Source organism: Wyeomyia smithii, chromosome 2 (genome assembly GCF_029784165.1).
Source record: "Wyeomyia smithii strain HCP4-BCI-WySm-NY-G18 chromosome 2, ASM2978416v1, whole genome shotgun sequence".
Lineage (NCBI taxonomy): Eukaryota > Metazoa > Arthropoda > Insecta > Diptera > Culicidae > Wyeomyia > Wyeomyia smithii.
The window spans coordinates 56,315,491-56,437,386 of record NC_073695.1 but is presented as its reverse complement, the minus strand read 5'-3'; the positions used below and the strand labels follow the sequence as shown (position 1 = coordinate 56,437,386).

The following is a 121,896-nucleotide window of genomic DNA, read 5'->3' as shown; positions in this document are numbered from 1 at the left end:
TGCCTTCCAATCGCAATTTAGGAATAATGTATTTCCTATTTCTAGTGAAAGCAACAATAGTTGTTTTGGATGGATTTACACTTAACCCCTCTCGCCTACACCATTGAGCTGTGAGAATAAGTGCAGTTTGCATTCTATTAGAAATAACGCAGTCGTGCTTCCCCCTAACTAAAATCACTACGTCGTCTGCAAAACCTATCACCTCGAAGCCGTGTTCCGATAGGCTCTGAAGAAGATCGTCTACGATTAATGACCATAACAGGGGAGATAATATTCCTCCTTGAGGGCATCCTTTTGTAGTTTTTCTTGTTAGGGACGTGCCCCCGAGTTTAGCCGTTATTTCGCGACTTATTAGCATGGCATGAATCCACTTTATTGTGTTCCTGTCTATGCCATGCCTTTCCATGGCTATAAATTAAAATTTGCTTAGTGGATTGGATTTCATATATACTGTTTTAATATGATAGACGATAAATTTTTCCATAGTTTCCAGTGGCCCCAGAAAACTCTATTGAGTTGTTTTACAATCGGACTTCTACTTTGTCTATTATGTTAAAAAAAAGTGAAATCCAGCTTTGAAAAGAAACATATTCCGAAGACTACTTAAACTCACTCACTTTTCTCAAAGATGGCTGAACCGATTTCCACAAAATTAGCGTCAAATGAAAGGTCTAGCTGCATCATAACACCCTGTTGAATTTCACTGTAATCGGACTGTTACTTCGTCTGTAATGTATCAAAATGTGAAAATCACGAAACTTCATTATCCCAGAAACTACACAACCGATTTGAACAACATTGATATCAGATGAACCTAGCCCTAGGGTTAACTGATGAATTATATTAATTGATACCATGATCTAAAACCAAATTTGGCGTCATGTATTTGGGATATGTTTATTTCATGTTATTTGCATGTGTTAATGTATGTTCATAAGTGTTTTATTGCCCCTTGCATGACTATTTAGACTTCTGTGATAATCATTCATTGTCCAATTTCTTATTTCGCTCTGTCAAACTGACAGCTTAGTAATGCAAAGTTGTTTTGTTTGATCAACATATGTATTCATTTTCGAACTTTTTTTATGATAAATCATTTTTAACATTAATAAATGTTCTTGAGCTTTATCTCCATAAAAAGGTAAATGTAATTATTTATTTTACGAAAATGGAATAAAGTAATATTTGAAGCTCAACAGTATTCTCACTACAATGGCTAATATCCTGACAGAAGTTAAAACATGTCACGCTGCAATCAATACAGTATACCATGTGCTATATGGCTATTACTTTTTGGGCCTTAGAAGGGCACAATTAGCCATAATATATAAGAAAACAAAAACAACGATTTCAAATTGGATCCGAAGATATGAGCAAAATGGATTTTTCGACCGAACCAGCTATTACCGAGAAGCACAAAAATTTGGAAAAGAAAAACGACAATGGTTGGTAGAGCTTTATCAATCAAATTCAACTACATTCCTAGATGAAGCAGCAAAAATATTTTTCAAACAGTTCAACATAACTATTTCTACAGCATCCATTTGTAGAATCCTTCATTTCGAAGGAATGACGTGGAAAACACTTGAGCGTAGAGCAATTCAAATACGTGAACATGAAATTATCAGATCTTATAATGAATTATCAGCTCTTCAGTGGGATTATCACAATCTCCTGTTTATTGACGAATTTAGTTTTGATAACAAGGCTATGTTACGAAAAAAAGGATTCGGAGCTCGTGGAAAGCGACTTCTTTTTAAAGGGGAATTCATACGCAAACCGCGTGAATCGCTTCTTTGTTTTGCGGGACAGAATGGTATGGTAGAAGTTTGCCATACCGACGGAACATTTAGGGGTACTGGAGGTAAGCCCGGCACTGAGGGTAAGACCGTCACCCCTAGAATTTTACTAGAAAACGCTAATTAACTGTGTTTTGGAATATGTGAAGTGTTGGTATTTAATATTTTAGACATTTTAAAACACATCGAAGCCACCGTCAAGCGTCAAACGTCAAAATAATAGACAAAACATACGCTACTGCAGCTGATGCGTAAACGGATGTAATTTTTCGTGAGTGGAACTTAATCTTTTATTCATTTGGAAAGACTACAATAATTTTTCGTTGCTCTACAATTTATTGCCTGTATTGTTAGCAATCAAAGGAATTCGATCTGAGGTAAATTGAAGCGCTAAATTTGTAGAAATACTCTTCCTAAAAAAATGTATGCTGTCGGGGTAACACCGTCAACCAGTGAGTGGGGTAAGCCCGACATGGTCTTAGGCTAGTTGGATGTTACTGACACATATTTCTCATCTATTACCGATGTCTCGCTGATAAATAAATTAATTAATCGACTTAGAACTATGCACTCAAGCTCTTCTGTGATTTATGAATGATTCCAATGGTTATTAGAGCTGTCAAATGTACTGAATCAAGTTACAAAACTGACGGCTTTCACGGTGGTATTTGTGTGGTATGTGTGTGGTCAATGTGATCCTGGCTTCGATGAAACTAGTTAATCATATGATTTAAAGTGCCACATGATAGGCTTGCCGAGTATCAAATTTTTCCATTGTTTATACATAATGTTCGCCGGAACTTGTTCCGGCAATCTCCCCAGAACCGGCTAACCGACAACAACCAAATTCAACAGTAACATACAGAAATGTAAGATCTCTCATACGGCGGTTTCCGAATTCAAATTGGTTCAGTTATTTCGAATAAACAAAACAATCTGGGCAATGATTCTGTGAAAGAAATATAACAATATTCGCCATCAAGTGCTACTACAGAATCATTTTCCTTAGGGGGCCGGGCTTACCCCCAGTACCCCTACACGATCTAATTTTTTTGAATATTGTAAAACATTTGCCCTTACCCGTTGATATGTTCAACTTCATCCAGGATTTTGTTCAGTTTGGATTCTTGATGGAGCAAGAATTCACTGCGATTCATATCTCGTTTATTATTTTAGATCACTCGGCATACATGTAGTGTTTCTTCCAGCTTACTGCCCTCATATGAATCCAATAGAAGTGATCTTTGAATTATGCAAAAAATGGCTTCAACGTGAGTATGATGAAAGCGGAAGAATCAACTTGAAATACATGATTGCCAAAATTATGAAGTATTATTCCAAATATGATATGAGCAACCTGTTTGAAAAATGTGGATATACGAAGGGGGGTACGTTTAATCCTACAGTTAATGATCAATATGAACCGTCAGTGTTTGAATATGAAGAAAATAGTATGAAGAGGATTTTGCTACAATAGGTTATTTTATTGTTACTGACTGTTACTTAAAATTCGGATAATGCCAAACAACATGCGTTCAATGTCATATATCCTATTCCATACAATTTTATATCATGTGGTCAATATCTTCCGAATCTTGTACTCTTGTTGAAATTGATGCGGAAAAATCACTCTCCTTTACATTCACAGCTAACTCAGCAGAACTAATGAACGATTCGCCCAGTTGACTTCTCAGCATCAAATTTTCCAAGTGTCCTTCTGAGGCAGAAATTTGCAGCGTTTGACTTTGATGGACCTCTTTTATCACTCTGAATGCGTCCATGACTTTTTTAACATCTTCCTGATATCCATCATTTATGTTGTGAGCAACACGATATTCGCGACGAATTCTCCGAATATGTTCACCTTCATTCATTGAAAACAACTCAAAGCAGCTTGAAGGAGAAGTGGAATCGTTTTTCAATGACTCATGCTGATGAATCGGTGCAGTCAAAATCGTATTCGCCCAGATGCTCCACGCAATTTCATGTCCATTCCAAATGTGGCCGTGTTTTAGTCGTAACTCTCTTGCCAACTCTTGAGCGTATTCCGTGGTCGCAGCACCTCCTCGATTTTTCGGAATTGTATCTATCAATGTCTTCTCTACTTACCTCTACTATACCGTTTTATAATTAACTGTCAATGAGTATTTATGAAGTAATAACTCGACGGAAGATTTAGTTCGCCAGTTCTGTAGAATTTTTGTTGTTATTTTGTCCACTGTGATGGTTCGACGATTTTGTTTATCATAAAACAAAGCAAAATGAACAAAATCATTTTCGTCAATCACTTCTTTTGAGCTCCATTTGTAATTAATATTCCCTTCCTCATCACAAACGGCAACGATATGTCGTACGAGATGTTTTTTGGACTTCTCCCAAACGTTGCATAAAAATTCTTCGACGCTATCAGCATATATAAGCCAATTGTCGAGCTCCTCACCTGATGTTTGTCCTTTAAAATTGCGCAGCGAAATAACTAGGTTGATAGCGAATAATGTACTTGGGTCATCCTCATTCTGTTCATCAGATTTTTCTGAACTATAACCATCTTCCGCACCGATTTCTTCCTCAAGATTCAAAACATCATCTTTTTCGGATTCGTCGGATTCTATGATGCGCTCCTCTAAGTAAACGATGTTTTCGTCGGTATCCATATTAAGATAGTCTGCAAAACATCTAATAATTAAAACTGTTTTTACAAAAATTTAATACAAGGATAACTTACCTAATCGATTCAGTTGAAAATTATGCGTTTAGTTCAAAACAAAATCAAATGTCTCAATAATGAATGGGTGATACTGAGTATCGATACTTTTGATTCGCAGAACTTTTTTACTGACGAGGTATCGATACCTGACCTGGCGGCTTTAAGCATACTCTATGAACTTGATATAATATCAAGCACTGACCATTGCTGGAGTGATTTCTTATATTATATTTGTTTATATTTGTTTATATTATAAAATATTTCTGTCAAGCATTTCGATAGCGCTAGTATTGATACCCATCGCCCAAACTGCGAAATCGTGTGCGAGATTCGACTGTGATAATCGTGTATTTCGGGGTAGTCCAATTTGGCGTAAAAGTCGCAATAATGTTATGTTTCAAATGCTCGGTATAGCTTCACTATTGGCACTGTTGACCAAAAACTTGTTATTTAGAGTGAAAAATCCAGCAAATATTATCACGGTGTATTATTTTCTGAAAATTGAAGTGTTTGTGTAGATCTATTTTAACAAATAAAAACTAAATAATGAGAAAGGTGTCGATGGTTGTGAGGTGGCGTGATCCACTCACAACCAACCCAACTGGTCTAGATTCAATCCTAGCCGACACCGGGAGATTTTCTGAGGCGAAAAATCTCTGGGATCACGCCTTCCATCGCATGAGGAAGTAAAGCCGTTGGCGCCGGTCCGTTAATAAACGGGTCGTGAGTTAGGGTCCTGGGTGTGGAGTCGCCTCCCTGGGCGTCGGTGATTGGCCACAACAGTGGCGGAACTAGACCGACGGAAAATAAACGAGAATAAAAAAAAAAAAAAAAAAAAAAAAGGCTGGGTCTCACAGCTAGGTGGAATAATTAGGGTTTTTATTATGATTTAGAGAATTGCTTTATGTTTTGTTATTTTTCACGATATAGACAAGTTTGTTATTTTCTCTGTGTGCGAGAAACAAAAACGAAAATTTATTGTATGCTCATTGAGAAAACTTTACCGATAATTTATGGTACTAAAAAGAACCTGTTTTGATCTAAATGAAATTTCTAGCAAATAAGTGTCGATCATTCATCGGCAGTAATTTTTTTAAATAAAGATTGGCTGAAGAAGTTTAAATCGCTGCTATACAGTCGAATTACTCAACCGTATTCATTTAGGCGTTTCAATATTTTTAATGAATATTATTGAGTAAACGAGAAAATACTGAATCTTCGATAAACACACACGTGTTATAGCAATCCGTATATACGAACGAATGAGAAATTTAATTCGATGGCATACGCTTTTCAAGCGACTAATATTTGCCCTCACCCGCTTTCTGCTGCTCCAGAAAGAACCGTCCACATTGCCGGTCAATAAACAAATGAGAAATTCAATTAGATGGCGTGCGTATGATACCGGTTTGGAGTTTTGGAATGTAAATGATGGGGTGAAATGATCGAATGGTACCTTATATATCTAGGTTTCGTCAGTTATTTGGAAAGAGGGAGGAGTTTAGAAGAAAAGGGAATGGTAAGAATAGTAAAAAAGCATCGAAAACAGAAAGTGATCTCGAGTAAAACAACAAATCGTTTACTAAGTCAGATCGGGGGTATCCGTTACTGTCGGCTGTGCTCGGGAAGAGAGGTAGTGATTGGCTGCTCGGTATGATTTAAACAATCGATGTTATTTATCAATTTTTCGATAGTGTATCTCAAACAGTAGGTTTTTTTGTTACATAAATTTAACCGTAAAATAATTTCTGATCGGTTGATGCCAAAACCTCGATATTCTGAAAAAAAGAAATTACTTTTAATCGTTTTGGTGTGACAGTTGCTATAAGGGTGAGTTCTATGTCGCCACTCCGTTGTATAGGCTGACTAATAGAAATTGTTCTGTTTTGCACGAGTCATTGGCATCCCTATACCGAGTAACAGTTAATGACAATGAACCCATGTCCTGGGCTCAAATTAATTTTTGCCCGCTGTCAGCAGTAGGATGAAGATGTATGTAAAGTTTTTTTTGTTAGGAAATTAGAATTACGTTGTCCATTAATGTGAACTTTTGTAATAAAGATGAATAAAAAGTGGCGGTGACATGCTATCTCGTTTACACATATGTTGAGATGTTAACCCTTGAAACATGGCGCGTAGGGGTGCACTATGGTCGGAATCGTGAAATTTCACGACAAAAATCTATAATTCGGAAACCATAGATGCTAGTAATTTCTTGTCTTCTAGAAAGTTTCTCTACTGAGAGAAATCTATCTTTTGGTATGACTGGTTACTAGGGTAGTCCTATTGTACTCAAAATAAAAATTGTAACTTTTTTATCTTACGACATAGAGCATTATTGTCTTCCACAAAATTATAGACAATTTAATTTTATGAAACTTTGCTAAAAAATTATTTCTCTATCTTGTTTTTTCACTGTTCTGTGGCAATTTTTCTGAATTCATTTGGGGTGGTTCGAAAAAAAAAACACTATTATTGCTCTAGTTTTTTCAGTTTTATTCGGATTTCAAAGTGACTTTTAGGGCGTGAAAAACTGCATATTTTGACACTAATAGATAATTGCTAACTATTCAGAGAAAAAAGTTACAGGTATTTTTTTGTTCTAAAACGACACTTTTTGGAGGCACCCTACTCCCTTGTTTGCACATATATGCAACAACAACACATTTAGGATGAAAGTACATAGTTTCACCTTCAAACTCCATGTTGTAGAATTTGTCAACTTTTGTGCCCTCTAGCAAGGATGGAAAAAATCACTCACTCGAAGAATCACTACCGATTTTCTATCGCATAAAATCGTTTTGTTGATTTTCATTTATCAACAATGATACGGCTGCTTAGTTACAGAAATGAAAACAATCGTTAGTGATAATTTCAGGAGAATCAATGCTGAAAATTTCCGTTTCCTGATGACGAAAATTCTCTCACCGATTTTTTTCAGTTCAATAGTTTTAAGCTGCAATTTTTGCAATACACTCAACATTGAATCAACGACATAAAATGATGCCATACTCATTAGATTTGTATCACAATGATGAAAAATTGGACTCATGAAGTATAAAGTATAGAAAGTATCAAACTAGTCACTCAATAATTCTCAAATGTATTTCTTGGTTGAAACCTCTAAACTAAAAGGCAATTAAAATCTCAATCTTGCATGTACTTCATGTAGGGTAACTAACGGCTTCGTCAGTGGTTTTCCTCGGCAGGTTTTCTACAGCGATCTTATGCAGGAACCTGCCGAAAAAAACCACTTCCGAAGCCCTATATTACATAAAAGCTTGCATGTAATATACTTGAATACATGCTTTCTGGAAATCTGTTTGATGCACCTTGGCCACAAAATTCCCATTTCTAGAAGACAACACCCCGTAAAACAGCCAGCTTTCATTTTCGCTTACACATTTTAAAAGAAGGAAATTAGCTTCTCGGTTTGGGCGTGTTGTACCTATCTACGTAGGCAGCCTATACACCAGAGAGACGCAGAGACACTCACCGTTAAGGCAACCGTCAACATCAAAACGGATAACGGCAATGCAAAATTATACAGCTCGCCCGTTTTGATGTTGACAGTTTCCTTAACGGTGAGTGCTTTATCATTTCTCTAATATACAGGTTCACTATACAGCACTCGTTCGCTAATTGCACGCGATTTAGTTGCACTGCGTTTTAATTTCACGTCCGTTAGTTGCACGAAAGTGCAATTAAAAAGCAGTTTTGCGTCAAACTACACGTGGTTTTTGAAGCTAATGTCTCTCTGTCAAGTTTTACGAGGGGAAACTGAATGCGCGAAATATTTAATTAACTGAAAATAAATTCAATACACTAAGGTCGCTTTTTACGCGGTTTTTTTACGCGGGTTTTTTTACGCGGATTCCAGAATTTACGCGGTTTTTTTTACGCGGATTCCGGAATTTAGGCGGTTTTTTTTACGCGGATTCCGGAATTTACGCGTTTTTTTTACGCGGTATTTTTTTTTTGCCCGGATTTCGGTTCCCCTTCACTCGGAATGCAAAATTAACGATGGTTTTTTTACGCGGATTCCAGAATTTACGCGGTTTTTTACGCGGATTCCGGAATTTACGCGGTTTTTTTACGCGGCACGTATCCCCCGCGTAAAAAGCGACTTTAGTGTATTTTTAATTTTGTTATTTTAGATTCCGGTTGTATGTACTAAATAACATATATACATAATCACATTGCACGTTTGCCCAATTTGTTTTCAATTATAGTCGATCTAATTAATTTCAGTTTGATCACTTGTGTCGAATCCTCACTGAAATGTCGCATTAAGTTGTCCACACACTGAACAGCTTCTGAAAACGTGGGATTCTCTGAAATACAGTAATGTTCGTTACACTCCAACTAAGTTGCAATGTATGAAAAAATCTGACTGGTTCGAAATTGGTTCGTAAACGGATACACGAAAACCAAACATTAGCGCACCCCCTAAAACTTTTTGACAGTTTTGAGTTCATGCAATCAAAAAGCCCATCCGCTAGTTGCACTGCAACTTTCGTGCAATGAGCGCACGAGTGCTGTATCTACGCGTGTGGAAAAAAATCGAAAGTGCGAAACGAAACAAACAAATCAAAGTAATCGCGAGTGAAAATTTTTCACCACATATCCTTTTGAAATTATCGAAAGCGATAGAGAATCAGTTTGGACTACTGATAAATTATCACTTGAACGATTTTTCCCATCCTTGCCCTCTAGGCTTAAAACGCATTCAAAAACTTGAAGTTTTCACACAAAAATTTGCTAATCCACCATTCAAACCCATCTAGTCTAGTGTTCGACATCGGACCGGGTAGGGTCCGGTCCGGTCCGAAGTCCGATCGGACCGGAACCTTCAAAGTCCGATTATTTTCCGGACCGGACCGGAACGGAGCCATCCGGACTTCTGAACGGACCGGGTAATGCTTTTCGGACCCCGGACATTTTGGGTGAAAAAAAAAATTATTCAATTTAAGTCATAGAACGCTTTTCTTCGCTGCTTTTATTAAAAGTCAACCCATATTGCCTACTTTTTTCGGAATGTGATAGAAAAAAACCAAGACAGATGATTGATTTTAATGAATTTCCTATGGCACTGTGTACTTTAAATTTCCCCGTTCACGGCCAGTACGGAGCTTCTCGCTGATTGTCAGCAACTTGGTGCGTGAAATGAACTTCACCTCAGCTCACTTCCTTCGTGGGGGAAGTAAAATACGAAGTGCCCTACCAGTCGTTGCCATCCAAGGTGAGATAGGTCTCAGCGTCGACGACCACCATTACGTCGCAATTCGCCGGAAAAATCGACTGAACCATCTTATTCAGCCGCTGCCCCTGCGTCATTGCCAGTAGTAAGAAGAGTAGTCCGAGAACAATGGACGGGACTATCGGCTCCTGACATGTATGTCCATGATCGCCATGTACTTTTTCACTGTTTGGCCGGTTGCAACGACCTTCCGATCAAGCGTTCGCAGCGCTGTAGCCACTTTTCGTGATGCTCTAATTGTAGTCCAACAGTACCAAGATGTTGGAGATACCGGAACAAGCATAATTAGCGTCCCTTTTCCGTACGATGTCCGTTTTTGACACGGCGGGGTAACGTTTTTTTAGTTTCACTGTTCTCACCATCACGGTTAGAGTTCGAGCCAATTTTTTTTTTGCTGATTCATGGGTTACTATGACTGATGCTGCATGAGGAGTTTCGTCAGTGCGTGTAAAGGTAAACCCATAAAAAAAATCGGCAGTTGTTGAGCATTTTTTTAATTCAAACATTGGGGTTCAACAATTTTGTTTTCTCGAAAAAATCTCCATGCAAAACTTAAGCTTAATCGGACTTCTGATAAGGTTTTACTTACAGTCCTGGAAGTCTCAGATTTTTGACCAACGAAAAAATGCATAAGAGTAGCTCTTGAAGTTTTCGAAATCATTTTTTTTTAGAAGACTCAAGCTGCACCAGAACACACCACCAGAGACACTCCCAGCTGAAATATTTTTTCCATCGATCAAAAAACTGAACGCTTTGAGGCTCTACTTTCCGGAGTCCGATTAAGCTCAAATTTACCATGGGAAATTTTTACAAGAAAACCAAACCAAACTTTAGAATTCTATCGTAAATGAAATCCGAAATGTCACTTTCCATTAGAACCCTAATCAACTATCAAAAAATGGTAAAAATAAAAATTATTCAGGTTGGTGCAAAATACAAAATAAATTAAATCGATAAGACTAAAAAATTGCCACGAGCGGTAACTATATTATTTTTTAAGTAGGAGTCAACACTCAAAAACATTTAATCGTTAAAAAATCGTATATGAAGAAGAATTCAAGATTAAGAAGGAAGTCTTTTATAAAAGAATTCAGCGGGTATGATTAAAAATTTTAACTATCAAATATGTTCACGTGGATTTCCGAATAAACGCGTTTTTTTCATGCGGATATTTGTTGTTTTTTTTTTTCAATATTAATTTCCATTTTACGGCTACTGCATTGAAAAGCTGGATATGAATAGAGAATCGACACGTAATTGAGCCGATTCTCTACAATTGCACTTTTTAGAAAGTTTTTGATTCGGCACAAATCAGAAACACACACTTCTTTCGTTACTGCAAGCCTGGTATTGATTATTCAGAGAAAACAAACAAATTCGAAAACGATTAAAATGTCATACTTTTCTCTGAGAACAACTGTACATAAATCTGTAGATTTATTACCTCTCTCTCAACGATATCCATCAAAAAAATTATCGCTCGCAACATTACTTTTTTTTGGTTTTGTCCGATAGTTCCGTGTAGGTAAGTACCCGCAGGGATATTTTCCGAATGGGTACTACTACCCATACTACCCATACTACCCACATGAACCGCTGGCCCTGCAACTGATAGACTCGCACAACTTGTTCTGAGTTTGTGCTTAATTGAATGCACAAATTTTCTACGGGACGGGACGTCGTCACATCACGCAGAAACAAACTAAGTAGGAAAAGAATCCGGGAGCTACTTTTACTAAAATATTGGCTCAAATACATGTTCCAAAACTAGGAAAATTGTAGAGCTAGCCTTTTTTGTTTCTACACTCCAAATTTTTTAATTAGAAAAAAATATAAAAAAATAGAAAAACAAATTGCAAAATTTAGTTTGTATTGTTCTGATTTAGTCAAACACTTTCCAACATGCATAAAAGCTTTTATGATAAATTTTTCACCTAAATAACGCTCTCGAAAAAACTGGCAACTTTTGTTCCCGAACTTCGGACCGGACTCCGGACCGGAACCGGAACGAAGCCAATCGGACCGGAACGAGCTAGTTCTGATTTTTTACCGGACCGGAACGCGGACCCAACGTTTTCGTTCCGATGTCGAACACTAACTAGTCATTCTAACTTAACTTTTATTCGGAAAATTTGTTCGAGTGACTTTTGGGGCATGGAAAAGCGCTTCTTTTGATGTCAATAAATAGTTTCCAGTGCTTGTTGAAAATAAATTATCGTTGTTTTGGAATGTTGTTGGTGTCATATTGTTGTAATAGCAAAATAAATGTATAAAATAGTTGACAAATTCTACAACATGGATTTTGAAGGTGAAACTATGTACTTTCATATTGTTGCATATATGTGCAAACAAGGGAGTAGGGTGCCTCCAAAAAGTGTCATTTTAGAACAAAAAAATACCTGTAACTTTTTTCTCTAAATAGTTAGCAATTATCTATTAGTGTCAAAATATGCAGTTTTTCACGCCCTAAATGTCATTCGAACAGTACTTTGAAATCCGAATAGAACTGAAAAAACTAGAGCAATAATAGTGTTTTTTTTTTTGAACCACCCCAAATTAGAAAAATTGCCATAGAACAGTTAAAAAACAAGATAGAGAAATAATTTTTTTAGCGAAGTTTCTTAAAATTAATTTGTCTATAATTTTGTGGAAGACAATATTGCTCTATGTCGTAAGATAAAAAAGTTACAATTTTTATTTTGAGTACAATAGGACCACCCTAGTAACCAGTCATACCAAAAGATAGATTTCTCTTAGTAGAGAAACTTTCTAGAAGACAAGAAATTACTAGCATCTATGGTGTCCGAATTACAGATTTTTGTCGTGAAATTTCACGATTCCGACCATAGTGGGGTGGTTTTGCAACTGTAGAAACGTGGTAGCGACGCAAAAACGAGTCCAACATTCTGGTGAGTCATAAACACGTGTTTATTTACTTGACGACCGCCTTGACAACAACGCTTTCTCTACCTAAATTTATTGTCTACCACACGCGTCCCAATGTTATCTTTGATTGATAGTGCTGCTCTGGCAATTAAAGACGGAAAAATTTTCCAGTTGATTTTCGTTATTCAATAGCATAATGACTCGACGCCAAACCGAAAAAATGAACATAAAAAGAATCAAATAAATTCGTCAATTCGTTCTCGAATGATGTCGCTGCTTACTGATTATATCTTCGAGTGTTTTCTATACTTCTTAAATTTATACCAACATATTGCACTCCAATGTGCTGGAAAACTTCAATCTAACTCTTCACATTTACGTAGACCGGAAGCATTCCCGAATAGTGCTCAGCATCGGGTTATTCGAGCCGCAGTATCCTCGAAAATCATCCCTGTCCATTGTCCAGACCATTATCCCAGCCAAGCCGTGTTCATCGACGTAAGAGCACTAAAAGTTAATAAATGCGCTCAATTAGTTTTCACTAAGATTTTTGTGGATCACGCACCTTAATTAAGACACTTTCAACATCATCGTAACCAACCCATTGATCTCCATTCACGCCAAACGCTGCTTTCTGATTATCTTCCCAATGACGATCCCATATTCTCGTAACAAATGGGCATATCTTCAGTAAAAGAACGAAACAATTATTTTACAGTCCTAAATAAAAATACAAAGCGAAGCAAAGCCTTGGTGCTAAATTCCGATTCGGAACTTGATCTTCTGTTTAATATACACAGACTTCGCAGCCAACTGTGTATAGTGTATGGTACAACTGCGGGGCTAGCACTACGACCCTACTGACACTAACAGTCTCTCACGAGTCGAGAGTCGAACCTACGACTACTGGCTTGTTAGGCCAGCATCGTACCTCGAGACCAGCTGGGAGGACAAAAAACACTCACCTCAAAATAACTCAAAGCTCCTGCCACTCCCGTGAATGATCCAGGTCTACCCGGACCAGTCGCAGTATCCCGGAGCCAATAATTATCTGGATTTTGCAGAGTGAACGTTCTACCGTAGAAAGGAATTCCCAGTATCAATTTGTTGCTCGGTGCTCCCTCTGATAACCAATACATCACACTATGGTTCACGTTCAGAGTTCTCTGAAAATTGGTCGTTTCCGAAGGACCAGAGTAGAGCGGTGCATTGTGACCGGTGTAGGCGTCCCACGCACCGTTGTAGTCATAAGTCATCAGGTTAATGTAGTCCAAGTACTGCGATATTGCCGGTACGTCGTAGGACGTGTCTACATGGTGTTGAGCAGCACCAACGGATGCCGTTAGCATTAGATCACTCGCAGAGAGCACTTCCCTCAGATCGGCAAGCATCAGCACGAAGTTAGCCTTGTCATTATCCGGATCTCCTCCGTACCTTCCCGGATACTCCCAGTTAATATCAACGCCATCGAATCCATGTTCTAAACAGAAATTCCTTGCTGATTCGGCGAATCTTTGCCTTAAATTCGGACTGGCAGCAACACGCGAAAACGTTACAGATCCAGCGCTCAATCCAGCAATCACAGCAAAAGTTTTCAGATTCGCGTTCACGTTTTTAAGTTCGTTAAACTGTCGAATATTTCCCATATCAATGTCCAGAGCAGGATTGTTGAAAACAATGCTAGCATCTTCGTCCATTCCAAAGGAAGCGTACATCAGATGGGTGCACAGCCAAGGATCGATATTCTCTACCCTGTATTGGCCCCGACCGGGGCGGTAATAGGCCCAACTGGCGTAGTAACATAGCAGAGGTTCTGCAAATAATTATTTATATATCTTTTTTCGTCTTTATACCAATTGGGAGACTTACTTTGTGCAGTGGCAATGAACAAAAATGTCAGGAACGTGAAGGCAGCTAGAAAGAACTTCAGATTCATCTTTGGTTGTTAGAGCAAAAATGAAACAGAAGCGAACGCGAGGTAAGCATTTATCGATTGACAACTCCCTAACACTGAATCGGTGACCCTATGCTTTTGTTTATTACCGAAATTCTCTTTATCTGGCATCAGTAGGCCGGCTGTTGATAAGTGAATTAGAAGCTAATTCATACAGTTATTAGGGTAAACGATAAAGACAAATATGATACCGTTGCATGGGCGTAGCCAAGCTTGAATACGGAGGCAAGGGTTGACCCCCAGCTTTTAAAAACTATAAAAGCAGAACGAAAATTGATTTTTGTAAACAAAAAACAAGAAATAATGATACTAGTAGCCAGTGATTAGATCTGTGCGTCGCCGTCGATTATTTAGGAACGGCTCATAGTCGAGGATATTTTTTGCTGCCGATAATGATTGTGAATTCTCTTTTTTTTTTCATTTTTCCGGGTGGTCCTTATCTTCCTCTGAATATGAAAATGGAGGCCGGTGCAAGTCATAGTGCTCGCTTCCGCTCGTGATTAGATTCCCATATGACACATGGGTTGTGAGATGGTTAACCTTCTCTGAACTTCAGCTCATTAATGGTAAGGGACAGGATCTTTCAGCTCTTCAAGATCATCTTCCTGCTGGCAACGTTTTCGTCTCAGGATTGAGATCATGTCATTCCGTGGCCGTCTGTGCCTTGCCAAGTTCTCTCTCGTGCTGGTTCTCAGGTAGTTCCTCTAGGTATTGTTTTTCTCTGCAACGTACCCAGTTTCCTTACAAGGTAAGCTGCAAAACTTACGTATCGCCAGCCGTTGTTGTTCGTCTGGGTATGCTGGCTGTCGTATTCTTCCTTCCCTCTAGGACCATTCATATCCTCGATGACAATCTTGAGGTTTCGACACAAACAACAACCTTTAGCTACTCTAGAAAGCTTCCGCTCTGGTAGTCTACTGAATATGAACCTTGTAGCGCACATCTTCCGTATAATCTCTGAAAAGTTTATGCAACGCTACTACCTATGACGAAGTAACGGAGTTCACGTTGTTCCAATATCTCCGGGGGCTAACTGGCTTCTGTTGTTTGTCTGCATATCTTCACCACAGAGCTGAGCGAATAAATAATTCATGCACACTGATAAAATCTCTAACACACTTTCTATAGCAGACAGAAACTGTGGTGAATGTGATCTCAAAATATCATAAAAATCTTGGTATAAATTTATTACAGTTGTTCAAACAAACATTAAAAAAAATTATCACCAATTTGCCCAATTTCATCAATTCAAAAGTTCAAAGTTTTTACTCTTCACGTTCACGTAGACCGAAAACATTCCACAATAGTGCTTAGTATCGGGTTAGTCGAGCCGCAATACCCGTGAAAATCATCTCTGTCGATTGACCAAACCATTATCCCGGCCAAGCCGTGTGCATTAACATAAGAGCACTGAAACGATTGCTGGATGCATTATTTTGGATTTCACTAAGATTTTTGTATCACGCACCTTGATCGAAGTACTTTTAACATCATCGTAGCCAACCCATTGATCTCCATTCACGCCAAACGCTGCTTTCTGAATATCTTCCCAATGACGAACCCATTTTCTCGCGAAAAATGGGCAAATCTTCAGTAAAAGGAAAACAATTTTGTACGCCCTCGCCACCGATAATATCAGTTGAAAATCAACTCACCTCAAAATAACTTAAAATCCCAGCCACTCCCGTATATGACCCAGCATTACCCGGACCAGTTGCAGTATCACGGAGCAAATAATTATTTGGATTTTGCAAAGTGAACGTCCTACCGTAGAGAGGAATTCCCAGTATCAATTTGTTACTCGGTGCTCCTTCCGATAACCAATACATCACACTATGGTTCGCGTTCAAAGTTCTCTGGAAATTTGTCGTTTCCGAAGGACCAGAGAAGAGTGGAGCGTTGTGACCGGTAAAGGCGTCCCACGCACCGTTAAAGTCATAAGTCATCAAGTTTATGTAGTCCAAGTATTGCGATATTGCCGGTACGTCGTAGGACCGCTCTACATGATGTTGAGCAGCACCAACAGCAGCTATGAGCATTAGACCACTCGCAGAGAGCACTTCCCTCAGATCCGCGAGCATCAACACAAAGTTAGCCTTATCGTTATCCGGATCTCCTCCGTGCCTTCCCGGAAACTCCCAGTTAATATCAACGCCATCGAATCCATGTTCTAAACAAAAATCCCTTGCCGATTCTGCGAATTTCAATCTTAAATCTGAGCTCGCAGCTACGCGTGAAAACGTTGCAGATCCTTCGGTGTATCCAGCAATAGTAGCCAAAGTTTTCAGGTTCGCGTTCACGTTTTTAAGTTCGTTAAACTGTCGAATGTTTCCCAAATTAATGTCCAACCAAGGATCGTTGAGAACAATGCTTGCATCTTCGTCCAACCCAAAGGCAGCGTAGATTAAATGGGTGCACAGCCAAGGATCGATATTCTCTATCCTGTACTGGCCCCGTCCGGGGCGGTAATGAGCCCAGCTAGAGTAGTAACATAACAAAGGTTCTGAAAAAATTAACTAATTATTCCTATTTTATACGAATTGAAGAACTTACTCTGTGCAGTGGCGATGAAGAAAAATGCCAGGAATGTAATGGCAGCTAGAGAGAACTTTAAATTCATCTCTGGTGGTTAGAGCAAAAATGAAACAAATGTAAATGTGGAGTATGCATTTATCGGCTGACAAGTCCGGAACACCCAATCGGCGCCCAATGTTTATTGCCAAAACGCTTTATATATTTTATCTAGCGAACCTATACATTAGAGAAATGACAAGACACTCACCGTTAAGGCAACTGTCAACATCAAAACGGATAACGGCAATGCAAAATTATACAGATCGCCCGTTTTGATGTACGCCGCGTACAGCTGCCTTAACGGTGAGTGTCTCGGCGTCTCTCTGGTGTATAGGCTGACTAATTTTATCAGAAGCCTGTTGATAAGTTGTTTATAAGCTAATTCGTAAAGCATTGATAACTGATAGCTATAAACCAGTTGAGAGTTAGCATAACAGTCTCATGTCTGTTCTTAGTGAATGTATAAATCGTTACGGCTTTTAAAGACTGATCTTGTGCTTTGAGGCACGTGTTCCCGAAGTTCGGTTGAGCCTAAATTTTGTATGAGATCATTTCTCGAGAAGACGAAACTTTTGACCCCTACCGCTAAGCGAAATTTAAAGTTAACCTTTTTCCCATACGTTCCGTTGGCCCCAACTCGAGAATTTCTAAAGCCTGTAGTACACTCTTTGTCTAATGGTCAAATATTTGACCTTCTGACATAATGATCAAATTTATTTGACATCATGGTTGTTGTTTGCCCGTGTTTGCCCCATGTTGAAATTGGAGAGTGACAAACAATTATCTTTGACCAAATTCCGTCAAAAAGTGACAAATATTTGACGCTTGGTCAAAGAGTGTAATACAGGCTCAAGTGTCCGGAAGTCCATTTTTCAAATAACAAAAATTCTAGTAACACCAGATCACGACGTGTATTGCATTTCTAGTACATTGACCCTAAAAAATCGTCAACGGCGGTTTCATGTGCTAAAGTAAAAGTTCCAGCCTATTAAGCGATTGTAATTATCATTTTTACAATTACACTGGTCGACAAAATGAAAAAGTGCACTCTTGAAGCTAAAACTGGGAAAAAATGAAAGATTATATACCCGGACCAAAAATTCGCAGGAATGGTTGAATAGCTATTATTTTAATTTTTTCCCGGTTTGGGCTTTAAGAGTGCTGCAGTGTTGACCAGTGTTTTTGATGAGGAATATTGAAAGTACTTGAATGTTGCTCACTTGCGTAGATTTTCTAAATGGCTGGGCAAAGAGTGATAGTTGTTTGTAATCTTGGGCTGAGGGATTTTATGGATATGTACTTGTATTGTCTCTAGTAACCGGGAAGGTACTTTGTTGTACTTCCAGATGTGTTGTAATATCTGGTGGATACGTTCGTGCAGGCTTTCAGGTCCATCTCGTATCAGTTCTTGGTACACCTCGTCCGTGCCGGCTGTGGTTCCATTACGTAGTGTGAGGCTAAGTCGTGCTAAGCCTTGAAGCGTAAGCCCGAGTTTGCGGCAGGGTCAGCCTGTACAGGTACCAATTCTACTTCCACTTCGCCGGCACTCGATACTATTTTTTCCTCCCAATTTTCAATTGAGACGAATGTTGCAGTTCGTTGTGTGGCTTTGCTTCGGTGGCGCTTAGGGTGGCGTAAAATAAGACGAACCCTATCAGAAGCTGAAATGTTTTCGATGTTAACGAATAACCATTGCGCTTTCGCCTTCCTGTGATCTTTGTATACCTGGCGCTTCCTTTTTCTGGTTCCACGATGCTTCTTTTTGAATTCTGCGCTTGGATGTTTTGCAAGTAGCTCTCGTTGAATTCGCTCTAACGGAGTTACGGTGCTGCCACCTTCAAGTTGCTTACTCTATGAGTGCAGAGGATAGGAATTTTTTCAAGGGTGAATGTGATAGCAACAATTTTGGTAATTCTTCCTAAATTTCGCTTACGGACAGTTCAATGTTTGTGAAGGAGATGATTTAATTCTTCTTGGTGTTTGCAGGAATTAGGTTGTGTTCAACGTTGTTGCAGCTGCATATAAGAAGCCTTTTATAGTTGAATCGGTCAGTCGGTTGATGTGCGTTTAGGTATTCTCCTTCAAATGCGGGGACGGGTTACAGTTAAGAGCGTTGCGCCGCGCTCTTTTGCTCTTAGATCGGTTGTTAGTAGCGAAACTTGATAGCCTGGGTACCATCGGTCGTTAGTTCGCGCTGAATTGTGATCAGGTTTCGCTGTCTTGAACTTAAGGCTTTAAAGCACATGTTCCGAAAGTCCGAGTGAGCTGAAATTATGCAGAGGCTTTTTTTTTTCGATAAGACAGAACTTTTGAGCACGAGTAGCGAATCATGGGTATCTGAGGAGCATGCAAAAAATACCGTGGCAAAATCTGAAATATCCCTCCAGAGAGATAATAAACTGGGGTGATCTTCCTAACACAGGCAAAAATCCAGCCACGCAGGTTTGTTCTTTGAATTGTCGAATTTGTCTCAGCAGTGCACACCGCGGCGTACTTCTGTGTAAACACACTAGAATGATTCACCACTTTAATTTCGCTCAGCTGTGGTGGGAACAGCAAGTGGGACGGTTTTTTGCGAGCAGCAGAAACACAGCTCAAAACAGAAAAAAAGTGTAATGCAACAAATTGCTACACTCTGCATTCATGTTGGACAAGTAAACGGCCAATATTCACTCTGCTCTTCTCACACATAGCAATATTTACAATGGAAAAGTTTTGGACTTGAACTCAGAGTTAATTTGAAAATGTTCTACTTTTGGAGTAATGGTTGTTGTACATTTTTTTTTTTTTTTTTTTTAAGGGGGGATTTGTTAGTAGCTTAAGTATTTATGATAAATATTAGTAAATAATGAGTATGTGTGTCCAATCACAAATGGTGACTTCTCAACACTGTTAGAAATTTGTAATTTTAATTGTTAGGATTTGTTTGCTTTCGCAATTAGGACTTATCATTCGTAGGGATTTAAACCTACTTGTCAAGAAAGGGAAGTAAACTTACAACTAACTTAATTGCTAACTTATTGGCTATAAAGAGAGCTTATCGTAGCAATTGAGGATTGCAACGATTTTTGTCGAAAATTGTTAATAATTTTATTTGACATAGCTTCTAATGGTTCAACACCAGTAAGTCTATGTAATTCGAGTGTACCAAACCAAGGAGGACGCTTCAAAATCATTTTCAGAATTTTATTCTGAATCCTTTGGAGCGTTTTCTTCCTTGTTGAACAGCAACTTGACCAGATCGGTACAGCATAAAGCATTGCTGGTCTAAAAATTTGTTTGTAAATCAAAAGTTTGTTCTTTAAACAAAGTTTAGAATTCCTGTTAATGAGAGGATATAAACATCTCGTATATTTGATGCACTTGGCTTGTATACTCTCAATGTGCTCTTTGAAAATAAGTTTTTTATCATAAATTAGTCCCAAGTACTTAACCTTGTCGGACCAACTTAAAATAACCCCATTCATCTTGACAACGTGATTATTGTTTGGCTTGAGGAAAGAAGCCCTAGGCTTATGCGGAAAAATTATCATTTGAGTTTTAGAAGCATTGGGAGAGATTTTCCACTTTTGCAAGTAGGAAGAAAAAATATCTAAACTTTTCTGCAATCGACTGCATATGACACGAAAACTTTTTCCTTTCACGGAAATGCTTGTGTCATCGCAGAACAATGACTTTGTGCATCCTGGAGGCAAATCAGGAAGATCTGAAGTGAATATGTTGTACAGGACTGGACCCAAGACTGAACCTTGAGGTACACCTGCTCTGACAGGAAATCTATCAGATTTTGAATTCTGATAGACAACCTGCAGAGTTCGATCAGTAAGATAATTTTTTAAAATTTTGATTAGGAAAATTGGAAAATTAAAAGTTTGCAATTTCGCAATCAAACCTTTATGCCAAACACTGTCGAATGCTTTTTCTATGTCTAAAAGAGCAGCTCCAGTGGAATAACCTTCAGATTTGTTAGTTCGTATCATATTAGTAACTCTGAGCAATTGATGAGTTGTGGAATGCCCATGGCGAAATCCAAACTGTTCATCTGCAAAAATTGAATTTTCGTTGATGTGTGACATCATTCTGTTAAGAATAATTCTCTCAAACAGTTTACTTATTGAAGAAAGCAAACTGATTGGTCGATAACTTGAAACTTCAGCTGGGTTCTTATCCGGTTTTAAAATGGGAGTAATTTTTGCATTTTTCCATAATTTGGGAAAATATGCAATTTTGAAGCAGCAATTGAAAATTTTCACTAAAAATTCCATTGTGCTCTCAGGGAGATGTTTGATTATTATATTAAAGATTCCATCGTCACCAGGTGCTTTCATATTTTTGAAATTTTTAATAATTGATTTAATCTCATTCAAGTTAGTTTCAATTATTTCTGCAGGTAAAAAATTCTGGGAAGAAATTAAATCAAACTGACGTGTGACTTCATTTTCAATTGGACTCACAAAATTCAAATTTGAGTTATGAACACTCTCAAACTGCTGAGCAAGTCTTTGAGCCTTTTGTTCATTGGATACAAGAAAACGTTCACCATCTTTTAAAACTGGAATAGGCTTTGAAGGTTTCTTAAGAATCTTCGACAGCTTCCAAAATGGTTTTGAATATGGTTTCAATTTTTCAACTTTAGTCTCAAAATTTTGATTTCTCAGAAGAGTAAATCTATGCTTAATCTCTTTCTGTAAATCTTTATAAATAGTTTTAAAAACAGGGTCACGAGAACGTTGATATTGACGTCTGCGGACATTTTTCAAACGAATTAGAAGTTGAAGATTTTCGTCAATTATTGATGAATCAAATTTCACTTGAACCTTTGGAACAGAATAATTCCTGGCATCAACAATTGCACATTTTAATGCTTCCAAAGCGGAATCAATATTCACTTCGTTTTGCAAATCCAGCTCATTATTGAAATTTCTCTCAATATGAGTTTTGTATCTTTCCCAATTAGCCTTGTTATAATTAAAAACAGAGCTCATAGGGTTTAAAACTGATTCATGTGATAAAGAAAAAGTTATTGGAAGATGGTCAGAATCAAAGTCAGCATGTGTGATCAAATCACTACATACATGACTTTGATCTGTTAGCACCAAATCAATTGTTGAAGGGTTTCTTACAGAAGAAAAGCATGTAGGACTATTCGGAGACAAAATAGAATAGTATCCTGAAGAACAATCATTGAATAAAATTTTGCCATTGGAATTACTTTGAGAATTATTCCATGAACGATGTTTAGCGTTAAAATCGCCGATTATGAAAAATTTCGAACGATTTCTGGTGAGTTTTTGTAAATCACCTTTAAAATAATTTTTGTGCTCGCGTGTGCATTGAAATGGTAAATATGCTGCGGCAATAAATAAAATCCCAAGTTCAGTTTGAACTTCAATTCCCAAAGTTTCAATAACTTTCGTCTCAAGATGGGGAAGAGCACGATGTTTGATTCGGCGATGAATAACAATTGCAACTCCACCGCCGGAACCCTGAATCCTATCATATCTATGAACCACGTAATTGGGATCATATTTTAATTTTATGTTAGGTTTCAAAAATGTTTCAGTAATAATTGCAATATGCACATTATTTACTGTTAAAAAATTAAAAAGCTCATTCTCATTGGCCTTCAATGAGCGAGCATTCCAATTTAATATTTTAATTGTTTTATTTAAAATCATTGCTAAATTTTAAATTAGAAACAATTTTAATAGTAAAATTTGTGCCTATTTGAATGGCTTCAAACATTGATTTTGCCTGCAACATGGCGTTCATAAGATCGAACATTGCCTGTTGCAAAAAAGAAAGTTTACCTGCCGTAATAGGCCCCAGGCAGTTGACATTAGAAAAAATATTTTCGGCAGCAATATTAGCTGGAGTAACAGGTGTACAATTATTTTCTAGCGTGTTTTGCTTACCCATATTACCGGTCATTTTCGAACTACCAACACTAGGCGGTATAATGTTCGAACTACCTGTAACCTGTGCATAAGTTAAACGGGTATGCAAAGGAGTAGGTAAACTATGCGTCACTGGTACGCTTGGAGAATTTTGTTTTGAAGTTGGTTTTAATTGAGAAATTGAATTTTGTTTACCTTGCCTTGCCTTAACAATTGCTAAACGGACTGGGCATTGATAAAAATTTGACATATGGTTGCCGTTACAATTCGCACAGCGAAAATTTTTACTCTCTTTCACAGGACATGTGTCCTTTTTGTGAGAAGAGTCTCAACAATTAAGACATTTTTGGTCCATGTTACAGAATTTGGAACCATGGCCATAACGTTGGCAAGTACGGCATTGGGTGATATGCTTTTCACCTCCGCCATACTTCCTATAAATTTCCCACTTTACACGCACATTATACAAAGCATGTGCTTTTTCAAAAAACTTTAAGTTGTTAACCTCATTGCGGTTAAAATGAATTAAATAATTAACAAGGGAAATTCCAGTTCTCTGACTGTTTTCGCCTCGTGATTTTTGTTTCATTAGAATTACTTGGGTAGGTTGTTGTACATGTTTTTCGTTTTAGCACCGTTCAACTCCACGAAGCGTATCGTTTGTTCGAACTGAAAACGAATAATCGCTAAGCTTGTTAGCGTATATATGATAATATACTATCTAACAAAGCAACGGGTAGCCGAGTTTCCAGTTGTGCACAACAGTCAGGGTACTATTCTAATTAATCATCTAATTAGCCAATGTGTTGAAAAAAATCCAGGATTTACTAGTGCTATTCCTCTTTGTACACGAGTTTTTCCATACGACTTTTGATACTGAACTGATAAATAAACATATGATTCTGACCGTTCTCATCAAACAAAACCTAAACACGAAATATGTGTTGAAACCAGAGGTTTTTCCATTCTGATTTTTTCTAGAGGGAAGTGATATTAACACCAGTCATCGGTAACAATAGCAAAATGTATTAAAATTTGTTCTCGTTTCTTAGATAATTGTTTCCACTACAATCACATTAAATGCCTTCAGGCAATAGCGTTAATCGCGCATAATTACCTACATCACGGTCTAATCTTGAGCGTCGCTTTTCTCCACTGAAAACGGAGCATCGACTGGCAGTGTACCGGAATCGGCGATCACGACGTCCTTGACCGGACGGTCGCGTCCATCGGTGCTGGAGTTCTCGATTTTCCGCACTATGCTCATACCTTCAAGCACCTTGCCAAACACGACGTGACGTCCGTCGAGCCAGCTGGTAGCCTTTACGGTGATAAAGAACTGCGATCCGTTGGTGTCCTTTCCGGCGTTCGCCATCGACAGCCAACCAGCTCCGTAGTGCTTCAGCTTGAAGTTCTCATCGGCGAACCGTTCGCCATAGATCGACCGTCCACCAGTTCCATCACCACGGGTGAAGTCGCCACCCTGGATCATAAAGTCGCGAATGACACGGTGGAATTTACTACCCTTGTATCTGCAAAATTAAATGAAGAGAATATTAGTTAACTTTTGCTTATTGTTTTAAAAGTATTTTCAGATTTCTGTTGGTAGAAGTTTCAGGTTGGGTCTTTACAACCAAGGTTGCATATTCAATTTTAGCGCGCTTTTTCTCCGCGTGCCGATAGCTCGCTCCACAACTACAATTCTGAGAAACGATGTACGACAAGCTTGTAGTCCCTAAGTAGTACTACAAATTTGTCAAATAATGCAATGCTCTAACTATTATGCCTGAAGTGTGAGAGCCCATATTCAACTTGTAGCAATACTTAAGAACTGCAAGTTCATATCATATTTCAAGATTGCACTTGTGAAGCGAATTATCGACACGCGGCCAATTGAGTGGAATTGACACCCCAAAATTGAATATGCAACCTTGATTACAACAATTACCCAAATCACATATGGTCGGCGTGCGACCAGACCGAACCAAGCGCCATTTTTTTGAAAATTTAGTTTCAACACCAGTGGATGTTAAAATTGATAACCTATCTTTTATGAAAAAACGAAATCATTTAAACAATTTATAATGATTGTCTCACTGAAGCTGCACTACTTTAAAATTAACATCAAATAATAAATCAAACCAAACATGATAATCATCTATCTGAAATATTTTGCAAAATTTGCTGACCATACCTATACTTTAAATCAATTATCTTGGGAGGAAAATAAAATTTCAATTTCAATCGGATAAATTACTAATTAACGACAATTGATGATTTGCACTTCTAAACAGTAAGAGAGCAATTAATTTCTCACGGTTGTCATTATTCGTGATCATCGATTTTAATTGCTAAACCTAGTCTTAGTTGATTCGCATTTACCGGAAGAAAGTAGGTAGTAACTCAGCTGATTATTATTATTTCTCTGTTAATACTGCGTTCTAACGGTAAATAAATGCTTTGTTAATAAAAACAATCACACTCACCCTTCTCCCTCTTCCTTTTCGGCCAACTCTTTAAAGTTTTTGGCGGTTTTTGGAACGGTTCCGCCGAACAGTCCAATCACAATGCGCCCTTCCGGTTTACCACCGATTGTTATGTCGAAAAAGACCTGGAAAGTTTACCAAAAAAATTACCATGTGTGCTAATTAAATAAAATGTCTGCTTTAGATGCATATCCCAAAATGTATCACAATACGGGATTTGACGCACAATCCGGCCTATTGTACTACACGGCATCATTTTCATATTTGCTTTGTCACAAAAGATTTATTTTTTGACGCACGAAAGTATGCTGATGTGTAGAACGTAAGCCAACAAAGAGACACGTAATCATAGCCAAGGCGAAGGAGAAGCGAAAGATAACGCGCACAAATCTCCTCCTACATTCAATGGAAATATATAGGTACCTAACTGTACTTCGTCCGGCAATATCAGGTTAATAAACTAAGAACATTTATGCTAAGGTATAGTTACTTGATTGGCTGCATCTTCAATTGGCGTCGGGGTCAGACCGGTTTATTATACTCAATTGTCGCGAACCAGAGCCACAATTGAGTACCCACCTCGCGAAGTAAAATAACCTCAAAAGCCATAATTCAATTTGGCATGATGAATGGACTGCTAAAACCTATTTCTATATTCATATATTTTTGCACGAAAATATACATACCTTATCCGTAACTTTAGGTCCATCCTGGGCGAATGTTCCAACCAGCAGAACACTAAGTAAAACAAACAACTTCATGTTCACTAAATTTGCACACAGTATGGCAAAGTGCAAAAAAAAGAACTGGAACCGAACAACAAAACCCAAACTCCAACCGATCCCGTTGGAACTTTACGCTGGACTGACTGACTGATGCGTTTGTTCTGCTGATTTAAAAAACGGAATGGCTGCCGGCCGGCTGACGTTACAGGCAGGGCTGCCACATTTAAATCTGTGTTTTCCCTTGAAAAAAACTTAGCATCTGTATCTGGAACAAAAATATCTGTAAAAAAAATCTGTATTGTTTAAACATAAAGAACTTTGTATTTTTTAAGTTTTTATGGTACATAAACAAAATTTTTTAGCTTAAAACGTGTGAGGAGTTGAAAATATGTTCAATTTGCTTAATATTTAATGAAATAAAATTTTGAGTGTTTATAAAAATTAATGTCAATTTCGAAAAATCTGTAAATCTGTACTTTTCGACGAAAATCTGTATATCTGTATATTCAGATTCTGTACCGTTTCTTCGGCCAAAAATCTGTAAAATACAGATTAATCTGTACATGTGGCATCCCTGGTTACAGGCAAGCGTCGATTTTATGAACCGAATTCATATAAGAATCTTATAATATTTAATTTGCGTGTCGATATTGGATAAAATATTTTGGAACTAAAAAAGAAGTTATCTAAAAAAAAATTATTTTAATTCGGAGTTTGGTATTTTGGTAATTCCGTTCATTCGACATAGATTTAGGAAGACGTTCACGCCTAAACACTCTAACGATTTGGCATCCGATTTTGAAACACCTAATTACTTTTTATTTTATTTTCTTATTTTTCTTATTTTTTGTATTTTCTCAACTTTTAAATAGAAGCGATAAAATTGCTCTAAGTGGTGTACATTTAGAGTTAGAGCCATTTTAAGGAAGAGTTTGTTCTCAAGACGTTAAAGTTAAATGTTTTAGTTTTTGAGGTAGAATTACGTCCTACGGCAACATTTATAGGGATACAAACTAACCTTGCGGTCGTATCTTATAAACAACCTCTTCAACTATTTTTTCATCTTGTCGATCAGTGTAATTTTTGTAAGCTTTTCGGTTAGGATGTCCATTTAAATTGTTTAAATTCATTAAATTACAAATATTTAAATAAAATCCTTGACCTTCTATCTAAAGTTGCGTTATACCTTAAAATTTCTTTGAGAAAAAAAAATCAAGTCATTTTCGTAATTGAAATTCAACGTTATTTTTTTTAGTGGGAAAAAACTTGTCTATACAACCAACGGTTTCTGAGCTACAATTCTTTGAATAAAACTCATATTAATATCCTTACGCTCTTTTGACGTGGAACTACATCTTTGTTTACTATACTGGGATGCATTCTGTGAAACATCAAATGAAACTGGCAAACGTTGCGTCAGATTTCAAACGTTAATAACAGCATAACCACTTGATGGGTAACAATTTTGTGATATGCTTGTTTTCACTCTAATTTCATTGCTAAGCGGCAAAATTGATAAAAAGTTCCAATGACAAATTTACTTAAGCAATGAACCAATTACATGCAAGCATTCCTAGCACAGACGACGTTAATGGACACCAACCGTTCTCTGTGATATTTTCTGTATCAATATAAAAAAAATTGACAGAGTCTTCCCGTCCCAATAGGTCAATTTATGTTTGCTTCCACGAGCTTAGACTAATATGATGTCTCGAAGGTAAAAGTTTTCCGAAAAGTTTGAAACAATCCCCATTCTTGGACAATTCCTGAACCTGCTGTTAAAACGTAATAAAAACTGATGTCTTGAAAGAAAACATGCTGTAGACGCAAACACATTGATTCTGTCTGCGGACTCTGTATATTTTGTAACAAAAAAATGCCCTAATTACAGTGTTTAGTCCCACGTCATCATTTCATACAACCCTAGGGCTGTATACCTTGTAGTATTTAGAACACTAATCTCGACCCTTTATTTCTCTATTTGTAAAAAATACTCAGTTTACTAAGCCCAATTACGTGTGCAAAGTTTCATTCAAATTGATAATGGTCGATTAAATTTTTGCGTATTTCCAGATCATTGGCGTGATTTTGCTTTTGCACCGTGGAAATTTTTGTCTGGGAACACTTATACTTAGAGACAGTGGTAATTCACGGGAAAAAAGTTGAAAATTCGCGGGGGCAGAACCGATAATATTTAAATTCCACGCTAATTTCACGGCGATATTTTTCTTCAGAAAACAACAAATAAAGTGATTATTTTTAATGAAAACAAGCAACAACTGTTTCATTCAACGAATATATGGCAATTAAAAAGTGGTTTCTCTGTTGGCTGACAAGACGTACCGTTTTGAACAGGGCAGTACGACTTCCTTTTTTCACCATGCTGTACCGTTATTTTTGGGTACTTCTTGAACAATTTTCGAATTTAATCAATGAACACAGAGCCGGCGACAGTCGCAAACCGTTGGGCTGAATCTATTTTCCGACATGGAAAATCAGTTAAGTATTTGTTGAAGTTACTGAGTATATTTTGTACCTTCCCGGTCCTAGACAGTACCACGTCACTGAAAAAGACTTACTATATCGTAAAAGTTTTGTGGACTTACAAGGAATCGCGATTGAGGCCATGAGAGCCATGATAATGTTATGCAAAGCTTCGACCTTTCATATGACTTTCTTCAGTTACTAACAATTTTTCAAAATTATTCTTCCCAACTGTTTCAATTTTCAAACCTTTTGATCCATTTTTCTTCAAAAAAATCTGAGGCTGCTCATTGGCTCATTTGCTAATGTTGTGTCAAATTATGATCACGTCCATAGGCGTCAACTTCGTGGGGGGGCAAGGCACTGTTTGCGACCCCCTCCCTTTCCATTTTTTCCCCGAGGGGCACCTATCATTTTGCTCCCTCAATAATTCTATAAAGTTGGCGTCTCTTTTTACGTTTTCTTGAAAGTTTTATTTGTTATTTTCAAACTTTACAACCCTCACGCCTTTTTGCAAAATTGTGGTTTATGATAGTTACTATCGAAACTGCCATTCCAATCACTTATCGTCAAGACGCATCGCACGCAAAATTTTTAAACAATATATTACTAGAAACAAATAAATCAGATTTTTTCGTAGTTCTTTTGGAACATGCTGCACATTCTGAAATTTCATTATGCGGGTCAATAATCGCCAAAACCTACACTTAAAATGGATCCAGCAGACGAACCGCTCGAAGAAATGTCAATCCAGGCTAATAGAATCAAATGATTAACATAGAATGTTGCGGTTTTTAATCAATTTTGCGGCATTTCGCGAGATCTTGTATTTCAAATCTCCGCTGAAACGCGAATTACAGACAACTAACAAGCAAAATGCAAACAACTTGTACGTCAGATTTATCGTATACCAGCATACGAGAGTGAACGCGATAGACTGTATAGATACGATTAACGAAGGCATCCTGTCGCGTTCGCTCTAGTTGACTGGTATACGATTAATCTGGCGTGAACGTTATCTGCATTTTGCTTGCAAGTTGTCTGTAATTCGCGTTTCAGATGAAATCAGCAATAAGTGGCCGATGTTGAATTTCGCAGAATTTCCTGCTTTCGTGAAATCACGATTTACCACTGTCCCTACTTATACTGAATGGTATTTTTCTGTTTCACGCTGTATCCCAAATATCGGAAGTGGTCAATTTGGAACTCGGATGACGTTTGAAGTCGATTTACGGGTTCTGGGTTGCTAATAACTCCTATATCGGGCAAAGAAGTAGCCAGAACTAACCAGGATATGACTTAGCGGAAAACAAGCCTTTCAAAATTCTAGAAGCAAAAAATAGTTTGTTTATTAGAATGAATGACTAGGACTAGGATAATTTTTCAAAAATGTATGGAAAAAGGACTGGTCATTGAACCAAATCACTAAAACTCTGCACTAATGTCAAGATTTTGAGGAGCTGGGGGAGGGTCTGTCGCTCTTCCCTGATCTTTCTTAACTGATGTGTTAAGGTAAATTGAGCGTAGAGTAGTGCGGAACAAGAATGTGTTAAAAATGTTCGTGCTACGCTGTTTTTGTACAGGGAATACCATATATGTATTATCTGGAAGTAATAAACACCAGAAATGCTCGAAATAGCAGGGCAGAGGCACGGATGGAATCCCAAAGCGAGACGAGTAAAGTACGACATCGAAAGGACAGATTTTTGTTGAGCCTGGTTGAAGAAAGATAACTTCAATTCGTATTACATACTTTACAAGTCATTACTACTCGTAGCATAACACGATTATAGCTTCCAGCTTAGAAAAATTGAGTTCATTCTTCTTCACTCGAAAGTTTTCAAAATCTAGATGTTCTCAAAGAACCACAACGAACAGCCATTACCAAGATACTCACGAATGATGAATTCTCTAGTGCGAGCTTTTGACCCGTATGTGGAGTAAAGGTTCGCATTTGAGATTTTTTCCCAAAACATCTAATTGTCAGACTACGAAAAAAAAATTGAAAAATTCTCGTAATATTTTTCAGAAGTTTATGTACCACTTGGCTTATCACTCTGCAGGATAGGGTAGCCAGTTAGTAATGCCATACAAGTGCCACTTCGATACAAGTGTCAACTTCTACACAAGTACAATATTGTACACAAGATATATTTTGATTCTTGATTTAAGCAAGCTCTGACTACATATAAGTCAACTGAACTAACCACCAAATTTTTTAAATACTGAACAAAATCAATAATAACCATCGATAATATTACTTGCGATGCGATCAATGCACAGTGGTACGAGAGCTTAAAAACGTGAACTTAATTCATTTGCTCTCCAAATAATGGTTTTATTGACATACTATCTTCCGAAGATATCTAGTATATAAAAAGGCTCAAATCATGACAAAAAAATTTAGTTCGAAACTCAACCGCTAGTGGCACTGCAAAATCTAACTTTTTAGCCTTACGTTTTAGAGAAATGGTGTCTTCAGTTATAGATAAAGTTATTACAAATAGATATAGTTATTACAAAAAACTTTGTCGAAGACACTTTTCTTTTAACTCTTCTTGTTTTGGATATATAACGTCTCTTATTAGACTTGTTTTTAAAATTAGTTTTTCTTGAATATACAAAAAACTGTAACATTTAGAAGGTAATAATGTTCAACATATATTTGTATATCATTGAAACACACATTTTTGTAGAAGACACAAAATAGATAGCTTCCACACAGATCGAGTTATTGCCAAAAAATGTTAAAAAAGCATCAACTTTTGTACACACCAAGAGCACTAAATAGCAAAAACTAGCAGACGAAACCTGCATAGAATGAAATATTATCAGAATCACTCTACGAAATCACTTTGATCGTTTGTCCTTTTCAGTATCTTCATTGCCTAAGTTTTGTTTTAAAAACAGCCTTACTCAACGTTTTCGATGACAATACACGTCAAACGTTGGCCAGGTTACTGATCACTGCATACTTTTTCCTAATTAAAAGTGTTGTATCATCTATTACATTGTTCTAGTAATTAAATTATATTTTTATGTTTTAATTTTGCTAAAATAAATGTATAAAAAATATAAAGATGAAAAATCATCATCAGAATTAGCATTATCCTCCTAATAAACATCTAGCCTGTATTTTGCATCACCGCAAAGCTCATTAGGTGGCTTGTCTCGCAAACTGCTAATAACTGGATCTGTTGATTCCAGAAAACGGTGTAGTAAACCAATATTCAAAGCTGTTCTAGAATACATTTTGGTGTGGTCTAATCTGTATCTCTGAAGGTAATAATTATTTTTCGTTTTCAAATATTTCAGCAAGTTCACCATACCTCTTGATGACTTTGTTCCGGCTTTTATGTGCCTCCTCGGATAGCCAATGGGCCAATAGGGACTAGGAAATGCCTACTAGATTCACAGTACTAAAAAAATATCGATACAGTGAGATCGATTCTTTGCGTGAAATTGTCCAATGCTATTACTAGTTCAAGTTTATGACATATTCGCCCTGCAATTGCACTATGAACTGTCTTTTTGAATTTCATATCAGGCAATGCAGATACAGTAAGTTTCCGTTTTTGGCAACAAAATTTTAAATTTTAGTTGCCAAAACCGGAACCGTGCAAAAAACGGAAACCTTTTTCGCCATTAATATATTCAATTTGAGTCTTCAAAATTATTATAAAAATTTATTTATTTATGTGATTCAATAGGTTTTTAACAAAATCCGTCGTATATAGCGTACAGTGATAACAAATTCCAAATCACATCACTTGTACAACAACGTCTGTGACGTCAAACTCTCTGTTCCATTTGAAAGCAACGGGGTAGAAACGACGGCTGGTTTTAGATTGCCAGACCTGTTATCTACGACAGTGCGTTGTTTACAGTTGAAGTCAAATACGCTAAAGTCCTTTCAACGCGGGGGATACATACCACGTAAAAGAGAGCCGTGTAGTTCGGAATCCGTGTAAAAAAAACGCGTAAATTCCGGAACCCGCGTAAAAACACCGCGTAAATAAAAGGAATCCGCGTAGAAAAAAAACGCGCATATTCGGGAAGCCACGTAAAAAACCGCGTAAAAAGCGACCTTAGTGTACACGGTAAATTTCAATTACCCATTAATGAGAGAAATTTCGCCCATTTTTGAAAGAGTTGCACGACTTTTTATTGAGTAAATATTTTACCCATTTGATGAGTAACAGCTACCAATAAGCCTTTTGACGAGTTTTTAATTAAATTTCAAAATTTAAATTTAGCTCTTTGTGATATACAGGGACAGTCAAAATAAGAGGAAAGCAAAATTTTTATGAAATTTGAAATGCTGTAGCTTTGCCAAATATTATTCGATTTAAATAATTCGAACACCATTGAACTGGAAAACTTTTGAAGTTTCATTTACAAATATGGCCTAGGTCACCCGATGTAGGAAATATTTCTGAGTTCCGGTTGGCATGTCTAACCGGTTAATTTTTGAAATAATTTGGTAATAGATTACCTGATGAAAATAGTTATTTGCATCATTGGCATAGATGACAAAACCATTTCTGAAGCAAATGGTTCATCAAGATCCGAAATTGGCCAAGAACTCATTGGGAAATGGTTATTTTTCATCCGGAAGTCCTCAGAGGAACCTGTAGTAGGAGTCATATTCATTTTTGCATCAGCGTGTGACACCTCTATTTGCAGGAATTTTCATCAGGAATCATCCAAAAGATATATTTTTCCATACAGACTGCGTTGGCCACTACCGGAACGATCCGTATGCCCCGTTTGTAGTGGAACATTGACATTTTTGCATCAAATAGAGCGTGCGACACCTCTATCTTCAGGGTTTTTCATTAGGAATCTTCCAAACGACATTTTTCTGAATATAGGCTGCATTGGCCACTTTCGGAACAACCTAGATGAAACCGCAGTGGGAGAATTTACATTTTTGCATCAAATTCATTATATTCAAAAACGCAAATGCCCCTACTCCCAGTTCTTTCAAAGTATCCGGATCGTTATTCCTGATAAAAAATCATGAAGGCAGGATTAGAATTAGAGTTTCGGTAGTGGCCAATGCAGTTTGTATTCATAAATATGTCTTTTGAGTGTTTCCTGACGATAAATGCTAAAGATAGAGGTGTCGCATGCTATGTTTTGATGTAGAAATGTAATTTCTCCCACTAGAGTTCCTCTGGGGCATTTAGGTTGTTCCGGAAGTGGCCAATAAAGCCTATATTAAAAACTATGTCCTTTGAAAGATTCCTGATGAAAAATCCTTGAGATAGAGGTGTCACACGCTATATTTAATGCAAAAATGTAAATGTTTCCTACTACAGGTTCCTCTGAGGACTTCCGGATGAAAAATAGCCATTTCTTGACCGATTCCGGATCTTGATGAACTATTCGCTTCAGAAATGGTTTTGTCATCTATGCCAATGATGCAAGTAACTATTTTCATCAGGTAACCCATTACCAAATTCATCCAAAAATTAGCAGGTTTGACATGCATACCGGAACTCAAGAATATTTAATACATCCAGTGACCTAGGTCACATAATGAAACTTTAGAAGTTTTCCAGTTCAATGGTGTTCGAATTATTGAAATCGAATAATGTGTGGCAAAGCTACAGCATTTCAAATTTCATCAAAATCTTGCCTATCCTACTTATTTTTAAATCCCCTGTATCATTCTAGGGAAACTGCATTTAGTCACGCTGAACAAATCCATAAATAAACGCGCAACCAACTTAATCGACCATTTTTTATTTGGCTAAACTTTGCATAGACGTTTTCATAGGCAAAGGATGCCTTTTTGTGCCTATTTGTTTAATTTTTTGGAACACAACTAATTTTTGAGAAGCTATTGGAAAATGCCGTTTTGGAAAGATATTAGTGATTACAAATATTTTTAAGGTTACAAAAAAAAATTTTTTTTGAGTATTTTTAATTCGGGAAGACAAAATTATTATGCCGAAGACGTCATACAGATCTAACAAACCGTTTTGGCCCTAAAAATATTTTTAACTATGTACTATAAAATGTTGCCAAAAACGAAACCCTTTTGTTGCCAAAATCGGAGTGTGCCAAAAACGGAGCATGCCAAAAACGGAACATGCCAAAACCGGAAACCTACTGTATATAAAAAGGCTCAAATTATGACAAAAAGTTTTAGTTCGAAACTCAACCGCTAGTGGCGCTGCGAAATCTAACTTTTTAGCCTTACGTTTTAGAGAAATGGTGTCTTGAGCAAAGTTATAGATAAAGTTATTACAAAAAACTTTGTTGAAGACACTTTTCTTCTAACTCTTCTTGTTTTGGATATATAACGTCTCTTATTAGACTTGTTTTTAAAATTAGTTTTTCTCGAATATACAAAAAACTGTAACATTTAGGAGGTAACAATGTTCGTCATATATTTGTATATCATTAAAACACACAACTTTGTAGAAGACACAAAACAGATAGCTTCCACACAAACCAAGTTATTGCCAAAAAATGTTAAAAAAGCATCATTTTTTGTACACACCAAGAACACTAAATAGCAAAAACTAGCAGACGAAACCTGCATAGAATGAAATATTATTATAATCACTCTACGAAATCACTTTGATCGTTTGTCTCCTTTAGTACAGTAGGTTTCCGTTTTTGGCATGTTCCGTTTTTGGCATGCTCCGTTTTTGGCACACTCCGATTTTGGCAACAAAAGGGTTCCGTTTTTGGCAACATTTTATAGTACATAGTTACAAATATTTTTAGGGCCAAAACGGTTTGTTTGATCTGTATGACGTCTTCGGCATAATAATTTTGTCTTCCCGAATTAAAAATACTCAAAAAAAAAATTTTTTTTTGTAACCTTTAAAATATTTGTAATCACTAATATCTATCCAAAACGGCATTTTCCAATAGCTTCTCAAAAATTAGTTGTGTTCCAAAAAATTAAACAAATAGGCACAAAAAGGCATCCTTCGCCTATAAAAACGTCTAGGCAAAGTTTCAGCCAAATAATAAATGGTCGATTAAGTTGGTTGCACGTTTATTTACGGATTTGTTCAGCGTGATTAAATGCAGTTTCCCTAGAATGATACAGGGGATTTAAAAATAAGTAGGATGGGTAAGATTTTGATGAAATTTGAAATGCTGTAGCTTTGCCACACATTATTCGATTTCAATAATTCGAACACCATTGAACTGGAAAACTTCTAAAGTTTCATTATGTGACCTAGGTCACTGGATGTATTAAATATTCTTTAGTTCCGGTAGGCATGTCAAACCTGCTAATTTTTGGATGAATTTGGTAATGGGTTACCTGATAAAAATAGTTATTTGCATCATTGGCATAGATGACAAAACCATTTCTGAAGCGAATAGTTCATCAAGATCCGGAATCAGTCAAGAAATGGCTATTTTTCATCCGGAAGTCCTCAGAGGAACCTGTAGTAGGAAACATTTACATTTTTGCATCAAATATAGCGTGTGACACCTCTATCTCAAGGATTTTTCATCAGGAATCTTTCAAAGGACATAGTTTTGAATATAGGCTTTATTGGCAACTTCCGGAACAACCTAAATGCCCCAGAGGAACTCTAGTGGGAGAAATTACATTTCTACATCAAAACATAGCATGCGACACCTCTATCTTTAGCATTTATCGTCAGGAATCACTCAAAAGACATATTTATGAATACAAACTGCATTGGCCACTACCGGAACTCTAATTCTAATCCTGTCTTCATGATTTTTTATCAGGAATAACGATTCGGATACTTTGAAAGAACTGGGAGTAGGGGCATTTGCGTTTTTGAATATAATGAATTTGATGCAAAAATGTAAATTCTTCCACTGCGGTTTCATCTAGGTTGTTCCGAAAGTGGCCAATGCAGCCTATATTCAGAAAAATGTCGTTTGGAAGATTCCTAATGAAAAACCCTGAAGATAGAGGTGTCGCACGCTCTATTTGATGCGAAAATGTCAATGTTCCACTACAAACGGGGCATACGGATCGTTCCGGTAGTGGCCAACGCAGTCTGTATGGAAAAATATATCTTTTGGATGATTCCTGATGAAAATTCCTGCAAATAGAGGTGTCACACGCTGATGCAAAAATGAATATGACTCCTACTACAGGTTCCTCTGAGGACTTCCGGATGAAAAATAACCATTTCCCAATGAGTTCTTGGCCAATTTCGGATCTTGATGAACCATTTGCTTCAGAAATGGTTTTGTCATCTATGCCAATGATGTAAATAACTATTTTCATCAGGTAATCTATTACCAAATTATTTCAAAAATTAACAGGTTTGACATGCCAACCGGAACTCAGAAATATTTCCTACATCGGGTGACCTAGGCCATATTTGTAAATGAAACTTCAAAAGTTTTCCAGTTCAATGGTGTTCGAATTATTAAAATCGAATAATATTTGGCAAAGCTACAGCATTTCAAATTTCATCAAAATTTTGCTTTTCCTCTTATTTTGACTGTCCCTGTATATCACAAAGAGCTAAATTAAAATTTTGAAATTTAATTAAAAATTCATCAAAAGACTTATTGGTAGCTGTTACTCATCAAATGGGTAAAATATTCACTCAATAAAAAGTCGTGCAACTCTTTCAAAAAATGGGCGAAATTTCTCTCATTAATGGGTAATTGAAATTTACCGTGTACACTAAGGTCGCTTTTTACGCGGTTTTTTACGTGGCTTCCCGAATATGCGCGTTTTTTTCTACGCGGATTCCTTTTATTTACGCGGTGTTTTTACGCGGGTTCCGGAATTTACACGGTATCCCCCGCGTTGAAAGCGACTTGAGCGTATTTGACTTCAACTGTAAACAACGCACTGTCGTAGATAACAGGTCTGGCAATCTAAAACCAGCCGTCGTTTCTCCCCACTCGCTTTTAAATGGAACAGAGAGTTTGACCGCACAGACGTTGTTGTACAAGTGATGTGATTTGGAATTTGTTATTACTGTACGCTATATACGACGGATTTTGTTAAAAACCTATTGAATCACATAAATAAATAAACTTTCATAATAATTTTGAAGACTCAAATTGAATATATTAATGGCAAAAAAGGTTTCCGTTTTTGGCACGGTTCCGGTTTTGGCAACTTAAATTTAAAATTTTGTTGCCAAAAACGGAAACTTACTGTACTCAATATCTTCGGAAGATAGTATGTCAATGAAACCATTATTTGGAGAGCAAATAAATTAAGTTCACGTTTTTGAGCTCTCGTACCACTGTGCAATGACATTTCAAGGGCAATTCGGGCTAAAGTCGGCAGCAAATAACAAAAGTTTCATCAAGAGTTTGCGCAAAAGTGCATCGAACCCAAAAGTTCGCGCGAATCGCAACTAAAATATTTTATAAAGTTACATAAATTTGACAGGAATTGTATAAACTGTTCAGATACAATTGAAAATCTTGTCTATGAGGACTTGTGATATTGATATTAATGAAAAGCTACAGTTGACTTGGGCCTTAGTGTATCCAACCCATGATTAGAAACATTTAGTATCATCCATTTTTCAAATAGACACAACTCATACAATATCGATCAGCTCAGAGAGAAATCTTCAAATATGTGACTCAATCGTGTTTAAATTGAATTAAACGTTTGTCTTTTCCTTTATCCAATCCCTAAATTCCGTGACACGTGCATACACCACCGGTAGTCCCCTTTCACAACCCCATAGAGTACCGAAACTCACAACTCCTACCAGGGTGCGATCTTGCTCCAGCACGAGTGGACCGCCGGAATCCCCGTGGCATGCCGATTCTCGATTCACTCCCCGAGCACAGACGTTGCTTGTTTTGATCGCCGCCGGTCCATACACCAGCATGCATTCAGTGTTGCTGATCACAGTCAACGGAGCGTACTGAAGCTTCTGTGCTACTCCACCGTTGTCCTTCTGTTGGCCAAACCCACTTACTAGAACGTGCTGTTGAGCATAACTGTCTTTTCCTGTTGGCAATTTCACCGGTTGGATTCGATCCGTAAAAGTTACTTTTGAAGGTAGCTTAATAACCGCTACATCGTTGGTAGCCGATCCAGCCTGATAGTCTTCGTGGCGAATGAACTCGGTTGATGACAGCGTCAAACGACCGCTATCGTTAGTGTTGTTCTTCAGTTCAACCGCTCCCAGGGTAACTTCGAATGATTCCGCACCCTGTACACAGTGTCCGGCTGTAAGTACCCACTCAGCGCTCAGTAAACTTCCTCCACATAGCGCCCCTTTCCCATTGGCCAGACGAATGAGCACCAAGGCTTGGTATGGAAACTGGCCAAGTTCAGCATCTTTACCGTTAACGACGCGTGTTTCATCGTCTGCGGATGTAATCGTCATCAGAAATGACGCCAACAAGAAAAAGTACACCGTTTTCTGCATCTTTTTTCAACCGACTTTACGGGGTACAAATTGAATATTAGACTGTCGAAGGTACGCCGAATTTTCAACATTTTATTCAAGCTCAGCGCTCCCCTCTGCGTTCTGATTATCGCAACTCACGCTGGGTTGTTTGTTTGACGGATCCATTAAGTGTTGCTCCAGTGATATATATTCAAAAAGCGCAGACATGAATGAAATTTAAATGATAAACCTTCCATTGCAACATTATTGTTCTGCTACTACTATCGATTACTGTAGTTTTTCGCGTTCGACAGACACTTCTCGTAGTTAGTACATATTTCTACCCTAATTATAGGTTGGTTCTAATTTGCTTCTACACAATAAATGAGTCGTTTTTTTTTGTTTTAATATTTGTAGAAGTTGTATAAAAAAAGCAATAATAAAAGATGGCAAGCTTCAGAAAAGCACATAAAACAACTGTATTACATAAGAGCCTTCAAATGCCACAAATAACCTATCTCTCGTTGATTTGGTAATTCATTTTTTGTATGGTTGATCCTCAACCCTTTATTATAATATCACAGACTGGGACGTTTCCGTTCTAGTAACATAACGCGTCTTAAAGTTCATTGACGACAAAACACTGTCAATTCGCGTGTCACTGTGCCGATTAGCGGCTCTTCTTGTTTGAAGTAGGGGATTTCTTGTCTCGAGTATTGAGTGTTTTCTTTGTTAAAGCAACAAATAAGATTAAGACGGCATATTATACAGATCTTCTTGCACACTTATCAGTCTAATCGATAAGATTGATAAATTATTTGTTCAACCCTTTTCACGGAAGCTACACTTCAACTGTATTCGAAGTAGTATAAAAGTAATAGATGGATTTCACCAAAGCATAGTCATCTCCATACAATGATTCGATTCAGTCTAGTTGCGCTTTTATTCGCGGTTGCGGTTTCCGCTTTTCCCACCGAGAAGGACGCTCGTGTTGTTAATGGACAACCTGCTGCTGTAGGCCAGTTTCCGTACCAAGTACTCCTGAAGGTTCAACTTCCGCAGGGGCGGGCCTTATGCGGAGGAAGCTTGCTTAGTGACCAGTGGGTTTTAACGGCAGGTCACTGCACACAGGGTGCCACATCATTCGAGGTTACGCTAGGTGCCGTAGACCTGAATGATACCGAAAATGACGGTCGTGTCGTAGTGACTGCTACGGAATACGTTCGACATGAGAAGTTCAATCCACTGTTCGCCACCAATGATGTCGCCGTTGTGAAACTTCCCAAGCCAGTGGAATTGAACGATCGAGTTCAACCGGTGAAATTACCCACGGGTACCGACAGTTATACGGATCAAAAGGTAGTTGTCAGTGGCTGGGGACTGCAGAAGAATGGTGGAGAAGTAGCCGAAAAATTGCAGTATGCTCCTCTGAAGGTGATTAGCAACAGCCAGTGTACGAAGACCTACAACCCGTTGGTAGTGAAGAAGACCACGCTGTGCGCCCAGGGAGACGACAAGCAGTCACCTTGCAACGGAGATTCTGGTGGACCGTTAGTACTGGAAAACGAACGTGTTCTGGTTGGAGTTGTCAGTTTTGGACATGCAACTGGATGTGAACGCGGCTTCCCGGGTGCGTTTGCTCGCGTTACGTCGTTCGTTAGCTGGATTAAAAAGCATACCGGACTGTGAACGTTTGAAGACTTGCTAGTGTGACATGCAAAAGTTATAAATAACACAATAAATCATCATTGCATTTAGATGAAGTTTTTTTTCTTGGACCTGACTAGATGACGGGATGATGTCCAGAGACCTGCAAACGACCTTGTTGGCCATTTTGAACATCAGAATGACGACTTCCGGTTTCTAAAAATGAGTTTCCGGAATTGGGATTAGGCCCAGAGACCCAAAATCAACTCTAGACGCCATTTTGAAATTCAAGATGGCGACTTCCGGTTTTTGGAAAACAGCTAAAATTGACCAGATTCCTCCTCATATGAGTAGTTTCGGAACTAAAATGATATCCAGAGACCTGAAAACGACCCCAGAGGTCATTTTGAATTAAAAAATGTCAACTTTGGGTTTTAAGAAATGAACCAAAAATGACTACAGGGTGACAAAAAAGTCCGGTCACACAGGAAAATCTCAATATTTCAAAGAATAAGAAGAAAATCTGAATCTGGCTTTCATAGCTTTATTCAGTAACTCATAAAGATACTTCACAGACGATATCTCGGAATTACACCTTTCTCTGATCGAACCAGCTTCAGAAAGTCGTCGCAAGCGGTGCTCACGTGCTCCATCGGCATCTCGTCCCAGATTTTCGTGATAACTCGCTTGAATTGCTCCAAATTTGTTATTTTATAGTCGTTCAGCTTCGCCATCATGTATCCCCATACGAAATAATCCAGTGTATTCAGATCCGGAGACGACGGAGGCCATTCATTCTTCGAAATGAAATCGGTCAAGTTTTCCTCACACCACACCTGAACAACTTTTGCGGTGTGGGATGGGGCGTCATCTTGCTGGAAGTAGTAGTAATCGTCCTCAAACAATAGTCCAGCTTGAGGCAGAACATTTTTATTCTAAACCGTGTCCAGGTAGTACGCTGCGTTGATTTTGACCCCTTTATCGATAAAAATAAGAGGCAGTTAACCTCTCTTGCAAATGGCTCCCCAAACCATCACTGACGTCTTATTTTGGAACCGGGAAACGTTCAGCTTGTCCGCAGGAGCTTGCTGGAGGCTCACACTCCAAACTCGATCATTTTGGCGATTGACTGTTTGCTCCAAAACGAACAGCTTCTAGTCCGAAAAAATAATCTCGTCATCTGCGCGCCAACCGAGCAACTCCCGCGACCGCTGGTACCTCTTGTTCTTTGTAGCTTTGGTAACCCCATGAACCACCTGTTTTTTGTACGGTGTAAGTCTTAAATCCTTGCGCAGAAGCAGGCGGATTGATTCTCGATTCGTTTTAAGGTTCCTGGCCAGCTTCCGTGCAGATTGGGCGGGATTCCGGCGAATCCGGTCTCGTATAATCTTTACACGCCATTTTTAAATTAAAGGTGGAGACTTCCGGTTCATCTTGTGTCGTTTGGAGGTCACGGATAACATCCCGATTCCGGAAATACCTATCTTGAGTGGTGTTCGACCATTTTTCATCGCTCCTAGAAACCGGGAGTCGCCATTTTGATGTTCAAAATGGTCGCTAGGGTCGTTTTCGGGTATCTAGACACCATTTCAACTCTGAAAGTACTCATATAAAGTGATATTTCTTTTCCCAAAAACCGGAAGTCACCATCGCAAATTTCCAAATGGCGTCTAGAGTTGATTTCCGGTCTCTGGGCATCATCCCCATTTCGGAAATTTCTATTTCTATTTATTTATTCATTTGTTTATCATCAGACCGGTCTCCATCAATGCTGAGTGAGGAAAAGCTCACTTGAGGTGGTCGCAAGGACCTTCCTCGAATGTGCACAAAAACTCTCACCATCTTATAGTATACAACACATAATAAAAACTAAAAAATAACAATACACTAAGGTCGCTTTTTACGCGGTTTTTTTACGCGGATTCCGGAATTTACGCGGTTCTTTTTTACGCGGATTCCGGAATTTACGCGGTTTTTTACACGGATTCCGGAATTTATGCGGTTTTTTTTACGCGGCACGTATCCCTCGCGTAAAAAGCTGAATGATTAAAACAAATTATTAGAAAGTAATCTACGGCGATACACGAATGAAGATTCATCAAAATCGAACAATTCGCTGAATTCGTTGAATTGGCGAATCTTAGATGTGATTGGAGAGTTTGCAGCGTACTGTGTTGATTGCAATCCCACCTCTAGCATAACTCTGGGTCGTAGCGTTCTGGATGGTGCATAGAACCCGATTTCTGCTAAAAGGTCAGGAGCATCAAGTTCAGCAGTTACCAACTTGCAGACAAATACGGCTTGTGACACTCGATGGCGTTGATCCAGAGTTTTTATGCCCAACAGGCGGCAGCGGTCTTCGTGAGGAGGCAAATTCAGTTGATCATTCCAAGCAAGATTCCGCAAAGCATACCGAACAAATTTACGTTGGACACTTTCTAGTCTGTTTATCCAAACTGCTTGATATGTCCACCAAACAATACTGGCGAATTCCAACGTTGAACGAACAAGGGCACAGTACAGCGCTTTAAAGCAGAGCGGGTCCGCAAATTCACGAGCGATTTTAAAAATAAAACCGAGCTGACGATTTGCTTTGTCAATAGTAGCAGTGAATTGGGGTTTGAACGAGAGTTTTTCATCCAGTATTACACCAAGATCTTTCACTTGTTCAACTCTTTTTAGTTTTATACCAGCCATCACGATATCGTAGGACACAGCATTTCTTGTACGATGGTAGCTAATAACATAGCATTTCTCAATACTCAAAAACAAGCTGTTTCGAAAGCATCAGTCACTGAACAAGTTTAATAAGTTTTGCAACTCCTTGCAGTCCTCATTGCACCTGCGACTGAGAATATTTTCAAGTCGTCAGCAAAACACATTTTTCCTCCGGAATTGAGCAGCAGTGCCGCATCGTTAATAATTATGGAAAATAACACAGTGCAGCCAAGTTTCTCTAACTTGGATAAGAGAATGGAATAATTGACCGTGTCAAACGCGGCTTTCAAGTCAGTATACACTGTATCAACTTGAGATTTAGAGCCAATATTGTTAATACAAAATGATACGAATTTCACGAGATTGGTTTCCACCGAACGACCTCGAAAAAATCTATGTTGTTCTTTGCATATATAACTGCGACACGCAGCGAAGAAATCAATACTCATATTCGATAATATTTGGCCGATTATGGTTCTCTTCCAGAAACCGGTAGTCGCCATTTTGGAATTAAAAATTACCTCTGTGATCTTTCTCAGGTATCCGGACATCGTCCCAATTCTGAAACTACTCATATGAGGTGGTTTTTGGTTTATTTCCCGGAAACCGGAAGTTGCCATCTCAAATTTTAAAATGGCGTCTGGAGTTGATTATCGGTCTCTTCGATGGTATTTGGTCAATTTTGGTTCTTTCCCAGATATCGGAATTCGCCATTTTAGAATGCAAAATGGCGTCGGGGGTCGTTTTACGGTCTCTAGATATCATTCCGGTTCTGAAAATTATTTTCCGACTTCTTCCAAAGTGTCTATAGTACATCGTCCCCTGCGATACGTCCCGAATGCTTCCAGAGTGTAAATTCGTATGACATAAGTCTACCAGAAATAAGGTTTTCGATTGGAGAGGTTCGAAAAGCACTGGAAAATGTCGACACCACAAAAGGCGCTGGGGCGGACGGGCTTCCGCCTCTACTTCTCAAAAATTGCGCAGCATCACTGGCTCATCCTGTTTCATGCCTCTTCAACTTATCGCTCTCTTCGAAGGTCTTCCCAACGGTCTGGAAAACTGCACGCATTGTACCGATTCTCAAAACTGGCAATATTCACCACGTCAACAATTATCGTGGCATATCAATACTATGCTCACTTGCGAAGATATTCGAGTCGCTAGTTCATGTCGTGCTATATAGAGTAGCACGACCGCTTATATCAGAATACCAACACGGGTTTGTGCAACAAAGGTCCACAACCTCCAACCTGATGTGTTATACAAACGCACTATTTCCTGAAATTGAGAACAGAAAACAAGTCGATGCTGTCTATGTCGATTTCTCTAAGGCTTTTGATATTGTACCACACGATTATGCCATCGAAAAACTTAAACGTATGGGGTTTCCAGAGCACATCACCGAATGGCTACACTCATACCTCACTACCCGTAAAGCCTCAGTCTGCGTGAACTCCGTGTGTTCCAAAGAGTTCGTCCTCACGTCTGGTGTCCCACAGGGAAGCGTACTGGGTCCGCTTATATTTGTCTTGTTTGTAAACGACATATGCACTAGACTGAAGTCCCAGAAGCAGATGTTTGCTGATGACCTCAAATTCTATAGAGTAGTATCGGCACCTCTGGACTGTCTGGCTTTGCAAGACGACATCAACGAACTTTCGCTATGGTGTTCACAAAATGGCATGAAAATGAACGCAGCGAAGTGCAAAATTGTCTCATTCACAAGACGCTCTGACTCTGTAAACCATACATATTACATCGATGGTAACGTCCTGGAGCGGGTCACTTCTGTTCGCGATCTAGGAGTCACAATAGACTCTAAACTCCGATTTCATGATCATGTCTCAATCATTGCAGCCAAAGCGTTTGCAGTGCTCGGACTCATTCGAAGGCAGTCGCGCCATTTCACTGATGTATACACTCTAAAAACCCTCTTCTGTGCATTGGTTCGGAGCATTCTTGAGTATGCAGTTCAAGTCTGGGCACCATACCAACTAGCGCACGCCGTGAAATTAGAGCGGATACAAAAGCAGTTCATTCGGTATGCTTTACGCCAACTACCGTGGAATGATCCGGTGAATTTACCTGACTACACCGCGCGTTGCATGCTTCTTAATTTAGAAACTCTCGCAGCCCGTCGAATCAAGCTGCAGAGAACGTTTATTTTCGACATAATAGAAAATGTTATTGACTGTCCAGAACTGTTAAGACACATCAATTTTAATGTACCCCCGCGAGCCCTCCGAAGTTATCCCACGATTAATTTACCTTTCCGAAGAACTAGTTACGGACGTGATAGTGCATATAATGCATGTCTGAAAGCATATAACGATGTCAGTGACCTCCATGAACTGGGTATGACGAAAACGGCTTTTAAAAATAGAATTAGAAATTAGAATAAGCTATGATTAGTCTGTACGATTTTTATTCGAAGACGAGAAACAATAAACAAATAAACAAAATACCCATATTAGATGGTATGTGAATTTTAATTGTTTCTATGGCCACTAGAAGCCCCGGTGGAGTGTTTTTCGGAAGAACCATGCTAAGGGCTTATCACTTCAAGACTAAGAACCATAAATATGGCCTGTGGAAGTAATTTTATGAACTTTGAACCAATATTTTGTTCAAATGTTCATAAAATTCCAAAGTTTCGGAACTAATTCCCCAAAAACCGGATTTCCGGTACTGAGAAAATTCCTTCGAGGCACCGCTGAGTCTCATTTCGAAGTAGAGAAGTTAGTGAACCTTTTGGTGCTAAAAGTATCGAAATCGGATGAAAATTGTCAGAGTTACAATTTGTGGGTACCCGGGTATTCCGTCGGGCATTTAAGGGCTAAAAAATCAACTCTCCCCCATTGATCCTTCCTTGTCTAAACATATAAAAATGCAGCTCTATCTGTCTGTCTGTCTGATCCATATAGGCTTGGAAACTACTGAACCGATCGGCGTGAAGTTTTGTATATAGGGGTTTTAGGGGCCGAGAAAGGTGACTAAGATAGTTCTAGACCCCTCCCTCTTCTGGAAAAGAGGGGTCCCATACAAAAGAAACACAAATTCATGTACATCTCGAAAACTAACCAAGCAAATGGAACCGAATTTGGCATGTGGATGTTCTTAGGGATAGCAAATATTAGACCTGTGCGCCGACCATATCATCGGCGGCGGCGGCGTAGGAGACATTTCACCTCGGCGGCGATCGACGCGCCGGCGTGACGCCGTTGGTATTTATCGGCGGCGGCGGCGTGTACCGGCGTGACATTAATTACCACTTCTAAAATATTGCGTGTTACACTCTCATGTTCGGTTTTTTAATTTAACATAAATGAATAAAAATATGTTCATCCGGGTTGACAGGATGTCTTAAACGAAATAAGAATGGGTAGGAATCAAGTAAACAAACAACTTAACAACCAGCAGAGAAATGACTATCGACGCGATAAAAATTTCCTCGGCGGCGCGCCGACTCAAAATCATCGCGGCGGCGGCGTACATGAAAGTGTTGGCGGCGGCTGCGCGGCGTGGCGGCGCACAGGACTAGCAAATATGTCCATATTGGTTCAACACCCTTCCCTTTTCTGGAAGGGAGGGGTTCCATACAAATGAAACATAAATTTTTGCACATCTCAAGAACTAACCAAGTAAATGGAACCAAATATAGCAGGTGGATGTTTTTAGGGGTAACAAATATATCCATAATGGTTTGACACCCCTCCCTCTTCTATAAGGGAGGGGTCCCATACAAAAGAAACACAAATTTTGCACAGCTCGAGAACCAATCAACCTAATAAAACCAAATTTGGCATGTAAATGTTTTCAGAGGTTACAAATATGTCCAAAATGGTTCGACACCCCTCCTTTTTCTGAAGGGAGGGGTTCCACACAAATTTCTGCACATCTCGAGAACTAACCGAATAAATGGAACCAAATTCGGCAGGTGAATATTTTTAGGGGTAACAAACATGTCCAAAATGTTCCGACACCCCTCCTATTTCTGAAGAGAGGGGTCCCACACAAATTTCTGCACATCTTGAGAAATAATCAAGTAAATGGAATCAAATTTGATATGTTGAAGTTCTTGAGAGCAAGAGAAATGTTCGACTCCAGACGCCATTGTTAAATTTAAGTTGGAAACTTCCGGTTTCTATCCGGAAAATATCTCCAAATATTATTTTGGAATCCAAGATGGTGACAGCGGCATATGACCAAATACCACCCAATATGGGTATTTTTGAAATCGTGATGATGCACTGAAACCACAAATCGACATCAGACAACATTTTAAATTGTAAGATGGCGACTTCCGGTGTCTAGAAAACAGCCGAGAATGACCAAATACCACCCAATATGGGTGTTTATTTAACCAGAAGGACGCTCAGAGTTCAGAAATTGTCTCCAAATGCCATTTTAAAATCCATGATGGCAACTTCCGGTTTCTGAAAAACAGCGGCAAATGGCCAAATACCACCCAATATGGGTATTTCCGGAATTGTTATGATGCACTGAAGTCACAAATCGACATCAAGCAACATTATGAGTTGTAAGATGGCGACTTCCGGTGACTGTAAAAAAGACGAAAATGACCAAATACCACCCAATATGGATTTTTTAAGGGGTTATATACCTTTTTAGTTTTCAAAAAACCGGAAAAATTTTTATTACATTATCTTCAAAAACAACATCTTGAGAACATTTCCACAAATTTTCATAAAGATCTGAGCAATAGGAAGAAAGTTAGAGCGATTTGCAACGCGCCTCGCCACGGCCGCATAAGCTAAACTTGAAACTTTACACGCGATTATCTCGGAATAGTTTTTTCTGGAAAATGACTTTGCCGTGATTCTGATTGCGGGAAAAGTACTGAACCGATTTCCTTCATCTTTTTTTTTTAAAATTTTCGTTATAAAATTCGCCGGTCCTTGAACGATCGCTTTTTGAAACATACAGTTACATTTTGCCGCAAAAAAAAATTTAATGCAATTTTTTGCGCTCAAAACGTGCACTTTTTGGGAAAAACGTTCCCGTTTGCACCGAAAACAAAATACTTATAAAAGCGATCGTTCAAGGACCTGGCACACTTCTAAACTAATGAAATAATATGAGTTTTTTTATTTCGGTTGATCCGCTAAGTCTCTATCAGGATCACCGCAAGCCTAATCAAAATGACGCTCGGAACCAGAATGATACACAGGAGCTAGAATCGACCACAGACACGATTTTGAATTCTAAGATGGCGACTTGCCGGTTTCTGAAAAATAGCCTAAAGTGACCAAATACCACCCAATATGAGTGGTTCTTCAACCAGAATGATGCAAGAAGCTAATAATTAACCTCAGACACCATTTTGAATTGTAAGATGGCAAATAGTCTGGGAAATAGTCGAATACTACTACATATGGAATCGAGATAATGTATAGAAGCCAAGCATTGACCCTGGACACCATTTTGAGTTCGAAGTTGACCACTTTTAGTTTCTGGAAAACAACGAAAATAACATGAGTATTTCCGGAATAGAGGTGATGTACAGTCCCTCTACAATTATGGGTCAGTCAACGTGTTATCTGAATGTTCAAAAATGGATATAAAATAGGAAAAATTATCAACTATGAATGTTTTACAATCTATCTCTGTGTTCTGATGTGTACTTTCGATCAACAATTAGTTTCACTGCAGTTGATGCGTGTGAATCGGTTGGGAAGAAAAATATCACTTACATAGCCAAAGACACAATTATGGGTCACTTTTGGCATTCAAAATCATTTAGACTATAAAATCATCAAAATACATAACGCAAGTTATTTTATTGTTATAAAAGCTTTAAAATAAGTTACTTTATTCAGTCTTGTCGCATAACCATGTAAAAGTAATAAAAAAAGCCAAAATATGGACTGACCCACAATTGTGTACCGCAACATGTAACATTACTACAATTATGGGTCACTTTACTTACTGCACCGAGCAGAATTATAGTTTTTCGTGACATTTTCAACTTAAAATCATTTTAATCATATGAATGAGGTTACAAGTGAGTTACAAAAATACTACTGCTAATAAAAATTTTTCAGTTTCGTGAGAATAGACGTATTTGCGTGAAAGTGACCCATAATTGTAGGTGACCCATAACTGTGGAGGCACTGTACTAAAGGCAAAAGTCGAGGATGTTGTTATTTTACTCAGTAAAAAGGCAGTGAGTTTTAAGAAAATAAATTTACCTTAAAATATCGCTTAAAAGTAATGTTCTAAAGTTTCGTCTTCTCGACAAAAGCCCTCATGCAAAATTTCAGCTCAATCTATGAAAAAAAGCACTGGTGTTATCTCGAGAAATTTTTTTTCGACTTTTTCGTTACAGACTTGGAAAATTTACGTGTTTTAAACCAGTGGAATATATTGGAAAATTTTGACCTTCAAATATCGTTTTTTCGCACGTTCCGTCTTCTCGAAAATAGCCTCCCTGCAAAATTTCAGCGAAATACGATTTACATTGCCCCCCTACTGTACATTCTTGTCACCAATACCAACAGGAGCAGGAGAAATACCAGAAATACTTATTTTATGGTAGTGATTATGCACAACATGCAGCGCAACTGCGTTTTACAATATTTAAACACGCATTTCAAGAATAAACTGCTATCTGAGACCTAATAGAAAAATGACATCTAAACCGGTTTTGCAGCACCAATTTGCCTTACGTCAATCAACTTTCAAGACTGGAATTTATGACACTATGCAATGGAGCGCCTCTAGTGCTTATTGATAAGAATTCAGTTGAGAATTGGTAGTACATATTATGCTTCTATAACTGCAATTGCCAGTACAGTTATTAACAGTTGCGAACTACTTGTAGAATGATAGTAATGCTTTAACGGTTGAAAAGACTACTACTGCTGACTAGTTTCGTGCAAGGTACCCATGGCCCGCTGGATCGTTTGGATGTTCTTGGTTACAACGCAGGTGTGGGCAGAACAGTCACGTATTATTAACGGGAAGGATGCCGAACTGGGACAGTTCCCTTACCAGGCCAAATTGATTATCGACATGCCCGAAGGTCGCGCTTTATGCGGAGGAAGTTTACTGAGTGATGAATGGATTCTAACCGCGGGTCATTGTGTAGAAAAGGCACGATCATTTGAGGTAACACTAGGGGCCGTAGACTTCAAGGACCAGGGGAATGATGGACGAACGGTGCTCAACGCAACGGAATACACACGTCATCCAGACTATGATGGAGACACGATTTCTAACGATGTGGCGCTGATAAAACTGCCTGAGAAAGTTCAGTTTAGTGATCGGATTAAACCCGTAGCGCTACCTACCGGTCATGACAGTTATGATCGCCGAATGGCCGTCGTGAGCGGATGGGGGAAGCAAAGGGATGTGATGGGTGGAGCGGCTCGGAGGTTACAATATGCCACGTTGAAAGTGATTAAAAACAATGAATGCAGGCTGTTGTACGGACCGGCGGTTCAATCGACGACACTCTGCTGCCGTGGTGAAAATCGGCAGTCCACCTGCAACGGAGATTCCGGTGGTCCGCTAGTACTGGAGGATGACAAAAAGCTAATAGGTGTGGTCAGTTTTGGTCATGCCATTGGATGCGAAAAAATGCTGCCGGTTGCTTTCGCTAGGGTTACGGAGTACACCGAGTGGATTCAGGAAACGACGGGAATCACGGCCGAACAGGGAGGGGAACAACCAGCGGAAAACAACTGAATAAAGCGATTCTCATATCTTCTATTACTGTTTTCACCGTTTAACACCGTTTAAGCTCAATGTTTGTAAACTTTATAGCGAATCTGTTTAAAATTATATATAATATATAATTATCTTATAGACTATACATAGTGTCTCTTTATCTATATTTACATCCCTTATAGGAAAACATGAAGAGCGAACTGTTGTTGTATGATATTTCCTTTTCGTGTAATAAATGTAAAACGTGATTCTTGTTTCTTACCGTAAAGCGCTTATGTATCAGAGTTTTGTTTCCGTTCGGAAATAATTTGCTCCAATTAATTTTCTCTCAACCATTCAATTAGAGTAACCGATGTAAAAATATTCTTTCTTCAACAAACTTGAACAATTTAGATGCTGTCTGTTCCGAGGTAGAATACAATTTCTCATTCTTTTTCAACCGAAATGAAATCTGAGTCCAAAGAAACAACAAACAGAAATAACCTATAGCAATATGGGGAAGCGCTAGTAGCATGGCTTTCGTTGTCAGCTATAAAAAATAAATTCCATAAATCCTATATAACAACTGGTATCGAAGAATGAATGTTTATAGTTATGACGGTAGGCTAGACTAGGCAAGCAGTTGATAAATGCATTGCAACGTAGGACAAATGCAGCTTCCACTTGAATTGTATAGAAATATAAAGAGTTTTAGCTTTCACTGGGAACACGCAACAAATGAATGAAGCGAAATTTCAAAATAGCGCTGTGATAAGCAATAAGCAGATTTTTCTGATCTGTTTTGTGACACAGGTAGTTGTTCAGAAATATAAGCTTAATTTTCGTGTCGTTCTAGTTGCGTACATAAATATTGTCTGGGTTCATGGAATGTAATCCCCGACATCAAAATTTACTGAATAATTTATCGGAGGAAAACCAAAGCGCATACCAGAAACACGCTTGTAATTATGGCCGACTGTAATAAATTAAATATAATTTATATGTCAATACAGTAGGTAAAAGAGCGGGTCTTTTTTAACATAAATATACAGTTATAAATAAAGCTAACCATGGCTGTGTTAGGCTACATAAATGACACGAATGAAGCTTGTTCCGCGCAGAAACCGAATTCATCCCGAACATCGAATCATAGCTGCTTCAGAATCTAGCTCTACCATATAATATTGCCAGTTAGAACGTATAATTGCATACTAGTGGAATCAGGGCATCGAAACGCTTCTTGTACTTCGAGCTAGAGAAGAGAACGTCGCATATAATAATATCTGTGTTCTTATATATTTCCTTTCTCGAGAGCAATCTAGGAATACCGTAATCGACAACGTAGAAAATACAAAACCGCTTTAAAAAAACAACTGGCGGAAAAGCTGTAGACGCCGGGCTGCCTACTAAATAAATAATCTCTAAACCACACTATTCACCTTACCGTTAAACTATCTCTATAAAATTGTTAGGATTATTATTACTACTCTGCTTCAGTGTTTGAACCTCCTTCTCGAGCTTATCGACTCGGGCCCTGTACTCTTCGTTCTGCTTCTGAGATAGTTCAAACTGCTTCCGCAAATCGTCCGTCTGTTTTTTCAGCTCAAGGAAATGTCGTTCCAGTTCACTGAATGTCATTACCGGTGAACTGCTATTGCTGGCGATGCTAACGGTACCCGCGGCGTTCCCTCCGCTTAGTGCGGAGTTGGAAGAAAAGTTTGCATTACTACTCACCACTTGTTGCTGGTGCGACCGCTGCTGGCTCGCGCTTACCGTTGACATTGGAACAACACCACTGGTTTGTCGAGACTGAACTGTAGCACCTTCCAGCGATACCACCGTATCCTGGGGTAACTTGGTAGGCAGTTTTGAGATTATCTCCATCCCGGTGGCCGTTCTAAGTCGTTTCACACCGTCTGCCGAGGTGATTATATGCCGATTGTTGTTGCTATTGTTGATACTATTGCTATTGCTACCACTACCGAAACTATTTACAGTGTTAAGCTTTTCACTGGAGTAGGACAAACTCCCGCCAGTTGTTGCGAGCCTGTTTTTCGTCATGACAATTTTCTTGATCGTCTTTGAACCGGACGACGCGATCGATCCTGCTGGCCGATGAGCTAACTGGGGCATCCTGCAGACAGTAAATTCAATAAAGCTTGTGGAATCGTTCGGTCACCATACTAAAACTTACCTCATTGGTGTCGTTGACTGCACTGTTTTCCTATATTCGGATGTGGGAAACTTTTTCAGACCTCCTACCTCTCCACCGCAAATTTGTTTAAACTCTTCAGCCGAAAGTATTTTTATTACCTTATTTGTTTTTATCGTCCCACCACTTCCGGTGTGGCTAGATCCGATAGATTGCCTTTGCTGCTGCTGTTGTTGTTGTTGTTGCTGGGATAAGGAGTAAGGTGTTGTCTTTTTGATCAGTTTGATTGTTTTCTTTGTAGTTGGCATTGCCGACGGTGAAATCCCGGTACCCGAATGCACTCTAGTTTCATTGAGAGCAAATTTGCCCGCTTCCGACAGGACAATCTTTCGTCCGCTTTGAATAGCCGATGTGATCAGACTGCCCGAATCATCCGACGGTATCATTGCTATGCCGTGTTCTTTCAGCATTTGTAACGTACTGGAATCCAAATTTTTGGGATCCTGTTCTGTATTTTGTTCTAGATTAATGATTGCATCGCTTATACTGTCTTCCTTCTCGATGAGATTGTCGGTGTCGTTGGTGTTACTGTCGTGCTGATCGATCCCTGCCCCTCCTCTGTGAGAAGACGACATATTAGATATGCTATCGTCATTGCTTAGATCCATCGTAATGTTGTCCTCGGCGTCGTCTATGTGAACACTGTTTCTCTTCTTATGTTCCTGCAGCTCGTACATCAAGCTGTCGGTTGCTTCTTGGACCTAGAAATAAAAGTTGTTATAAATAAAAATTTATTCACACAGACAGCCGAACCGTACTTGTTCACGGCTAGCAGCCCGCATTTGATTGGCCAGCAGTAGAATTCGAACCAAATCCAGTTGACCCGTCTCGGTTGCTATGCTGATGGGAGATTTACCGAACTTCGACAGAGCATTCGGGTCGGCCCCGTGCTGCAAAAGCATTTCGACAATTTTGTCGTGTCGTTTCTCTACTGCCCAGTGCAGGGCGGACATTTTAAGCTAGAATAAAAAATAACTTTTTAATCATGGAAACCTAGAAAAAGCGGCATTTTTCTTACCATATCCTTAGCATCTACTTCACATTTGCTACTCAGCAGCAGCTCCACGATTTCGATATTTCCTTGGTACACGGCAAAGTGAAGCGGTGTTCGGTCTACCTTCGTCTTGCTGTCCTTGCTGATCCCAGCTCGCAGAAGTACCTTGCACGTCTCCACATGATTGTACCGGGCAGCTAAGTGTAGCGGTGAAGTTCCAAGCTGCAAGAGCATTGATTAGATTTTGATTCATAATTTGGCGCTTTATTATCGTGACAGTCTGAAACTTACCCAATCAGCTGTGAAAGGAGCCCCTCGGCTCATCAGTTCATGAACCTTCTCCGTGTTGCCGGTTTTGGCAGCCTGGAGCAGTGCCTTGCCCAGATCGGTGATGACGGTCTGCGGTTTCTGACCGCCCATTGAACCGTTGATCTGCAAGATAGGGTCAATGTGAAGTTTTTTTTATGCAAAACCAGCAATTTAGTTTCACCCCAGTACCAATTTTGCTAAGTCAGCGTAACATTAATTCTGTTATCAGGATCTACTTTACGGTGGAAAATTGTGAGCAGATGTAAAATGCTGCTAGCGTTAAATCGCATCCACATTTTCACGAATACGACGTTTAAGTTTGCATCACCTCATCAACAAATCACCGAACACTAAACCCAAAGCCGTTGGCTGCTGGGAGGAAACAGTATAAAAACGCAAAGAAAAAAAAACCCGAAACATTCAGCGCAACGGAAATGAAACCGCACACTCTCTTAACGTACACCCCAAGCGCACACACTGAGACAGAGCGTCGCGTGCGTGAACCGAAATAGAAATAAATACTACACTAAAGTCCAACTCACCATTCCAACTGGAACGAACTTCTCCAGCATTTCCTCCGCATCGCTGCTGTTCGCTGCTATCACATCCGCTTTGACGACGCTGGCGAGCAGTTTCTCGGCAAACATCTTCTCGCTTCTCCGCTCTGCCTTTGCGCCAGCGGCAGAAGCTCCGTTTCTCGCTTTCGAAGCGTCCCTTCAAGACAGATCTCGAACCCGTCGCCGACCTGCTGCCCCGCTACCTGTGCCACCAACGATTTCCGCCTTCGCCTGTTTCTCCTTCGCTTGGCAATCGTCGTCGTCGTCGTCGTTGCCGCCGCCGCCGTAGTCGTAGTCGTCGTTGGTTGCGCGGATGGCTCAGTTGCTGATGCTTTCACCGGCGGCCGAGATGGAATTTGCGAAACAAAACAACTCAAGTGGTCTGCAGCGTCATCCGAGCGCGGTTGACGGTCGCAGGGTGGTGACGGGCGGTTAGTAAATCGCACAGTGCAAAAATGCAACAGTACACGGCAAAGCATGAGAAAGAAACGGAAAGATGAGAAAAGAAAGGGAAATCATTGGGATACGATGCACAAAATATGGAAAACCGCCGACGCCGCCGCCAGTTGCCACCTCGGCGGAACTATGTACATTGTGTGGCTCTGCTAAGGAATATCGGTCGCGGGTGGGCTTTTTCGATCTGCTTCACGGCGCGAAATCACAACCGATTAGACTGTTGTGCGATATGTTTATTTGAATAAATCTAGTTACTCCTAGTAACTTCAGCGAATCTTTTCACCCTTTGATGACACTGAAAGCGACAGAGCAAAAGTTTTTCTCTAGCTACTACACATGACATGAACGTAAGCTTTACAAAATCGATGTAGAAATGATTTTTTACTAACAACCCTGACTTTCAGACTTCCAAAAAAGTATATAAAACGTCTAAGTGCTATCTACGTTTATTTCTTCTATTCATGGGGATATCTGGCAAAATTCCTCGTACATAGAATTTTTTAATCGATTTCAATATGTTCTTATGATTTGATTTTTCTGTTTTAATTTGGTTTCATAATTGTATATTTTCCGAACTAATTTCAATTTTTTGTCTTTCAATTTCATGCATTCATGCTTTGTAAAGCAAACAGTGTATGTAATTATTAAACGCGAAAAATGAACGACTGAAACATGTGACATGAGATTTAAAAGCCTCATACAGAAGGGATTCGAACTAGTAATCTCCGGCATAGTGCATTATATAAATAAACTAGTAGAAAAATATACCCATCTTATTCCAATATATTTGTTTCGCTTGTCTACATCTGCGCACTCGGATCAAGTACATACGAACCTTGCAAGAATTATTTTTGTGATTGTTTTAAGTGTTTTTTTGACGTAGAATACGTCCTACTTTAATGGGGTTGTCATTCCGACATATCGATAATAGAGTGAAATGGCAGAATAAATTATTTCAAATGCTTACAACTTTGTGGCCACTGATCAGATTTTAGTCATTGATATCTTGTTTGATCGTTCGAGTAACAATTTAGTCGTTATTTTTCATCACTGAAAACTGGATCGATCAGTAGCAAGCAGGCTACTGATTGTAGCATTCCGCAGCGGACGGCGCCTTATTTTTCAGTGCATTTAGGTTGTTCAATTGAAGTACAGTAAATTTTTTATTATACACGATTCTACGTACCATGTAAAAAAACGTGCAAAAAACACTTTATTTGGAAAAAACGACGTAAAAAACCGCGTTATTTGGAAAAACGTCGTAAAAATATCGTGTAAAAATGAAACTGTGTAAAAAACACCCTACTCTAGTCACCCTATGGTGACAGCGAGAAGGGTCATGTCAAATTTCAAAAAACCGACCATGTACATTTTATTTATTGGAACAAAAAAAATGACCTGTGCAAAATTTCAGCTCAATCGGATATGATTTGGGGGTGCCTCAAAGAGCTCAAAGTTGTGATTTTTTAACTCTCAAAAATCTACATGTAATCGAAAAATTTTTCTGATGCCAAATTACTTAAAAATGCATAAAATGTCGAGATCTAGTGTTATCTCGGAAAAAAAGGTATGGCAGGAAATCGTCTTTCTCAGCCGGTTTTTTTGGGCAACTGAGAGCCTACTATGAAAATTTTTAGAATTGACTTTCAAAATAACTCAAAAGTTGCTATAAACTACATGTAAATTAATTTAATGTTCATTAGGCATCTTCAACTTGATTTTCATTAGGATGGTTCATTTATTTTTTACTAGGGTGGTGCCAAAAACAATCAAAACGAAATTTATAGTGGTTGAGTAGGAAAAATGCTCATGCTTATTTGTCTATATAACATCTTATACTTGATGTATCACAAAAATGGACCCGTTAGTTCTCGTAAGGGTGGTTTGGCGTATGAAACATGACATACAAATAGATTATTTTCTACAAGGTGGTTTCGAAAGAATGTTTTGACTATAATAGAAGAAAAGCAATCGAGCTGAGAATTGCTTATTCATTTTGTAATTATTGCTGAAAAAGTTTGACAAAGATTATATGCCTTTATGAAATTGATTGGTTCACATAGGTGAATATTCTACGAACTGAAAATCAAGTGAAATGTCTGAAGTTTTCAAAAAAATTGATTTTGTTTAGAAACGGCGCGAGTAACGAAATGTCAAAGAGATGAGTTTCTTACTAAGATTGCTTTTTTCTATCCAATAACAATAAATTAAATTTTTATTTTTGGCACCACCCTAGTAAAAAAATCCAGGGTGGCGACTCAATTTCCAAAAATAAATTCCCTGATATTCCCTGATTTTCCTTGATGTTCCTTATTTTTTCCCTGACTATTCAAATTTATTTTAAACTGATTTAAGTTATGACTTTTTCACCTAAATGTACTAAAAAGGATCAGACTTGAACTGATTCCTGTTAAAATTCCCACCAGTATTTAAAACAGTTTAGCTTCGCTTTTGCTAACTTGAATTTTGAACAAAAATATTTTAAATAAAATTAAATAAAATTGAAAAAAAAATTACACTGGACGACAAAAGTGAAAAAAAAGTTGTCCTTAAGCTTAAATAAGTACCCTAGAAATATTACAGCTTTTTACCTGTTTATTTTGGTGCCCGTGGTTAATACAGAAGTGCTTCAAAAGTGCTCACCGTGTTCGTCGTTTTTCCGTTTACTTACGGGAAAATTTTATTGAAGTTTATGAAGACTTGAGGCATTTCCGAAACGTTTAGGGGCACCAAAATTCACAGGAAGAGTGTTATCGATTAACTATTTCGAGGCACACCTGCTTTGACAAGAAAATCAATCAGATTTCGAATTGTGGTTGGATCAGTTGAATAATTGTTTTAAAATCTTGGCTGTAAAAAGTAGAAAATTAGAAATTAACAATTTCGCAATCAAACCTTTATGCTAAACACTGTCGAATGCTTTTTTATGTAAAGAAGAGCAGCTCCACTTGAATAACCTTCAGATTCATTAGCTCGTATCATCATAAATTGATTGGTCGACAACTTGAAACCTCAACTGGTTTCTTATCCGGCTTTAAAATTTGAGTGTTTTTGGCATTTTTCCATAATTTGACAAAATGATCATTTCAAAGCAGTTTCTGAGAATTTCTCAAGAACTTCATTTAAAATGTTTAAAACCCCATCGTGACGAGGTGCTTTTATACTTTTGAAAATTTTAATGATAGATTTAATCTCATTTAAGTTAGTTTCGATTAACCCTTTAACGGGCCGAGGCCAAAAAAATGTGATTAAATTTTATTGTTTATTTCTGATCACTGATCACAGCTCGTAATTATGATGCAGAAAAAAACGAAAGTTGTTGGCACTGCCATATAAAGGGTTAATTCTGCTGGTAAAAATTCCCGGGTAGAAATTTGATAAAATTAACGTGTGACTTCGTCTTTAATTGGGCTCACTATATTTCGAGTTATGAACACACTCAAACTATTGAGCAAGCCTTTGAGTCTTCTGTTAATTGGTTGCAAGACAGCAAGCGCCATTCTTGATTACTGGAATATGACAATAGCGATAGTGGAGTTTGCTCAGGTGATGTTAGACGGTGCGTCAATAGTTCGGAAGCAATTGCAAGAAACTGAAGAAAAAAATCTCGTCTAACCACTGGTTTTTATAAAAAAGCGTAGTAACTACCATAAAATACGCGTACTACTTAATGACTTGTTAATAAATCCAATTCAGAACTAACTAAACTCCGTAAAAAAATCCCAAGCCTCTAAAATTTTCCCTGATGACTTTTTAAATTCCCTGATATTCCCTGATTTCCCTGATCGAAAAATTAAATCCCTGATATTCCCCAATTCTCCCGGTTTTTCCCGGTAGTCGTCACCCTGCAAATCACAAAGGTTGTAAGCAAAGCCACGACCGCAAGGTTGACGTAGAACTACATAAGGTTGTTTGTTACATTACTTGTATTGAATATGTTTAAAATTTTGTGCAAAAGAGGAGTTGAAATGCTACCGAATTTTAGTTTGCACATACATCACTGAACAAAAATGAAGGAAACACTATACAACGCAAACAACTTTCAACAGTCAAAGTGCTTAGAGATTAAAATTACATTTTATTTTTAATTCCAGCGCAAAACGAGAAAATATCATATCTTCAATAATTTTGTGTTTTTTGTGTGCTTAGGGCATTTTTCTGATAACACAGTTGAAAGCTGTTTTCACACTGAAAATTTGACGGCCCATATACTTTGAAAGCCAGCATCCCAAAACGTTTGTGTGTTGTCAAAATACGGCAACTTTTCATCAGAGGAAGTGTCGGCTAATGTACCTACTACTAATGCTGCTCGCTACTGCACAAAGGCAGCTTTTACTAAAGGAAGCGCCGCTGCACCAGCTGGCCCCGATATCGCTGCTGATACCACTGCTGCTGCTGATGCTATCCGCTACCACAGCTGGTGCTGCTAAGGGAGGACTGCTGTTGTCGATGTCTAGAACTAACATGAGCGGTTTCCGTTGAAACAGGCTCTTATATAGGACAAATAGCACATTCAAATTACTAGGTCTATAATTCTGTCGACCGTTCTTGGAGAACAATCATATAACGACCAATCATAGGTCGAATTTTGCATTGTAACAAGGCTTGACAATTTTTGATAGTACAATAGTTTGAATAAAAAAATTACAATTTTTTGCATTTGGGAGAAGTCTTAGAAGATTTTCCAATCTATTGCTGCAAGAACAAAGAAAATCCTTCGAAAACTAACCGATTTATTAGCATTTGAAATTGGACATATTTTTCACTTTTCCCGGGTTTGGATTTTCATTTTACATCCCTATGTAGCCGAGTATATAGCCGAACTTCCTGAGAGACGTAGCTCTACGTCAAAAAAAAAAACCACCCTAATGAAAATCTAGTGTAAGATGCCTAATAAATATGATAAATTATAAATTTTCGACTTTTCCAACTAATGTAAAACCGACCGTCGCCTTTTAAACAAAGAAAAGGATGATCATTCGACACTCGCGGCGGTGTTATTCTGGCCTATTTGAGTATACTTCGTTCTATTTTTTTTTTTTTTATTCTCGCTTATTTTCCGTCGGTCTAGTTCCGCCACTGTTGTGACCAATCACCGACGCCCAGGGAGGCGACTCCACACCCAGGACCCTAACTCACGACCCGTTTATTAACGGACCGGCGCCAACGGCTTTACTTCCTCATGCGATGGAAGGCGTGATCCCAGAGATTTTTCGCCTCAGAAAATCTCCCGGTGTCGGCTAGGATTGAATATAGACCAGTTGGGTTGGTTGTGAGTGGATCACGCCACCTCACAACCATCGACACCTATGTCGGCGGTGGGATTCGAACCCAGGCGTCGAGCGTGGTTGGCGGAGACGTAACCAACCACACTAGGCCCCCGCTTCGTTCTATTTATGTTGAGAAATATTATTACAAGATTAATGATATAAATAATTTCTAAAATATCCGCACTCAACGTGCGTAACTCTCATTTCTAGAAAAGATATCAAAATACGTTTGAGGAAAAAAACGTCGTGGTGGTGGTACTCGTTTGACATGTTTGTTAAAAAATTTACTAAGACAGCGAGCCTTGGTAGCATCAGAGGAAAAAGAAGAGGATTATCGCAGTGAAAAATGGTTCTACCGTGACCATTTCGAAGCCGACTCGAGGGTCGAAAAATCGCAACTTTGTGCGCTTTGAGACACCCCTAAATCGTATCAGATTGAGCTGAAATTTTGCACAGGTTATTTTTCTGAGCCAATAAACAAAATGTACACGTTAGGGTTTTAAAATTCGATGATGAAATTTTTTTCATACAGACATTGTCACCCTAGTGTTAATATTGTCTTCATATTCTGACAACAATGGGATTTTTTTTAACTTATTCATCAAAAGATTTTTCCGAGTTGAATAATCACATTAATCTAGCTATTTATTTTGTATTACACATTCTAAACGACTCAATAACAACAACAAACAAATTTCAAACATAATTCAAACTAGCTCAATAGCTAAAATACGATCGCATTTCGAGAAAAACAATTTTAATGTCAGTTTTTATTCGCTTGAAATAAATGTAGAACTACCTATTTCGTAATATGTAAGGTAGTAAAATTAAACATTGTTTCAAGAACGTATTTGTGGCCTTGCAAAACGCCAATTGTAATTTGTACTTGGCAGGAGAAACGAAACAATTCACTTTGAGCTAGTGTATTTCGAGTTAGCTTTAGCTTCGGACCTGGCGTACTTGGCTAGCTCTCTTGGTAACAGCTATAGTATGGAAGGGTTAACGGAACGGTTGACGGAAAACTAATGCACTTCGCGAACAACATTTGTCTTTATACCTGAAAAAACAACGCGCAGCGCAGCCCAACCTTTTTTTTTATTTTTTCCATAATACCGTGTTCGTGACCCCGCCCCTTTGTCGGGTTAGTCCTCTTCGTAGGTATTTAAATTAATCGCACGGGTACATTTCATCAATGTAGATGTCCCCTACTTCAGGTTCCCTTGCGGACATCCGGATGAAAAATAGCCATTTCTCAATGTGTTCCTGGCCGATTCCTAGTCTTGATGCACCATTCACTATAGGAATGCTTCTCCATCTATGCTCATGATGCAAATAAGCATTTTTATCAGGCAAGCCATTATCTTTACGAACTAATTTCATTTTTTGTCATATGACTTACATTTTAAGTTTAGTAAAGCGGGCAATGTATGCAGTTTGCGAGGATGCGAAAATGAACGGGAATAGGTGTGACTTTAGGCTTCGAAAAAATTTTCGAGTCCCGTCTAGACGAGGCAAAATTCATCCAAAAATTAGCAGCTTTGCCGTACCTGCTGGAACTCAGGAATATTTCCTACATCCTAGGCCACCTAGGCCACATTTGTGGTCAGGGAATGAACCTTTAAAAGTTCCTAGTTAAATGGTGTTCGAGTCATTGAAATCGAACAATATTTGGCAAAGTTAACCAAAATTTGGCCTGTCTTACTTATTTTGACTATCCCCTGTATGAGGCACAATATATGCAGTTTGCGGTAGATTTCACGGATGAGTTTATCAACTTGTTGTGCGAACGTGTCAGGTTGCAAATGTAATAAAACTTGATTTTTATACATTAGAGGCCACATTCCACGTGGCCAGATTTTTAATGATTTTGACCCTCCACCTTTCCCCTCCGTGGACAACTGCCCATATCAATTCTAAAAATTTTGTATGAACCGTGGACATTACACGCGATTTGTTTTGTTCAGTTCGTCTTAAGGGGTAATATACCTTATTTTCCAAAAAATTTAAAATTTTTTATTGCATTATCTTGAAGTACAACATTTTGAGAACATTTTCACAAATTTTTATGAAGATCTGAACAATAAGGAGAAAGTAAGAGCGATTCGCAGCGCACCTCGCCACGGCCGCATGAGCTAAACTTGAAACTTTATACGCGTTTATCCTGGAATGGTGTTACTCAAAAAATGACTTTGCCGTGTCTACGATTGCGGTAAAACTACCGAACCGATTATGTTCATCTTTTTTTTTAAATGTTCGTTATTGAATTCCCCGGTCGTTTAACGATCGATTTTTGATACACGAAGTTTGACTTTGCCGAAAAAAAATTTCAATGCAATTTTCAGCGCTCCAAACATGTTTTTTCGGGAAAAGTGTTCCCGTTTACACTGATTATATCCGTTTAATGAAATTTCAGGCGTACAGTGCTAAGATAAAGTTTTTACGAGTAATGTTGTTCTAGATTTTGACGGTTAGCGCTCCTTATACATTTTCGGCATTTTCTCAAAATTTGCGACTATTTTTTCTCATCCCCAAATTAAAACTTCGTTTATTTCAGGGGCGTAGGTGCAACCTGTGCATTGCACACGGGGCGACAGGTAAAAAATAAATTTAACCTAAATTTATATTTCATTATTTTTTAACGTTATTTCTAAATAGTAACAAAAAGAATAGCTTGCGTTTTTCCGCGGAAATGATTGTGATTACTTCCCCAAACTGTGATTTTTAGAATTTATAGTTGAACAGGTAATTTTGAAAGTCACCAGTCGCCCCTGGTTTATTTTTTCTCATTGTGACGCTGGTTTTAATCTAGATTCTGCATTTAGTATTCTACAAAAAAAAATCAGAATCAGATCAAAAATGAAAATTGCATTCTCATGTACCTAAGAGCTTAATAGTTTTATTTCCATAATTCAAACATCGATAGATAAAAATGATAGAGCTAGGTCGAGTGCTATTTCAGGCGATATCGATGAGATTTAGTCTAGGGAAAATTCTCTGAGTCACGCCTGTCAGCAGGTAGTTAAGCAGATGGCACTGACCGTTAGACAATAGGTAGTCTCCTATGGACCTGGTGTAAGACACTTGTGTCAATGAATGTAGCTGATCAATGTACATAGAATAATAAATGGAAATCATCCGAAAATGCCTGGCAAATCGACCAAACAAATGAAACAGCCGAAACTCATTTTCAGACGAACAGTAATCATGATTTATAATCAGTCGTCGGATGTTCAAACCTCAGCTTTGGGAAACTATACCGATGGCGCAATTGTCCTGTACACTAGCAGGTGTTTACGGAATCTATAAGTAACATAACGTCGATAGTGGCCTTTAAGCTTTGCTTTCTACAAGAGTTCATGCAGACTGTAAAAAACTATGCTCTGGTAGAAGATAACAGTTTAAGAAAGCCTCTTCTGATAAGGAGAACTGTGGTTGAACCTCTTGTTGGATAGGTCTATAAAAACAATTGGCTGTTATGAACAATAATAAATCACAAATCTGCCGAACAAAGTTATGACCGGGTTTCAAGGTTTCAGTACGGTTGTAAGTATGCTATACTTATCCATTCGGCAGAAATTCTTGGAAAGGTGCAAAATTTTCGGAGCAGACAATATCTTATCTACCCGACTCATTTCAAATTCAACTTCCATTAAGCACTAAAGATTCACTCCCGGTTTCGCTAAACATTATATTTCTTTAAAAAAAAGTTTCATTCGACTTTGTTTCGACCATTAATCATTATAACCTAACAACACAGGCGACCATCCGTCTCAAGGATATCGAACTTCCGGGATATTCATTCGAAAACTAACATAATCCAATTTTCTTGATGTAATTCACAAGCGTACATTTTCACTCTTGCACTTTCCGATAAACACGATTCCCACCAGCGAATGAAATAAACCACAAATTCCCTCGGAATAACTTCTCCATCTTGTACACTGTTTCTCTTTACGCACACAGCCACCACTGCTGCGGGACATTCCGCTTCCGCTCGACTGCAAAGCGGAAGTGGGTTTCAACGTTAATTGCACCCTCGGCGGTAACGGATCGCAAAAGCCACTACCGGGAACCGCGAGACCGACATTCGGCGCACACGTTTGTTATTGTTTCAACCGATTCTGGACGATATTTACCAATAATAAAACGATTTATTGCGGGCTTGCTAACTTTAGCGTTCATTGAAGACTTATATTTTGGAAACTGACTGTAGTTGGGCTGATGACGGCTCACACATCGGTGGTATTTTGACAGCTCTTTGTCATGTCGCCTTTTTTTCTTTTCGCTCCTCGAACGGGCATCAACGTTTATCAACAGTATGGGTCGGTAGCCATTGATCCGGGGTTATATAAAAACGACGATTCAGTGTTTTCAGAGTAACGCTTCGTCACGTTTGGATTGGGTGGCTTGACTTTGTGCACAAAATCGATTGGTTTGCTGTTTTCAACCTACACACAAAGACAATATTACTAATGTTTTCCCTGGGTAAGGTCAAAGACGAGATAATAAGATACACAAGTGTTAGATCTTCTCATATACCTTGCGAACTTCCAGTAATGTGGCGCCCCCGAACGACTCTCAGAAACATAACTGGTGAATGTTTGTGTGTAATGGTCATAAAGTATCCAATATGAGCTTGACAACAACAACTACAGAAATGTCTTGTCAAGTTGCAAACCGATAATACGCACACAGACACAGTTTATGTTTCTTGGACGCGTTGAGGGCTTTTTGACCTTGTTTCCAGTCACATGCAGGGAGCAGTGTGTTTTGTTATTGCTTGTCTTAGGTAAGGTAAATAATACGCATAAAAATAGGTGCAAAAAGAACGCAACAGCTGAAAAGAATACACAGGAGACTGTTTTCATGCGATATTTGCTCAAAATGGATGTTCTCGACGCCAATATCAATGCAGCTGTTTAGAAACTTTCAGCAGCATCTAGTAGACTGATTACTGTCAAGAAAATATATATGAAATTGCAAATATGTGTGATCCGGTTTCTTTTCTAATTTGAAGTTATGTTTTTCCAGGAGCTGGTAGATACATAGCGTGTAGAAATTGCATTTTCTTAGTTTGAATCTACCGTATAGTGAAAAAAATTTAAATATTTGAAGTCTCACACTACGTTAACTTGTGATAACTCACTGCAAATAGAATATTGATAGGTAAAATGCTGCCTACAAATCATCATCATCATTTTCACTGCAGCGCCAGCTGTCAGTCGAACAGTCATTTTAATCGCCTATTGATGATTTAAGATATCCAATTTTATCTAAATGATGACATCCATGCAGGTAGAGTGCCTATAATATTATTGTTTCAGTTGAAAACCGAAATAATGACTCGCGACTTTCGATTTTTTAACCTTATACACAATGCGCATAATGTCGCATCTAGTGCGCTGTATAGCGCATCTGACGCGCAATACAGCGCACTAGATGCGACACTATGCGCATTGTGCATAAGGTAAAATAATCGAAAGTCGCGAATCGATATATTGATTTTCAACTGGAACAATAATATAACTAGAGTGGCGCCGTGTCATCAAAAGTAACGCTGGTAACACTGGTAACACTCAACATCCTTTCTCTTTTCCCCACACGAGTTTAATGGGTTGTTTGCTCAATTGGAATGACACTGACAGATATTTTCTATTTCCATTTTGACAGTGTCGCCACTCTATCCAGCTTTTTACGCACCTTAATGGCGGTCGCTACAATGCGTGTTCGTAATATGCGAACCTCTCTGCCTACGTCAGATTTGCGATTTCCGAAAAATTGGCAACATAAATGTTGCCAGATATATTTTTCTTTTCATAAAATATATGAAGACTTCAAACTGACGTAAGCAGAGTTGTCAAAAGGTTGGGTAATTTATTACGAACTTCGTTTTATAGCGTCCGCCATTATGGCGCGTAAAAAGCTGGATATATATTTAAGGCACTCTACATGCAGGTACTCAAAAGTTGGTGAATAACTTTTAACTAAAAGTTCATTCCCGCACATAAGGGCTGATTTAAATAAAAAATACTGTGTAGCAACATTTATGTTGTTTGTTCTTCAGAAACCCTAAAGCTTACGTAAGCAGAGAGGTTCGAATATTACGAACATGCAATATGTAAAGCTCGTAATAAATCGCGATGCAACCTTAAGAACATCGACATTTGATCTCCAAAACCGGGTCTACTACGAAAGGCTGAAACACGTAAGGCTGAAAAACACGAAAGGCTGAAAAACACGAAAGGCTGAATCACGAAAAGCTGAAAAATCATTAAGGCCCAAGCACAATGGTTACGTTTGCGTTGCGTTGACGTTAATTTGGCAGAAAATGTATGGGCTAACTGTCAAATTGCCGCAAACGCAGCCGCAACTTATCAATTGTGTATAAACTTAGGGCTGAATGCTCACAAAGTTCATTTCTAAAAAACTCTGAGATGTATGCTATTCTTACTCGCTACCGCTTGTTTGGACTAAACTAGAAGATCACCCCTACGAGTCAGTAGACCTAGGAAAACGAACGAACCTATATAGAGGTGATTTCTGCGGAAAGCACTCTGATTTGGTTCCTTTGGTTTAATCTTTGCGCGACTCTATATTATAAACATAGACTCTGCTCAAAAAGACCTGTCATTGTCGTCCTTTATCTCATCCAACCGGGGAGTTGAAAAGGGGGGTAAAATTTGCCTACCAATCTTAAATTCATCATGGCATCAAAATTTCCTATAAAATGCTTAAGCCTGTATTACACTCTTTGTCCAATGGTCAAATATTTGACCTTTTGACATAATGGCCAAATTTATTTGATATCATGGTTGTTGTATACCCGTGTTTGCCCTATGTTAAAATTGGAGAGTGACAAACAATTTTCTTTGACCAAAATTTTATCTGTCAAAAAGTGACAAATATTTGACGCTTGGTCAAAGAGTGTATTAGATAGAGCCTTCACACACAACATAAGATATTCATTGAAGGTAAACATTGTACTTAAAACAAACGTTAAGTCTTGCTTTTTCCCATTTATAAACATATTTTTTCGAAAATAAGTCAATGGCAATTTTTAAAATTTACTCAAAACGAATATAAACTTTTAAAAGATTGAAGTTTTTACTAATCTAATATCACATCTAATTTTTTTGAATGGATAGTTTCATAACAGTTTTAAAATCATTTTTATCAATTTGTCATTATTCACCCCCCCCCCCCATAATCATAATCTTCTCTAAAGACTGCCGTGAAATTTGATGCAAAATAAATAAATCTGGCAACTTTGCTTGCAAGTGACATTAATTAACTTTTGCTTCGCGAGCTCGTTGTTCAATTCGGTGATTTGGAAATTTTGGGCCAGTTTTTTCACTTTCGCACAAAGTCTTTGAATTGAGTGTGCAATGGCGAGTCAAACGCATGGAATTCAGCAATTGTTGGCCGCTGAAAAGCGAGCTGCAGAAAAGGTTGGCGAAGCACGGAAAAGTAAGTTCCTGTCTGTAAGACCAGCAGCCAGAAAGTAGAAAAGCTGCGTTGTGCTCATATGAGAAGAAAAATCAATAACAGCGCCAGCTCATTTCTTCTGTGTAGCTCTTATCATGCTCGGTTCAATCGCTGTTAGATAAGAAATTGAATCATGTCTGTTGTACACTTTCTTTCCTAACAGGAAAACAGCGTCGGCTGAAACAAGCCAAGGAGGAAGCCCAGGAAGAAATCGAAAGATACCGCCAGGAACGTGATAGACAATTCAAAGAGTTCGAAGCGAAGGTAAGCCAGAAAACCATTCGTGGTGCAAAGTGTATGACCTTCAGCACAATCTGCGAACTGGTACCTACTGAATGAATACACAATGAGCACTAAGTGGTGTTTTGATGCGTGTAATCACGATTTAATATACAGTATTTTGAAGTTTATTTGCGTAGTTAGACATTTTCAACCTTTCAATTTGAATAAATTAAAGATGGAAAATGATAGAAATATTTTCACATTTTTTTTATAGCACATGGGTAGCCGCGAAGGTGTTGCGGCTAAGATCGACGCTGACACGGTTGTTAAGATAGAGGAGATGAGCCGCTCGATTTCCGTCAACAAGGCCGCTCTGATTGACGAGATTCTTCAGCTGGTTTACGACATCAAACCGCAACTGCACAAAAATTTTCAAATCATGGACAAGAAGTAAGGTATCTTTCCTATTTCAACACGATACGGCTAGCAGAATAGGAGCCAACACTAGTTTTAAATCGAACATCGCCACTCTGAATGTTAATTCTAAATAGCAAGATGCTGTAAATAATTGTTTCCCAGAACATTTTTTTGGTGTTTCATTGTTTACAGTTCAAGCTGACTGGAATAATGAAATAGAATCGGTTTAGAAGATTTTCGTTTTGTGTTATCATAAGGTTAATTTTGTATTTATTCGGAAAAAGTATTACCTTTACAGAACCTGTTAACAGTACCCGTGTGGCTTTTGTTCATTTCCAAATTAAATCGAATTTAAAAATGCAAGCTTGAGATTCATCACCTGGTCCGTGATATGTCGCAGTTTATTACTATTTACCCTAAAATCAATCGTAACCGAAGTCATGACAATATTAATCGTTAAATGTCCAAATCCGTAAAGCTTTCAACGTTTCGATCGCCGCCTTGATATGTATAAGGTGTTGATCAACATTTTTAAATCTCTTGTCCGTTCTCATTGTTTCTGTTAAACAAATTGCATCTTGACAAAATTTACGAATATATCTTCTCTACTCTCTGTAACGAGGCAACGGTCGCGGTACTAGTTCATATAGATTTTTTGTGTTACAGCGCCATCTAGTTAAAGCTAAAAGCATGCAATAGATAAAAATAGTGCAAGATTGTATCGGATTACATTACACTACGCAGCCATGTAAAGTACATAAATTATATCTATTATGGAGTGAATATATCGTTACGGAAAGAAGTGGCAGGAGTCATCCTCATTCAAGTATCACATTTCTCCTTTTCGTTATGTCCTGACAAATGAACGTTGGGATTAACTTTTTGAAGACAAAAAAAAAGTTTTAGGCTTTCGGAATAATTGTCAAAATTAAGCTGCTAGTCTTTGTGTAAAGAATGTATTGACGTAAAGGATAAACTGCGTCTATCTTATTCAATTATGAGCACACATATTATCCTCCGGTCACGGATTTTAAATTAATTCAATACATATCTTCCTAATTAATAACGGTTCGATGCTATTAGGTGCTGTTTTGTTACGTCTAAATCGTGTTAAACAGTGTATAGTATAATCGTACAGCATATAATATAGCATGAGAGAAACGAGAATGTTACCATCCTGTTAAGATAACGTCATTCTGTTCCGTTCAACGGGAGGCGATTGAGGCTTTTGTAGGAAAATTGGCAATTACACATCACAAATTTATTTTCACGGGTCGATTGTTAATCTGCTTAAGTACCTACAAACTACCGGGCTGCTATTTTTTAAAGGACCGCTATTCAAAATGGTTGCTTTATGGCTGAAACAAATAAAAACCACTACAGTTAGGCACATTAAGTTTTATTGTATTTAGTTTTTTCTTCTAAAGTATAAAATATCTTGTTTTTATGTTCTGTCTGATTTCCGATGGTACTGTGAAGTGGACTGTTTTGCAGCAATGTGGGCGGATAAGAACAAACGATTCTCATTAGAGTACTCGTGTCGAAAAAGGGCTACTTCTTCCTGTATATACGCTAAATCTTACTAGCCAAACGGTACTAAAGATACAAGAGTCGGCGTACACTGCGGAAAAAATATCTTCGATTGCATAATTTATTGATCTTAGAAACAGTTACAGCAGGTTCTACAGTATACATAGCATTCAACAGTTGCATCATGTTAATTTATCTCCTAAGTTTGGGTATAATCCCTATCAAACTTGCAGCCCAGAATAAAACAAAAAACTTTCACATCATGAAGTGTTTACTCTGCAGCCGATTAGTGGCGGGCGATACGAAACAGGCTGAAGTGGGTTATTAAGGAACGATTTTCTCCTCCGGAATGGCCGTTGGTGTCGTGATCGAGCTACGACGTTCGTCGTTCTGCAGATCCGACAGACTCTGGATCGAGCTGGACCGCGAGGATACCTTGGACTGAGGAAGGGAATAGAAGGAGAATAGAAGACTACATTATAGGTATGTCCTAAACTGAACACGTCAGTGCCGAGTTGAACCTACCCTAACGTTCTCGTAGGCCGACCCAACCTTCTCCTCGAACGATCGGTAGGAGTCCGATTGTTTCATTTCCGAGAGTTTCTGTGTCATCTTAGTGGTGATTCCTCCCAGTACGGACGTTGTCTTACCGGCTGTTGTCTTGAGGGCCGTCTCGGTCTTCTGGTAGCTGTAAGTAGGTAACAGATTAATTCAATCCCCTCGCTAGCTATGGATAGATTGAGACGACAGACAATAATGTTGAAACAAGGATGTGTGCCATCTTCATTTTGGGTAATGTAAAAAGTGCTAGGGATCTTACGGTAGTTTTCGGAATTGTTTGCTATTTTGGAAACAGTACTCACCCTTTCGCTATCCTATTGGTGAGTAAAAGCAGAAGCCAACGCGAGGAATGAATCGAATCAAGAAAGACATAAACAAGCAAGGGAAAATGTTTATCGTTATCGCAGGATAACCGGGTGTAAGAGTTTAATTTAGAGAAGTAGCAAAGCCATCGACCAAATTGACACACTAACACAGTTAGATGGTAAAACAAAAACGACTTGATTAGGGTAAGAGAGTCGACATCAAAAGTTAGCAGCACACCAGGATGTTACAAGGTTACGTTAGACGGCACCTTTTTGCATCCCTTCGGAGAAGTATTATACTTACATCGGGGCACTTGTAACAGCCGTTGTAATCTCGCCGACCTTGGACTCGACAGTGTGATAACTTAAAAGGAAAATGAAAATAATAGTAATAACAAAAAATGAGAAAGCAAATCAACAGGTAAAATATACAGCTCAACAGCACAAACGAATATTGACGGTACAGTTGTCGGGGAAAAATTATAGGTATACAAATTATAATAATTATGAAGGTGTGACTACAATCCTTATGGATTGATCAGTTTGCACATCATTACAAAAATGACCTATTGGATGACGAAGGTAAGCCAGAATAAATTCGATACTTACACAGTACTTTCCTTGACATTTTTGAATCCCTGACTAACGTCGTCGGTGATTTCCTTCCACACAGTGATACCCAGCTTGCGCTTTAGTTCACTTGCGAGCCGAATCTTGGATTGCAGAACGGTACGAAGTGTAGTGATTTCTTCCTCAACTCGGGCTAGTTCCTATTGTAGGAGAGGTATAATTTTATTTTATTTTAGTCTGAAGTGTCATTTCCAGATGACCTACCTGACTCCACTCGGCACGTTGAGCATCCTGTTCTTCCGAGGTCAAACCGGAGAATTCCTGGGCGATCTCGACAGAGCTCACCGAACCAACGGGAGATGCATCGGACAATTTACCAGAATTGTCTGCAAAAGAGTGGTTGAATAGTTTTACAAACTTTGTCGTCAAACACATCAGTAGGTAAAACAATATTGGCAACAGAGGAGAGTACACGGAGAAATCCATTGTTTGCTGATTATCAAGAGTATTGGCTAACATTTCAACGGATCATCACACCTGATGGAAGACTGTGCGGTATAGTGGCAAAGCGCGAGCAGTCTCGCGGTCAGCAGTGAACCGATTCGTCGCGCATCAGTGCGAGGTAAAACGAAATACAAAACGTGAGCGACTTGTTTGGGAACATGTTTTCAACTGCGCATGCAATTCTGTTGACAAGCGGAATCGACTCAAGAGGCCGGAAGCATGTATGTTGTAGATACATATCTTTAAATGAAGCTAGATTTTGAAGGCAAGAGCCAAAAGATTTTCAATTTTTTATCAACAAGATGATCGTCGAATACGTCGTCAAACTATTCCATCGAGTGCAAAAATATGATACAAATTTTATTTTTGTGATTTTATTTCAAGTTGTTTGTGTCATCTAGCAATATATTTTGTTTGTAGATACCACCTTTGTGGTGTCTCACCAATTCTGGAACGTGATGCAACCAATAAAACTAGTTTTTTTTATCAATAATAGTTCATTTTTTTATTTAAAAAAAAATCACTTTCTACTCGCAGAAACGAAGAAGTTTTTTTTAAGAAAATTGTATTTTAACAATGTTGACATCAATCAATCAAAATTGCAAAGCTCCAATATTGCATGCCAACACAATGAATCAATCCAGTTTTTATGCTTTCATTTTACGACTTTCCCAGTTCTTGGACAAATGTTGTTATACCTAGTACGGGCCGGAATCAATTCGTAGCTTTTTTATAATGGTTTATTACGAAATTGTTATTACACTGAAGTTACCAGAAGAATTATCCATTATGTTCTGCTACTTTCAGGGAAAGGACGAATTCAGTCATTTTTTAGACCTTGAGCTTGTTCTTCAAAATGCTTCAATTAAAATAAATAATGGTTTGCTACTTCAATATTTGTGTGATCGAATTGAAAGAGGAAGAGATTTTCATAGATATAACACTAGAAACGCGGATGAAATAAGAACACCTTTCTTTCTAACAAGAGCCTTGCAAAATTCATTGTTTTATAAAGGTATAAATTTTTTCAATTCGATGCCAAGACATGATAAACGTGCACCAACGCTTGCGGAGTTCAAGAGACAATGTATTTCACATGTGAAAGTTTCTGTTGTACAGAACGAAAATTAAAACTTTTATAAAATGACGAGAGTTTATCTGACGAAGTTTAAACAACGGATTTATTTTGGATGAACTATTTATTTTTGGAACCTATCTATTTATTTATCGTTTTATTGAAGCATGTAACTGACGAAGTTTTTACGAACGGATCTGATTGTGTTGTAAAATTTTATTCATATTTTATATTAGACCTTTTTTAATATGTAATGAATTAACAAAAACTACTGTGTTCGTCACGGTGGTGATGATGGATTTTTTCCTTTATGTTGTCGTAGCTTTGAAAAATATTAGAAAGTGACTACATAAGTTTGAGCCTCGCGCGCGGAATTCAGATATAAATGGATTCTTTAACAATGCTTAGAGAAAAATCATGAAGTAGTTGTGGTTAGTCTGGCTGAAGGTCATGAAAACCCTGTGCTAGTTTTGTGTAGCTCTATAGCTCTTCACATATTTACCGATGTAAATCAAGTAAACAGTTTTTGAAGAAGTTTATATCTGGAGGTAAAATCAGTTCGTTTTTTTGCATAACTGATTTAAATGTGACTACATTAATTATCTATAGATAAATCGTCCAGCTCAAACCTTTGTAGGGGTATGTGGCAGGACCATCATCATCATCATATCCTGTGGCTTGTACGATAACTGGAACTCCATTCTAGGGTAAAAAGACTGACAAAAGTAGCTTTGGCAGTAAAGTATGTTCATCTTTCGAAGCAATTTACGTAGGGGAAATAGGGGCATAATGAGCACCTTAACTTGGTTGCTGATTTAAGCAGGTAAAACGACAAAAATTTTAAGCTGTCTTCAGTGCAAAATTTGATTTAACTATCTATAATTAAAGGCACACTATTCACAAATTGGAAAGTTTATCGTATAATGGTGAAAAACACAAATTAGATTCATGCATCAAAAACTAGCAATCAGTCAATGTGTGGGGCACAATCACGGGAATGGCACCGCTGTCAGCTACCATACATTTGACGCGTTACCAACATCACTGGCACTGGCACCCGAAAAATGGTCAGTTCACCCTTATCATATGTTGATTCGGGCAAACCGACCAAATGTTGACTGCAGTTATTGACAGCATATAGGATAATTTCGAGCAATTTTTCAAGATTTTTGTATGTAATGTGATATTCTAAGTGATATTTTGTACAATAATTGTGCCCCAAAACAAATAGAAGCAAATTGTGACGGCATAAAGAAAGTTTTGTGAAGAACGGTACAGAAATAGATGTCCGTTACGCTTGAAGGCTACCATACCAATCCCTTGGGCACAATGAGCACCCCACTGGGGCACAATGAGCACCCACTGGTGCATAATGAGCACTCTTATAGAAGATATCTTGAAACTGTGTAAAAGTACGGTTTACCTACAAACGGCCGAAACACGAACGGCCGAATTACAAACGGCCGAATTTCAAACGGTCGAAATAACAAACGGCCGAATGTATCAAACGGCCGAACCACAAAAGGCCGAATCATTCGAAAGGCCGAAAAATCATTGATAATTAATGATGATTTAAATGAAACCCGAAATTATCCACCTAGCGGTGAAACCCAGCCTCTTTCATTCGAATTTATTATTTGTTAAAATAGATTTACACGATTTCTATAATTTCTGGTGTATTTTGTTTTTCACTCTAAGTAACAAATTTTAGGTAGCCAACAGCACAACTATACCAAACATTGAAAACTGTACATTCACACACATTTAAACATATATTAACACATACACACGAAAATAACATGAAATAAATAAGAAATTTATCTTGGTATAATCGAAACGTCACTGTACTTATTTATAGGTCAGAATCGGTTATATATTGGGGTGGGGAAAAGTGAACGAATTTCTAGAACCAAGTTTTTTTGGTTCTTTTTGGGGCCCCAACAACCCTAAACTTACCTGAAGTCGATTGGTTTTGTCTCCGCTTGGCGCATTGCCTTTCAAATTTGTATGAAAATTTATATGGGAAAACCTACTTTTTTGCATTTACCTTTCTAGAGAGCTCAATAATGCTCTAATAATGCACTACATTATGTTAAAGTATAGTATTCTATGCCTAACAACTTTGCAGAGGACACTGAAGAGCTAGAATGTCCCTGAGAAGAGCTATAGCTGTTAAAAGTGGATTATGTCGATTTTAATGCAGAAAATCTTGTTTCCTGCCAACATTACCAATGTATCAGCGTCAGTAGGATTCCCATCTGAAGTAACCTGTTGTTACGAGTTTTTACACTCAGCTGGATCAAGCAAACAAATTTAGGTCAATATTCTAGGCGTAAAAAGAATCTACAACGAGTTTCAGAGATTACTTCTGATGGAAATCTAACTGACGCCGGTACACTGGCAGTGTTGGCAGAAAAAATTATTTGCAACATAAATTTCGACATACATACTTTGAACAGCTCTAGTATTTTTTTGGAACACCCTTGCTCTTTAGTGTCTTCGGCCAAGTTGTTAGGCATCAAAAAACCTACCATTTGAAGTTATGAAACCGTTTGAGCCATTTTGAGCTCTTTAGAGTGGAAAATGCATAGAAGTTGGTTTTTCCATACAAATCTCCATATAAATTTGAAATGCAATGCGCCAAGCGGAGACAAAACCAATCGACTTCCGATAAATTTACGATTGTTTGGAACCCCAAATAAAAATATTTTTTTTTTTTGTTTTTTTATTTGTTTCCGTTTCCTAATTGTTTCATAGAATGAAAAAATATTGAAAATTGATTTTGTTTAAAATTTAATGCAACACACTCGTGGCCTTCGCCCATCTCGATCGTCCGGGGCGCATGCTGTCCTTACTCGCTACCGCTCGTTCGGACGTAAACTAGGGAATTGCCCCTATGCTTCAGTAATCCGGGCAATCCAGTAGATCAGTTGTTTGCATGCGAGGGGCCGCCGCTTCCGAAAGATTCTCTAATATATGTTCGCACCATCACTGTAAACAAACACTGACTATGGCAACAGACAAACTCACAAGTCTACTGAGATGAATTTCAGGTAAGTTTATGTGACAAGGTGTGCTCATTTCACCCCACCTAAAGGTGACCATTTCGCACCTACCGAATCAGTTAAAGTTAACATGAGATTTTAACACTAATTATAGCTTAAAATCAAAACTTCAATGACAGTGAATTCGGGGTACGACCCATACGTCATATTGATGTGTTTACATACTTGATTGAGCCATTTAAACGACCGTAGAAGCTTATTTTGTAGTGCGCAATAATAATAATTTTTTCCACATTCGGGAACCAAATTGATTTTTTCAATATATTTCGATATTTTAAACAGACAAATCACTTTTGTTCTACATAAATAGATACTGTAGTAACTACGGAAGAGTTCCACATACCATATTGTATAGGTTGTACAGTCAAACCTGTTTTTGTGCGAAATTTATTTTGTGCGACATTTTTTATGCGATTATTTTTTTGTGCGACTATTTTTATGCGAATTTTTTTTGTGCGGCATATGAAAAAAGGCCACTTCCGATAACATTTTCAGCCATTTAGTTTTTCCGTTTCTTGGAATGAATTCCAACGCATTACAGAGCTCTTGTGCCCAAAAATTACTATTTGAGCCAGTTTTACGTAGGAAAAGTCACGAATTGCTTGCCTACGAAGGAAAGCGGTTGATAGGATTAGCATGTTTGAAAAAGTTTCGTTTATCAATCCGATGTTTTAAAATTTTCTCATAGGAATTCTAAATCAGAATCAACAACTTTCAAGTTATTTTTAACTGAAATTTTTTTAAACCGCATAAAAAAAGTTTTTTTTAATAATGCTGTGGAAATATTGTTTTGTAGCTGCACGTGAAATTTCAAATGATTTTTTATGCGATTTTTTTGTGCGGTACCTATCCCTCGCACAAAAATAGGTTTGACTGTATTAAAAAATGCGTAGTTTCGCATAAAAGTGGGGTGCCCATTTCGCCCCGTGTGCTCATTATGCCCCTAATCCCCCTACGCCATCAGCAATTTAGGTTTTTCTAAATATTTCTATTGTCGCTTCTCTACAAAATTTAGCGAATTAGCAATTAGCGTTTCGAAGGCCAAAATTTTAGCGACGCTAACAGTTTCGCTAACCAGCTCAAAAATTAGCGAATTCGCTGAACCGCTAACTGAATTTTAGCGTCGCTAACCAGCGATTAGCGAATTAGCGGAATGGCGCCGACCACTGAAAATGATTATTACAAAATCGTTCGGAAATCTTTCGATTGCATTAACAATACGTTACCATGATGCAAAGTAACCTGCGGCGAAATTCAAAGAGTTTTTGGCAGTTTGTTAGAACGAAGAGAAGGAATAATAATGGAACTTCAACAAAGGTTTTTCTAGCTTATGAATCTACTATTAACCCATTGGATAAATGTGAATTGTTTGCTGAAAACTTTTCTACCGTTTCCAATGTACAACTGCTGCTACTACTGATAAAGCTGTACTCGCCGATTCCGATATCCCAAAAAACATGATTTCGGCTGACGTTCCTGAGATAATAGAGGAATCGTTACGTTAGGAAACTGTTCAATAAAGCGAAACTAACAGGTAATTGGGAACATTAGAACATCACTAACAAAATACAACAAGGAAATAAGAAAATCCAGAAGAAACAGCTGGAAGTTAATGTGTGAACTAGGGTGGTTTACCGGTAAAACAAAAACCGGTAAAACCGATATTTTTTTCAATACCGAAATACCGGTATTGGAGAGGCGAAAAAACCGGAATTTCCGGTATTTTTCCTTGAAATTAAAAAATTGTCACAATATTCATAAATCATTGTAAGGTTGATGAATGCTAACCACTTAGGTAGGCGTTACAAATCACATGACGGTGTATATCATAAATATATTTAGACAGAAGCAACATTGAATATTAATTTACTCTAACCTATTTATTCAGATGATGTATTTGTGTGTATCAATAGTATGTCAAAAACCTTCATATCAATAAAGCAAGACATTTATTTTTTAAGTAGAACAGCTAATCTCTTTACACACGCATACAAAGGCAACCCGTGGGTTTTTAACCTACTAGTCCAACCACAAATTCTGAAAATCATAGTTTGGGGCAGTAATCACCATCTTATCCGCAAAAAGACGTAAGTCATTATTCGTTTTGTGCTATTTAAAAGTAAAACTAAAAAAATAATATATAAATATAAATTTGGATTAGGGATTTATTTTTGCATCTAGTTATGAACAACTTGCTCCTGATACAAAGCATTTACAGGATGGAATAATCAATCAATAAAAAATTTCGTCCTAAAAATTACTGCTGCTTATTCTTGAGAAAGTGAATTTTAAATAGCTGTAGCTTGGTCAAAGCTTCGTCGCCCAAACTGCAGCGAATTTTATTAGCAATAATTCTAGCTGAGAAAAATGCTTTCTCAGGTTCAACTGAATTTGGAAGAACTGTATAAAGAGCATCAAACAGAATAGAGAAGTATTTACCTTCGATTTCTTCGGGTTCGTAAAATGTAAGTTCTTGTCTGATCGTCATTTGATTTTCTTCTTCATTCATTTACTCTTCTCAACAGTTTCAATAATTGTTCCTCTAAGAATTTCAAATTTATTCATTAATTTAAAACTATGTTTTGCGATGTGAAAAAAATTTGAAATAAAAATCAGCATATTTTTTATTAATATGAGTTTCGAAATTATGTTCTTCTTAATCATATCACTGGATTCATTCATTAAAGTTTTCCAAACACTATTAAATTTATCCAGTGTTGTATTTGGATCGTATAACACCACACGAGATCAAAACAAGTGGTCCAAATCTTACAGAAAAAAACTGGGTCGTAATGAAGCATAGGTACTCATAAATGCAAAAACCTAATTCTGCAGCGACACGTCCATAGATGCGACCTGAAACGCTAGGCTAAAAATAAATATCAAATCCAAATTTCTGTATATACTCAGGTCGCTTTTTACGCGGCTTTTTTCACGCGGATTCCGGAATTTACGCGGTATTTTTTTTTTACGCGGATTTCGGTTTCTCTTCACTCGGATCGCAGAAATAACGCAGGTTTTTTTTTATGCGGATTCCGAAATTTACGCGGATTTCGGAATTTACGCGTTTTTTTACGCGGATTCCGGAATTTACGCGGTTTTTTTACACGGATTTCGGATTTTACGCGGTTTTTTTACGCGGAACGTATCCCCCGCGTAAAAAGCGACTTTAGTGTATATTCAATTATTTTTCAGTTTTATTTTCAAATAGTACAAAGAGAATGACTTGCGTTTTTCCGCGGACATGATTGTCATTATTTTCCCAAACTATGATTTTCAGAGTTTTGTAGTTGAACAAGTAGGTTTAAAGACCACGAGTCGCCCCTGGTTTGTATTAGTCAGAAAAAATCAAAATACCGGTTTTTTTACTGGTTTTCATTTTTATGAATACCGAAATACCGGTATTTCGAGATGATGGTAATACCGACCACCCTAGTGTGAACGTATTGAAAACACATCCACTGCAGCCAGGTTGCAAAAAGCCCTGTCTAAAGAACATTCCAACGGTTTAGGTAGATTGAGAAAAACTGACAGTACTTACACCACAGATTCTCAGGAAACACTGGAAATTATGATGGAAAACCACTTCCAAGGATCATATTCGGATACTGATGAAGTGCATCTGGAGAACAGGTAAGCTCACATGCGACTTGGACTGAAACCCAGGAACTTGCCTGTTCTATATTCAGTAAATCGAAGGTTGAATGGGCAATAGACTCTTTCCAACCAAACAAGTCTCCGGGAATGAATGGAATACAGCCAGTTATGCTCCAAAAGAGCAAGCAACTGTTTATTCCAATTATTACGGAGATGTGTAAGGTGAGCCTACTACTAAATTACATTCCATCTAGTTGGAGACGAACTAGAGTTATTTTCATACCAAATGCCGGAAAACGGGATAGGACAATCCCGAAAGCGCTTAGGCCAATTAGTTTAACCCTCTAGTGCCCAAATTAATTTTTAGACGGACTTCGAAAAGTCACTATGAAGCTTTATAAACATTTTTTAAGTCCTTATTGAAGCTTTTTAGAGGTTCAACTGAAGACCGTCTAAAGGCGGCACTAGGCACTAGAGGGTTAACTTTCATCTTTTTGAAAACTATGGAAAAAGTAATCGACTATCATATTAAAACAGTATGTATGAAATCCAATCCATTAAGCAAATTTCTATTTGCTTACAAAAACAACGTATCAACCACTGCACAATGGTCCAGAAACCAAATTTAGAGGGAAATTTGGGTCTAGAGCTCTATAGCATCATTTTAGAGAAAAACTTTCTTCTACAAAGTTGTTACATATGATAAAGCGCTCATTGAAAAATTATCAAAAATTAGGGTGACCAACATTTTCGATGCAATCAAGTATCTAACTTTTTTATCTTTGTAGATAGAAGAAAAATTTGTTCTACAATGTTATAGCTCCATTAATTTTAAGTAACTTTGTAAAAAAAAGTTTTTCTCTATCTTTGAAAACAACCGATTTATATTGAGAAAACATATTTTACGCTCTAATTTTTTTATTTCAAGTTTCATCTCAAAACTCTCTTTGAACGACTTTAAGAGCTTTTTAAGAGAAACAATTTGCAATGCTGACATCATAAATATCTCAATTTTACTCAAAGTTATTAATATTTTTCATCAAAAAATATGCGTTTTTCATTTGTATGTCATTCTTTTTGGGGCAAACATAAAAAATATCTCTTGGTCTCATTTTGAAGGGCATACTTGACTCTTAAAATGGAGGAACTATTAGAAATATGTTATTTTTAAATTTGAGTAAATTCAATTTAAAAACAAGCCAAAAATTTCAATAATTTTATACATTATGCATATGAAAGCACCCAGATTTATTTTTTGGTACTTTTTCTTATAACTAGACGTAATTACCTTTAATTTGACCCAAAAAGATCAAACATCGATCAACTGGTTCAAAAGTTATGAATTTTTTTAAAATTAAAAACATCGAGCACAGTAGTTTTTTATGGTCACCCTATTTTGAAGTTGGTCACGCAAAGTGCTTCAATTGTGCTCAAAATCGCAGGGATGCATATATGTTGAAAATAATCAAACCCGTATTGTTTCGTTGGGTTGTTAATTGTTTGTCTCCTTATGGTCATTAATCGTAGACGATCTTCTTCGGAGCCTATCGGAAAACGGCTTCAAAGTGATACGTTTTGCATACGACGTAGTGATTTTAGTTAGGGGAAAACACGACTGCGTTATTTCTAATAGAATGCAAACTGCACTTAATCTCACAGCTCAATGGTGCAGGCAAGAGGGATAGAGTGTAAATCCATCCAAAACAACTATTGTTCCTTTCACTCGAAAAAGGAAATACATTGTTCCTAAATTGCGATTGGAAGGCACCGATATAAAGCTTTCTACTGCTAAAAAAACTAAGGTGGAACACTCAAATCGAACAAACAATTACCAACGCCACAAACGCCCTATGGGTATGCAGCAGAGCCCTCGGAAAAAAGCTGGGGTCTCAAACCCAGCATGATAAATTTAAGTTACTAAACAATAATCATACCCAGAATAACCTACGCTTCGTTAGTTTGGTGGCCCAAAACCACTGAAACATCCACTCAAGCTAAGCTAGACAAAATCCAACGATTGATCTGTGCATCGATTTGTGGAGCTATGAGAAGCACTCCATCAAAAGCCCTAGATGCAATACTTCACCTTCTTCCACTTCATTAGGTGGTTCAACTAGAAGTGGAAAAAAGTGCTCTCAGGCTAAATCGACAGTAAAACCTTAAAGAAGGAGATCTAACAGGACACCTGAGAACACTGAAAGATTTCCAAATAAATAATCTAATAAAAAGTAAGAAGGATTGGGTGGATATGAAACCAAATTTCGAAATTCCCTACAGAATGTTAGAGATAAAACGAGAAAGTTGGCAACAAAGTGGACTCACAATTTAGGAAGCTTCACTTTGCTTCTACCCAGACGCTTCTAAAATGAATGGTTCCGCGGGTGCGGGATTCACAGGACCAGGAATTAATAAATTTTTCCCATGGGACACTGGCCGATAATAGAATGCACGAATACGTGTCTGAAAAGAAATTATCGACACGCAAATATTTGCATTTTCTGTGATAGTCAGGCAGCACTTAAAGCTCTAAAGTCTCCTTTCTGCCCTCTAAACTAGTGTGGGAGTGCATCCTGTCGCTCCGAAAGTTAGCTATGAAAAAGCAGGTTAACTTATACTGGGTTCCTGGTCATTGTGGAATCGAAGGAAACGAGAAGGCCGACTTACTAGCCAGACAAAGGTCATCCACTAACTTTGTTGGCCCAGAACCTTTCTGTGGAGTCTCCCCGAGCGCTCTAAAAGCTAAACTCGGTAAATGAGAGAAAGCGACCAGTGAAGCAAACTGGGATGTCATAAGCGGATTACGACAATCGAAAAGATTCATAGAGCCAAAACGCGAAAAGAGCCTCGTGCTGCTCAGGTTAAATAAGAAAGACCTGAGGACATTCACAGGTCTTATTGCAGGGCACTGCCCGAATAACTATCATCTCAAGAAGATAGGCAAACTTGATGATGATAAATGTCGCCTTTGTGGCATCGAAAGCGAAACTTCAGAACATCTACTCTGCGAATGCCTAGTAATAATACAACGCAGATTGCGTATCTTCGGTAAGGAACACATAAAACCTACCGTAATCTGGAGGGAAAGTTCCGGTGATGTAATAAACTTCATACGAAGTGCGTTGCCCAGCTGGGATAAATGTGCAATCAACTCGCCAAATAGTGATGCTCGTACGGTCTTATGGAACGATTAACGTACAAATCATCCATTTTTTTAACTAAACAATAGCCTTTCGAAAACGTTACATTCTTGACAGGTGCGGCCGTATGTTTCCACTTAACTACTCAAGTTTGAGCGCTTAGTAATGACTGTATAAGATATTTTATATATGTATAAATCATTCAATTTGATCGATTCATTTTCGATTTTTCTATGCAGAAGGAAGACATACTCTTACTTTCTAAAAATTAAAACACAGTGAACCGATTAGATTTTATAATTATAAATAACGCAACACAATTCACATTTGTTCTGTTTATTGATCGGAATCAATTCGCTACTGTTTGGAAGTGATTTAAACGCAGTACTACAAAAATAAACGTATAATAGCGATGCTGATTCAATAAGGCTACACGCAAGCCCCGCCAGCTTAAACATTTCACCCAATGTCCTTGGAAATAAAAATCAAGGACTAAAGGGCTGCTCAGGGTTTTCTATTTCCGCACTCGTGACACAATCAGCTGATAAGGCTCTAGCGCGTGGGGAAATAAAGCCGGCTTACTTGCAAATAAATGCAGATACACCAATCAATAACGATGCGAAAAGGAAATCAAAAAGTCGCGCCACTAATTTATGTGAACGATGGAATCAAGCTAACTACAGTATAGTTCAGTAGAGTTACCGTAAAGCAAAACGAAATGGACCAAAGCGTGTAATATATAAGCATTTCGATGGGGCACAAAGCACCGCTAAAGTGCGGAAGCCTGACCTACCTACGGCACTCCCAATGTTGAGGAAGCTTTTGTAGTTGTCCCCACTGGACATACGGGCGAGGTATGGTTTCGAGAAGTCGATGAAAGTTACTCGCACATCCCGTATTTGTTTCCTGCTAAACAGGTTGAACCTACTGGAGCTGCCGTTTAGCAATCTGTGTGCCAGGATGTGTTCCATAATTTTCCTAGCTCCAGTCGATTGTCGCGAGGTCAAACAATCTACAGGAAGAGGCGGGTGGAACTCCGTTTCCACTGTTTGCATTTCCAGATCAGGATCTGCATCTTCGTCGGACGATAGGCCAAGAATCTGATCCAGCGTCAGCGAACGCAGATAGAGCTCGGTTTCCTCGGGCCAGTTCTGCTCGTCGCCCAACTCGTCCACATTGTATTCGTTGACGTCATCCAGGGAAGGGGTCACACAGCTGTCTAGTTTTGGAATGTACGGATCCTCTATGTACTCCAAGCTGGGTACATCGTCTTCCCCGACTCTCATTTTCAATGCGGATTGCCGTGACTGGTCCCGCTTTGATTACTGGCACTTTGCCGATATTGATTGCCTCCGACTAGAGAAAAGGTATTGCGACTGGCAAGAAGCAAAACGCCGTTACGACACCATTTCGTTTATTACGATTGTTCGTAGTGAACAAGATTGAAGCAATAGTGTGCACTGGGCACTATTTTCGGTATATTGCTGGTTTAGATTTCACGTTCAAATCAACAAGGGCGCAGCTGTTTTGATGAGCCTATTGCAGTTTGTTGTTGCTGCTGGTACCCGCGGTCCGCGTTTTAGCGGCATTCAAAAGAATCACTAGTTTTGCACATGTATTACAAGCGACGAACGGAGCTGAAGAATAACTTGGTTGTTTTCTGGTCTGGCGATGTGGTACGGATAACTTTCACGCACACTTTATGTAACGGGTCACGTTGATGATGAATACGATGATGGCAGTAATGACAATGGTGTAATGATTATTTTGTGGGAAACTTCTCTTGCTTTCTATGAGAAGTGAACAAAGTTAACTTCAGCAACTCGTTTTCATTTCTTTTTTGCTCAATTAGGTCACTGTTTTCCTCGTCGGTCGATCAGCTCTGTTTATACTGATCGAATTCTACATGATCGAGTTTCCATAAATTTTTTGAATGCAATAAACACGTTCACTTGCACGAGCCAAGTATCGAATATCAATTTAGCAAACAGTGTTCTACTTCGAAACCACAAACAAAGAGCAACAATAATCACACAATAAATTCAATTTTTTGCTTTATATAACATCTTCGAGTTCTCGATGAAACGAATGTAGTTCTAGTTGGCTGGAGGACATGGCCATCAAAATGAGTCTACATTATTGCCCGATCACTTTCACGCGCGCGTGCATGGGATCAATCGCGACCACGGTGTTTCGAGCCCGCGAACATGTGGCTTAGGCAAAGTACGAACCTAAACTGGTCGGGCTCAAAATCGTGTGAAGCTGAAAGCGGAAAGCGAGCAGAAGACAGGCAAGCGTTGTTTTTTGCTTGCCGTGTACCTCATTCCTACACACTCGTGGCTAGCTGGTATGCGCCACAAGAAGGAAATAAAAAAAAAACAGTCATTTAGCGTTACCTGCCGCCGCGGGCTGAACTGGAAAGAGTAATCTAACAAAATAACAACATAAGAAGCTCTCAACTTCGCAAATGGAGAGAAAGAGATCTTGAAAGGTCGTGTGCATCGCAGAAGTAACTGTACAATACGTTTTTTCTCTAACTAGTTTTATATAAAACTAAAGCAATTTTAGCTAACTTTGAAAAAAAAATATGAAGCGAGTTTAACCTTATCCTAAATTATTTAATTCGACGAAATTATTTTTTTTGCTTGACAGAATAAAATGCTAGTTGAAATGGAGTTTATTTCGTTCATGTTAATGATTTAACCGGTACACTATGTAATTAAAGACTTTATTTTTTTCTTCGTGCAGAATAATAGTTTCAGCATTGAACTATATTGTCAATCTACTTTTTTCATCATTGTTCAGGTAAGTATTTTTTTTTCATAGTCAGTAAAATAAAACTCAAAATCCAAGTATCAGTTCAGCTTCAACTATTACACTTAGCGCAAAAAACTACTAATTGCTGTTGTAGCCGATGCTTGTAGGATGAAATAATGGGTGTAGAAACGAAAATTCCACTTTTTCATCAATATTAATGCCCAGTAAATCTCAAAAGCCCATTACTGATATCGTCACGCTTAGTGTAATGTACAAATTCACATCAATTATCATCGAATTGTGAAATATATAAATCCCGTATAATTTTATCTGAACTTAATCATTTTTCAGCGTATCAATTGGTAATACATAGCAGAGTTGTTAATTACGTAGAACCACCCATCGAGGGCCTTTGTTGCTGCATAATGATAAGCACGAGAAATCCCCTGATAAGAGCAATGTCAAACAACGCAGTTTTAAATTCTACGACAATTTTGAAGTAATGACTCATTGCCGATAGTAAACCTGCGATGAACTATTATTTTTCTACTATCATGTTCACAATACTGTCGTACACGTTAGTGCCACATAATGAATAACACCTAGGACCTAATTTGCTTGACGGGTACGATATCTGTACCGGTTGATGTACTTTGTTCAATTTTATGTAATAAGAAGAACTAACATGAAATATTTAGAGGAAAACTTCTACAATAGCAATTATTTCTCAAACAATGGATTCCCGTTTACACAAGAGTACCTTGAAACAGCCGACAATCTTCCGAATGTTCGTTCTGCGGTGAAATTCTACTTACAGACTGGGGACTCCTCCATTGCGTACGTTTGCGAGCAATGACTGACCGGAATATCAAGACTTTAAGAAAATATCAGCAGCAGTGGTAATAAATTGGCCACAATTTATACTTTTTCAACTAAAACTCACACGAATCATAAATGCACCAGCAGATTTTTTTTGACAATAATTGGAACGATATGAGAAGTGACGTATGCATCAGCGGTGCTGTCAAAAGTGAAAATGAACACGCGAATTTGTCAGGGTTGTATGTTGTGAGTTCAATGTGCAGTGTGGTGTTATTGCTTTGCAGCATCGGCTTTTGCTGTGGAATTTAGCCCGAATATAAAGTGTTTTTAAATTTGATTTTGGATGAATAGCTCACTGTGATATTTAGTTCAGTGATGCCAGCTTCCGTTTTTGGGCGACGAGTTTCTTTATTAATAAATAGTAAACTATTGGTTACACGAGTGAGTATCATAATTTAATGCATCTGATTTATGAATTTATCCTTTTTGTAACGCTACATGTCTATGCTGTGGTGAAGACATTTATGTTTATTCAAAATAACATCCAATCACAATGATTTATTGCAACAGTTGTAAAATATATTGCTGTTTTAAAATTTATAATGATGCAATCATAAACAAACACACTTCAATGCGACCTCTACATATGAAAAAAAGGAATTGCGCCAAATCGACAGTTAGATGACGCTGTGCTGTAAACGATTTCAAGTAATTTTGTCCAATTCAAGATTCAAAATTTTACAAATGTTCTATAAATCTTTTTTACAACATTATAATTTAAAAGTCCAGCATTCCTTTTTTAAAAACGCCACAAAGTACTTAAAAAATAGGTAAAAGTTCAACCCTTTAGTGTTCGTTTTGAGCCCCTGTTGTTAGTAATAACTGCCCGCGATGTTGGAAATTGTTTCATAGTTCTTCAACAATGGCGATTCGTGCAATGTTGAATTTTCGCCTTGCTTTTATTGCGCTTCTAATTTATAGGGGAACTACTCCATTATTCATCTCAGCCCATATATTCATCTCATACAACATGGAAACACAATTGAAAACAGGAAAAGACGCATATTTTCTAACAAACCAATCTGCTAATCCATGGAATGGATTCTTCTTACTTCACTTTAGATTTCTCATAAAGTAGAATCCTCGAAAACTCACTTAAAAGCTCTAAATTTAATATTATAGTCGGGCATCTGCACTCGAAAACTCATTTAATTCAATCACCTACCTCAGAAAACAAAATCCGCGCATTGTTTTATACGGCTTCAGCGGGACTCGTTCAGCAGCCAACCAAAGTTTTTTTTCATCACTAGCGGGCCACTTTTTTATTTTAATCACTAAACAAAATCACTCACTACACTAAGAATACTGTAATCTTTAAAATGTTCACCTCAAATTTCCACATATCAAAGCAATTCCACAATTCATAATCCTGATATTGGCCATATGTAAACAAATCCATGGTAACGTATTAACATTGATGCAAAACGTGAAAAGTACGAAGTTTTTGGGCTGTCATAAGATAGCGCATGAGATTCGTGAAAACACAAAACTGGTTTTGGATAAGAAAGATTGTATTACTACAGCACAGCTATTTGATATAATATATCCGTTCTCTTTTTGTTCAGTTTATTTCCAAAATTGTAACTTCAGTTATATCTACCGAAACTAACGCTTTGGACTTTTAACTATAGTTTCATTTACCAACTACGAATAAGTTTCTATGTGAAAAAAGCAAAGAGCGGAAGCTTATAAATAAAGATAAATGACAGAAGAAAAATTAACATAGATCAATGATGTGATGTCAGTGTTATTAAATATCCTACTCAATTTAAATGAAATTCTAGCCCGAAGTACTTTGCACTGCTAGCTATGTGTAAATGTAATATTATTATTTAGTTCGATTAGAATATACTGGCCTTTTAGTTAGTTAAATAACGAGGATTCTCTGCTGATAAAATATATCTACATGGTAAAGTCAAATAATAAAATAAATTCATGTGAATTCAACTTTTTCACGAATTGGCCAAAATAGGAGTTCGAATAGGAGTTATTGAAAAACATAGGCGAGTTCATCCGATTTCCACGTTGAACTGATTCAATTACATATTTTTAGAAGGAAGCAGGCCAAATATCTCTCATTAATAACATACTATGGCCAAAACCGGTGCTTTTACTCTAATTAACATAAATCGAGAGCACTACAGCGGATATCTAGGTAACCTACTACGACGGGCTGCGGCTACGTTCATTCATGATAATGTGATTCATTCATGATTAACAGTGTGATGAATATGGGGGCGTCGTGAGATGAATAATTGAGCAGTGATTCAAGTTTTGAGATGGATATGGAAGCGTTGTGAATAATGGTTTGTTTTACAAAATTCAGGATAAATCTAGTTTACTAAATATACAATGCCAAATCCATAAGAGCACGTAAGCGTATTTTGTTTATTTGTTCAATGATTTCGTGAAAATTTGGTGTTTATTCCGTGCATTCTACGTGAATATCGGCTTAATGAGATGAATAATGGAACAGTTCCCCTATTTGAACCAGAGCTGCTAGATTTTATTTCGAAAAATCTGTATGCAGAATGGCCATTCTGTTTCGGACGAAATTTCAATACGGTATAAATCAGCTTTAAAGTTCGATTTTTCGAAATTTTCTTAATTTCCCAACTTCAGCTTCTTGAGTAGATGCGGTTAATGCAAAAAACTCATTTTCGAAAAAATGGTCTTTAGACTAGTGCTGTACGCCGATCAAATCATCGGCGGCGGCGGCGTAGAAAACATTCAGCCTCGGCGGCGGTCGGCGCGCCGGCGTGACGCCGTTGGCTTTCATCGGCGGCGGCGGCGTGTATCGGCGTGCCTTTAATTACCACCTCTAAAATATTGCGTATAATGTTTAATGCAACTTAATACTCTTGATGTGAAATGCTGTATCGAATATCCACAATTCAGGATAATTTACACTCATTGGCTGTGATTCGTGGTATCTCTCGAATCATGAAAAAATCCAGTCTGCATAATTATCATCGGCGCGTAAAAAAATTTCTCGGCGGCGGCGGCGTGGCGCGGCGGCGCACCAGACTACTTTAGACCACTTGTTCCGCAACGGCTCAATTTGTGTCGATCAGTGGACCAAAACGGAAACTATGACACTTCACATCGGGTTTCGACATCAAATTCGATTTATTTGAAACCTTTTTTTCTGTTCAGTTGTAGTCGTTTCGGAGTCTTTTAGATTTCCATGTATAAAAAACTGAAATGAAATGAGTCTTATGCATACATACGAGTGCATATAGTAATTTTCAATGAAAGTGATGAACTGAATTGAAATCAATAGAACCACAGATAACAGACATCCAAGCTAATTTTGCTTTATGTGTATAAAGACGCAACGGTTTTTTAGCATGTCGCAATACGCAGTATGGTGGCGCTAAGAACACTTAGTGGTCAATGAATCGATAAAATCTATAGTTTTCCAGCTCTTATCGATATTGTTGCAATAAGAAGCGTTGCCGTTTTTCAATGTAGAAATTTTGAGCAGTCGTAATTTGTACATAATCGACAATTCTGTTCAATCCCAGTTTATGTTTGCGATAAATTTGTTTTTTTTAGTGTTGCTATGAATAAAAAAAAATACACAAACCTCACAAAAACAGTGTTGTATCGTTGCAAAAACAGCGACTCTACTATTTGTGAGAACTTTCATGCGTCTGGCAGCTTTGACTATAATCCAGCGCTGCCATCACTAAAGTGGTTCAAGTCGCAAGTTGCAGAAAGATGTCGTTAGCATTCCAAACGAGTAAGAATTTGAAATCTTACACACGATTTCTGGAGTTTTTTGTTCTAGCTTGGATATCTGTTACCTGTGGTAGAACTGTTTTTATGATAATCTTCTAGAAAACTGACAGCGGAATTTTAGCAGAAACTTGCTCTTCGTCATCGGATTCTATTTTCGATCCACATCCGGATGAACATTCACTAGCGGCAATAGCAGACGATGATTCCAATATTTGTTGCTGTTTCATCAATCGTGTAGTTTTCCAAAAATTGAAGTCATTGTCGGTTGTTATAGACATCCTTGAATGTTGAAAAGGAATCATTTCAACTGATTCTGATCTTTTTCTGTCGAAACCCTAATAAAATTTGCTATAATTCGTAATAATCAATAAATAAATTTGATAGGGTTAGGACCAAGATTAAAAAACACAAGTTGATACAAAAACAGTTCGTAACAAAATATCAACATAAATCATTATCCTGACATATTTGGCTGATTATTCTGGTATCCAAAATATTACAGGTTTTGTTATTTTGATCAAGTTCAGATATATATGTGTTATCCGTTTGTTTTAATTTTATGTTTGGGAAACGCATCTTCTCTTGCGTGAAATCTTGACTGCTTTTATGCAAATCATTTTACCGCGAATTTCATGTTTTATATGTTTTTCTATTTGAACACAACTTCTTTCAAATGTTTATAACATTTTGCCGAATAATTTTGAATGGGATGCAAAACCCTGCTTATGTCTTTTTTAGAGAAAAAAATCAGCGAAACATTGGCTTCTGTCAGTGTATCGTCGACGTTATGAAAATATTTCGATCGAAGTTCACTGAAACTATATTATTTTTTCTAATTTCTCTCGACAACATCTCCAAACACAGCGCGTGGTTCATCTAAAATAAGCCCGCGCTCTTGAGCCTGCTGTTTGTGCTTTAGTTAATGTGCCTGAACAAATTAAACGATGCGCTGCATTTCAACGGCCTGTAATTTGAGCTACATAAAAGACACGCGGACACAACCGATTCATTTCCAGATGCATCTTTTACTTTTTTTACTGAAGAATGCGTTCAAAGCGGCACTACGTTTCCACCTAAATAAATAGTGGAGAAATTCAAGCAAACTAAAGCGTACGATTGAAATCTAATAATCACTAATTGTGCACAATAGCTTCTCTTTGCTCTCCGCGTGGATGCTAGTGTGTACAAATCCAACCAAAAAAAGAAAAATAACAATATAACACCTCAGGGAGCTCCGTAGCCGCAAGGTTACAGGGTCCGTTTTGACAAGTGGGTGGTTCGAATCTTAGCATAATCAGGCCATTTGGCTGTCAAAGGACTTTAACATGGGTTTATTCTTTGGCTCCCCACCACACACCCTTCCTTCAAACTGAATTCTACAGTACCTACTCTCCTTCTAACAAAAATAGGTCCCTCTTATAATAAAACTGGACTGAGCAACATATGAAAGCTCTCTTCAGGGCATTGTAATTAGGCGATATTGTAGGGATGGAAAGAGGCTCCGTATAGTAGAGCAGTAAGTTTGAAACGGAAGGGTAAAACTCACACACAAGCATGGATATAAATGATAAGCGTATCACTTACTTCAATAGTGATACTGCCAATAATATGAAGTGCGGAGTACAGAAAACATCTGGGCAATATCATAATAGATCAAAAGTCTCTGGTCGCAGTGATGTGTTCACACAGGAGAACAAGAAGGTGCCACATGAGCAGATCATGAATGCGCGATACCAAGCATGGTTTATCGGGATTCGATATTTGATGTCAAAACCAGCTGTCAAAGTGGAGTAAAGATATAATGACATATTTGCAGCCTTGATACTTTGCTCAGTTCCAAAAATTAAAAGACATCGTTTTGGGCGAACCAAAATTTCTGATGGAAAGTCGCGAATTAAAATTTCTGACGAAAGACAGAAATAATTTCGTAGATTTCGTTTTGATAATAAACAAAACGAGAACTACGAAATTATTTGGTTTTAATTCTAAAGATTCAAGTTATTAGAGCATTAGTCCTTGACCAAAAATATATTGAATGCTCTCATCATATAGGGTGACCGCTCCTATATTCATCGCAGTACCTATATTCATCTCAGTACTTATATTCAACTCAGTACCTATATTCATCTCAGTACCTATATTCATCTCAGTACCTATATTCATCTTATCACGCCTTTTGATCAATTTATCGTCAAATTTTACCATATTTTCAACGTAAAACTTTCAACCACTTGACAAAATCGAGAAGCAAATTGATTTACTTTAAAAAAATTGTGAAAATTAGACGGTATATTGGACAAATCCGGACTACTTCGTGATAAGGGCGAATTCTTGCTTGTTTTCCTATCTAGTTTCGCCCTAATCACGAAGTAGTCCTGAAATTGTGGTGACCACTGGCTCAGTGTTCTGATGCAGAGAATAAATCAGTTTATAGTTGACTGTCGAAGAGTACACCTCGCGTTTTATTTACTAGCGTATCACCAGTCCCGTTAGCTTTCACAGTTATTTTAGAAATGAGAGAAATAAGTTGAATATAGGTGAACCTGGCTGATGAGATGAATAATGGAGCGATTACCCTATTTAACTCTGCAAAGAATCATCAAATTCAACAGCAGCGCCTCTATGCGTCGTTTTCATAGAGCCATTCCAATGATTTCCAATAATTCATTATTCATTCCCTTTACTTTCTTCTTCGGTCGTCATCATCATCATCTTTTGTTCACTGATGTTCATCTGTTGTTGGTTTCCAGCCAATCTGTCATAATCGCACAGCAGTAGCAGCAGTAGCAGAAAGTGTCAAGAAAATTAGAAAGATGGAAAGTGTCGTAGATTTGAAATTCCCCACCGGCTCGTTGGTGCCGAAAAACGAAACCGGAGCCCTGAATCTGATACGCAAGTATCCGGACTACGATGGGAGGGGCGTAACCATCGCCATTCTGGACTCGGGTGTCGATCCTCGAGCGAAAGGACTGGAGGTAAGATAGAGCTTTTATCTATCCTTCCCGAGTTGCGCTTATCTCGTATTCAAAGCGATGAAAGCGAAGTGGTATTTATAGGTAATGTTTGTTGAAGAATGGTTATGTTAATGGCTCAGCCAATTGTGCAGTTTTGCAAATCATTCTACGACATATCTTGTCTTAGTGTTACAATAATAAAAAATTTGGAATGATTGACAAATACTAAGAATGTTTTTTACGATTTTTCATTCAGACCGTTCCAGGAGGAGAAGTCAAAGTAATTGAACGGTTTGACTGTTCCGGTTGTGGGGATGTAGATACTAGCAAAATTGTTACGGCTGCGCCGGACGGAACGATCGTGGGGCTTTCTGGTAGGGTCCTTCGGTTGTCGAAAGCAATGGAAACGGAAAACGTGGGCGGTGAGTATCGCGTTGGAATCAAAAGTATGCACGACTTATATCCTTCGCGGATCCGTGAGAAAATAGTAGCGGATTCGAAGCTGAAAAGTTGGGACGAACCGCACAAACGGGTCGTAGCCGAAGCAAGTCGTGATTTGGCCGAATTCGATGCCAAAAACCCAACCGCGCAGAACTTATCCCTAAAGGACAAATTAGCGAAGGAGAATCTGGACTGTACGCTGGAGTTTTTGAACTCGTGTGAAAAGAAGTATTCCGACCTGAAGACTACCTACGACTGCGTGTTGTTTATGACCAAAACTGGGTGGCTGGCGGTGATAGACATCACTGAGCGTGGTGACCTGGATAATGCGGTACACGTTCGAGAGTACAGTAGAACACACGAGATGGTCAACCTAGACGATTTCCTGTCCATTTCGATCAACGTGCACGACGAGGGCGATGTGCTGGAAATTGTCGGAATGTGTTGTGAGTAATTTGCTTTAAAATGTTGGTTATTGTCTATTACGTTTTTTAAATCTTTTCAGCAAGTCACGGCACACATGTAGCCTCGATTGCCTGTGGTTATCACGAGGACAACCCCGAACTGAACGGAGTTGCACCGGCTGCCAAGGTTGTTTCCTTAACCATCGGCGATGGTCGGCTGGGTTCGATGGAAACAGGAACTGCACTGGTGCGTGCGATTATCAAAGTGATGGAGTTATGCGAATCGGGTCGTAAAATCGATGTAATCAATATGAGCTACGGAGAGCATAGTCACTGGTCCAACTCCGGACGGGTTGGGGAACTGATGAGTGAACTTGTCAATAAGTACGGCGTTGTATGGGTGGCTTCGGCTGGAAATCATGGCCCTGCCCTTTGCACCATTGGAACTCCACCGGATATAAGTCAACCAAGCTGTGTCGGAGTGGGTGCCTATGTGTCACCCGATATGATGGAGGCTGAATACAGCCTACGGGAAAAGCTGCCGGGGAACGTGTACACGTGGACCTCCCGAGATCCGTGCATCGATGGGGGCTTCGGTGTGACAGTTTGTGCTCCAGGAGCAGCGATTGCTTCTGTGCCACAATTTACAATGTCCAAAGCGCAGCTAATGAACGGAACTAGCATGGCAGCTCCCCATGTTGCCGGTTCGGTTGCAGTTATAGTGTCTGGATTAAAGCAGCGGAACATCAATTACACAGCATTTAGTATTAAACGAGCGCTCTGGAACACTGCCACTAAAATTGACTATGTAGATAAATTTGCTCAGGGCAACGGTTTGCTGAATGTTGAGAAAGCTTTCGAAAATTTGACCACCTATTCGGGGTTGGTCGAGAATAATCTCCGATTTTCCGTCACTGTTGGACCAAACGGCGCAAAGGGAATCCATCTACGTCAGGGACTGTTGACGAAACCGGAAGAATTCAACGTCAACATTGAGCCGGTATTTTTTAACGATAAATATACATGTAAGTTGAATTATGATAATTATTATGATAAACTTTAATGATTTTTTGTGCTTGCAGCTTCCTCCTACAAAATTAGTTTCAATGTGAGACTGACACTCATTCCAACTGAGTCGTGGATTCGATGTGGATCCTTCTTGGATCTCTGCTACTCCACAAGAACTATCATCGTGAAGGTAGATCCAACGGGATTGATTGCCGGAGTGCATAAAGCGAGGTCAGTTTAGTTTACACCATGCCGAACTGCAATTACTAAAAGAACTGGATAATTTTAGCATTAAAGCTTTTGATTCTTCCTGCGTGGATAAGGGAGTTTTATTCGAGATTCCTATCACCGTTGTCCAACCGATTGTAGTTGATCCGACAACGCTGGAATATACTTGCTCGGAGGCAATAATCTGTAAACCGAATACGATTTTGCGAAATTTCTTCCTTGTCCCGAAATATGCCACATGGGCTGTGCTCGAAATGATTTCCACGGATACAAACAATTCCGTGGGTGGTAAGTTCCTCATCCATACGATGCAAATACTGCCGATGAAGTACTGTAAAGCTCTGGAGACGCAGAAAATTCTACCCGTAAATAGTGTAGCAACTACAGTTTATCCGTTTAAATGCTTGGTTAGTCACAAACTTTAAAGTTATAAGATATATTTAATAAAGTTATTGTTTTCACATATACAGGGTGACAATATTCTGGAAGTTTGCATCGCCAAATACTGGTCGAACTTTGGATGTGTGCCACTGAAGTATTCCCTTAAATTCCATGGCATCTCACCTCTGAACGGAAGTAAGTTCTCACAGAGTTATGTTTCTTTTTAATTTACAAAAATTTGATGTCCGATTACAGACGTAATGCACAGTGCGAGTGGAATTCATCGAATCGATCTGACGACACTTTCAACGGAGGAAGTTCTGCCGTCCGTCTCACTTAAATCATCGGTGATGGTACTGAAACCCTCCGATACGAAAATAACACCTCTCTCGGAACGCGACGTGATACACCCGGGTCGTCAAATCTATCAAAATGTGCTGACTTACAACCTGCATCTGAACAAAAGTCAGGAGGTTGCTTTTTATGCACCCTTGTTCAGCAGTGTTTTGTACGAAAGTGAGTTCGAATCCCAATTCTGGATGATTTACGACGCCAACAAGATGATGGTCGGTTGCGGTGATGCATACTCTAGCGATAGTTATCTGAAGTTGGAGAAAGGTGACTACATCATTCGGCTGCAGATTCGTCACGACAAAAAAGATCTGCTGGAGAAAGCCAGTGAGGCAACTATTCTGGCAAACATAAAACTTGCGAACGCACTTGCAGTGGATATTTATAAGTCACACAATCAAGCAATTGCCAATGGAAAGAAAATTGCGGCGTGCGTCTTCCCTGCTGGTGTTACCCGCCCTATCTATCTAGCTCCGATTTCCAATGATAAACTTCAGAAAGCTTCTTTCCCTAATCAATGTTCTTGGCTAGAAGGAACCATAGTTTACGCCAAAGATGAGCTGGGCAAAAAATGTGACACCTATAACTTCCAATATATCCTAACGGAGGGCCCAACGGTGAAGAAAAATGGTAACTCCACAAATTCCAAGGAAACCAAAAGTAAATTCGAAGAGTACAGCGAGGGTTTACGTGACTATCAGGTCGCACAGATTGCTAAACTCGATCCAGAAAACGCCGAAATAGTCTATAAGGCTGTTCTCAAGGACAATCCAAACTATCCGGCAGCTCATCTAGCGCTTATTGAAAACCTAGATAGCAGTGATCTGAAAACAAATCTACCGCTAGCTTTTGCTGCTAGTTTGGATAAGGGAGAGAGCGGCGCAGCTGCTGCTGCTTTGCTCAAGGTAAAACTGCTTAAAATCATAGAACTGGCCGATCTGCTGTTGAAAGACGTTGACCACAACGCGCTGCTGGCATACTACGGTATGAAGACGGACAATCGACAAAATGCGGCTAAAATCAAAACGTAAGTTGATCTTGTTAAATGTTCCATTTTACTTTATTTCTCACCTTTCCAGTCAAATGGACAAGCAGAAGCAACAACTGCTGGAGGCAGCCCAAAAAAAGCTAATAGCACTCTGCAAGTTGCGGGTCATTAAGTCCGTTGTAGATAGCAATGAGGTTGGCGAGCCGGATGCCGACAAGTTGGATGAAATAGATCAGATTTTTGGTGACGTTGGCAAATTCATTGATTACAATGATTCAAAAGTAAATGAACTTAATTTGTTCTCTATCATCGCCAATGATCACCTATTTCTCTTCACAGGTACTGCTGACATCGATTTGGCACGCGTTTACCTTGAAGCAGCACGGTCGAATGTTGAAATATCTCGGCAAACTGTACGAAGAGAAACTGGCCTGGGAAGTTCTCGATGAGACTATTCGAGTTGTTGGCGAACAGAAGTGGTCTCACATAGAGCAAATGCTGAAAAAGGTGATTGTTACCTCCAACCCTCAGGGATACCGATTGTTTTAGAATGATGGTTTAGTAAAGCAAATAATAGAAAAATCCCTCTAATCCACCTGGAGGATAACAAATTTTAGCTGATCGTCTCCGTCAGAGGCAAATCAAGTCTTGTAAATCGTTTATTGTTCATATATTGCAATAGTAAGACCTTTAGGTACTACGTGCTGTTCAGATCCAAAACATGTTCTGGTGGTCAAAGTGTGTGAGGAAAAGCCGTACCCAAGATCTCAACGCGTTTAACTGGAATCGATTAGACTTATGCTTGAGTTTAAATCGGTATTAAAGTTAAAAAATTTTGAACGAAAACTCATTGGAATGAAGTAGAGAATCGGTAGTGAGTGGCGGATTGAACGCATGTAGAATAGCTTTTCAAGATTTTTCATATTCAGATATTGTACAGTGAAGTATTCCAAAACAGAGAATAATGTTTACAACGTATATAACATAAGTAGAAGACTAGTGAGGCACAGAACTTATGCTCGTATCTTCGATTTTGCCGATGCTGCTATATAGTCAACACAAACCATCCAACTTTAAAACGCGTCTGTAGTTCATGTGTTGTAGATAACATTCATTAGGACGATTAACCAATAAAGTTAAGCTAACCAGATTTCGAACGAACGATTTGGGGGTGCAAGTTTTGATTGCAGTTTTGAAGAAGCTTGGTTTGTCGCTTTTCCGCTAGAGCCAACAATCGCCAGTCGCCTGGTAGTCGCGTTTCCTCTGGTTACCATAACACTGGTCGACAAAAGCGAAAAAATGTTGCACTTAAGCTCAAATCAGTTGCCCTGAAAGGATCATAGCTTTTTAACCAGTCTTGTAAGTTTTGGCGCCCCTGGTGTATGGAGAAGTGCGTCTAGTTGCTTCTACGTTGTCCTGATAAGAATTGCTTTTGGTCAGCTTCATTATTATGACAGTGTTAGGATAACAATCATTTTCATTTGGTCAATTTGTTTATTCCAACAAAGTCAACAAAATAATTCTAAGCGGACTTGGCATTTCTCTGCACCAGATGTATCTTGCCAAGATATTCCTGTCGATCGAAGGCGGAGAATCTTCTTGTCGGAAATAACTTGAAGACTCATTTACGGAGGATGATGAAGATGATGTGGAAAGTGATATTCAGCTCTGGTAAGCTTGGTGTAAAGAATTAATTATGTTTCAATATAATCTAACTAACCATAAAAAGTTGATAATATAAAAATAAAATGTTTTTAAAGTAGAGTAAACATCATTCAAAAAAATCTGTCAAAAGTTCTCTTTGCACCGTGGCAAGATAATGCGAAAACAGCCATATTCCAACTCGTTTTGTCTAGGAAATAACGAAAAACTGCAGTTCTTAGGTGGTGAAACTAGTTGAGGATCAGCTTATATTAGCTTAGATAGTTGAATGCTTGCATCAGCAGAAAGACTTCATAATGTCACTATTACTGCTTAAATTACAAAAGCTGTTTAACGGACGATTCTGGCAAATGGTTGATAAAAATTAAAATGGCCACGAAACCGGTATTGATCCTTACAAAGAGAATTCAAGGAGAGAATCTTGTTTCGGTGAGTTTCTAGGTGCTTTGGACTTTGCACTTTGTATACTTGAGTTTGTATGTGGACCCTAGGCTTTATGATATAATCTTCCTGTTCTATCGCATGAGCAACAAGAACGACTGATTGTAAGTTTTCCACTATTTCAAGCTGGAAATAATCATTTTATTATATTTTTTATTACAGAAGCAGAAATGTTAAAAGACTGCTTTAAAAAACACTCACTAAAGAAGCCCCCGATGCCCAAGATAGGCTTAAATTATAGAGAACTGAAGCAGAGGGTCCAAAGCCCCTGGAAGAAGAAGGTTGTAATAGATTTTAATCATAGCTGTTACGTAGAATCTAATGGTCAAAACCCCTAAGCTAAGGCGTTGGGTGGTATGGTGTGGGAGCTAACAAATTCCCAGCCGCCAATGGAGCCAGTAGAATACCTGGCGCTCTTCCACAGTATTTTAGCCATCTGCGTTAGGCCATCGTAACACGCAGAGGACCCTCTTATTTCGTGGTAAACTCGTGGGATTAAAACTGGATTCTTTAAACAAACAAATTTCAAACCCGGGCCTTGGCAGCCTTGCTCTTCCGGAACAAATGGAGTTGAGAAGCCAGGACTTCAACCTCGACAACGATTCGCTGGACGGAGAACCCTCGGTTATATCACTAATCCTCGGTTCTTCATCTGTACTAAATCTCGGTTCGCCTAGCGAGAAAGAGGAGAGCCCGACGGATTGTCTTGCCGCTCCGGTGACGCAGTCGAAAGACAAAGGGAAACCTGAGTCATTTCCTGCTGCCGTCAAACGGCTATCCCAATCGCAACGGCGGCGCCTGAAAAGACTGCTAAGCCAAGGCTACTCATGGAGCAGGCCGCCAGCTTAGCTCGTCAATCAGTCGACCAGATTGACTGCTTAGGTCAGGTCGTAAACAAGCGACAACGGTCAGGGGTAACGTATAGGGAGATTTTGGAGGCCTGTCAATCACATCGGTCGACTATCCAGCTTCCCGACTTACCCCTGAACTGCTAAAAACTGTTCGTGACGCCATCCTGGACTGCATTGCAAACCAGGAACCATCCACCATCAGGCCCAAGTTTACGAGCTACCGACTAAAACACTGGCCTCCTACAACTTGACTGTGCCGATATCGACACAGTCAGACGGCTGGAGACTACGGCGGCTTCTCTCAAACCGCGGGAGAGAGCACACCTTCCTGTATTTCACACGAAGGATCTGCCAAAGGCACTACGATTCGTCTGGTAGGTACTTTCAGGACAGTATGGACACCACGAACGAGAGAATTCTCCGTCTTCTCGCAAACTAGAACGACGGTTCAAAACACACAGGTTCACCAAAGATCAGCTATCCGTCGCACTGATCCAAGAACCATGAGTCCACGACATCACGATACTTGGCTTAGCCAATCCAAACGGTAAGCTGATCTATCACAGCCAAGCGTCAAACTCTAGGACTGCAATTCTTTTGAACAGGAATATTAAATTTGTTCCCATTACAGAATTTATCCAACGGGATTTGGTTGCCATTGCGGTGGAAGTCCAGACGACAAATGGCACACAGGAAATGGTCGCTACCTCCTTACTTCCCGGGGGACGTGGATGACAAACCGGCATCCGAAGCCACTTATCGTCGGCTGTGATGCCAACGCGCACCACACAGTCTGGGGAAGCTCGCATGTCAACACACGATGTGATTACCTGCTTGAATACCTAGCGTCTTAAAACGGTAATGTATGCAATGTAGGGAACGAACCAACTTCTAGTAATGCTATTAGACAAGAGGTCTTAGATCTCTCTCTATGTAGCATCTCGATAACGGAGAAGGTCAAAAACTGGCATGTCTCTGATGAACTTAGTTTATCAGACCATAGACATATCAGATTTGACATCAAGGCCACTCCTCTAAGTGAAGAACAATATAGGAATCCTAAGAAAACCAACTAGAACATTCTCAAGGAACATCTGGTTAGCTCAAGGACAACCTGCCATATAAATATTCGAACTCCAGTTGAACTGGATATCACAGCGAGTGACCTACAGCATAGGATCACAGAAGCTTTCAATTCAAACTGTCCGGAACGGACAGTCTGCCGTGATGTGTCCTGGTGGAACGAAGCTCTTAGTAACCTTCGTCAGTTAGCTAGACGCCTGTTCAACAGGTCCAAAATCACTTCAAACTGGGATGCTCATAGAGCATCCTTTACAAAATACAGCGCCAAGCTACGCATAGCCAAAAGGAGATCCAGAGTCCGATTCTGTGAGGTCATTCAGACTCTGCGTGAGGCTACGCGACTGCAAAAAGCGATGTCCAAAGATCACACGAATGGTCTTGCAATTAAAAAGGGGAGACGGAAGTATGACTGTCACTACCTAAAAAACGCTGGATGTTCTTATGAACATTCACTTTCCTGGCTCAACAGTATCTACCGGCTCGAACGTTGAGGAGCAACAAAGCCTCGGATCAAGACGCATGACGTCACGTGACTCAGCAGTGCTTGCTCGTCGACTGTTCACGGTGACTTCTATCAACTGGGCACTAAGCTCTTTTGAGCCTATGAAGTCACCGGGACCGGATGGCATTCTACCAATCTTCCTGCAAAAATCGGACGGAGTCATTATGTCCTAACAAGGGTGGTCGGTATTACCGACTTTTCGAAAAACCGGTATTTCGGTATTCATAAAAATAAAAACCGGTAAAACCGGTAAAAAACCGGTATTTTTATTTTTTTCGGATTAATACTAACGGGGCGACTCGAGGTCTTTGAACCTACTTTTTCAACTACAAAATTCTGAAAATCATAGTTTGGGGAAGTAATGACAACCATGTTCGCGAAATAATCGCACGTCATTCTCTCTGTACTACTTAAGAGCCAGTTCGCGAAGACCGCAACTAGGTCTTGTTTCGAGGTTCTCCGATCGGACTGAAACTTCCAGGGTTTGTTCATCTATATGATAGAACAATGTTTTGCATAATGTCAGATTTTTTGAAAGTGGGGTAAAAAAGGACGTCAAAAATTAATGTCCGAAAATTTCTAAAAACGTAAAATTGTTATAACTTTGTGTAAACTTAATCGATTTTCATGAAATTTGGCATGTTTATTCTACTCTATAAAGGGAACAAAATGAGGGTTATTGGAAGTTGCTATCGAGAATACATGATGAGCTATTCGCATTTTTCTAAAAAAAGAAGGTGATTTTCATAGCAGTTTTTCTCTTACCAACAGATCTAGGATCAAAATCCAAATAATACGTTTTGTAGTGCAACTCAAGAGCTTTCATTAGATATATTCAAAAAATGCGCCGTTATAAAGATGCCTGAGAAAATCCATTTTTTCTATAACATGTTATTGACCATAATTTCAAACCCATTGTGCGAGAGGCGAAACTCCGTTTTGTGTCATTGTTCTTTATGCACTAATACACTAATGCAATAGTTTGCGGAAATTGAGGTTTTTGGAAAAGAGGTTAGTGGAGTAAACAGACTCTTCAAAATCTTGTATTTAGAAACTGCTAAAACCGTAAAATCGGTTTACATCCGAAGTTACACGATGAAATGAAAGGTTAGTTTTGGAGCTAACAGAAGTAGAATGAATGCCAACAAAGCCCTGCGATACTTTTTGTTGAACATTTTTTAGTATGTTCTTTAAATAATTTAATAACCAAGGGGTCGAATGTAGTATAAAATCAAATAAACTCTATATTTTTAATTATCTTTATTTTAATTCTGAATTATCATCATCAAACCACTCATCGAACATATTAGTGATTGCACTCAATGCATTTTCAAAGAATGCAGTTTTTCCTGTGGCTCTGGTATAAGCAAAACAAACCTTATAAAAATCAATGTTTGAGAATTGATTGATTTTATTATTAACAACCAATATTCATGACGCTCTCGTACGTTTATCAATGCTTAATCTTTACTAACTTGAATTAGCTCAAGCTTAAAAAAAAGCAAAGCTTTGGTGCTACATTCCGATACGGAGCTCGACCTTCTGTTTATTATATACAGACTGTCTGTGTTAGCTCAAGCTTATTTTGCCTATATAACGTAGAAAAGTGGGCGAAAAACGATTTTATTTGTTTTACCGATAAATACATTTCCGGTTTGAATTGTTCAATTTCTGCAGAAGGGTGTACTTTCAACCTCATTCCTTTATTAGCATCTTTCGGTGAAACTTTTTACCTTATGGTAATTTAATTCTTAGATGTGCCCTACATTATAAAAGGCTCAACAGAAAGTATCGCGTGGTTTTGTTGATACTTGTTCATTCTCTTGTTGGCTCCAAAAATAACCTCTCATTCCATCGAGTAACTTCGAATGTAAGCCGAGAGTAATCATTTTACGATTTGAGCAGTTTCTAAATATAAGATTTTGAAGAGCCTGTTCACCCCACTAACCCCTTTTCCAAAAATCTAAAATTCTGCAAACTATTGCATAAGTGCATAAACAAACATTACCTGAAAATTGGAGCTCAATTGAAGAATAATGACACAAAACGGAGTTTCTCTTCTCGCACAATGGGTTCGAAATTATGGTCAATAACATGTTATAGAAAAAATGGATTTTCTCAGGCATCTTTATAACGGCGCATTTTTTGAATATATCTAATGAAAGCTCTTGAGTTGCACTACAAAACGTATTATTTAGATTCTGATCCTAGATCTGTTGGTAAGAGAAAAACTGCTGTGAAAATCACCTTCTTTTTTTAGAAAAATGCGAATATCTCATCATGTATTCTCGATAGCAACTTCCAATAACCCTCATTTTTTTCCTTTATAGAGTAGAATAAACAGGCCAATTTTCATGAAAATCGATTCAGTTTTCACAAAGTTATAACAATTTTACGTTTTTAGCAGTTTTTGGACATCAATTTTTGACGTGCTTTTTTACCCCACTTACCCCTTTTCAAAAAATCTGATATTATGCAAAATATTGTTCTATTATATGGATAAACAAACCCTGAAAGTTTCAGTCCGATCGGAAAACCTCGATACAACCTCCCTTGTAAAGGTGGTTGCGGTTCTCGCGAACTGGCTCTTAAAAATAAAACTGAAAAACAATTGAATATATACATCAATTTGGATTTGTAATTTCATTTTTTACCGAGCGTCCCAGGTTGCATCTATGGACGAGTCGCTGTATAATTATGTTTTTGCATTTATGAGTACCTATGCTTCATTACGTTTCTGATTTCTTTTTAAAATTTGGGCCACTGCGACCATTGTTTTGATCTCTTGTGGTATACGATCCACATACACCACAGAATATATTTAACAGTGTTTGAAAAACTTCAATGAATGGATCCAGTGATATGATTACGAAGAACATAAGTTCTAAACTCATATTAACAAAAAACATGCAGATTTTTATTCCAGTTTTTTTTCATATCGCATAAATAGTTTTAAATTATTGAATAAGGCCGTTACAAATTTTATTTTCATTTTATGTCAGCCCCCCTTCCAAAAACCTTGAATATTGGAAGGGAAAAAAAAGCTCAAACCGTTTTGTTCATTTCATTGGTTTTCCGACAGCATAAATGCTTAATTTAGCAACAAACAAGACAGCGAGAGTGTCGTCGAAAGGCAAGCGAAATAAAAACTAATAATAATAAACTTAAACTTAAAGTTATAGAAACAATATTTGAAACTGTTGAGCAGAGTAAATGAATGAAGAAGAAAATAAAATGACGATCAGACAAAAATTCACATTTTACGAATCCGAAGGAATCGGAGATAGATATGTCTCTATTGTGTTCGATGATCTTTAGGCAGTTCGTCCAAATTCAGTTGAACCTGAGTTTCTCAGCTAGAATTATTGCTAATAAAATCCGCTGCGGTTTGGGTGACCAAGCTTTGACCATGCTATTTGAATTTCATTTTTTCTAAATAAGGAGCAGTAATTTTTAGGATGAAATTCTTTATTGATTGATTATTTCATCCTATAAACACTTTGTATCAGGAGCAATTTGTCCATAACTTTGTGTAACCTGTGGCATACGGAGACGCCAAACAAAAAATACATTTCTAATCCAAATTTATATTTATTTATTTTTTTTTGTTTTACTTTTAAATAGCACAAAGCGAATAATGACTTGCGTTATTTTCGCGGACATGATTGTGATTATTGCCCAAAACTATGATTTTCAGAATTTGTAGTTGAGCTGGTAGGTTCAAAACCCACGAGTTGTCTCTGTATGTATGAGTGTGTAACTGTAAAGAGATTTGCTGTTCTATTAGAAAATAAAAGTTCTGCTTGATTGATATGAAGCTTTTTGACATATTATCAATACACACAAACTCATCGTCTAATTCCAAGCAGAACAAACAAGAAGGAAACATAAAATTGATGAATAGGTAAGAACAAATGAATTTTCAATGTTGCTTCTGTCTAAATGTATTTATTATATACACCGTCATGTGATTTGTAAAGCCTACCTAAGTAGGTAGCATTCATTAGCTTTACAATTATTTATGAATATTGCGACAATTATTTTTGAATTTTGAGAAAAATACCGAAAATACCGGTTTTTTCGCCTCTTCAATACCGGTATTTCGGTTTTGAAAAAATATCGGTTTTACCGGTTTTTGTTATACCGGTAAACCGCCCTAGTCCTAACTCATCAACCTTTTTCGATTCAGCTTCTCTCTGGAGCACATCCCAGTCAGCCAGCGGAACGTTGAGGTGGTGTTTATACCAAAGCCGGACAAAAAAGACAAAACATTGCCAGAGACTTTCAGACCTATAAGTCTGACATCAACGCTTCTCAAGTTGATGGAGTAAATCACGGATAACTACATCCGCAGCGAGTTTCTGAAGGATTTGCTCTTGCATTAGCACCAATATGCATCAACAGGGCAAGTCTACAGAAACCGCTTTGCTTTGCCTAGTGACGACGATCGAGAAGACACTGAAATATAAAGCTTTTCTTGATATTGAGGGAGCTCTTGATAACACGTCCTTTGCATCAATTCACACGGCTCTACAAAATAAAGGAGGCGATAATACTTCAATAAGCTGGATTCAAGCAATGCTTTCGAGCAGGAGGCAATAAAAGGGTGTCCTCAGGGTGAAGTTTTTTTCACTGTTATAGTCACTGCTGGTAGACGCTCTTCTCACTAACCTATCGCAGCAAGGCTACGGAGTCATTGGTTATGCCGATGACGTTGTCCTTATTGTTAGGGGGAAATGTGATGCAACTCTTTCTAGTCGAATACAAACGGCTCTCGTGCTTAGAAGAGCCCAAGAAACATTTTTTGGCTAAATAAACGTTTTTATAACTAATCTTATTCAGCTGACGGCTGAACATAGATCGAATAATATATTTCTAAGTGTTTAATCAGCTTTCAATCAGTCGGTTTTGGAGAACTAAATCAGCTACTTTTATACATGCTGATCGATTCTGTATAGAAGCGATTATTCATTCTTTGTATGGCTTGTAGAAAAACTTATTTACAGCCAACAGTAGCTGGCTTAAAGTCTAAATAAGCGCCTATATGACAATTCCATGGCTAAAATTGTTCATTCTGTCTTTCTGAAAAAGCGCTTTTCCAGCTTTATTACAGACTACGATAAATATAATTCAAAATATATATTCGTCTTAATAAGACAATTTTTTAATGTTCAGGCGATTCGAACACATCTGAATCTTTCGATTTTTTGCACTTTTGAGTGTATTTTTCATCGTTTCTTGAAAACATTTTGGATAAAAAGCTGAAGTGGACTGCTTACGCTATTAAGAAGGCAACTTCAGCAATCTGGGCTTGCAGTTCGGTAAGACTTGGGGGTTGAACTTACAATTAGCATACAGTCTTACATCACCATTGCTCGGTCACGTATAACCTACGCAGCCACATTTGCGGTAAAAAAAATGGACAAAAATTGCCGATTTTTCATGGGTTTACCTTCAATCCCAACGACGAAACTACTTATGCGTCATCAATCATAGTAACCCATAAGTTAGCAAAAAAAAATTTGACAGCTCTATCAGTCAAACTTTAACTGTGATGGCGAAAAAAGTGAAGCTACTCCGTTCAGAAGTGTGCGCGTTCAAAGAACGATACCCCGCCGCGTCAAAAACGGACATCGTGCGGCACTTTGTGGACGCCGGGTATGCCCGTTCCGGTATCTACAACATCTTTACACTATTGGACAACGATCAGAGCATCGAAAGAGATCCCGGTTCCGGACGGCCAACGACCCTGAGCGACAAAAAACTTCAAAGAATGCTGAAAAGGAAGACCAAGGGAAAAGTGGCTAACTCGCTGCGTGCACTTGGCCGGGAGGTTGGTGCATGCGGTAAACCAGTGAAAAAGTATCTGGAGAACATGGACATACATGTCAGGAAGCGACAGTCCTGTCCACTGGTCTCGGAGCTACAGGCAATGACGCAGCGGCAGCGGTTGAATAAGATGGTCAAGTCCCGGCGAATCGCGACGTGGCAGTGGTGATGGACAACGAGATTTATCTCACCCTGGATGGCAACGATTAGCAGGGCACTTCGTATTTTAACTCCCCCACAAAGGAAGAGAACACCGAGGTGAAGTTTATTTCACAGGCAAAGTTCCCCAATAAGGTGCGGCTTTGGCTGACAATCAGCGAGAAAGGGATGTCAAATTTGCTCTTCTTTGGCTCCGGGCTGGCCGTGAACGGGGAATTTTTTTGTACGAAGTGCCTGCCAGAAGTTGCGTAGTTCATCAAGAAATACCATAAGGGCGAAGACACTGGTGTTCTGGCTAGATTTGGCGTCGGCCTACTCGAACAATCGAAGCAATCGTTGGAGTAGATGGAGCGGCTGAATATCGATGTGGTACCAAAGTCGGCAAATCCGCCCACCGCCCCCAGCTGCATCCCATCGAGAATTTCTGGGCAACCTTAATACGCAAGATCTATTTCAACAATTTTGTCGCGAAAACGGAGGCGGAATTAATAAAAAAACGAAGAAAGAGCTTTAAAATATGCCTACACGCATGTTTTCGGTCACCATGGCGAATGTTTCGGTTAACTACCGAAAGGCCGCTCGCAAGGGCGTAGAATTTTTTTGCAAATAAGATAATATGATTACCATTAATGGTAAATTTATCCAACTAAATTATCTGTCTTAGTTTTTTTTCATCACCGTATTAAAAAAGTCCATTTTTTTACCGCAAACGTTAGTATGGTGGCTTAAGATAAAAGAAACGTCAGCTCAAGCAGAACTTCACAAAGTTCAACGACTGGCCTTCCTTTCAGTCACCAGTGACCTGCGTACAACGCCGACTACAGCCATGGAAGCCATGCTCTGCTTACTGCCTCTACATCTGCATGTGAAGAAGGAGGCACAGCTTGATGCACTGAGGCTACGAAGAAACACAACGATGCTTGTCACCTAACGGGCCACCTAAGCACCCTGCTTTTACCCATGCTGAGCAACCTAAGCTGAACAGCTGAAGCCCTTGGTCTCTCCGGGACCGCCGTTAGGCTTTACTTCAGGGAGAGGGCCCGTCGTGCTTTTCGCACTTACCTCTATGGGTAGCAGAGCAGCCTATACAGGCCAGTTAGTTAACCGTTAACTAACTGGGGTACGTCGATGGTTTCCCGTCGATTGGTGCCCTGCAAAATACTAACGATCTGTGATGCTGCCGTGATGACCGCATCCCAGATTTCCCTATTTTCGCACATCCTGCGCACTATATTCTCTGGCGTGGTGTCCATCCCACTTATTGCCAGCATTTCGTACCGTACCCGCTCGAAGCGCGAACATGTGAAGAACACATGCTCTGCGCTTTCTGCCGCACCCGTACAAGCGGGGCACATAGGGGACTCGGCGTACCCGAACCTATGCAGGTACTGCCTAAAGCAGCCATGGCCTGACAGGATCTGTGTCAGATGGAAGGTTACTTCCCCATGGCGCCTATTAATCCAGCCTGCTAACTCTGGAATGAGTCGGTGTGTCCATCTACCTTTTGTAGTGTTGGACCACTCCCGCTGCCACCTGGCCATTGAGGATGACCGTATGGTGTTGCGAATACCCCTCGTGTCGCGTTGGTCGAAGCACTCTACATCCTCTTTGACGATGATGCTGATGGGCATCATTCTAGCCAGGACGCAAACCGCCTCGTACGACACTGTTCGGTATGCGCACGCGACCCTTAGGCACATTAGCCTGTACGTACTCTCGAGTTTGCCGCGATCGCACGAGGTACTCAATACCTTGGACCACACTGGTCCTCCATACCTGAGTATGGACGTGGTCACGCTAGCAAGGACTTTGCGCCTGCTGTACGAACCGCCGAGCTGTTTGCCATCATACGAGATAGCACTGCCACAGCCATGGAAGCTTTCTTGCAGGTATAATCGACGTGGCTCCCGAACGTGGGCTTGTCCTCGATCATAACCCCCAGAAGCTTCAACGAGCGTTTTGAGGCGATAGTGCATGTACCGGCACTAATCGATGCCTCCTGCTCAGACTTTCTGTTATTTACAACAATAACTTCAGTCTTATGGTGCGCTAGCTCCAGTTTCCTGGAGTGCATCTAGTCTTCCACTACGCGTATTGATAGCGCGGCCTTTAACTCTACCTCTCTAATAGACTCGCCATAGACCTCAAGAGTTATGTCGTCGGCGAAGCCCACGATCACCACCCCTGGAGGAAGTTTTAGTTTTAACACGCCGTCATACATAGCGTTCCACAGTACCGGACCCAGAATGGAACCTTGCGGTACACCTGCGGTAACCGGAACGCTTTTCTAACCCACGTTTGTGTTATACACTAGCACTCGATTCTGAAAGTAGTTGCCCAGAATCTTGTACAGCGGCGTCGGCACTCTGAGACTCTGTAGCGCTAAGGCTATGGAGTCCCAGCTGGCACTGTTAAACGCGTTCTTCACGTCAAGCGTGACGATCGCGCAGTAACGAATGCCCCTCCTCTTGCGTTGGATTGCAACCTCAGCCGTTCTGGTGACGGAGAGAATTGCATCCACCGTGGACCTACCTTTTCGAAAACCGAACTGGTTGCTTGATAGACCGTTCTCACTTTCTGTATATTTCACCAGTCTATTGAGGATTACCCTCTCAAGCACCTTGCCCGCCGTGTCCAGCAGGCAGATTGGTCTGTATGCTGATGGGTCACCTGGTGGTTTCCCAACCTTCGGCAACAGCACCAGCCTCTGGCTCTTCCACACGTCCGGGAAGAGGCATTCGTCAAGGCATTTCTGCATGACCGCCCTGAACAACCCGGGGGCTTCCTTGATGGCCGTCTTGATGGCCAAGTTCGGGATTCCGTCTGGTCCCGGAGCCTTGCCTACCTTCAGGGAGTTTGCGATCTCGATCAATTCATCTTCCGTCACCCTTACCGCATCGTCAGCCTCTGCACGGCTGCCGTCACTCACGGTAGGTGGTGACTCGTCAGCCGGAGGCCAGGGAGTTGGTTCGTGGCTTGGGAAGAGGCCCTGAATGATCGTTTCTAGCATCGCTGGTGATTGTTCGACCGGGGCTAGCGCACCTCTAGTCTTGGTCATAACGATCCTGTAGGCGTCACCCCACGGGTTCGAATTGGCACTGGCGCAGAGTCGTTCTAAACTGGCTCGTTTGCTGGCTCTGATTGCGCTCTTAAACGTTGCCTTAGCGGATCTGAATGCGACACCGCGTTCCGCTCTTTGCTCGTCGGAACGTGCGCGTTGCATCCTCCGTCTTGCACGGAGGCATGCATTGCGCAGGCCTGCTATCGTATCGCTCCACCAGTATGTCGGTGGCCTACCCTTTCTAGGCGGACGAGACCTAGGCATCGTGGCGTCGCACGCCCATGACAGCATCGAATTTAGATGGTCCACATCCGGGAGCAGTTCACCCCCTTCGTGCTTCCATCTAATTGTCTGCCCAAAAACATCTGCATCGAAATGCAATGTTTTCCAGTCGTAGAAGGATGGAATATTGGCCCTACTCGCTGCTTGCTTCCGCACGCCTACCTCATAGCGGATCGATTGGTGATCGCTATTCGTGTAGCTGTCGTCTACCCTCCAGTTCGTGATCAGTCCCGGGCTGCAGAACGTCACATCGATAATCGATTCGGCACCGTTTCTACTGTAGGTGCATTTTGTACCAACGTTAGCCAAGTCTAAGTTGAGCTTTGCCAAAGCTTCCAACAAGACCTGGCCCCTCTGGTTTGTACAGCGACTTCCCCACTCGACAGCCCAAGCGTTGAAGTCACCCGCAACCACCAACGGCCATAGGCCCGTCAGTTCCACGGTTGCTTGATCGACCATCTTCGCGAACGTTTCGGTAGACCAACTTGGCGGAGCATAGCAACTGCAGTAGAATACTCCATCCACTTTGGCTATAACGTACCCCTCTCTGGAGGTCGACACAATCTCCTGAACCGGGGACCTGCCTGTCGTGCAAATGGCCGTCTTCCCAGACTTGTCCGATACCCAGTTACCGTTTCCGGTTGGGATGCGGTATGGGTCCGAGACGACGGCCACGTCCGACAACGACTCAGCAGCCGCTTGGTGTAGCAACTGCTGCGCCGCATAGCAGTGGTTCAGGTTTAACTGTATCACCCTCAGGCCTGCGGCTTAGTAGCCGGCCGTGCAGCCGGACACATGGGGCCTCCCATGGCATGTTTGGCGTCCCGTTTACCGGTGCATACCAGACACTTGGGAGGTGCACCGCAGTCCCGTGCCTTGTGGCCTGCGCCACCGCAGCGGCGGCATAAATTGGACCTGTCGGGCCCTTTGTACGACCAGGATTTATGCCCCCGCTCAAAGCACCTGAAGCAAACGTCAGGCTGTTGGAAGGTGCCCAGAGGGCAGACCGACCAACCCACCTTCAACGTGGCCTTCTTCAGGGCCTTGTTACCCTCCGCTAGTGGAAGCTTTATGGTAGCAACCTGGGTGCCGGCCGGGCCCCTGCGGAGACGAACTGCCTCTGCGGTCACTACCACTCCACACTCTCGTTCGAAGGCTTGTGCTATGTCGCACCCTTCGGTGATCTCGTCCAGGTTTTTAAGCTGGAGAGTCACTTCAGGAGTGAGGGCTCGGATTTGAACCTCCTCGCCTAGCACTTCCTGGGCCGTCTTTTTATAGGCACTGCCCTTGCCCTTCGCCTCTTTGCGGAGTTCGAGGATCATCTCGCCGGTGCGTGACCGACGAATTGACCTGACGTCCGTGCCGAGGTCTTTGAGCTTGGGTTCGCCTCTCATGGCCTTCAAGACTTCGGCGTACTTAGACGCATCGGTCTTGAAAATGAGCGCGTCACCCTTGTTCCGCCTACTCGCCCCTTGCGGCTTCTTATTGCGGTCGCCGCGCTTCGCGCGTCGTTCCCGCTTCTGCCGCTTCTTATTCACCACGGTGGTCCAATCCGTGGCTTCGCCGTTTGCCGGTTCGCCGTTTGCCGGTTCGCCGTTTGCCGGTTCGCCGTTTGCCGGTTCGCCGTTTGCCGGTTCTTTGCTCAGCTGGACCGACGAGCCAGCTTCCTGGCTGTCACCGAACAACCGCCTTCGTTGCGTCCTGGGGGCCGTTTCCCCCTGAGAGCCCCTCGCACGTTTGCCAGTCGGTTCAGTTGAACAGACTTCGGCAAACGATGCTGCAGCTGTTTGTGTGTATTTAGACACAGCTGCAGCACTCCCTTTTTTAGGCTGGTTGAGCCTCGCCTCTAGCGCGAGTGCCTTGCTTTTGGCATCGTTAGCCCGTTTAAGGGCTTGCGAAAGCTCGGACTTCGCGCTGCAAACGTTCATACGTAACAACAGAAGACATTGTTTCAGGTCTTTTGATATGTTGCTACGTTCGTCCGTGAACTTGAGTATTTCATCAAGTTGTACGGACACCGCCTCCACGCTCGGGAACTTGTTCATGTGGCTTTCTACCGCAGAGAGTAGCATAGCCCCAGATATCTGTTCCCGACCTAAGCACCCTGAATGAGTTCAAGCTAACACCTTTAGTAACAAAAGTCTCAGACTGAATGGAAGCAAAACCCAACATGGACGTTCCATACAGGGTGATTGACACAGATCGTTCGGTGTGGTACAATGGAGGGCCGAGTCGCTCATCGGGCAACATCCGATTTTACACGGATGGCTCAAAAATCGGACCCCAGACTGGATCAGGGATCTGCGGACCAGGTATAAAGTCCACTATCTCTTTGGGAAAGTGGACTACTGTCTTTCAAGCAGAGGTGTACGCAATATTTATATCTGTGCTACGATATGTCTGAAATCTTTTCAGACAATCAGACCGCTTGGCTGGCATCAAAGTCTGGGAGTGCATTGCAACACTCAGGGAACTTTCCGCTTCAACAAAGTTATGCTACGTTGGGTACCCGGACATTGTGGAACTTGAAGATCTGCTCAGCAATTCATTGGACCGCAACCGTTTCTGGCTACCTCCATATCAGTCATTAAGGGCTAATTAAGTACACGGGAAAAGCTAGAAATAGCATCTCATTGGCAACGTGCGCAGGGTTGTAGACAAGCTAAACAGTTTATCTACCACCTTGCAGTTACCAAAAGGCTACTTTGTTTAACTCGTAGTGAACTACGCATCATCACGGGACTTCTCACCGGACACTGTCCCGCTCTCTCTCATTTAAAGAAAATTGGCAAAGTCCCAACCGACAATTGCCGCTTCTGCAACGCTACACTACACCTGAGAGCTCAGCGCATTTGCTCTGCTTTTGCGGAGCTCTTGCTTCATCGAGGTTCAAATTCTTTGGAAGTTACCCCTCAACTCGATACCAGGTATGGAGCACCAATCCCAAAACGGTCACTGGTTTCATCGACCATGTTGTTCCGAATTGGGACACAGGCTTACAACCAACTAGCTCAAATTCATCAATGAGTTCGACCATCCTGTAATCTGTGTAAAGCAATCGGGGCCAGCCACATAAGGCAATCATTCCTGCAGTGGCACTTCTTCCCAATGCCCTTCAGGCATACAAAAAAAAAAAACAAACAGAATAAAATAACTGCGTATTTAAATGCGGAATTCTCCGCCTCCCTAAAAACTGTTAAAACATTTTAATAATTGAATGATTAGAATAGCAGTTTCAATATTTTTTGAAGTCAAATTACACGATTTAATTTTGGTTTCACGGTGTTTAAAAGGTTTTTGAAGAAGATGTAAATTATTTTTTCTCTATATTGAGTACAGTTAGAGTAGAGCAGCACAAAAGTTCCAACAAATTTTTGTAAATTAGTTTGAATATTTTGTTTCCTCTGAATTATACGGGTCTATCGCTGCCGATTTTTTATATATAGTCAACAATTTTAGTGCACTGAATTCTTAGCATTTTCATCGAAATTGTATGCTTTAATTACGAACGAGTGAGAGTAGGGTATTCTCATATTTTGGATCGGAATAGAGACTGGTATTGCGTTTTACTATTGGAGGAGAGCGAGATACTATTTCTCGGAGGTACAAGAGAAGATTTCAATTGATGACTGTCCAGCTTGATTTTTTATATTTTCGCAATTTTTTTAAAGCCATGTACAATCCAACTGCTCAAGGATTTTTTTATTCTCATAACAATTTCTTTTATTGGGTTCTTCATTATGGAGAGAACGGTACAGGTCAATCACAAACTTCCAAACGTTGAATGGATGTTCTTGTGATTGAATAAGATTATTGCAACCGATAATCGCAGAACCACATCGGAAAAAATACAGATATGTTAAAACCGTGGCTAATTACTGCGGGTATGTCCTACGTATAGTTGAATGAGCACGGCTTTCTTGAAATATTGATCATCGCTGAACTAATTTAAGGTTAAAATTCAAAAAAAAAAATTTGACTATGAACATATCAAATATATGTATTTAAAACTATTATAATTAGCAGTATTCAAACCTTATATATTTCAATCAAATTGGAATCACAACAAACCATCCAAACCGAAGCTTGTACAGTAGTCTTCCAGCCTCCGTATATGTACATCTTTATTCCCGGTAGATGCCAATCAAAAGTTTCAATTTGCAACGTTTACATGCTTAATGGTCCTGCTGATACGTTTCTGTATGTGAGTGTGTGAATCAATTGAGCGATTCGAAAGTCATCGCACGTATCTGACCTCGAATGCTTACGAAGCGTGCTATCGTGAGTTTGTCCTACCATTTGTCAAATCATTAAAAATATCGAGAAAAATCACTACGTCACGCCCGGGAACCGGGCCGAGCCGCACCCCAGTCTGGAGCGCGGGTGCCGAGTTGCAAAGATAGTTTTTCATTTTTTTGTACCCTCAACCTTTTCACCGCGTGCCGTCGTCATCCGTCATCATGTTGTGCATCTTGCATTCGAAGTTTAGTGAAAAAATGATTTATGTATCATTGCACTGTATGTGTACGTAGCGGCAGTACTGTCGTTCGAAGAAGCTGGCATGTTTTCCCATCCTTGCTGCTATTCGTTTGCCGGTGGCTTTCCTTGGTGCAGCTGCAGTTCCGACTTCAAAAGAGCTCACCGCTTTCTCACTTCCTCCTCTATAGATTTGCGGTGTATCGCATACAAAACGGATGTCATAGGCTTGTGTCTTCGGTCACAGGATTGGAAATAAGGCTGCACGAAACAAATGCTTAGCCTACATAATAATTTTCTCGAATGTAGGTTGTTTTCACTTATATTGAAAAAACTACCATGCGTAGCCATTAAACCGCTTGCTGCTGGAGGCGCTCGTTCTAAGGTTGCAAATTGTGCCCCAAAAACGAACGTCACATTCTCGCACAGTGCCACTGACTGAGTTGATTCTCCGTTATGTAGGCGATAAACGTTGTTGAGCTGGTGCATAGCAGCACCGCTTTGTTCGGAGCAGCATCGGACAGCTGGCGGTTGCACCTTCTGCACGCTGCGATTGACTGCGGCAGCACTTCGGCAAATTGAAATGGCTTCTCAGTAGCGATTTTGGGCTGTTTGCATTCACTGGTACCTGTGTGGTGGCAGCCATAAGTGAGGGGTCAATCGTATCTCGAGTGTGGCTATTTCGGACTAATCTGCCCTCTTGTACTTCTTTGCCGAATCGTAAATCAGTGAGAAGTGAAAAGTTCAAAAAGTACTTTCCATTTGCGTACAGCTCGTCGTTTTGCAACCCCATCGGGAAGGGGTTGACGTTGCCGCGGGTTGCACGTGGTGTGGCGTGGTGCAGTTAAGCAGTGGAAGGATCCCTTTTAACCGGTGCCAAATTAACCGGAGTGTGGCGGGGGTGAGTCGGTTTTGAATCGGGCTTTTGTTGAAGGGTGGTAAAGTGAGCGCTGTGCTTTCTGTTTCTCGTTCGTGCTAAGTGATTGTAAATGTGGCCCATTGAAAGCAAACACGTGTTCGTGATAAACAACCGTTTTTTTGCTGTTTCACCCCAGAAGTAACAGTGCGCTTAGCGTTCACAGCCAAGTTTAGACTTGTTGATCGCAAATTTTGCTGCGATTTGAAAAAGTATAGTCGCTCGATGCTATGAGAGAGTAGCTTGGCTTGGCTTGGCTATATTCACTAGAAAATTGAGTTGCTGTCATAAATTCTGGTTATAGGATAATGCTTCAGCATCGAGTGAAAAATAAAAGACAATAATGAGATTAACATGTTCCCTGGATTTATTGACAATATCAACTATAAGTGAATAAGTGATGTGTACTTTATATATTATCTCTGGAACATGTATTAATTATTTTAACAGGTAAATCTGGAAACTTCGAAATCTGAGTTGTGTTATATGCAAAACTCAAAAATATGTTTGAAGTAGCACTACGTATTTTAGAAAGAGAACGAAATTTGTTCCTTTTAAAAAGCTTACAAGTCGGTTTAAAATTATACACGCAGCAGCAAATATTTCGATTTGCCGGTTAAGGGCTTTGCCCTTCTCCCCAGCGATGAAGCATTGCCTTATTTTGGCAACAAAACAAGCAAGCATTTTGTGTTGGGTTCTTATAATCAAAATCAGCCACGGCCGTTTAATTTACAACTGTGAAAACAGCTTTTACAGTGCACAGCAGTGGTCCAGAATGTCGATTTAGCGGTATTCAATTTCCTGTGCAAAAACACGGCTCTTGTTAGATTTGCAGCAGATATTTTTGAAGATATTTTGTGTTTGGAAAGGCGCTTCTTTTAGAAAACAAGAATTAAAATGCCTCTACTTTTATCAAAAATAGTGAACTAACTCTTTTGCAGAAAAAGATACAACTCTGATTAGTTCAGAAAAGTTATAGATCTACATATATTGAACAACTTTTCCGAAGGAAGCTAATCCTTATCTTGCATACTTTTCACGGTATGATGAATTTAAAATCGTAGGTTAGGGTGTCGCTGAAAAATTAAGTTTTTTTCAATGTAACCTTTTTATTATTGATTTCATAAAAACGTATTTTTCTTTTTAGAACACACCCTTTTAAAATGTTTGCATCTGGTAAAATAACAGACGCAGACTAAAACTATTGATTGCGTTCTAGATCACTGTGACTTGGGGCCTCAGACTGTGGAACGGGATGCGGGAGAGAATGTTGTACACGGTATTGAGAAGCGTTATGCCCCGATAACTACTACAGTCCACGTGGTAGCCTTTTCTGTAGATGAGACTCTCCAACCAGTTCCAGGGCAATCCTTTATTGGGCCACACTTTCAGGATTATCCGATAGATGGCACGATACCGCATTTGCCTCCGACTTCGAAAAAGTTTGGTGAGAATGCCGTCCTTCCAGCTGCCTTGCAGCTTCTCAGCTCTTCCACTTCTTTTTTATCTTTTCCATGGATGGTGGATCCACAACTTGTCCATCATTCTCAATATCCATTCTGCTCCTTTCGACGTCTTTGTCTTTCTCACCGTTCAATAGTATACTAAAATGTTTTTTCCAGCGCCTGGCCACCTCTTTTTTTTAAAGGATTTAGTTGCCGCAGCTGTACCCACCACTTCTCGCGCTATGATGCTGATCGTGCTGTGGATTGACTTCACTGTTCGTCCAGGTTCCCTCCAACATGCTCATCGATCCGCTTCTCAACTTTTCGCTGAATGTTTAATCGTATCTTTCTCGTTGTCCTCGATTTCAATATGTGAACCGCGTCAATGTTTGGTCCTCTGAACGGTGTCTCGTATGTAACGTCTGAAAAATACCAACCACCGATCTGAGAGCAGGCTTCCCTATTTAGGGCCATAACTCTGCAGTGAAATTGATAAACCTCAGGCCATTATCGTTCGTAGGAGAGAGTAAACTTTCCCTATCAATTACGATCCGATGACGATCTTGATGTCATGTCCACTGGACACTTACTGTGCGTCTTTTCAAGAACTTCATAGAACTCTTCTTTCTCGACATTGGGTTTATCATTGGCTGAGACTGTAATTGAAGAACTCGCCCTCAATTCTCATCCCACATATACGGTCATGGTTGGTCTCAATCCATTGCAACGCTTGATCTGTTTCTCAATTAGCACGAAACTGTCTCTTCTTTCTACTTTCACGTCGCCACTGTAGCCAGGATACCTGCACGTGCCGGTTCGAGTAGAGTCCTTTCATTCCAAGTACCAAGTTTCCAATAATCGTTGTCCTTTTCCGTTCGCCTAGGTCCATGCCAATTATTCTGTTCTGTATTAGAATCTGCATTGTTCATAGTAATTCATATTCGGTATGCTACTGCCCTGTACGGGTCAGACGCTGTTGTACGCCGCTCCTAACATGGGGAAACAGTTGCTGATGACCCCCGTTCCTTCCCAGTAAGAATACTGCAAAAGTTTCCACCCGGGGTTAGTTACCCAATCTCCGCTAAGGTTACTCTTATCCCGGTCAGCACCTCGTGGAGGTTGTGATTGGAGTTGCTGAACAGAGGTGTATGAACACATTAGGGTCTAAAATGACTCGCGTCCAGCCAGTCACCAACCATCTTAACCATTAAATAACAGTGGTTTTTGTAATTCTTAGAGCATTATAAAATTCTAAATTGTGACCATAACTAGTAAGTTGTCGCCATGTTGCTCGGTTTTGGGCTGTGTTTCGCTAGTTCCCTAGGCGTTTTATCACCCGCAAGTCTCTTTTGATCTGGTCGAGCTATCGTGCACGCGGCGCTCCTCTATTTCTGGTGCCGGCAGGGTTGCTGAGAGGAAGTGATTTCACAGGGTTGTCGTCCGGCATCCTTGCGACGTAACCGGCCCACCGCAACCTATTGACTTTGGCCAGGTGTGTAATGAGGCTCTCTCCAAGTAGCGCGTGCAGCTCGTGGTCCATGCGCTGTCGCCATTTTTCGTCGTCCGTCTGTACTCCACCGTAGATAGTCCGCAGCAATTTCCGTTCGAAAACTTCAAGGGAGTTAAGGTCCTCTGCGAGAAGCGTTGTTGTCTCGATTCCGTAAAGGACTACCGGTATTATCAGGGTTTTGTATAGCGTCAACTTCGTGCGTCGTCGCACTCGACTAGGTCGAAGTGTCTACCGAAGTGAAAAGTAGGCACGATTTTCAGCCTAGATGCGTCTCTGGATCTCTTTGCTGGTGTTATTGTCGGTGGTCACCAGTGACCCCAAGTACACGAGCTCGTCGACCACCTCAAGCCTATCGCCGTCTACAAAGACTTGAGTTGGGAGGCTGATGTTGTTCTCCTTGGAGCCTCTCGCTCGCATGTATTTCGTTTTCGATGCATTTATTTGCAGTCCGATTCGTCCGGCTTCGGCTTTCAGCCGGGTGTAGGTCTCTTCAGCCGTCGCTAAGTTACGTGTTATGATGTCAAAGTCATCCGCGAAGCCCAGAAGCTGAACATATCTCGTGAAAATCGTGTATCGATACCCGCCCTCGGATCAACCCCTCAAGAAGCGATGATAAACAGCAAACAGGAAAGTCCATCACCTTGTCTTAACCTTTTGCGCCGGCTCGAGAGTATCCCCGAAACGAAGACACCCCGTTAAGCATACAGACGCGAGGCATAGTACGCTAGGCATAATGGACGGCAGGCATAAGGACACGAGGCCGAATAGAAGCGAGGCCGAATGGACGCAAGGCCGAATGGGCGCAAGGCCGAATGGAGACAAGAGCCGGAATACGGTATTATCGTCATCACGATGTTACTGACATTTTACGTAGATCAGACACCAACCAATCAATTCCTGAGACTTTTTTGCCTTTCTCCTAGAAAGGTATAGCAATCACTTGCAAAACCGAAAGTAAAAAAGTGCTCCAAAGGGCCGAATGGCATATATCACTCGACTCAGCTCGACGAGCTGAGCATTTTCCGTATGTGTGCGTGTGTGTGTGTGTGTGTGTGTGTGTGTGTGTGTGTGTGTGTGTGTGTGTATGTGCAGATTTTTATTCTCACTCACTTTTCTCAGAGATGGCTGGACCGATTTTCATGAAATTAATTGCAAATGAAAGGTCTTATTGCCCCATAAGACTCTATTGAATTTCATTGTAATCGGATTTTTAGTTTAGAGGTTATGTTTAAAAATGTGAAAATCATGAAACATCAATATCTCAGAAACTACAAAACCGATTTGAATAAAATTGGTCTCGAAAAAAACGGGCTACCTAGAAAACCCTTAAGTTTTGAATTTCATAAAGATTGAACTTGTGGTTCAAAAGTTATGAAAAGAAACGTGTTCTGAAGACTGTTTAATCTCACTCACGTTTCTCAGAGATGGCTGTACCGATTTTCATAAAATCAGTGTCAAATGGTAGGTCTGATTGCCCCATAAAACCCTATTGATTTGTTTTGCAATCGGACTATTACTTTGCCTGTTATGTTTAAAAATGTGAAATCCAGCTATGCAAAGGAACATATTCCGAAGACTACTTGGACTCACTCACTTTTCTCAGAGATGGCCGACCCGATTTCCACAAAATTAGTGTCAAATGAATGGTCTAGCTGCCTCAGAAGACCCTATTGAATTTTACTGTAATCGAACTGTAACTTCATTTGTAACGTGCCGACTTGTGAAAATCACGAAACTTCATTATCTCAGAAACTACACAACCGATTTGATAATTATTATCAGATGAGCGGGCTAGTTAAGGGTTAACTGATGAATTATAGTTGAACACGTGGTTTCAAAGTTTGGCTGCACTACACGTTCCCATTTCATTTGATTATAATCGAACTCAAGCAACCGTTATGTATTAAATTGTTAATAAAACAACGAAAGTCTATTATCTTAAAAATTACATGACTTATTTGAACATAACTAGTGTCATACGAACGAGTCATCTCTCAAACTTACAAATAACAAACTTCATAACAATTTGATATGTGGCTCAAAAGTTATGGAAAGAAGAGAAATTCAAAGTGTATAATGACTTATTATATCTACAGCGGCGCAAGCGATGAGACACCTCAGTCGGTG

At 39.3% G+C, this 121,896-nt stretch overlaps 12 protein-coding genes across 18 annotated transcripts in view; 5 read left to right on the top strand and 7 right to left on the bottom strand.

The window, feature by feature from the left end:
- Nucleotides 1-3,349: 3,349 nt before the first annotated feature.
- On the bottom strand, nt 3,350-4,624 carry LOC129723362 (uncharacterized). Its single transcript, XM_055677544.1, is given in 2 exon segments — nt 3,350-4,464; nt 4,525-4,624. A coding segment is annotated over 1 exon segment (1,089 nt). The 5' UTR covers nt 4,454-4,464; nt 4,525-4,624; the 3' UTR covers nt 3,350-3,364.
- A 7,495-nt stretch (nt 4,625-12,119) lies between these two features.
- Nucleotides 12,120-14,657, bottom strand: LOC129723577 (acidic mammalian chitinase-like). The gene is made up of 4 exons (XM_055677890.1): nt 14,522-14,657; nt 13,618-14,465; nt 13,218-13,337; nt 12,120-13,159 (listed from the first exon to the last, which is right to left on the bottom strand). The coding sequence occupies exons 1-4, from the start codon at nt 14,586-14,588 to the stop codon at nt 13,028-13,030; spliced, it is 1,167 nt and encodes a 388-aa protein (XP_055533865.1). The 5' UTR covers nt 14,589-14,657; the 3' UTR covers nt 12,120-13,027.
- Nucleotides 14,658-15,767: 1,110 nt separating this feature from the next.
- LOC129723642 (acidic mammalian chitinase-like) lies at nt 15,768-17,297 on the bottom strand. Its single transcript, XM_055677983.1, has 4 exons — nt 17,160-17,297; nt 16,262-17,109; nt 16,075-16,194; nt 15,768-16,016 (listed from the first exon to the last, which is right to left on the bottom strand). Exons 1-4 carry the CDS (start codon nt 17,224-17,226, stop codon nt 15,885-15,887), a joined length of 1,167 nt encoding a protein of 388 aa, XP_055533958.1. The 5' UTR covers nt 17,227-17,297; the 3' UTR covers nt 15,768-15,884.
- Nucleotides 17,298-24,101: 6,804 nt separating this feature from the next.
- Nucleotides 24,102-26,447, bottom strand: LOC129724498 (peptidyl-prolyl cis-trans isomerase 5). Its single transcript, XM_055679451.1, has 3 exons — nt 26,250-26,447; nt 25,564-25,688; nt 24,102-24,609 (listed from the first exon to the last, which is right to left on the bottom strand). The coding sequence occupies exons 1-3, from the start codon at nt 26,322-26,324 to the stop codon at nt 24,207-24,209; spliced, it is 603 nt and encodes a 200-aa protein (XP_055535426.1). The 5' UTR covers nt 26,325-26,447; the 3' UTR covers nt 24,102-24,206.
- Nucleotides 26,448-38,321: 11,874 nt separating this feature from the next.
- On the bottom strand, nt 38,322-39,178 carry LOC129722795 (collagenase-like). Its single transcript, XM_055676552.1, has one exon. The coding sequence runs from the start codon at nt 39,146-39,148 to the stop codon at nt 38,369-38,371; it is 780 nt and encodes a 259-aa protein (XP_055532527.1). The 5' UTR covers nt 39,149-39,178; the 3' UTR covers nt 38,322-38,368.
- Nucleotides 39,179-40,013: 835 nt separating this feature from the next.
- LOC129722469 (collagenase-like) lies at nt 40,014-40,866 on the top strand. Its single transcript, XM_055675918.1, has one exon. The coding sequence runs from the start codon at nt 40,025-40,027 to the stop codon at nt 40,796-40,798; it is 774 nt and encodes a 257-aa protein (XP_055531893.1). The 5' UTR covers nt 40,014-40,024; the 3' UTR covers nt 40,799-40,866.
- Nucleotides 40,867-50,249: 9,383 nt separating this feature from the next.
- LOC129722842 (collagenase-like) lies at nt 50,250-51,291 on the top strand. The gene has a single exon (XM_055676628.1). The coding sequence runs from the start codon at nt 50,387-50,389 to the stop codon at nt 51,185-51,187; it is 801 nt and encodes a 266-aa protein (XP_055532603.1). The 5' UTR covers nt 50,250-50,386; the 3' UTR covers nt 51,188-51,291.
- On the bottom strand, nt 51,237-65,195 carry LOC129722841 (GA-binding protein subunit beta-2). 3 transcript variants are annotated; one of them, XM_055676625.1, is made up of 7 exons: nt 65,083-65,195; nt 55,206-55,602; nt 54,646-54,786; nt 54,379-54,576; nt 54,119-54,319; nt 53,343-54,061; nt 51,237-53,282 (listed from the first exon to the last, which is right to left on the bottom strand). In XM_055676625.1, the coding sequence occupies exons 2-7, from the start codon at nt 55,308-55,310 to the stop codon at nt 52,595-52,597; spliced, it is 2,052 nt and encodes a 683-aa protein (XP_055532600.1). In that variant the 5' UTR covers nt 55,311-55,602; nt 65,083-65,195; the 3' UTR covers nt 51,237-52,594. The 3 variants fall into 3 exon arrangements, with proteins under 3 accessions (XP_055532600.1, XP_055532601.1, XP_055532602.1); XM_055676626.1 differs by lacking the exon at nt 65,083-65,195 and adding an exon at nt 64,570-65,063; XM_055676627.1 differs by lacking the exons at nt 55,206-55,602; nt 65,083-65,195 and adding an exon at nt 54,853-55,064.
- Nucleotides 65,196-68,221: 3,026 nt separating this feature from the next.
- LOC129724792 (V-type proton ATPase subunit G-like) lies at nt 68,222-69,872 on the top strand. The gene is made up of 3 exons (XM_055679963.1): nt 68,222-68,413; nt 68,595-68,695; nt 68,928-69,872. Exons 1-3 carry the CDS (start codon nt 68,332-68,334, stop codon nt 69,105-69,107), a joined length of 363 nt encoding a protein of 120 aa, XP_055535938.1. The 5' UTR covers nt 68,222-68,331; the 3' UTR covers nt 69,108-69,872.
- Nucleotides 69,873-70,453: 581 nt separating this feature from the next.
- LOC129724790 (tumor protein D52) lies at nt 70,454-87,186 on the bottom strand. 4 transcript variants are annotated; one of them, XM_055679954.1, is made up of 6 exons: nt 86,987-87,186; nt 72,301-72,422; nt 72,076-72,236; nt 71,771-71,830; nt 71,126-71,288; nt 70,454-71,041 (listed from the first exon to the last, which is right to left on the bottom strand). In XM_055679954.1, exons 1-6 carry the CDS (start codon nt 87,003-87,005, stop codon nt 70,925-70,927), a joined length of 642 nt encoding a protein of 213 aa, XP_055535929.1. In that variant the 5' UTR covers nt 87,006-87,186; the 3' UTR covers nt 70,454-70,924. The 4 variants fall into 4 exon arrangements, with proteins under 4 accessions (XP_055535929.1, XP_055535926.1, XP_055535930.1 ...); XM_055679951.1 differs by lacking the exon at nt 86,987-87,186 and adding an exon at nt 84,208-86,128; XM_055679955.1 differs by lacking the exon at nt 71,771-71,830.
- A 55-nt stretch (nt 87,187-87,241) lies between these two features.
- LOC129724789 (tripeptidyl-peptidase 2) lies at nt 87,242-98,713 on the top strand. The gene is made up of 10 exons (XM_055679950.1): nt 87,242-87,434; nt 93,548-93,772; nt 94,008-94,638; nt 94,698-95,621; nt 95,679-95,835; nt 95,894-96,239; nt 96,303-96,408; nt 96,469-97,591; nt 97,644-97,833; nt 97,892-98,713. Exons 1-10 carry the CDS (start codon nt 87,369-87,371, stop codon nt 98,099-98,101), a joined length of 3,978 nt encoding a protein of 1,325 aa, XP_055535925.1. The 5' UTR covers nt 87,242-87,368; the 3' UTR covers nt 98,102-98,713.
- Nucleotides 98,714-116,429: 17,716 nt separating this feature from the next.
- LOC129724791 (band 7 protein AGAP004871) overlaps nt 116,430-121,896 on the top strand; it is a 281,087-nt gene continuing 275,620 nt past the window's right edge. The window contains exon 1 of one of the 2 annotated variants that reach the window (XM_055679956.1): nt 116,430-116,799. The gene's annotated coding sequence lies outside the window, so the exon portion shown is untranslated. Of the gene's footprint in view, nt 116,800-117,127; nt 117,265-121,896 lie in introns of those variants that run through there. The other variant, XM_055679957.1, reaches the window with a different exon arrangement.

Coding starts and splice junctions, on each gene's coding strand:
- LOC129722841 (XM_055676625.1), bottom strand. CDS start 55,310: ATGTTTGCCGAGAAACTGCTCGCCAGCGTCGTCAAAGCGGATGTGATA. Junction 54,062..54,118: donor GGGCTGCTAGCCGTGAACAA/GTACGGTTCGGC, acceptor TTTTATTTCTAG/GTCCAAGAAGCAACCGACAG. Junction 53,283..53,342: donor CAGTCAACGACACCAATGAG/GTAAGTTTTAGT, acceptor TACTGTCTGCAG/GATGCCCCAGTTAGCTCATC.
- LOC129723577 (XM_055677890.1), bottom strand. CDS start 14,588: ATGAATCTGAAGTTCTTTCTAGCTGCCTTCACGTTCCTGACATTTTTG. Junction 14,466..14,521: donor GTTCATTGCCACTGCACAAA/GTAAGTCTCCCA, acceptor AATTATTTGCAG/AACCTCTGCTATGTTACTAC. Junction 13,160..13,217: donor TTGAAAGTGTCTTAATTAAG/GTGCGTGATCCA, acceptor ATTAACTTTTAG/TGCTCTTACGTCGATGAACA.
- LOC129722842 (XM_055676628.1), top strand. CDS start 50,387: ATGGCCCGCTGGATCGTTTGGATGTTCTTGGTTACAACGCAGGTGTGG.
- LOC129724789 (XM_055679950.1), top strand. CDS start 87,369: ATGCCAGCTTCCGTTTTTGGGCGACGAGTTTCTTTATTAATAAATAGT. Junction 87,435..93,547: donor GTAAACTATTGGTTACACGA/GTGAGTATCATA, acceptor GTTGGTTTCCAG/CCAATCTGTCATAATCGCAC. Junction 95,622..95,678: donor TTTTAACGATAAATATACAT/GTAAGTTGAATT, acceptor TTGTGCTTGCAG/CTTCCTCCTACAAAATTAGT.
- LOC129724792 (XM_055679963.1), top strand. CDS start 68,332: ATGGCGAGTCAAACGCATGGAATTCAGCAATTGTTGGCCGCTGAAAAG. Junction 68,414..68,594: donor GGTTGGCGAAGCACGGAAAA/GTAAGTTCCTGT, acceptor CTTTCCTAACAG/GAAAACAGCGTCGGCTGAAA. Junction 68,696..68,927: donor TCAAAGAGTTCGAAGCGAAG/GTAAGCCAGAAA, acceptor TTTTTTTTATAG/CACATGGGTAGCCGCGAAGG.
- LOC129723642 (XM_055677983.1), bottom strand. CDS start 17,226: ATGAATTTAAAGTTCTCTCTAGCTGCCATTACATTCCTGGCATTTTTC. Junction 17,110..17,159: donor CTTCATCGCCACTGCACAGA/GTAAGTTCTTCA, acceptor TAATTTTTTCAG/AACCTTTGTTATGTTACTAC. Junction 16,017..16,074: donor TTAAAAGTACTTCGATCAAG/GTGCGTGATACA, acceptor CAATCGTTTCAG/TGCTCTTATGTTAATGCACA.
- LOC129722795 (XM_055676552.1), bottom strand. CDS start 39,148: ATGCAGAAAACGGTGTACTTTTTCTTGTTGGCGTCATTTCTGATGACG.
- LOC129724498 (XM_055679451.1), bottom strand. CDS start 26,324: ATGAAGTTGTTTGTTTTACTTAGTGTTCTGCTGGTTGGAACATTCGCC. Junction 25,689..26,249: donor GACCTAAAGTTACGGATAAG/GTATGTATATTT, acceptor TAAACTTTCCAG/GTCTTTTTCGACATAACAAT. Junction 24,610..25,563: donor GAAAAGGAAGAGGGAGAAGG/GTGAGTGTGATT, acceptor TTAATTTTGCAG/ATACAAGGGTAGTAAATTCC.
- LOC129722469 (XM_055675918.1), top strand. CDS start 40,025: ATGATTCGATTCAGTCTAGTTGCGCTTTTATTCGCGGTTGCGGTTTCC.
- LOC129724790 (XM_055679951.1), bottom strand. CDS start 84,700: ATGAGAGTCGGGGAAGACGATGTACCCAGCTTGGAGTACATAGAGGAT. Junction 72,237..72,300: donor AACGTGCCGAGTGGAGTCAG/GTAGGTCATCTG, acceptor CTCCTACAATAG/GAACTAGCCCGAGTTGAGGA. Junction 71,289..71,770: donor GCTGTTACAAGTGCCCCGAT/GTAAGTATAATA, acceptor ACCTACTTACAG/CTACCAGAAGACCGAGACGG.